This window comes from Rousettus aegyptiacus, unplaced genomic scaffold, assembly GCF_014176215.1.
Source record: "Rousettus aegyptiacus isolate mRouAeg1 unplaced genomic scaffold, mRouAeg1.p scaffold_m13_p_2, whole genome shotgun sequence".
Taxonomy (NCBI): domain Eukaryota; kingdom Metazoa; phylum Chordata; class Mammalia; order Chiroptera; family Pteropodidae; genus Rousettus; species Rousettus aegyptiacus.
In genome coordinates, this window is record NW_023416295.1 from 102,911,380 (window position 1) to 103,055,558 (window position 144,179).

At 35.9% G+C, this 144,179-nt stretch overlaps 1 protein-coding gene across 4 annotated transcripts; it reads left to right on the forward strand.

Annotated features, from left to right (window-relative positions):
• The first annotated feature begins 19,389 nt into the window (after window positions 1-19,389).
• KITLG (KIT ligand) lies at window positions 19,390-102,501 on the forward strand. Of its 4 annotated transcripts, XM_036236329.1 has the most exons (11): window positions 19,394-19,617; window positions 23,969-24,007; window positions 55,051-55,164; window positions 65,887-65,949; window positions 78,087-78,257; window positions 80,451-80,610; window positions 81,339-81,422; window positions 89,417-89,526; window positions 90,228-90,295; window positions 91,352-91,428; window positions 98,171-102,501. In XM_036236329.1, the coding sequence occupies exons 1-10, from the start codon at window positions 19,603-19,605 to the stop codon at window positions 91,389-91,391; spliced, it is 864 nt and encodes a 287-aa protein (XP_036092222.1). In that variant the 5' UTR covers window positions 19,394-19,602; the 3' UTR covers window positions 91,392-91,428; window positions 98,171-102,501. The 4 variants fall into 4 exon arrangements, with proteins under 4 accessions (XP_036092224.1, XP_036092222.1, XP_036092223.1 ...); XM_036236331.1 differs by lacking the exon at window positions 81,339-81,422 and having other exon boundaries at window positions 19,390-19,617; XM_036236330.1 differs by lacking the exon at window positions 23,969-24,007 and having other exon boundaries at window positions 19,395-19,617.
• Window positions 102,502-144,179: the final 41,678 nt, after the last annotated feature.

Here is a 144,179-nt window from a genome sequence, read left to right on the forward strand (position 1 = left end):
ATCCTTTTTACTATTATTTAGGTTGTAAATTTCTTCTGGAAATGAAATGATATAAATTCACAGATTTAAACACTGAAACCTCGCATTTTAGAATGTGAGCCAAAAATATCCTCATAATTCTATATTTCTGAATGTCATCATTTAGGATGATAGATTGCTTCCAGCAAGGCAGAACAGTTATCAAGAAAAGAGGAGAGAGGAGGAGCGAGAGAGAGAGAGACAAAGAGAGAGAGGGAGGGGGAGGGGGAGAGAGAGAGAGAGAGAGAGAGAGAGAGAGAGAGAGAGAGAGAGAGAGAGAGAGTGAGAGAGAGAGAGAGAGAGAGAGAGAGAGAGAGAGAGGAGAGACTGGAAGATTTTTGTTTTTTTTTTGCAACTTATTTATCTCATTCCTGAAGCTAGTTTGAAGCAGGCGACTCACTACCAGATGGAGAAATGCTTTCCTTCAGCAACAACCTTTATATATTCCACATCTGTCAGCTGTAGGCAGAATGAAGCATCTCATCAAAGGGAGGAGCCAAGGTCTTACTAATGACCCAGAAATCCAGCATACCTACCCAGGAAAAAGAAGACAGGGATCCCCATATGATACTTCTTAGGCCCCCTTTTCTCCTTCCTGGCTGATGCTCCAATTTATCTCCACCTGCTTCCGACCTACTTCCGCAGAGATTAAAGAATAAAAACAGAGGGAGGCCATGGCTCAGATGATTTTCAATGCATTGCCAACTTTCTCTTGCTGTTAATACTGATACATATCACTCAGATGCTTTGCCTGGATTCAGACAACTTCTCACCCAGTCTCTGCCTAAGTCCATGATCCCTGGGCCATGACCCTTGCCTGAGTTATATATCTATGAGGCAGTACTCCTAGCAAGCTGGAGCTGGCCCACACGAGCTCTGATGAATGGATTGTGAAAATTTCAAAAATTTTGCAAACCCATTGATCTCACTCTGATAGTTTGAAATTGGTCATAATAAAAGTATATACATTGGAGAAATGGGAACATGTTACCTATGGCCTTCTCCCTCAAACCTATCCTCTCCATGCCCCTCATCACTGCTTTTAACTCCCTGCCTGGTTTAACTTGTAGAACTTGCATGCTGATTCCTGCTTTATCTAATTTCCACAGAGGTACAGTAAGTTCTCACTTAGCATCATCGATAGGTTTTTTGGAAGATATGACTTTAAGAGAAAAGACTTATAATGAAACAAATTTTCCATAGGTCAATTGATATAAATAAGAGTTAAGTTCTTATGATCTATTTCTGGACACAAAATCATCATCAGACTTTTAAGTAATGACCCCAAACACTTCTAATATTAAACATTGAAATAAGTGTGAACTATACCTACATTTAAGAAAAGTTAATAAAAGCAAGATAATTCTTTTCCCACCCACTTATTCCAGTTCAGGGCGGCAGCAGCTGAAGCCTCTCCCAGCAGCTCAGGTAACAAGACAAGAACCCACCCTGGACGGGGTGCACTGATACACACCCATGCTCACTCACACTGGGACAATTGAGACACTCCAGTTAACTTAGCATGCACATCTTATTAATCCAACAGACTAATCAAGGTAATGAACATGTTCATCACATCAGAAGTTTCCCATATATTTTTGTATCCCTCTCACCTACTCCCCATTTGTGTCCCCAGGCAAAAACTGATTTGGTTTTTGCATTTGCTAGAAATGTGAATAAATGGAACCACACAGTGCGTACTCTTTTTTAATCTGACTTTTTCCACTCCATATTATTACTTTGAGATTCATCCGTGTTTTTTTTGTGTGTATCATTAATTGATTTCTATTTATTGTAAGCAGTATTCCATTGTATAGGCGTATAATAGTTTATTTATCCATTTACCTGTTGGAAGTTTGGATTGTTTTCATTATTTGGTTACTACAAATAAAGAAGCTGAGAACATCTATGTACAAGTGAAATGACTGAATCCTATGAAAAGCATATTTTAAAAATTTTTTTTGATGGAAATATATATAATTGATGAGGATCTTTCAATTAATACTAATTTTAATATGTTAATGAGAAAGAATAATTAGTACTATACGACAATAGAAAAAATAATGTAAAACTATTTGGAATCCGAAAGTACAAAAGTTGGGTATTATTTACTCTTTTGAATTATTAATAACCTGCTACTATTATTGATGATGATTAAGAATTAAATGCAATTCCACTTAGTTTGAAATCTTCTTATATTGAAGACTCACACAACTGAAACAACTCTAAAATTTGTTTAATTGTAAGAGTCATATTGGAGTCTTGTTAAAAATAATTTTTAAAAAGGTTCCTGAGCACTTCTTCAGACCTACTGAATCTCCACAGGGAGAGACCTGAAACATTATAACAAACGTCTTAGGTAATTTTGTGGTCATACGGTCTGGAAAATATTAATTTGGTATAACCTCCCTTTTTTAAATAAATGATGAAATGGGTCTAGAAAAGTAAAATATTGATGGTTATGAACTTTTCACTATGTTATATTAGTTTATATCACAGTTTAAGACAGTAGACAGAATAATCCAAGATTTATAAGGTATTATCTCCACAATAAAAACAGATGACTGTTTTTTACAGAATAGCAAAAACAAAAAAACAAAAAAACAACAAAAAAACCATATTACATGAGAACATCAACATTTACTATATGAATCATTTTCAAGAAATTAAGTAAAATTTTGAACTATAAGCATAAAAATATCAAACATATATTTGAAGAACATGCCTAAAAATAGTCAACTAAGCAAATAAAAATAACTGCCATGTTTCCTTTTATGACTTATTCTCAGAAGTTACATAAGTATCCCTTCTGCCGCATTCTATTTTTTGAGGCAGTCATAAAGGCCCATCAAATTTGAAAGATGTGAGGATCGGCAGGGGTCACAGATTCCACCCCTTGACTGGGAAGTTGCAAAGGTCTGTAGGATTGAAAATGTTGTTGTAGTCATTTTTTGGAAAATACAATCTACAACTGTAGGGCTATTATTGAATGTACCTAGGGTGACTTTTAACTCATAGTACAACTGTAGATATTTTAGTCTCTACAGAAGTATCCAAAAACTAGGCTGAATGCAGCATGAAACTGTAGGTTAATCTAAAAGAAAATTTAGTTGAATGTATTTTTTAAAAGAATTGCTTTTAGCATGGTGAAAAATGTGTGATTTGGGTTACTCATTTGGTCAGATTTAATTAGTCAATAAATGAATGTATACTTTTGATTGTAAATGTATGAGTAAATAAAAGATAGATATAACCACAGGTGTCTGTCTATTACCCAAAAAGATATAGATGTGTGTGTATATATACACACACAGATACACACACACACACACAGCCTCACTAAAGCTAATTCAGAAATGTCATTTTTTAAAGAAACTTTATTTCCCTTTTCTGTTTAAGAGTCAGTGGAAGAACAACTTAAGACTACTCAGTGGTTTTTCCTAACCATTGGATGGCCTGAGCAGTGGTGTCTGTACATCAGTCTTTGGTGGTGGGCTGAGAACTCCAGTCTTCAGAAGGGAAATGCTGAATAGGCACCAGGGCACTTGCAGGTGAGTCTAAAGGGTTGAATGGTATTAAATTAGGGATGTGGAGCAGTCCATTCACCCTGAAATTAATCCCTAGTCACAGCCTTTGCAGCAGCCTCTTAGTCTTCACCTCAATCTCTTTAAGAACCCTGTAGGAGGATAGATCAGGCGTGACCTCTTGGGGGTGTTTGCAGGGAGCTAGTGACATGCATGCACAGAACTTTGTGGTTCCCCACATCGAGGGCATCAGACAACTGGGTGAGTTCCTTTTTGTTGCATTGTCTATGGCAATGTCCTCATAGTGCAGAGGAGAGTCTGTGTTACGTAGAGTGATGGCAGGCAGCTCAACATAAGACACCTCTGTTACAGACTGGTGCTCAGTTCTGGGATCAGTAGCCAACGGAAGTCTAAGTTCCAGGAAGGCTATCTGGATCTGGTTAGTGATGTCCTGTAGGTGAAGTGGCCAGCAGTGGGAATGGTTCCAATGGCAGCAGAAAACTTTAGCACAACTCGCTGGCCAGTATTCTTGGATGATAAGACACTGACATCAGCTGGGTTTTTAAATGTAACAATGGCACAAGCTGCCAGCAAAAGCTTCTCCCAGGTTCTCTTCACATTTATGAGGTAATGTCATCACTTTTCCTTTTGTAGATGTGCTTACTGTTGTTCCAATTGGAAGTTAAGTTTGGTGCCACCTAAGTGGGTTCTTGCTGCAAATTTGAGAACGTCCTCCTCCGTTTGCAGGACACTGAGGACTCCTGACATTGTGGAAGTTTCTCTTTTAGTTACTAGCAGAACTCAGAACAAGGCCCTGTGGTCACCTCTTTGGGTAGCAAAGAAAAGCAGAAATGTCATTTGTAAAATTTTTAAAAAGCATATCGTTCAATTAAATTGTGGTCAATTTATATATAGTAAAAATTTTTAAGAAGATGCATGAAATTCTAGATCTGGAAGAACTTTCAGCTCTTTGCAACTACAGGTCACTGTCATGGGGGTGAATTGTGTCCCCTCAAAATTCATATGTGGAAGCCCTAAACCCCAGTACCAAGAATGTGACTGTATTTGGAGGGAGGGTCTTCAAAAAGTGATTTGATTAAAATGAGGCTAGTAGGATGGGCCCTAATCCAATCTCTCTGCCATCCTAATAATAATAAATTCATACACACAAAGAATTGCCAAGAGCATGTGTGCACAGAGGGACCACCATGTGAGGGCACAGCAAGAGGGCAGCCATCTACAAACCAAGGAGAGAGATCTCAGAAGAAACCAACCCGGCAGACACTGATCTTAGGCTTCCAGCTTCCAGAACTGTGAGAGAATAAATTTCTATTGTTTAAGTCACCTAGTCAGTAGTCGTTTTATACCATAACCCAGTTAACTAACGTAGTCACTCAATCTACTATTTAAATGAACAAATGGAATTAAATACCTCTAATGTTTTTCTAAATATTCTATCAAGAGTTTTCTATCCAAAACTTTAATTAAAATGGGATACAGTCTATTCTCTTAAAACCTCATGTTTCTCTGAATTTCCTTCCTTATGCCCCTCTTACACTCATATCTAAGGTCCTTGTGTGTTTGGGATCTTTTTATAATACAAGTTCTGAATACATTCAAAGCATGTTATTGTCACAATTTCCTAGAAAAAGCACACATATGGTTTAAGATTAGAAGTTTTATTATGAAGTCAGCCTTAAGTTTAAATATCATTTTGGTTATAATTTATCTTTTAAAAAATAAACGAAATGCAGTGATAGGGTCAGAGCGCTTGAGGCTTAAGTTAACAGCCACAAAGGACTTTTGCGGTCCTCTATGGTTATGAATACATTGCCCTTTCTGCACAATGACGATGCTACTATTGCTGATCATTAATTAAGCATAAGTTGATGAGAGAAACAATAACAACAAATACCTTTGTTTCAAATACAGAAGAAAAAGTATATTCATACTTTAAAAGAATAAGTTACAAGTATTTGTGTTTACTTACATAACTGTGTTGTTTTCTTTCTGAATTTCTGTATTAGTATATTGATTACATGAATAAATTAAACCATTTATGAGCTGTATATCCCTGGATAAATTCTTTAATCTAGTCATTGTTCCTTCATCTGTATAATGGAGCTAATAAAACGCTACCTCCAAAGGACTCAGGTGGGAGTATTAAAAAATAAAACATATGCAAAACCCTTAGCAGAGTGGCTGATACATAGAAAAAGATCAATAAAAGGTCACAACTATAAGCTTTTTACCATAAAGCTTATATGCTGAATGACTCAAAGGCAGACAGACACACCTTAGTTATCTCAGGGCCAGGATCATGCTCTAGAGAGCAGGCCTGCTGTGAGTATTGTAGGTTAAATTAAATTATTCTAGGTTGGACTGAACTAAAACAGTATATTACATGTATGCAATGCTTTGTATTTCTATTACACCCATCTCTATTATGCAGTATTTTTTTTTACACAAGTTTTTTATACACGGTAAATATTCCCCCCGTTTATGCAGACTTTTTATGTGCGGTTTCCATTTAAATGGTCTAATTTTATGCGGTTCTTTCTTTTTCATTTCCATTACTGGCGATTACTCTTTCTAAAAAACTATAGGTTAATTCAGCAACATACAAATAAACTAATACTAACACACAATTATTAATGATCATCTCATTCATTGGATGGTAAAAAAATATGGGTGACTACTGATGTTTTTCAGGATTGGTTTTACAAATGTTTTGCTGTACAAGCTGAAAATTATATGAAAGAAAAATGTTTTCCTCTTACAATACTTTTCCTTTTAGATAATTCACCTGGTCATCCACACAATTTAGAACATCCAAATATAAAAGTTGTATATTTGCCACCAAATACAATTTCCTCGATTCGACCTTTAGATTAAGGCATTATTTTTACACAGAGTTTTAATGATATTTTTAACAAACTTGAAGATATTAATCACTTATAGAAGCCTGGAATAAATAAACAATTTTAAGGCCTATCAAGAATATTGCTTTAGCTTTAAGTGATAAATAGCCGTCAACTTTAAATGCTTGCTGGGAAGCAATATGGACAGAAGTGGTTGTAACAGGGAATATGGCTCCAACAATTGAAGAAGGATTAACTGGCATTATTAATTTATTACATAAATTTCAAGAAGGCTCTGACAATTTGAATGTAGATGATATTAATGAATTACTGGTTCATCATGAATTGATTGATAATTAATTAATTCACTTAATAGCTGAAGCCCATCCTGCCGATGAATATGGTAGTGACCTTGAATCAGTTTCATTCACTGCAGAAAATATTTACAAAGCTCTTCAATTGGCCACAAAACTGGACTACAATTTTAGATATTGAGTCAAACATCAAGCGAGACTTAAAATTTCAAAAAGATTTTTAAAATGTTGAAGTGAATATTGAAGAATTTATGAAAACTTAGCAAAGATGGGGTTGGGAAAAGATCATCCAAAAACATAAACATAAATAATGAAACCGAAGTAGTACTTCCAAATATTTAGATCAATGAAGAGTGACTTTGTGCCAATTAAAAAGAGTAGGTTAGTTGCTTTAGGTTATGTGTAGATGCTGACAGAGAATAGAATTTATTTATTTTTTCTGAATTTTCATTAGCAGTTTTTGGGAAAATATGTGAAATAAATATTTTTATGACATATTGGCCTATTTCTTTAGTATTTTTTTTCTCTACTGGTAGAGTCTTTTCACGCCAATTTCCTTCCGCATAAGAAATAAGAACGGATAATCTATGTAAATCGAGGGATGGGTGTACTTTTTAAAAGTACTTTAATATTGCAAACAAACAAATGTTATCAAATGTTAAAGTGTTTAGCAGCGTAAAATAAACTATATTAAGGTTTCTAAGTCAGTTTGGGCTTATGAGCCCAATACTTTTACACAATATGCAGTCAGTAATGACTTACTATAAGCAAATGTAGGTATGTTTCAAAGAAAATTTAATAATTTGTTGACATTCTAATTTTCTTTGTTGATCGAATTTTTTCCCCTTAGCTGTTTAGATAAATTTAGTTTGCGATCTTAAAAACGTCAATCTTTCTGAAAAAAAGGCAAAAATTTTTCTAATTTTTGTTTTTCAAGGGTCTGAAATCAGTTCAAGGCTCAAAACTGATAGTGGCACGAGTCTACTCAATTTAGCAAAAGTGTGTTCTCTCTGTTCCTCTCTAAATGTTACAGAGAATTTATTATCTCTCTCTTTTTATTACATTTAAAGAGTGAAACAATAAGCCAAGGATAGCAACACATCATGAACTCATAAGAGCAAAGCCTATTTTGATTACAAGAATGCTTTTATAATTTACCCTAACAGAGAATTTCTAGAAAGGTATGCCAGACCCATAGGACAGTACAAATGTGGTGTATTGGGAACGTCACTAGGACAGAATTTAGGAATACAAGTTACAAGCCTGATTCCCCTACTTAAAGTCATATTATCTCTATTGATATCACTAAATTTCTCTGGATCTCAGCCTTCTTTTCTGGAAAATGAGGAGTATAATGTATGTGTGTCCTTTTCCATAAGAATGTGATTATGCTTTAAAAAATGGAGAACGCAATTTATTTTTCATTATTATTTATTGTGGTGACATTGGTGAATGAAATCCTGTAAGTTTTAGGTGTACAATTAAACAGCAAAGCATATATATATATATATATATATATATATATATATATATATTGCAATGTATGTTCGCTGCCCATTGTTAGATTTCTTTCTGTCACCACACATTTGAACCCTTTTATCCCATCTACCTTCCCACTCTCTCCCTACCTTTTGGTAACCATTAGTCTATTGTCCATGTCCATGGGGGAGAACACAATTTAAATATGAGAACTTATTGTCTCATATGTTGTCTGCTCTGGCATATAGTTTTCTTTATGAAAATAAGTATTTCATAAGCCAATGCCACCAGCAGATCTCATGTGATTTCAATAATGTAGTTTTAGTATTAACTGTATGCCTATTATGTACCATTTATTTCCTGGCTACTATAAACTAACACTTGAAATACATTACTGACTAATCTTTAGAATATCACTACTAGGTAGTCATTTTGATTACAGATCAAAACCACCAAAAGTAACAGTCTCATGTGATTTGTCCACATATGCAGGAAAAAGTTCTAGACTGGAAGCATTCTTATTTCTATTTTACAGATGGAGCTTCTGATGCTCAGAGAGGTTGAGTTGCCCAAAATCAGACAGAAGGTTAGTGACAGACACAGGCTCCAACACTGCTTGGACATAAGTATTTGGAACTCCACTTAACCTATGGGGAAACTGAGGCTCAGAGAAGTTAAAGAATCCGTCTTACATTTCCCAGGCAGAAAGTGGTAGAGCCAGGATTTAAACCCAGGTCTGTTGGCTGCAAGGTTTCTTTTCAGTACAACACAGTACAAAAGGAAAAAGGAAGCATGTTAGATAACGTACCTCCTTCTTTCATTTAATGAACAGTTGTAAAATAAATCACTTTGTGTTTTACAACTTCCTTGTTTACTCTCTCCTTCCTCCTTGGCTATAAAAGCCTCTCTCTGCTCTGCCATCTGATTCAGCTGGTCTCCAAAAAAATCAAACTTGTTCTATTTTCTTTTTAGAGAGGTAGATTTATGTAGCATTATACTTTTTCCCCCCAGCTCTCCTTTATATTGCTGAGAGTTCAAGGATTACCTTCCTTAACAATGCCAAATCTTTGATGCATTAGATTTAGAAGAACAGTTTCAGCATACAGATGAATTGACAAAAACTCTTTATTGAGGTTCAAATAGGAAAACTTTGTACCACTGCAAATAATCAAGATTTGAGACAACCCTCTTTGTTCACAATGTCCTACGGTGTTGATACTCTTTAGTGAACCTTCTCCGCAGGAAGGCTTCCTTCTTCAAATACCTTCTCTAGGTTCACTGTTGGTGCTTTAATACCTTGACTACTTTATTTCTGTTCAATGAAAACTTTTTAGTTTCTCTTTTTCTAGTTAGCACCATTGGAAACCAGATGAAAGGCAGCTTCTCACTTTGCACTGATAGTTGATCAAGATAAACCGACAAACACAAGGGTTACAGAGATGATATTGTACAAGCCATACTAAGGTCGGGTAACCAGAAACCCAATAAAGAGGATTAGGGGAAAAAATCAGCACAGATAATCTTCAGCTTCCAATGTTTGCCCTGAAAAGACTCAGTGCTAGCCTATTTCCTTTGCTCTTCATAAAAGAACCTTGTTCCGCTTTCTGAGCCCTTCATTGTCATGAAATCAGTCATTTGGATCAAAGTCTTTAAGGACATTTTCCACGCTGAGAGTACTGCTTTGAAAGGTGTCTAATTATCCATAGTCCTGATAGCTGCCCAGCATGTCTTAGGACTTGACAAGTTATTTTCTACCTCTCGACCACATAAGAAAACTCTGCAATGTAAATACTGTATTATAAGAGATTTAACTCTTGTCTTAGCCCATAAATCCTTCTATTTTACAAGAAAGAATCATTAAGGGATGCCGTAAAACATGATGGTTAGAAGGATGAGCTTTCAAAGTCACTCGGGCACAGGTTGGCCAATTTCTGGCTCTGTGACCTTGAGTAGTTACTTAACTACTTCGTGGCTTAGTTTCTTCTCCTGTAAAATGGGGTAATTGTTACTGCCTCATAGGTGTATGTGATCATCTTGTTTCTCTTTCTCTAAATAACGACAATGATTATCACTACCCTACGCATAGATGGTTTGCCAAAAACAAAACAAACAACAGTTATGTAATGAGTATTATGAGGTTTATTGTATAGATTACTATAAATATTAGATGATATATGCAAAGTACCTGGCACTTTGTAAGTGCTCCATAAACTACTATGGACTGACTTGACTGCAAGCCAATTTAATATGCACAACTCTTAGATTGCTTATGGTAGATTACATAGTCAACAGATCTATTGAAAGTAAATCATAGACCAAATTCTATAACACATATAGAACAATATATTGACAAATAGACCCAACTGAAGTCACACAAAATAGCCTTTTAAGCTTGATAAACTCCTAGCTCTTGATACAGTGAGGTCCTCCCATTAACATCTTTCATGAAATATTTATTCAAAACAAACTCATCATTAGAAATCCTCCAAGAACAATGGCTGGAAACAGTCTGTTTAGGGCCCAGTCTTGAGCATTATTTTTACTGCTAAAGGCTGTATTGGTGTCTACAGTGTATTCATACCTACACGTCTAACAATTTTAGCCAATCCACATATCCTAAAGAGCTTTAATTAAACTAATTAGAACTCTCTTCTTATATTAATGATGTTGATCAGTAGGCTACCATTTCCTCCTCTGAAAAAATGATTTTGCCAAATAGTATGCTATTAATGAAAATATCTAACATTCTTATTTCTAATGTATTCCAACATTTATAATTAAGCTAGATTTGGATAGTATAGATACGGATAATAGAAGTGCTCGCATTAGTATCCCCAGTAATCTCCAACTTTTTTGGCACCGGTGACCAGTTGCTCCTATGAGAATCTAATGCCTGATGATCCGGGTGGAACTGAGGCGGTGATGCTAGTGCTGGGCAGAGACTGCAAATACAGATGAAGCTTCGCTCACTGGCCCACCACTCACCTCCTGCTTTGCTGCCCAGTTTGTAACAGGCCATGGACTGGTACCTGTCCACAGCCCAAGGGTTGGGGAACGTTGCCCTAGAGCATGGAACTTCTAGTTAGAAAGCTAGCTGGCCAGCCCTGGACTGAAATTCTTGAAAAGAATGCTTACAGCACCTGGGATGCACACTCAGTCAAATCACACACACAACATCATGCTGCATAATTTAAGGTAAATAAAATATATCATAGCAATAATCCAATTTAAGCATGTATTACATATAAATGAAAAGGAAAGTATATATTTAACAATGGTTATGACGGCAGTCATTTTATTTTCACCTACTGTCTCGCCTTGGGTGTAGTCTTCAGAATGAGAAAGCTGATATCTGGGATTTGCCATGGGAGCCTCCACAGCATGAAACGACAGCTTTGAATGGAAATGGAATAAAGAAAAGGAAAATGAGTGGGAGTGGCTGGTGTATGTGGCTAATGATAACAATGTCTAAGGCTTACTAATCAGTCTAAGTTTGGATCTCTAAATTCTGAAAGCCGTCTCTTCCCTCAGGACCTTCCCTCAAGAACAGGTTGAAAACTGGTCAAGATCCCTATAACCTTTAAAGATGGGGTCATTGCAAACAGTCAGTTTCTAGCTGAGGGAAAACACCGACAATGAGGTACATTGTTAACAAATGTCTTTTATCCAAACTTGATAAGTGGTCTGATGACGCTAAAGGGAGAATAGAAAATCTGCTACTTGTCTAAGCAAGTTGCACATCCACTAAAAGGAAAAACAAAAGAGAAGTATCTATCTACAATGCTATTTCAGACGGTGGAACCCACAGTATAAAGTTATCTGTTCTCTAGCTGCCTTAATGTCAAATCTACTCTTTATCACTCATCACCACCCCCCCAAAAGAAAGAAAGTCCCAAATAAGTGATAGGTTCTCTTCTGTTCTCTGTTTATAATTTTTATAGACGAGATAGTCAGGGGAGTAGCATTACATCTTGTAACAGAGCTTTATAAAATAGTATATTCATCTGTCTCTACACTCTTTATTAACTGTGCCATTCAAGAGTTGTACAACAAACTTATCAATTAGGAAATAAGCCATGCTCTAGAAATTTCTTATTTAAATGATTCATTATAGAACATGTATTTCAAAAGGAGAATAAAAAAAGAACATTGCCACAGTTGAAGCCACAAATCTCTTTTAAAATCAGTTAACTTAAGAGAATAACCTCACTGCCAAAATTACCAACCTGAATTAATTTATCTAACATATAAAAAAGTTATGAGACATATAGGAAAGCCATAACTAAGAAAATTATGCAAAAAATGTGTAGATAATATATTTTTTAAATGTCATGAAGAAAAAGAACCCATAGTAAAATATATAAAAGTTGTAATATTTCATGTTATTTGAGCATCTAAATATATATATATTCAACAGTCTCCTATATTCTGGGAATATAGAATATAAAAAGCATATTCTCAGAATACATATATCATCTAGAAAATCAATTTCACCTTTTCTTCTTCTCTAGAAATTCTTCTCTGAATACTCTTGAAATCATTGTCTTATTAATAATAAATCACTCTTTACTTTAAATAAGATGGAATATTTATTCTTTAATCTTGATTCCCTGGACATAGTACTTCCTGTCTAGCCAGAAAGTGTTTTATAAATCAGTTCTGGAGATGTGTGTTCTACGCCTCATTCCATTTAGCACCTCTGTGACCTCAGTTTCTTCATCTGCAGATTAAATGTGTAAACTACATATTATCGAAATTATCTTCTAGTTTTAAAACTTACATGTTCGTTAAATAGCTATTTCCAAAATTTCTAAGGATTAAGAAGATATAAAGAATAACATTCAGATAAATTAAATGAAACAATTATACTTTTTATTTAAAAATAAATTTTGAGTCAAAATATACTCATTAAACTTTTAGTAGCAAAAAACATAACATGGAAACATAGGTCACTTATCAAGCCCTATATGTATATTCTCTCTCTAGAATGTTCCCATCAAATTTCCATTTTGTTCTTTCACCTAGCACATTTCGAGCAACATTCTTCTCATGTGAGGGCTCATGTATTACAAATTAATTTTCCCATTAATCATCGACCTAATTAAGGTTGTAAGAAATGAGCATCCATTTGCTTCAAAGAGGAAGTATTATCTGAACCAGGATTTGAAAGATGAAAAGGAAATTTTAGACAGAAAATAGAGGAAAAGCTACTCCATGCTAAATGAACAATGTGAACACAGGAATAAAAGTGTCACAGAGAAAATATCAAGAAGTCCAATATGGTTCTTTGGAAGGAAATGGCTAGTATAATAATTGAGTCTAGGGAGCTATAAATATTGTGGCCAAAATTTGAGAAGCTTTGGATTTTATTCTCTAGGTACTGAGAATAGAAATACATTTATAGTCAGCGAGGTGGTGTGACTTGAGTTTTATAGGCACTACTGTAACATTGACAGTGATGTTGAAATGGACAAAAGTATGAAAAGACCAGAGACAGGAGAACCATTGGTGAATCTGCTGAAATAGTTTAGGTGGGAATCACAAGACTTTGAAGTAGGGCAGTGATAATAGAAATAAGTATGTTTTAGAGAAAGTCATTTTTGATTAATGAATAAATAATAAGAGTTATTTCTGCAAAGTTGAATTAATACTTTTAAATATAGCAGGAAATTTACTAAGGATCTATTGGATTTTTTCATTCGAGTTCTTACTAGAGTGTTTAAGTTTATTTCTTTTGAGTTTTTTGATAATCTTACATGTTTATTGGGTCATGATGGCTAATAACTTCTTGATTACTTAATAGAGTATAATGACCTATCGGTATTATAATTATATACATGAAACACTAATTCTTTTCTTTGTCAATAAAATTCTATTTGATATTTGATCAATATTTATTGATGACACTAAATAGAACATTCTGAGTTTATATTATAAACATTTCTAGAATTTCGCACAAGAGTTTAAAAAATTTTTAAAAATCTCTGGTTTAGTATTATACAGGCTCAACTTTCTGCAGGAATGTAATTATTTATTATCGATTGAAAGATCTTGAATAAATTAGTTTACTTTGCTTGTCCTCAGTCTTCTTATTTATCAAATGGAAAAATCATCTCCCTTACATGACTGTTCTGAGAAGTTAGAGACATAGTATAAGCTAAGGGCCTAGCCCAATTCCTGCCTTACGTCTGGCATCAGTAACCTAATTAGAACAATATTTAAGAGATTTACTGTGTTCCGTTCACTGTACTGGACACTGAAGATAAAATAATGAGTGAGGACAACAATAGTCAGTGACTTTTATCAGATAATCAAACAATTGCGACATTTTTTGTAAGTGCTAAAAAAGAGAGAGAATTCATACTGTGTTTATAATAAGAAGGGAGATGACTGATCAGAGGTTAGGGGAAACTTGCTTGAGGAAAAGGATATAGAAAATATTGAATTTAATCTAAAGAATGAAAAGATGTTTACTAGGCAAAGAGGAGAGGGTTGACCAAAATGGTCTAAGCAGAAGCAGAAGGAAGGTTCTGCCATGGGAGGGAATTATGGGGAACAGAAATACGGCTCTTGCTTCTGAAGCAGGGAACATAATGTGAGTTGACTGAAGGGGCAGCGAGGGGCCAGACCCTGGAGGCCTTGAAGCCTTTGTGAACGTGTTTACTTCTTTATATCAAGAGCAATGGCAAGCCATGAGCTTTTAGCAGAGAAAATTACATGATCAAAGAGTGATCCTTCTCCTTTTCTACTTCCCTCAAAGATAGAAATGGATGGCCTCCCTCTGGTTTGGCTCAGACAGTATGGGTTTCAATTTTGTGTGCCATTTTTTAAAAGAAGGATACTGAAAACAACGTGTGTTTCTGCAGCTGCAGAGTGGTGAAAAACAAGAGATATTTCATGTCCACAAAACAAGATTTACAAGATTTATTTACTAAATTAAATCTGTTTTTTTTTTAACGACAAATGTTAGAAGTCAAAAAATAAAGTCATCCGAAAAAATAGATTAATCTAAAGCAGTATGATGGACCACTTAACATTGAAAGTATGCAAGGAAAGACTCGATAATCATGGAGAGACTTTCTTCCCAGTGTTACAAATGTCGAACTCCCTGTACCCTATAATGGGAGCTTACTATTTCTACAAAAAAAAAAAAAAAAAAAAAAAAATTCCCCATGCCTCCTATCCACTTGGGGCATAGCTCTGCCTCTTGTTCACTTTTGAGTAGCTTGTTTTCTTCTGCTAAGGGACTGGATACCGGCTCGTGTCTCCTCTCAAAGACATCCCTTAAGAAGAAATTTGTCTTTCTGACCCACTTATGATCTCCTGATGAACTTGCCTACAATCCTTGATCTGCATACTTGTTCTTTCTAATCCCTTTGATATCTGCTTTTATATTCTCTTGAATTGATTTCAAATCACACAATTATATAGCAAAACTGCAGTGCAGCAGTATGAAGGAAACACAAGATACAGAGTAATGGATGAGAAAATCAGTGATGATATTAATGTAGCTAAAGCCAATGAACTGTGGAGGTGAGAGGAGGAAACAGGGAGAACTGAAAGGGAAAAGAAGGAAAGCAGAAGGAGAAGATGAGCATGAGTGTATGCAATTGAAGATGAATATAATAAGTACTGAGATGAATTATAGAGTTGAATGAAGAGAAATTCAGTTTAATTTTTAAATAGATCTACCCTCTGCTTTCTTTAAACCTCTAATTTATTAGGCTATTCCTTCCTACTGGTTTCATAAAATTAGTATGGTTAGATTATGTTTCCCCAGCTTTAGTAATTCTGTCAACTTCATGATTTTTGTCATATATACCTTAATTTAGTACTAGTAACTTATTTAATGTTATACAGTAAATTGATTTTAAATTGACACTTTAAACATTTTTTCTAAGAAATAATCAAGTTGTAATGTTTAATGGGCTATTTCTATATATATTACATATATATATATATATATATAACATGATATACAGAATACATTTTCCTCAGGAAAATGTATTTTATTTATTTTATTATTTTTTTAAAATTTAAATTTATTTATTTATTTATTTATTTATTTATTTATTTATTTATTTATTTTATGGTGATATTAGTTAATGAAATCCAATAAGTTTCAGCTATAGATTTTAACAGTAAGTCATATATATATATTTACACTGTGTATTCACCTCCCATAGTTAGATTTCTTTCTGTCACCATATATTTGACCTCCTTTACCCTGTCTACCACCCCTCTCGCCCCTACCCTCTGATAACCACTAGTCTATTATCTATGTCCATGAGTCCCTGTTTATTTGTCCTGTTCATTTGTTGCTTTTGGGTTAATATCACACATATATGTGATATCATGTGATTTTCAACTTTTCGTGTCTGGCTTTTTTTTGCTTAGCATGATTATCTCGAGGTCCATCCATGTTGTTGCAAATGATAGTATTTCATCTCTTCTTGTGGCTGAGTAATATACCATTGTATATATGTACCACAGCTTCTTTAGCTAATCATCTCTCTCTCACAGGACACTTTGGTTGCTTCTATGTCCTGGCCACCATGAATAATGCTGCTGTGAACATCGGTGTGCAAATATCTTTTTGGATATGAATTTTCAAGTCTTTGGGATAAATTTCTAGTAGAGGGATTGCTGGTAGTATGGTAGATCAATTCTTAGTTTGTTGAGGAAGCTCTGCACTGTTTTCCACACTGGCTGTACCAATTTGCTGTCTCACCAGCAGTGTATGAGGGTTCCTTTTTCTCCACATCCTCTCCAACAAGTATGCATTTTTAAAAGACATTTTAATTTAGACTCATTTGATAAAATAAATAAAAATGTTCTTTGTGCACCACCTAAAATCATCTTGGGAATCTTTAGGTATGCTAAACCCTTGATTTGAGGTAAGGTCAGAGCCTACAATAGAATCTGAACTAGAACTAACTTTCCTCAAACTCATTTCTCTTTCTATTAGACCATAATGACACATTTCAGGAGTATAGCTCTTTTATGCAACTTTTATGCAAAGTTTTACAAAACTTTTTGGAAGACTGACAGAGTGGCATTACTCCTAAGGGCTGGTTGGGTTGTGGCTTTCTTATACTGTCATATTTGCTCCTGTTTTCAGATTTCTTTCCACTTCTGCTTAAAATGACTCAGCACTGATTTGATAAGTAAAAGCAATTATTTAATACTCTAAACTTTTCTCGTGGCCCTTTTTTCTTTTTTTCTTTTTTTCTCGTGGTCCTTTTTTCAAAGATTTATTTTTGTGACTATGGAGGGAGAGGTAGTCTTCTAGCTGGGAGCTTTGGAGCGGATTAGAGGGAAGCACTTGATGAAGAGTGACAGTGACATACTGAGTCCACATTTCTATTCCATGTTCTCCTCGTACTTGTTTGCCAGTGACTGTGGTAGAATAATGGCCCACCTAAGATGTCAGTATCCTATTTCCTGGAACCTGTGATTGTGTTCTGTTATGTGGCAAAGGGGAATTACGATGGCAGATGACATTAATATTCCTATTCAGCTGACTACAATAGGGAGATGATTCTGGATTATCCAGGTGGGCTCAATGTAATCACAAGGTATTTAGAAGTAGAGAAAGGCAGAAGGGAGAGTCAAAGTGGTTTGACTCAACTCACTATTACTGACTTTGGCATGAAGGAGGCTATGAGGCAACAAAGAGGACAGCTTCTAGAAGTTGGAAAAGGAAAGAAAAGAAATTCTCTCCTAGAACTGCTGCAAAGAATGCATCGCTGTCAATATTTAGCCCAGTGCGATGTATCACCGACTTCTGGCCTCCAAACCATAATAAATTTATATTGCTTTAAGTCATTAAGTTTGTGTTAATTGTTATAACAGTGATAGAAAACACAGTGAGCTTCAAATTTTATGTAGTTTCTTGTTCTCTTGGCATGTTCATTTTTAACAAAGCAACAGTGAACTAATTAAGACAAATTTGGAATCCTACTCTCTTATTAAAATACCTATTTCCTAAATTTACACATTATTCTTGTTCCCCAAAATTAATGTTAACGTCTACTTAACATTTTCTTTTAAGAATTGGTAAAGTGCTTTTTAATGATCTCTACTAACAAGAAAAAATACAGAAAGGTTTTGGAGAATCAATAAAATAAGTATTTTTAAAAAGGCTGTATAGCCAGGGCTTTGGATTTTTTTTTTTTTAAAAAAAGCTCTACCATTTACTCATTTACTAGAATGGTTTAGGAAAAATGATCCCTCTAAGCCTCTGTTTCCTCATCTATAAAAAGGGAATAAAAATAGGATCTATTGTATAGGATCTATACAATAGGTTTGGGGAAAAGATTTAAGGAGATATTCTATATAAAGTCCTTAGCATGGCGCCTGGTATGAAATTAAGTGCATCACATAATGGTGTTGGCTATTATTATTGTTGTTGCATTATCTTTCTGGTTTCAAAAACTTTCTTAACAGAAAGTATTCCCTTCAGAACACTTGCTGTGTCAGCAAACTGCACGGTTAATAGTCTATCGCTTTTCTTTCAATCTTAATTTCTGAGAAGCAGCAGCAGTGAACCATTCTGAAAAAAAGCATCTCCCTTAGCAACTTAATCCTGAGTCAACAATTCTTTTAATTATTAAATATTCATTCACTAAAGTAATCTTTCAGAAAACAGAGAGGGTAAGGCAATGAATTGCCTAACTAAATCCTAATTAAGCTTTTTTTTTTTTTTTTTTTTTGAATTTCTTTAAAGAGGGAGGAGTGAATTCTCTGCTAGGATCCAGGTGAAGTCCTTTCCCGGACCGCCTCTGCACGAAAGAGGGAGTCCCGGCCCTCACCAACGCGCGAGGTATTTCGTATGTCCGCGGGCGGTGCCAGGTGAGCTCCCGCGGAACTGAGAGGCCAAGGAGGAACAAGCCGCGCCTCGCGCTCAGCGCCAGCAGCGGCTGCAGGTTGTTAAGCTGCTGCACCCTCCGCGGCTCGCGCGGGTCATGGCCTGCTGCGGGTGTGCGCCCGAAGCCCCCTGGCTGGGAGACGCGTTAGGCTTGATCTGTCCAACTTCTGGGGCATTCACAGTGCTCTGACCGCTCCCTTTCGTCTCTCCCCCTCCTCCCCACCCCAACCCCCCCACGCGCCACAGCCCCAACTCGCTTCCCCGGGGCTCCGGAAGGGAAGGAGGCGTGTCCGGAGCAGGCGGGAGGGAGCTATATAAAAGTGCTGGCGGCGCGCTGGCCTGGGCTTCAATCGCCGCCTTGAGCCGGGACCCGGATCGCAGCTGGCAGCACGGGCCGTGGAGTGGGCGTTGCGCTAGGGCTGCCCAATGCGTGGACTATCTGCAGCCGCTGCTCGTGCAATATGCTGGAGCTCCAAAACAGCTAAACGGAGTCGCTACACCGCTGCCTGGGCTGGATCACAGCGCAGCCTTTCCTTATGAAGAAGACACAAGTGAGTAGGGCGCGCCCCGGAGCTCGCTGGCTCTCCAGGAAAATCGCGCCCGGAGGCCGGCGCGTCCCAGCACGGGCTGCCTGGGCGTGCGGGGCTGTGCCCGCGGGACCAGCCAGGAAGGTGCGGGGGAGGCGGGTGTGGCGTGCGAGTCGGAGCCGCCCGGGCCGGGTGAGCCAGACGGAGGAGGAGTGGGAATGAGAGGGAGCTGGTGTCAAGTTTGCAGCCGCAGCCGTTAAGTTTGGAGCTGTCAAGTTGAGAACTGCAGTTTCTGTAAGGAGGAAGGATCTGCTCTTTCGCCAAAGAGTTTAAGTTATCACGGGGAGGCATGTTTTTGCACGGGAGACATTTTCCCGTGGATTCCGGGATATTACCGAACAGCTCCCGGTACGCCACGCTTGATCTGCAGCCTAGACTTCTGTGCAGCCCCAAGGTGGGCGCGGGGCTCGTGCTGACGCGGGTGCAGCGGCGGTAGCAAAGCCCACCCCGAGTTTCTTGGCGGCAGAGCTCCGTGGGGCGGAGAACCTGCCCAGCTAGCCTGGGGATACTTGGCTCCCCACGGCATTTGCCGGGCTTGAGGCTCTGAGTGAGATCGCTAGAGAGCTCTAGATGGGGTAGTACCGCCACATTGCACCCATCTTCTTTCATCACAGAAGAGAAAGTTTTTTTTTTTTTTAATGGACACCTCTGATGATAGTTATTGAGATAATCCCCAGTGCTGCTAAATTGTGTATTATACAGAAAACACTGGGTAAAGCACCGCGTAGGGGTACAATTAGATTTTTTTTTTTTTTTCCCTTGGAGCAAAGCAAACGTGTGTCTTGTTCGGAAAGGGCCGCCACGGTACTCCCTTCCACAGTTCTTTTCACCACTGTAGTTGTTGCCTCTTTTCTCCCTTTTGGAATTGTTCTGTGTATCGCTGCGGGTTGGGTAAGGCTCCCCTTTCACCCTTGAGAGGTTCTATCGGACATTGCAATTCCTGAAATGTGTCGAAGGGGTAGCAGTGTTGAGGGAAGAGGGAAATTGGAGATTTGTACAAGTCATCAGTCTAGAATAAAGGCATCCATGTGGTGGAAATGCTTTATTAAATGACCTGCTTCGAATCGTGTTTTAAATAGATGTCTAGGTTTGGGAAATGTACACACTCAAGGAAGTAGGGAGAACTGAGCCGGTTGCATCTGTGTAGAAAAGGGCAGGGGGAAGGGGCAGAAAGATTTGTGTAGTTTCTAGGGCAGCAGCCTAAGACAAGAGGAGCAGAGTGCAGATCCCGCATGCACGTTAGTTTATAGGTAGAGTACTGAATGCTACACTTGGGATCACCACAGTGAGTTGCTGAAATGCAAGTGTTAAAGACTCTGGCAACAAAAGAGAAGTTTTAATGTAATTACTTGATTTGTACAAGCTTTCTGCTTTGAGGAGTAATAAGCAAGGGCCAGAAACCAATTTCTTGTTACCGTAGCACCTGCCCACTTGCATGGTAGCTGGGAGGGCTGGATGGAGAAACCGTTACTTGCTAGTTGAGAAAAAAAGCGTAAACTTTCCTATTTAAACAAGAACACTGGAGACAGATCAGGTTAATAACCAACACTCCAAAGGGGACGATGTACTGTCATGTCTCTTTGAGAGTCAGTAGGATGGATGATCCTTGCACCCTTGCTTTGCGAAACAAATGTGAGCTCTGTAATCTCCTTTACCACTTGTAAATCGGATTAAATGGAATAATTCCATTGAAAACTAGAAAGAGGTCAGTCTAGCCTGAAACTCTATGGCATTAGTGACTCAGTGCTGCCGACCAGGGACATTTGAGACAGCTAAGTATTTTAGAAATGTGACCTGTTCAGACCAAGTTAAAGTGCAAGCCCTTTGGGGGAACTTGCTTATGTTAAAGGACTTGCAGGCATAGGAAGACAGTACCCTTGTTGAATGAAGACATTCATTGCCTGGGATCTAATAACCATCAAGGTTTTCTTTAAGGATACTTCTAGCAATTCCACATTCTTGCCATGGAAAAGAGGGATGCTAGAAATAGCATGAAATCAATAAAATAATTGGTGGAGATAGGGGAGGGGGATTAGATTCTCATTCATATTGCTAAATTTTCTAATATAAAAGTTACAAAGAAATTTTCTGTGTAGCTCTTTATGGATGGAGAGTAGTACAGGGAAATCAGACACTAAGGAGAAAGATGAATCGTCCTACTGAATCTAATATCCTTGCCAAGAAGGGAGATCTATCAAATCAATAGTTTAAATGGTAATTTATAAAGATAACATCAATACCAGAGTTCTATTTTAAGACAAACAGATCCATATTCTCCTGTTCCCAAAGATGTAAAACGAGAATTTGATAATAGTAATAATAATAACTTGAATTATGCAGCTCTCCAAGAATCAACGGTACACCAGGCATTCTGGCTTGTCAATCAAGCTAAATAAGTGTGAAAATTCCATCAACAACCACTTGGGGTTTGATAAATGATCTTTTTATTTATTTAGCATGCGTGATGGACTTCAGTATTTGGGAAATAATTACATGGGCAGCAGTCACAAGGGGCAGTTGTAACAATAAATTTAATCACGTCCACAGGAATGAATGCATTTTGCATTTTCAGATTTCTGATTGCATTTTATTCATATTGTGTGGATTTACAGTTTCTGAAGGGAATCGTGGCTCTGGTTTAGAGAGAATATGTCAATATATAATCTTTGTCAATGTAATACTCTGATACACTAGTATATTAAATAACAATTGGGCAGCATATTTTGCAAGACTTTTTAAAAATGCTATCATTTTAATGGGCCTGACACTATGCTTATTGATGTTATACTTACATTTTAGTTTTGAGACCGTTTGTACACGTTTTCATGACTGCTGTCAGAAATACTAAGAAAAATGCATCTTGCAAATAGTGTAGAAAAGGCCAACTTTGGAATACATCAGTTTTCATAGAAGAAGCGAATAGAATGCTTGTTAGCTTTTGTTATTCCACGAAAACAACTCTTTTTGTCTGTGTGAAGTTCATCTGGGTGATGATGTAATTTTATAGAAAAAAATTAACATTTATGAAAAGAGCATTTTTTCACCTTGTCCTTAAAATCACTCAATTTGGAATGTGTGCTTTGAATAATTCTATTTTGTGTAGCTTTTAATTTATACATTCTGCCAAGATTTTAAAACTCAAGTGCTAAGTCAATTACATTTAACATAACACAAGGAAAATAAGCATATGGAAATCTGAAGGCCTGAGCCAAACCAATTAAAATTGCTAAATTTTATTTATGTCTAACTGCTAATTTGAACAGAGAAAATTGTGAGTCACATTTGTTCTTTAATGATAGGTGATTGAAACGTTTTCATTGCCAGAAATAATAATGAAATCTTTTCATCACCATTTAGCTAGTATGAATATTGAAGATTTTACACATGGTCCATCACTGAACCCCACTCCATGAGCCCTTCCCCATCCATGTCTTAGGGAGCACCTCAGATGTAGTGGAAAGATCTTACATTCTAATTCCTGTTTTACCAATGTTGAGACAAATGACCATAGGCAAATGGTTAAACTCCTTGGGAATTCTGTTTTGTAATCTTTCCAATGATTATAAAATATTTATAAAGAGTTTTCTCACACAGTGGTTGTAAGGACTGAAGAAGATTTTATATGTATCTTTATCCCAGAAGTGTGGCTTACTGTAGTTATAGTCTGAATATTTTGTCCCTGAGAAGAGAATTGCCTTCCGGCAACTGACGTAAAGCCTAGAGAAAAACTATTGCACATAAACGATGCTTAACCAGGAAAGCACAGAGGCCAAGTTTCCATAAATCTGAATCTGTGGATTGAGTGCTTCCTATTCAGATAGGATGATACCTGTTTATAGGCTGTAATTAACACACATCAAACTAGGATTGTGTGAAAACAGAGGCTATGTGCGGCATGAAGGATGTTAAATTCTTTAAAGTTTTCTTTAAATGTGAAAAGGATTGAGGATTAAAATCGAAAATAGAACTAGAAAATGGAAGTATTAGCACCATTTCTGATTCACTTCCATATTTCTTCTCTTGCTCTCTAAGTTCCCCTTGTATGATTCTGATTGTTTATTTTAGACTAGGGACTTAGTCAGCTTCCTATCCCTGGTGTTGTTACACTTGCTCTTCTGAGTGAAGCCATGCATTCATTTCTGTAGGGTGTCTTTATTGTCTTTCCCAGGCAACTGCATTCAACATTTTTTCCCCCATTATGCAAATTAGGGAAGAAAAATTTTTTCTTGATTACTTTAATATTCTCATTTGCAAATTAGGGTAAGATATTTGGAAATAAATTTCCGAGGAGTGATCTTTTGTTTTTGTTTTCTAGTACATGAATCACAAGCAGCTGCGGGAGACTCCGGTTTTGGTATGTCACCTGTGTAGTCAGAACGATGTATAAAACAAATTGAGGCAACGCTAGGATGCTTTGATAGTATATGCCGTTTTCAAGTTTATTTTGTACAGATTTTGTCTCATAGAAACCTTTGACTGTATAGCCTTACTCATTTATAGATGCAACAAAATGTTCTTGCCTTTTCACTTAATTATGGGCACACTAAAAACCGTTTACAGGCACTGGGAATTTGAGAGAATTGCCATTATACTACCTCTATTCTGTCCAGGAAAAAAAGTGATTTCCTTATAATTTCTTATAATTTTCTTATATTGACCTCATGGTTTTTTTTTTTTTTTTTTTTTTTTTTAAGATAATAGTACGTGTCATCTAAAGGAAAGCTGTTCTTTATGTAGCTCTCTGTCCTTTGGCTACATTTTATTGTTTTTCTTGGCTGCCACATTGATTTGGACATTAGGGGATGGAGTTCTTTTATTAGATCAGATACTAAGTTGTAGGACTTTGGGAAGGTATCTGAATACCTCCAAAACTCAGTTTTCTCAACTGTGAAATGAGAGTAGGACTAGGTGATTTCTGAGTGCCTTCCAGTTCTAAAATTTTCGATTTCTAAGGTACTAGTCAAATAGATGTCGAACCAGATGCCATTTAAACTTCCTTTGGTTCTGAGATTTATGTAGCCATTGCTTTGATGTGAAGACAAATTATAACTATTGTCTTATAATTATGACTCAGCCAGTGGGGGGAAATGGAGGTATGAATTTTGACTGCTCTCTACTTTTAGCTTTTTCACCTGGTAATTGATTATTTCTCTATAACAAGAACGGTAGTCACACCTTCCTATTTTAGCAATATCCTTTGTTGAAGAGGCTTTTTATTTTTTCTCATTGGATCTTTAAGTTCTCTAAGTGAGGAAGAATCAAAAGACAGAGTCAGCCAGAGGAGATAAGCTTACAAAAGGTAATGAATGTCTCCCTCTCTGCTTTTCTTTTCTGCTCCTGCAGTCTCCAATATGTGTGCATGCAGTGGCAATGGAGAGAATCTGAACATGTAGTAGAAAGAGCATTAGTGGGGAGAATCAGAGGAATGGGTACTGCACTTGGCTCTGTCTCCAGTGCCAGTCGCTGAGTCTTAGTCTTAGGCAAGTTTTGGGCAAGTCTTGGGCAAGTCTTGGGCAAGTCACTGAATCTTAGTAGTATCTCTGGATCACACCCTAGAGTTAATCCTCAGGAGATAGTTGGGGGGGAGTTCTGTAGCTGGAGACAGAGACTGGATAAGGAGGGAGCAGCCCTTCTGCCTCAGGGAAAGACAGTTTCTGTGGAAAGCACTTTGTGGAGGATTTTTGCAGGTCCAGTACCATCTTGCTCTGGATTTTTACAAGTCCGATAACTGTCTCTGGAACGTGTCTCACTTACCTCCTTTCCTTAGCTTCTCTCTAGAACTGATATGAGTTGAGAATTGGGGCAAGCCCAATAGCCAGCTGCAGGTTTTCTTTAGTAAGTTAGAAGTCATGACAGTCCTTTTCTTGTTGTTGACATGGGAATATTCAAAGACCAGCTGGACCTCTCCTCCAGCCAAGAGACCATGGATTCCTCAGAAAATAGAGCAGTATCAGTGACTATAATGATGTTTTCCTCTAAGCATAGGCAGAGTGTAGTGAGCTACTCATGAAAATGAAGTTAAGAATTGAGGTGATGATCTAGACAAAAAAGCAGTATAGCTATCTCTTGGTTATCTGGATGCAGGAATTGAACATTTGACTTTACAGGTGTAGCTGTTGCCTTGGGGCTTTGAGTGCTGCTGATTAGAATGTTTTCTTAATGGACACAGGGTGTTTTTTCTGTGTTCTGGGCGCACAGACAGCAGCTCAAAAATTGGGCAGTGGCCTTGCAAAGAATGCCTTTGCTCTCTAAGGCGACCATGCAAAAGGGCGCAAAAGACGAGAGCAAGAGCAAAAGCCACCATCAGCACTTACTTGAAAAAGCAAACCTCAGCCTCCTTCACCTTTGCAGAAAGGGCACCCCAAGTGAATAATGGACTCCTGCTGCAGACCTGGGAGGAAAGAGCATAGCAGGGGGAATGTTGCATTTGTCTTGTTTACACATACTCTGTTGCCCTTTCAGGAGCAGAAGTTCATAGGAACAAAAGCTCTGTGGGTGCTTGGAACTTTTGCCTCTTTTTCACCTTGACATTAAATCTCTGAAGCCAAAGACCTTTCTATTTAGTGCATCTCATAATTGGCGAGTTTCTCCTAAATGTGCGTGTTTGAGTAAGCCAGGTCACCTCTAAAAATTACAATTTAATAATGGCAGTCTATTGTGAGGGCCCCCCTTGTGCTGAGTTTTCCACTGTGCACTTGGAACCTCTTTCTCAATGTCCTTTTAGACTACTGCCTTGTGAAAACACATAGATTCCTTGATTTCCAGGAAGAGTGTTGCAGAGAAAGTAGGTTGTGTTATAAAGGCCTTGCTCCCCGCCTGGCATGTGTTGTCCATATGGATGACTTAAAATTTATATTCACTGCAGAACTTTAGATGAGAGGGAAGGAGGAGGGGTAGAGGTGTTTCATATAAAATGATTTCTAATGCGATCTAGAAAACCTAAGGATTGCAAAACAAACCTCAGCAGTCACATATCACTATGTTTCTATGTAAACCTATAATTTAACGCTTCTGAAACAGTCTGAAATAGTTGCCTTTTTCATGACCAACTAAATAAAACCTCTGTGATTGCTTTAGTTCAGCTCTCTGGCTCTTTTAGAAAGCTTCTCTATTCAGCCGGCCCTACCCAGAGATCTCTGTCTGATGTGTCTTCTTTTAGACTGAGGACTGACTCTAATGTTTGGCATTCTACTGCTTGTTAGAAATGGTCACAGCGCAGGGGCATGGCTGGTGCTTTCTGCCTCCAGGTGGTCCAAAATGGGCACCGAAATGCATGGATAATAAAGGAGTTAGAAAACATTCATGTAGGGAGGTATTAGAATAATGTTTTTAATATCGGATGAGATTCTATGTAGAAAAGCACAGAACTACAAAATAACGTCTTGTACACTGTTTTTACAACAAATTATAAACATAAAAAAAAAATTTCTTAATTCTTGCCCAGAAAAGTATTTTTAAAACTTTAGTACATTTGTTTATAATGTACCATAGCCATAGTTCTCTGTATCTTTACTGTACTTATAAAGTAGTGGACTTATTTTTTGTCCCCATTTGAAACTCGAATCTTTTTATTGTTGAAACAATTCAATAGACTTTTAAATACCAAATTGATTTGGCCATTTATTCTACTTCTGTACAAATGTCACACATAAATAATTCACCTTGAAGAAATGAAATTTACTGAAGTATGTGTCAAAACCTGACATTTAACTGTATAGCCGTTTGAAAAAACTTCCATCATTGTTTTATAAAATCATATCACCCTGATAATAAGATCGTGCCAGAGTGGCACTCAGTAGAAAACAGTTCCAAGATTAATTAATTCGTAAAACTTTTCTTCTGGGAGGTAGGTATGATGTTTTTTTAAGTCCCATTTCAGCAATGAGGAAACTCAGATAAGGTCTTTCCCCTGCCAAATCCAAGTGTTTATTGCCAAGATTAGCACCCAAAAAGATTTAGCTGGCACAGCCACAGTGCATTAGTGTGGCTTATTCCATACCTCAAAGATACATAAGAACATTGAATCAAAAACAAATGCAATTCAGATATTAAAAACAGTTGCCAGTGATAGAATTTAGACAACAAAAATTTTATGATTCTAGTTGCCTAGCAGAATGGTTCATATTAGATACTCAATATGTTATGGAAGAAATAAATTCCTGATTTAGGTTGTTAGGTGCTGATAGATTTTTTAGAAGCTTTTAAAATTATTTATTTATTTATTTTTGAACAGAAGGCAAATTTTAACTTCTGTACTGGGTCTGTTATACACACAAATGTGTTTGGTTGATGCTTTGTTCACCACCCATAGCATTATTTTCAGTGAACATGCAATATCATTTACTAAGCAAAACTGGAGGCCATGTGAGAAAACAAAACGTTGGATTGAGTTATAGATCAAATGTAGTATTGGTTCTGCCATGTACTAGCAGTGTGACCTTCAATAAGTGTTTCTCTCTGAACTTTACTTTCCCAGTCTTTAAAATGGATGGAGAAATAACTACCTATTTATAGTGTTGATGTGGTGATGAAGTAACATCGACTAAGGGCACAGTGACTTGCATTTAGTAAATAATGATTTCTTCCTCTGCTAAAACAGTGAATCATGAAAGATTACAGCAGATACACAGGCCGTAAGAAATAAATTCATTGTTAGCAATTCCTGCCTTTGGCTCTAGGGCTTGCATGAAAAAATGAATTAAAAGAATCCTTTGAGATTAATACCTTAACTGACATTTATATGTTATCTACCTTTTTTAACACTCATAAATACTCTTAGTAGCAAATTAAACAAATTTTCCCGCAATTTTATCTCCTTTACCTTTCTTCTTTCTGTGAAAGGAAATAGCTATTCAAAATAGGCCAAAAGACAAGCAGCCTAAGAAAAAGAGCAGCATATTGAATAAGGAAATAATAAGACTAGTTAATGTTCATACTATCTGTTGATTACTCACCACAGATGAGGCACCATGCCACAAACTGCACAGGTATATCTCATTTGATTCTAGGAAAAAAAAAAAAATTATAAAGTAGATACTATTGTCGACATAATTTTTTTTTTAACAAATAAGAAACCTAAAGTTCAGAGAGATTAGGAAAATTTGCCCAAGATTAAAAGGGGGAAAAAAAAGTGCAAGTAAATGGAGAAGCTTGGATTTTAAGCCAAGGCTGTTGAGTTGTAAAATCTAGATTCCCCTTAACCACTTCACTAGAATACACCATGTTTAGGAATACATACATATACCTATAATCTGTATGGCTGGAGTTTTTGTTTGTTTGTTTGTTTGCTTTTTTAACTTGTGTGTGTAGAGATGGTGGTTTTAGTTAGTCCTACAGGAAAGACTGAGGCAGACAGAGCTAAGTTTCTTGGGAGTGACAGGTTACTTCTGACCCAGGTTTCTCAGGCCCATCCTGGAGTATAAATGGTTGTGAAGAGTAGCATACACAAGTCACATTCACAAGCAGGGAGCCTGGGCCTGGTCACCAGCCTCTCCCTACTCAGGGTACTTAGTTGTCAAATGACCGTTGTGAAGGAGGCCCCTTATAAACTCTAAAAAATGCCATTTTACTCTATGGAATTAAGAATTACTGCCAAAACCTTGGTGTTTTTCGAATAAAAATGGTACTTTCGTCGGTAGAGGGCAGGTTTTAAAATATTTTAACATTGTTTCAAAATAATTTCTTGGAGAAAAAAGATGCTTTAGGGATCACTTTAATCAATTTGCCCTGACCCTATTTTCATGCTGTTTTCAATGATGATGTTGAGTATAAGCATATTATAAAACGATTTAATAATGATGTCTTTATGTTTACATGTCTGGCATTTAAAACTACTAGGTATTTAAGTTATGACTTTTGCTTTGCTATTCCTTGTCTCCAACTGCATGAATAGTGAAAATGCATTTTCTGTATTTACGCTGTGATTTTTTAAACAAACAAAAAAACTATTGGAGTGCCCTTGTCAGCAGCATCACTCTGTAACTTATCAGTTTAGTGGAATTGAAAGTGTTAGCTAAAAGGTCCTGGTATCATCTCAATGCAGGTGTAGGAGATAACACAACAGACGTGATGAACCTGAACATCAATTCTGGGTCACTTGGTTTTCATATTATCTAATTTAATCTTTGTAGTCTTCTGACTATGTCTATTACCCTCATTACCCCTTTATGCATATGAAAGCTAGCATCTTCTGTTGGCTCAGCCCGAAATTCTCTGAGCCTCAGTTTCCCCATTTGCCAAACATGGAGAGCAATAGTACCTTTCTCAGAGGTGGTTATGAAGACTAAAGGAAATAATCCTCAGAAAAGCTCTTAGTCCAGTGCTTGGCACACGAGAAATACTAAATAAGCGGTTACTATTATCATTAGCATTAAGCAAAGGGTAAACTTGTCAATAGCGATGACTCCTTTCTTAATGAAAGTGACTTCAATCACAAAGTCTTCACTGTCAGAATGAAAGGGAAAGCTGAAGCAATTTATCCAAATAACTGAGGCTTCAAAATCACTTTAGTCTTAAATAATTTGTTTTCATTTCTTACTATAACAGAAACTGAAAAAGAGCTAAATGTGTATAATTGTAATCACAAGATAGTTTACCTAGAGCAAAGTTACTTCTTTCTATCGTGTGCCCAAGGTCACAGAGCTAGTACGTGGTAGAGCTGGCTTCTGAACCAGGCAATCCGGGACCAGAGCCTGCACTCCTAAACTCTAAGCTTTACCTGGAACTGGGGGGGCCGAACATGAGGCCTTCCCATGAGTTGGTGAGTGATTCCTACTTTTTCCTATCTGGGAGAAATCTTTTTTAGCATCCACAGACATATAGCCACTTGTCAAGGGAGAATGGAAAGAGCATGGCTTTTATATCAAAAGCACCTAGGTTTTACCTCAGGCTCTTGACCGTAGTTTGCCAAGAGATCTTAGGCAAATTATTTAACTTTGCTTAACCTTTTCTTAGTGAATTTCCTCTCCTGTAAAATGGGATAATAAAACTTGCCAGCTTTTCTCCCTCCTTTCTCCTCCCTTTTCCTTCTCCCCCCCACCCTCTCTCCTTTTCCTGTTCCTTCCCTTACATTTTTAACCTCGAAATAATATGCTGTATACCTACTTTGTGATTGGCACTCACAGATTTGTACTGTCATTAAAAAGTATTTCTGTCTTTTTTTATTGTGAAGAGATGTTTATTGACTTGCTCAGTATAATACACACTATAGAAAACTCCAAATAAAACCTGTGATATAAATGTCACTATGATTACATAATAATTCTTGTTTTTATTAAAGTTTGTTGATAAAATTATTGACAAATTTGTATTCTTGATCAGTGTTCAGGAAGAGTAGATGGTAATATTTTCAGTTTTAACACACGTTTTCCAGCTATACTGTTAAGCCCTAAATTGTATTTGTGTAAAGTGTTTGACCTGTTGGCCTCTATAGACACTCAAAGGAGCTTGGACTTTGGAGTTAGAATGTAGCCGAAGCCCCAGCTGTTATTCACCAAGACCATGTGCATGTTATTTACTTTTTTTCTAGGTCCCAGTGTTTTCATATGTATAATAAGGTAATGAGGGTTATAGACATAGTCAGAAGAATACAAAGATTAAATTAGATAATATATGAAAACCAACGGACCCAGAACTGATGTTCAGTAAATTGAATCTCTGATCTTTAGGTACTGGCCTGGACTATGCCAGCAGACGGATCAGTATGAAGCTGTCTACTTGTCAGTCTGTTGCATTTGTGTGATGGTTGTAATAATTTAAAACTTGTGGCCATTGAAAAGTCCAGAGAGGTTATGGGTGATTATGGGAAATGGGGTTGTGTAACCATGAACTGAGATTAGTGAAGGGTCTGAATCGAGGTCAGCATTGCCCTTTGAAACAAAGGATGCAGAAGCACATCTTGGCTGCCTTACAAGTAATTGATAGAGCAGTGCTCTAGAGATTGGGTGGTTCCAGTTAAAGGCCTAAGGTCATAGTATTATTCTAAGCCTTGAGTGATGATAAATTTAAACTTTCTAAATATATGAAAGCTTCGTGTTTATTAATATCTTCCAAAATGAGCTACAAACTGCTTTATATATGGTATGTATTAATAGCTTTGCAGACTCATAGATCTGGACTCACCTCTTCAAATTGGATGACTTCAAGTCACTTAATTCTTTTAACATTCTGATTTTCTCATTTGTAAAATGAGGTTTATAATAGTATCCAACTCCTTAGGTGTTTTTGAGGATTAAATGAGCCAATAAATACATGAGAAGGGTTAGTACCATACTAGATACCCAGAAAACCTAGGTAAATGCCTCGCTGCTGTCAAGCAAAATTCATTTTCTCATTCACAGTTTTTTGTTTGTTTGAGGGTGGGGAGCATGTGTTGAATTTAATTAAATGTGTAGGATCTACAGTTTCAGATTGCTTTCATTATGAATTCAGGTTTTATTTTCTTGTGGTTGATTGCATTTAAAGTTTAAAGACTTGACTATCTAGATTAATCTTCAAGTAAGTTTTATATCAATCAAGACGGACACCAAATTACCAAGCATTCCGTTCTGTGACAGAACAGTAAACTGTTATGTTCCTTTTGATGGAGTGCTGACTTATTCAAAGCACTTGTGAAAGACAGAAAACAGCTCCTGTTTTCTGACATTGTATAATTCGAAGTCTGTTTCTAGAAGCTTCTTGACTGAATCTTTGACTCTTGAAACCTCTACAATTAAGTTACCAACCTGGAAATATGTGAAGTAATTTTGAGTTCAGTTCAGTTCAGAGTGGGATCTAACTTGAACCAAGGTGGTAAAACCAAGAAGTATAATATCCTTTACATATTGAAAAAGAAAAAAAAATAAGTCCATTCTTTTAAGGCGCCAAAGGAGAATGGGACACAATCACTGGCATGTGTTATTTTTATAAATTGCTGAGGAGAAGAGCTGGATTACAAAGATGGGTTTGCATCTTTCCCTGAAAATGTGTGCCCTGGAAGTTGAGGGGTGATGCAGGAAAGTCTGAAGAAGAACTTGCTGACAACACATGTTCTAGATTAATCTGTGTGGCGTTGATATATGGTTTTAGACCCCTTGAGGACGTTTATTTCCTTATCCAACACAACAAATAGTAAATTCTGTAATTTTAAAGATTCTCTCTAATGCATACAATCTAGAGTTAAAAAGGAATCTGACCATGCAACTACCATGATTAAAATCCTCCAGTGACTGCATTGCCTGCTGTATAAAGTGCAAACCCTCAACAGTTATACAAAGTTGTCTGTGATTTGGTTGGTGCTCATGTCCACCACTCCCTGAATGGTAAATTTCATTCCAATGTCACCTATCTATGAACAGTGGTACAGTGACACACCCACCACACTGCCCTGAGTCTCAAGAGCCCTAACAGCCTCTCCAGTTGTCTAGCCAAGATGGTTCTTCCTCTCGGAAGCCCTCCTTAATGTCTGTTTTCCCTGCTTCCTCCCCACTATTCCCACTGTTTACTGATCTTACCTGTGCTCCTATAGCATTAAAAAAATTCTATACATAAAACATACTGAAATTTTCTTTTTGCTTACCTGGCTAAATTGCCCCATTTGCCATCCCCAGCTGGTGGCACACACCAAAATCTTTGTAAAGATTTTCTGAACCAGATTATGCATTAATGAATCATGCCAGATGTATTTTTGACTGAACCTTTTACTATCAACATTCTGAACGTTTATCAGCATTCTAAGCATGGATCTGTGTACTCAGCAATTTTATGCCTACTGACCTCAGCTGATACATGGGGTGACAGCAAGGAGAATGATTAGGAAGGTAGGAGGAGCTTTAGAACCTTACTATTATGCATTGATGTCAGTAAGAAATAAATATAACTGTGTGTGCAACAGTGCCGCCACATACACACTGTTCAAATACAATTCTGTTGGAGAGAGAAATGATAAATGAGCTGCTTGGGTTGCAGAAAAGAGTGGAGACCGGGGCTTCAAAAAAAATGAGGGTGGAGTGAGTTGCTGGCCATCTCTAAGGAAATAACACAGTGGTTGGATAGCAAGTGCTGGTTGGTGCTTGCTAATACACGATGTGTAAAGGATTTATGAGCCAGAAAGATTTTAGGACATAGTACTATCGATGATGATAAAGAAAGTGCTGGTTCAAGTGCTCATTTGATGTGCCAGGTCTTGAGCTAAGAGTATTACACGCTTTACTTACCCTAATTTTCTTCACCTGTGAGGGTGGCCGTGCCATTATTCCATTTTATAAAAGAGGAAGGTGGGCTTAGAGAGGTTGAGCAAGTTGCTCAGCATTTTACAACTAGTCAGCCTTAAACCTGACCCATGTGCCTACCCTACTCCCTTGCTTGGTACTAGTGATGAGGTCATTTTCCTTTCTTAAAATTTTTGCCTATATAAGATGATTTTCTTGATATATGTAGTACATGGGTTCTACCTCTCCAGCTCACCCACCTTAAGATGCTTCCTTTCATATTTTCTTTCCACAGTTTTTATGGGTTAATAGTTAGGCAGTGCAATGAACGAGGCCAGCATGTTGCGTAGTTTTGGATACTGATGTGTATAGAGAAAGTGATAAAAGGCAGTTACAGCAATATGAGAAGTTTTACAGCCCAATCTGGATGGCATTTATAGATTTAAGACAGATGTGGTTAAGAAATGTATCCAAAATGAAGTTTTGGTACTTAAGATGAAAGCTATATTTAAATGTGGTGGAAGAAAGTTCGAGGATTAAAAAGAAATAATGTTTTCATATTTTCACTTGTGATTTGAAGCCACCACGTTAGTGACCCAAGGCAATAATACTACTGCTTTATAACACATGGTCTAAAGTAACATTATATGAAGATTGTGTTTTTTACAGAAGTCATTTAAAAATTTATAAAATTCTTTCGATGCTAAGTTTTCAAAGTTATGACATTATTTTATAGTTATGCAACCTTGTAGTTTGGCCTGTTTTATTAGTTTTTTAAAAAAAGGGGTGAGCTTCTTGGTTTTGAGTGTAGAACTGAAAGGTTCATATTTCTGGAAAACACCAAACATCAAAAAAAGAATGACCATGGAGGTGGGCAAGTTTAAGTTACATAATGTGTTGTAGGCCGTGCTCAGGAGTTCACACTTCATTGTAGATATAAAGGCTTTCAGAATTTTACACAGGCAGTGATTTTTATATTCCCAGAAGACCACACTGTTAGTATCAGTAGAAGCATAAAGGCAGAGGCTCTTTAGAGGGTCCTTGCAGTCTTCCAGGCAGGAGTGAGGGAGCTTAGTATCGACAAGATGGACAGAAGTGAATGTTTCAAGATTTATTTTGCTTTTAGAACTGATAGGACTTGACAGATATAGAATGGATGGGGAAATAGGGGAATAGAAAAAATCGAGAATGGTGTCCTGATTTTTGGCTTGAACCTTCATACGTCCAGACTGGAAATGGCATTACTGGGGATGCTTGTTCTAGGTATGGTTGAAAAGACGCCAGTGCTAAGTGTAGTGGACATCTGTGTGTGCTAATTGTCAGGTACTACACCAAGAGCCTTAACATACATAACTCTGTTAAGTCCTCAATGAGGCTGTGAGGTGGGTTCTCTTATTATGGACATGTTATAGGTGAGGAAACTAAAGCACAGGAAGATGAAATAACTTGCCAGAGGCCACAAGGTTAGTCAGCGGCAGAGCAAAGATAAAACCTTGGGCAGCCTGATTCAAGAATCACTGCCTCCCGACCCCCCACTCAATACTGCTCCTCTGGGCACGAGTTAAACACACTGTGTTTTCTCAAGCTGTTTTGGATTTATTACTAAAGCTAAAGTTGACTTTTGAAACTCTGCAGTTGAGGTCAACATTCACCCATTACCCAAACAGTTTGGCCTCCCTTTTGCACCAGGTGGAGGTGAGCCTGCCTGCTTTGGGGGATCCGACCCAATCCAAGCTCAGGGGCCAGTTTCACAACCTCTTTTTATCACCTTCCCGTGCCGATCTTTAATCTACGGGATTGTGACATTTGTTGTTCGTATAGCTTTTAATTCTGAAGTTAATATTGAAAGGATTAGTAATGACGATAAAATAATAACTGTAGCATTAGCAAGTCATGTCATGACCTGTAATGTGCCATTCCTGTTGTGGGTGCCTTATATAACATTGTCTTATTTCATCTTTTCAAAAATCCAAAGAAATATTATTCCACAAGAGGCTCAGAGAAGTTCCATAATTTGTTCACGGTTTCAGCATGTGACAGAACCAGAACTTGAATCTGTGTCTTACTTTGCTGACCTTCTTCTATTCTAAACATCTTCTCTTTCATACGCGATGACCTTGGCATTTTACTGTGTTTCAGGTGTTAGATAATGCAGAGAAACACGTCCTGGGTATGTGAAAGGGAAATGCTTTTCTGTGCTTCAGGAGTAGAATGGCATTGAGATTTCTATGGATTGCCGATTAAAAATTGCTCTTAAAAATATTTAACATGGTCCTTATTTTACAATTTGCATTTTGAAAGTTTAGACTAACTTTTATGAGGAATAAATGCTTAGTGACTTGGATTCTTTTTTCCTAGTATTGCTGAAGGTTTAGTTGCAGAAAATGCAATCCACTTTAGCTAGTTTAAGCAGAATGAGGTATATCGAAATGTATTTGATGGCTTATAAAACCACTGGGAGGGCTGGAGGAATAGGCAGAGCCTCCAGAACACTGTCATGTAGAACCCAGTTAAGTCCACTGCTGTCTGTAAAGCTGCTGCAGCTATTACAGGAAGCTGTGACAGCTACTGGTTGCATGGTCTCGTTGCCCCCACTACCACCCAAGAAAATGCTGGTTCTGATGCCCATTCAGTGTACCAAGTCCTGAGCTACATGTATTACACACTTTATTTCTCCTAATTTTCTCCACCTATGAGGGTGGCAGTGCCATTATTCCATTTTATGAAAGAAGAAAGTGGGCTTAGAGAGATTGAGGAAGTTGCTCAGCATTTTACAACCAGTCAGCCTTAAACCTGACCTGTGTGCCCCACCTAATCCTTTGCTTGGTACTAGTGCTAGGATCATCCTCCTTTTAAGATGATTTTTTTTGCTATATAATAATGAATGAGACAGTTATAAATATAGTACATGGATTCTTCTTCTCCAGCTCTCCCACCTTTAAGATGCCTCCCTTCATATTTTCTTTCCACAGTTTGTATGGGTTAATAGTTAGGCAGTACAATTGAAAAGGACAGCATGTTGTGAAGTTTTGGGTACTGATGTGTATAAAATATGTATTTAGAAAGTGATGACAGACAGATACGACAGAAAAGTTTTAGTTGGTCCCATCTGGATGGCATTTATAGATTTAAGACAGATGTGGTTAAGAAATGTGGCAAAAATGATGTTTTGGTACTTAAGATCAAAGATATATTAAGTGTGGTAGAGAAAGTTGGAAGAAGATTAATAAGAAATGATGTTTTCATATTTCACTTGTGTTTAGAATTCACAAATTTCATCTGAAATTAGAAGCTACCAAAGCAATAATAGTGCTATTTTACAATACAGTGCTCTAAAGTCACATTACAGAGATTTTATATCCTAAAAACAATTCATTTGGGGGATACTCTTGTTGCCAAGCTTTCCAAGTTCTGACATTTTTAAAGTTTAACAACCTTATGGCTTAGTTTACTTTATTATTATTATTATTATTTTTAAATTAGGTAATATTCTTGGTTTGGTTGTAGAACAGAAAGATTAATTTTTTTGGAACCCATACCACATTACAAGTTTTAAAAGAATTTCACAGATATCAAAGTCTTATCTCCTGCCTCAATTTGCAAACAAAAACTCTAAAATGTACCATAAATGAGAACAGGAGATAACATACAAAGATTAAGCAATGCAGTAGATGTGTAAAATGGTTTGTGCAGATTGGGCACTTAATTCATACAGCAGCTGAGACATATCTTTTAAATTTCATTTAGCTGGATACACTGCTCACAGGGTCCTCTCTTCATTTCCTGAGGAAGTCTATCCCTGTTCTCTCCTATATGGTGAGAGAATCTCTTTGCTATCCAAGTGGTCTCCCTGTTTACATTTATTTCTCCATCATCATTTGATTCCTCAGTAAAGCAGCTGGTTTGAAAAGACGCAGAAAGAATTGTCACAAGATGGTTACCTATTCAGCCCTCTTTTCTGCTCCAAGAAGAAAGTTCCTTTTTGTTTTTTCCTTCAGCATTATTTAGAGTAAGGACTTGAGGGTTTAGCAGTAGTCCTCAACCTTTTTGGCTCCAGGAACCAGTGCTTTTATGACAATCTAATGCCTGACGATCTGAGGTGGAGCTGAGGCGGTGATGCTAGTGCTGGGGAGCGGCTGCAAATACAGATGAAGCTCACCTCCTGCTGTGTGGCCTGGTTCCTAACAGGCCTCCATGGACTAGTACCAGTCTGTGGCTTGGTGGTTGGGACCCCTGGTTTAAGATACATATTTTCATATTCTTTTTTTTATTTTTAAACTAGGAAACATAATTGATAATCTTTCTGAGTCATTTTTGAGGAAGAATTTCAAAACACAAAATAGTTTACATTTACTTTGAAGATTAACTCATCACCTCTAAAAATAATAATAATAATAAAAAGTGTGATTCCAGTACTCATATCCTCATTGTAAAATGTCTTCTCCATTTTGTTGTTGTGCTTCTTCCTTTCTCTACTGATTTTGGAGTTTCCTCCTATGTAGTGGTATTATAGAGAATGCTAAGCAAAACTCCATGATATCCATGGAAAACTGGAATAAAAGAAAACAAGTCATGTGAGAGGGGAGCAGCAATACTATGCCTGTATTATCCAGAAGAGAGGGTAGCTGTTTTTATTTTTTATTCAAACAATGAACAGTGCAGATGACATAAAGGATTTAGTTCTATGAGTATTTTTTTTTTTTCACCTTCTGTGGTAGGGATGACAGATAGATAAGAGTCAACCAGTGCTTTGGGAAGAGATAAGATTAGCATTTAAAAGCTTAATCTATGTCATCACTTCTGAACATGTTTGCTTTCAAGTGAAATATTATTCCTTGTATACGGTTCAGTGCTGAAACAGCGTGAGTAATTTTTTTATGAATGGCTGCTTTAGAAAGTTTGCTGGATTAGAGCTCATTGGAGACAGAAATGTATGGTTGCATATTATACTGAATTCTAAACTACAGACTTGTAGACTTCTCAGAGACTTCCATTGTGCGTACTTGTAGGAAAGTATTACATTATTATTATTTTTTAAATATGCTCTTGTAGAGTCAACAAAGTAAAGTAACTCCACATTACCTAGTTCCTTAAGAAAGGTATATTTGGGGCAGTGTTTTGGCTTATTATCGCACTTTGGCTGCTTCTGCTAGGAGAGGTATTTTCCACTGGTTGTTTATTCATTAATTGTTTATAGAGCATTTAGTACAAGCAAGCTACTGCCTAGATGCTTGAGATACAATAGTGAGCAAAAACAGTTATATTGTTCCTATTCTTCCTGGAGTTTATAGTCTTTCTTTTTATTTAATTTAATTTTATTATTAGTTTCAAGTATACAGTCCATTGGTTAGACATTTATATAGTTAGTTTATGAAACGATCTCCCTGATTATCTCTGGTTTTATATCCTAATTTTCCATTTTCATGGAGCTAGAGAGGTATTTAAAGGTACAAAGAAAATGATTAAAAATTGAAACAGAAGCATTTATCTAATCTCACATTTGGATAATTAAGAGAATATTGCATTATTACACCGTTAGGATTTAGCAGTCATTAGAACCAAGAGTGAGACGTATGACAGTAGTTTATCCCCAACTGATGACCAAACTCTTAAGTTTATCCTTCATTCATTCATTTATAAAAGATTTCTGAGAGGCTTCTCTGTGCTTGGCGCTGCTCTACCCATTATGGGCAAAATAGTGAGGAACTGAAAGTACCTGCCTTATGATGCTCAAACTCAAGTGCAGGAGACAGATAAAAAGCAAAGCTGGTGGGTGATGTTGCAATTCCATTGTGGGAATATGGACACCATCTGCTGAGGATTGAATCACGTGTTATCCAGACTTCATCTGTGCCCCATTTCATGTAACTGAGTTTATTCTCTTTTCAAACAATTTAGAACTTGCTATTACCATGGTCTATACTGTGTAAAAAGGAATTTGATTGTAAGAGCATTTTTGTGGGTATTTTAGTAGCAGTTTGTAACGCAATTCACAGATGCGAAAGAGCATGTACTAGGAGTTAAGAGCAGTTTAGCTGCTAGAGATAAGAATGATGAACAAGAGTAATATAATCCTCATCCTTACATCGCTTACATTTTTGTCAGAAGGGACAGATGATCGAAGAGTAAACTAATTGGGCTGTCAAGGTAATTCTGAAAATTTCTGCTGAAAATTGCTTCAGTTGAAATAAAACTGAGATATGAGTGTTGAAGCTACTTAGATTACCTGTGAAAATTTCTTTGAGAAAGTGATATTTGATCCGAATACTGAATCAAGAGAAGGGTTTGCCTTTTGCAGAGCCCAAGAAAGAAGAAGCTTGTTAGTATCAAGTGCAAAGGGCTTAAGGCAGGAATGCATTTCAGATGCTTCAGGGATGGACAGGAGGCCAGAGTGGTTGGAGTACGGTGCGGGGAGAGGGCATGCCAAGCTATCAGCACGGAGATGGGCAGGCCTGTGTTACATACTTTTCTGTCTTGTAGGCCGTGGTCAGGAGTTCACACTTCATTGTAGATGTATTGGAAAGGCTTTCAGAATTTTACACAGGCAGTGATTTTTATATTCCCAGAAGACCACACTGTTAGTATCAGTAGAAGCATAAAGGCAGAGGCTCTTTAGAGGGTCCTTGCAGTCTTCCAGGCAGGAGTGAGGGAGCTTAGTATCGACAAGATGGACAGAAGTGAATGTTTCAAGATTTATTTTGCTTTCAGAACTGATAGGACTTGACAGATATAGAATGGATGGGGAAATAGGAGAATAGAAAAAATCGAGAATGGTGTCCTGATTTTTGGCTTGAACCTTCATACTTCCAAACTGGAAATGGCGTTACTGGGGATGCTTGTTCTAGGTATGGTTGAAGAGATGCCAGTGCTAAGTGTAGTGGACATCTGTGTGTGCTAATTGTCAGGTACTACACCAAGAGCCTTAACATACATAACTCTGTTAAGACCTCAATGAGGCTGTGAGGTGGGTTCTCTTATTATGGACATGTTATAGGTGAAGAAACTAAAGCATAGGAAGATGAAATAACTTGCCAGAGGCCACAAGGTTAGTCAGCGGCAGAACAAAGATAAAACCTTGGGCAGCCTGATTCAAGAATCACTGCCTCCCGACCCCCCACTTAATACTGCTCCTCTGGGCACGAGTTAAACACACTGTGTTTTCTCAAGCTGTTTTGGATTTATTACTAAAGCTAAAGTTGACTTTTGAAACTCTGCAGTTGAGGTCAACATTCACCCATTACCCAAACAGTTTGGCCTCCCTTTTGTACCAGGTGGAGGTGAGCCTGCCTGCTTTGGGGGGTCTGACCCAATCCAAGCTCAGGGGCCAGTTTCACAACCTCTTGTTATCACCTTCCCGTGCTGATCTTCAATCTATGGGATTGTGACATTTGTTGTTCGTATAGCTTTTAATTCTGAAGTTAATATTGAAAGGATTAGTAATGACGATAAAATAATAACTGTAGCATTAGCAAGTCATGTCATGACTTGTAATGTGCCATTCCTGTTGTGGGTGCCTTATATAACATTGTCTTATTTCATCTTTTCAAAAATCCAAAGAAATCTTATTCCATGAGAGGCTCAGAGAGGTTCCATAATTTGTTCATGGTTTCAGCATGTGACAGAACCAGAACTTGAATCTGTGTCTTACTTTGCTGACCTTCTTCTATTCTAAACATCTTCTCTTTCATACGCGATGACCTTGGCATTTTACTGTGTTTCAGGTGTTAGATAATGCAGAGAAACACGTCCTGGGTATGTGAAAGGGAAATGCTTTTCTGTGCTTCAGGAGTAGACTGGCATTGAGATTTCTATGGATTGCCGATTAAAAATTGCTCTTAAAAATATTTAACATGGTCCTTATTTTACAATTTGCATTTTGAAAGTTTAGACTAACCTTTATGAGAAATAAACGCTTAGTGACTTGGATTCTTTTTTCCTAGTATTGCTGAAGGTTTAGTTGCAGAAAATGCAATCCACTTTAGCTAGTTTAAGCAGAATGAGGTATATCGAAATGTATTTGATGGCTTATAAAACCACTGGGAGGGCTGGAGGAATAGGCAGAGCCTCCAGAACACTGTCATGTAGAACCCAGTTAAGTCCACTGCTGTCTGTAAAGCTGCTGCAGCTAGGACGCTGTGACTGCTGTTTGCATGGTCTCCTTGCCCCTGCTACTAACCACCTAAGCTGGCAAAATGCATATTCAGCCTCCACCTTCTCATGTCAAGGATTTCCTTCCCTTATCAAACCTGCAGAGTCATGCCTGACTGACAAAACCTGTTACATCTACAACTGTAACTAACTGCAAAGGAATTAGAAAAATGGAGATTTTAGTTTTGCAGGCACTGCAGTACAGAAGGGTATGCTAGGAGAGAACTGGAATGGGAATTGAAAGAGCTAATTCACAGGATACTTCAACACTCACTACATTTAACTTTCCTTTTTCCATGTTTCTCTATTTGGGGAGCATCTACTATATAGCCCTTGAAGCAAATGAAACTTCGTATATACCTTTTTAGATATTTTAATTTTTCCCCTAATGATATGGTACCCACAAACAAGTCAAGCCTAAAATAACCTGTCTCAGACTTTAAAGAGTTAAGAATCACATGACAGTCTTGTTAAAAGTGTACTTTCCTGAGATGTATCTTCAGAAAATTAGATACCACTCACTCTGATGCCTAGGAATCTGCATTCTAAGCAAACGCCTCTGATGGTCACACTTTGATTTAAAAGTAAGGCAGTCAGCTCCCCTTGTTGCAGTCAGTGAGCCTTCCACGAAAGGGGGAGCATTTCAATAGTTTATTCTGTTCAACCAAAGGCAATTGCTATGTCCAGCATATATTGCATAATTTGCATATATTTGAAATGGAGTTTGTCATCAGATGTGATAAAGAAAATGATTAAGATCATGAGTGCTCTTTGAGCTCATGTCTAATTTAGTCCCACTTGTTTTGATGCTATTTGGAAAGAGTTAAAGCCTAGGACATAGATTTATTTTCATGTGATCAGGTACCCAGGTAGGAAAAAATTTGGAGATTTCCTGAGCTGCTTCCTGGGATTAAGTTTTCCTAAAATTTAAAGGCCCTATGAGACCAGACATGTCAGACTGACAGTAGCTGATCTGATAAGACATCTGAGCATATTTAATTACAGCCATAGGGGAAAATACATAAGAAGTCCTAGGAAGTTCCGTCCAAAGGCAGCACATAGGATCAGATAGCAGCTGCAGCCCTACACTCATTTTTCATATCTCAATTGTTTGGAGTTCAAAAGATTTTACAGGATTTGAAGAATTACAGAGCTTTTGATTTTGATGAAATTACACTTTAAGAAGTGAGTCATGTAGTTTGAAGAGTATAAATCATGATTTACGTTTTTGTAGCTGATTTTGGAAAGCTTATCATGGTGGTTCAATTTTAAGAGCAACTATGACATAATAATGAACAGTGCCATCCAAAAAAGAGCCAGTGTCCGTAGAGTGTTGAAGATGGGTATGTGAATTTCAGAACTGTCATGAATTGTGTGTGTGTGTGTGTGTGTGTGTGTGTGTGTTTTCCTACACTTGGCCAGTGCTGGTGGCCTATCTCTCTTATTTCTTTGAAAATGTATACTTATAGCAAAAGGAACTGGCAACATATATGTAAATCTAGGTTCAACACCGAACTAGCATCCGCCAGTTTCTAGACTTATGCGGTTTGTTACATAGCATCATCTTCATAAAATTTTAGAATTAGTCATTGGCTGGCATTTCTAAAATACAGAGGATTATACTGTTAAGGGGGGTGTTTTCTCTCTGCTCTTATATAAATGCAAAAGACCTGTATTTATAAACAGTTGAGGACCTATACGTTACCATTATTTCGAAAGAAATAATCTTTACCGCTGGCACAAATGCTTATTCTATCATGTATGTCTCTTATCAAAAATAATAGCAAAACCTGAACACCTAGGCCCTCCATTTTAGCCTGAGGTAGAAGTTATTTGTAACTATCTTTACACAGTGGCAAATCCTCTGAGCTCATATGGTTCTGACTACAAATGAGTTGTCTTCACGAACAGACCATTTTAAGAAAGAGGAAGGCTTAATCATTTTAGCCTGACCCTTTCAGAGCTACTTTCCCTTCTACCAAGACTGAAGTTAACGTTCTAGCCCTTCCAGCTATTATTCACTGTCTTCTTCCTTTTCTAGGCAAGCCGTTAATAGTGTACTCTTGAGATTTCTTACTCTCATTTATCCCTGTTATCCATCCACTATGGTCTGACTCACTCCATGGAAACTGTCTCCATCAAGGACAGCCATCAGGTTGACATCATGTAGTGCTTATTTTATTGGTCATATTATCCCTTTTGTATGTTCTTTTCCACTGGCCACAGTACCTCACAATCAACTGATTTGCCTGTTTTGTATTTGGCTTCTCATTCTCTAATCTCCTTTGCAGATAGTTCTTTCTCCTCCTAGTGTGGTGGTATTCTTCAGGGTTTTTGATGATAACTTCCAGTTGCCAGCTCCCACCTCTCCTGCTGAACCTGGCTCAGTGAATAGCACCACTTCCGCCCTCCGCCCTCACCCAAACTGGAACCTGGAAGTCATTTGTGACTCCTCCCTTTTTTATCCTACTCAATTTCTGTCAGTCACCCAAGTCCTTCCATTCTGCTTTCATATTCTCTTGAATTTGTCTGTTTCTCTCTATTCCCACTGCCACTGCTTAGTTGGGGTGCTCCTCATGTCAACTCTGGGCGACTGCAGTGACCTCCTAACTGGCCTCAGGCTTGTTGCCTCCCCCTAGTCTGTCCTTTATTCTGATGCCCCATAAACCTTTCAAAAAATGAATCAGCTCGTGATACTCCCTTACTTAAAGTCTTCCAGGAGCTCCCCAGTGCCTGTAAGATAAAATCCAAATCAATTAGCAAAATTGGGAGAGCCTCTGTATATTTCTCTACCCTTATATAGTCTTGTTTATTCTTTGCAACTCATTTTTCAGTGATATTATAAACATGAATTTTTGTAGAAATACTTGTTCCTTCACTTCTCTGGGCAGCTGCTACTTTTTCTGTCAGGGGTCTTCTCCCCAGTTTCCTTTGATCTGGCTACTTCCTACTTAACCTTTGAAGAAGATATCCTCTCCTCCCAGGAGCTATCTCTGAGCCCCTCCTGCAATCCCCCCTCACCACCCAAAGTCAGGTTTAGCTTTCCCTTCAGCGCCCTCCCCCTCTCATTGCTGTGGTCTCTAGTAATTTGAACTTCCAGAGGCCAAAGACTATTATCTTCTATGTCTTTATCTTCTGTACTTACCAGCTACTTCATACATGTTTGTTGAATTAATAAGTAGCTCTTCTTAAAAGTCTGAAAACACTCAATTTTGTTTTTATCAGAAAGAAAACTTGCCACTTTATTTTCTGGGTTTCTCCCCTCCCTCTAGCTATACGATTTTCTTAAAGCTACATCAAAGTGTAACTCGATTTACCTGGACTACTTGTTTACCCAGCCTAGTAATAACTTGGCGTTGTGGGTTCAATAAGAAACTGATTTCGATAAAGAGACCTATATGCCTTCCATAGCATAGGCATTTTAAATAAAATTAAGTAGTTCATTAAATATAAATGAAATCGATTTTATTTCTGACTGGTCCAGTAGTTTTCCTTCCAGAATAGCATAGTTCTTGGTTTAAACCCAGCCTGGGGATTTACTAGCAGAGTGGCCATGAGGAAGTTATTAATCTCCTTGAATTCTGTTTTACTCACCAGCAAAATGGGATAATAATAACCACCTGGTTGAGGGAAAGGTTATATGAAATAATACCTGTGAACTGCTCATCTTATGTGTGACCCTTAGTGGGAATCAATCTGCATGGGTGATTCTCCTTTAAATAGCATTTACATTTTAGGGTAAGGACTGACTGTATTATAGAGTGATTTTCCTAGAGACTGAATATCTTGAAATTCTTAAATTCACCTTTTACATTAAAACCATTGTCTGCTTTTTGATATTAAGCAATTTCTTCCTAGGATGTTCAGTTTTTGTTATAAGAGCATATTCACCACATATTTTAGTGATTATCCATATTTTCAAATATTTTTGTTTCATTTCTTCACAAAAGGATCTACATGGAAAGAGATGAAAGAGGATCTTCACAAGATTTTAGTGTACCAATTTGGACTTAAGGTTGTTTGAGTTTCACTTAGCTGTGCTGTTAACATCTGTTTTCCTGATAGCAATACAGTTTAAAAAACAACAACAACAACAACAACAACTTTAAGATTACTGAATAATCACTAGAGAAGAGTCTGTGTAGGAGGATTAGGTATCTTCTCTATAATGTTTAATGGTAAATTAAAAATAAAAAGCCTGAAGGAAGAGGTCATGTAGATTATGGTTATTCACTGAACAAGAATCTGTTGTCGGTTTCCTTCAAGATTATTTTTGAAGGGTATGGTTCATATGACCTCAGAAGACCTGAACTCAGGACTAATTATTATACCTGTATCTTGGTAACTTGCTTTCCTGGCTCTGGGTAGCCAGCCGAGCCAGTTGGCTCTCTTCCAAAGCACATTTGGGCTACGAGGGAACTGCCTGCTTCACTAGCTGGCATTTGAGATTAAAGAGAAGATGGATGTTGTTTTTGGCAGCAGCTGCTGTTTTGTTCGGGGCAGTCCTAGTACCATTTTGTAGATGTGCATACAGAAAATGAGCTGCGCAGACACTTCACTACCTTTTTGACTTTGAGGAGTCTGTAATATCGACCCTGGCAATGCTTATTTTACAATCTCTTGTCACACTTAGAGAAAAGTTTTTTTTTTTTTTTTTTTTTTCCCAAGTTTAGAAGATTGAAATCTTCTGGTTTCTTGAACAGCATATGTTTTCCTGATGGTCTTGGGCTGCACACGTTAATTTCCAGCAAAGGAAAGCAGTCTGGAAAGTCACTTCTGTGTTATAACACATGTTCAGATCAAGTAAATAGTTTGCTTTAGGAGGCTTTGCCAGCTCCTTTTCCTGGCATGTGGCTTTTAGTATAAGGAAGGCTCTTATGTTCAGGAAGAACTGATGATTCCACTGGAGTCTGTCTGCTGAGACTTATTCTAACAAAAATGAGATTTAGGTAAGACCATTGCCTTCAGGGTCTCCAGCCTCATCTTCTGGTAACTTCTCCCTCCTCCCTTAAATACCTTTCTGTACTATCTATCCCTCTTAAAATCTCCTCCCAGAAAAAGACCCTGCTATATCAGTCATTCACAATTAAGTATGAATTTTAGTCACTATTGTTTCCCTCTACTAGGACTGTTTCTGTTGCACAGTTCTAACAGTGCGTATAGATTTTAAATTTTTTCATTAGGTTAATAATTTGAAGTCAACATTTAGCAATACAAGTGTTATTGGGATTTTGTATGTTAGAGGGAGTGTGGGGGACACTTGACAAAATGTCTCTAAGTTAAAAAGAAAACATAACAAAACTAGAACTGCCAACAATAAGATTAGCTTAGCGTCTGTGCAATGAAAGGTTATCATGAAATAAAAGGTTATCATACAATGAGTGTGACCTAGAGAGAAAAGTTGTATGATGCTAAAACAAAGTAGCCAAAGAAAAATGTCATGCAGAAGCAGAGACTGATACAGAAAAAAACAGTGAGGTGATTACCCAAATGGAAAAGATACATTTTAGAGCAGAAGTCCCAAACACAGGGACATTTCGCCTCAACTTTCTATCTCTAATAGGGTATGTGTTTGCACCCCCCCCCCCCACACACACACACACATTTAGACACCTGTATACCCTTGTTTGAGTTTTCAGAAGTTAGAGAAAGAGGAAGAGAGAAAACAAAGATATATTTTGTTGATATATTGGAACATCTCAATTGGAAGTTAATTGTCTATTTAGAGAAGCTACTCTAGACAAAGTTGAGAACTAAGAAATAAATTGAAAAGGCATCTGAAGTGAAAGTTAACATCAAAATACCCATGTACTAAAGGTAAATACTCTTTTTTTTCATGGAGGCTTGACTCTATAAAGTCCTTTCTCTGTTTTATTCAAATGGCTTTGGAGCACTTGTTTCTCTGGTTTCTTAGCAATTCAAAACCCATAAACCACACAGCAAATAATTGCATAGCACCTGCAGTTTGAAAAGTTTTTATTTGATTCTCATCACCATTCCACAAAGTGGGTGAGGGAAAAATTATTCTTATTCTCATTCGAGAGACTTGTAAGCAGCTGCGCAGAGGGATTAATTGGCTTGTTCGAGGTCATACTGTAAGGGGCTCAGAGGTTTTCTGGATACATGTTCTGTACTCTGCCATCACACCACTGGTTTTCAAAACCTTTTTTTTTTTTTTTTTTACTTTCTTGTCCTTGGAAACCTTTGTTCAAACAAAATCTTACCCAGAAGCATGAACAAATAAGACAGAAAAAAAGCTGAGCTGTTTTGCTTAAAGCAGGGGTCGGGGGCCCAGAATACTGACAGGGGCAGTTTATTTTCCTGACCAGGAACAGCTTGAATATTGTGAAACTGCACCATTCATTCATTAAATCATTCAGAAAGTTTATTGAGCTCTGCTTTATTTTTTCTATTGCTGCCATGACAAATTATCACAAATTTAGTGACTTAAAGCAATACAAGTTTATTATATTACAGCTTTGGAGATTCAGAAGTCCAGAATGGGGTTTACTGAGCTTAAATCAAGGTATCTAGAGGACTATGTTCTTTTCTGAAGCCTTTATCTAAGGGAGACTGTTTCCTTCCCCTTTTATAGCTCCTAGAAGCAACTTGCATTCCTCAATGCCTGGCCCCTTTCCTTTCTCTTATGGGCCAGTGATGGCAAATCAAGTTCTTACCATGTCACATCTTTCCAACCTTTTCCATCATTGCATTTCTCTGGCCAGAGCTGGGAAAGGTTCTCTTTCTTAAGAACCCAGCTGATTATATTGGACTTAGAGAACCCAGGAGAATCACTCCACGTCCAGGTCCTTAACTTAATCACATCTGCAAAGTCCATTTTGTCATATGAGGCAATATATTCACAAGTTCCAAGAATTAAGACATGGCCATCTTTTTTGCCATTATTCTGCCTACCATTAGCACCCATGATGGACCACATATTGCAAGTACAGTAATTTGGAGCTACTTGGAAGAGGGCAGTCGCAACTATGTCACTAAGATGCTTTTCGCCTCAGCTTTATTGTGGCATGATTGACAAATAGAAATTATATTTAAGGTGTACAATGTGATGTTTTACGCATCTATTGTGAAATGATTACCACAATCTAATTAACATACCCAGCACCTCACAGAGTTACCGTGTGTGTGTGTGTGTGTGTTGAGAACTTTTGAGATCTACTCTCTTAGCAAATTTCAAGTATATAATATAGTATTAATTACAGTCACCATGCTGCACATTAGGTCTGCAGAACTTATTCATCTTATAACTGAAAGTTTGTATCCTTTGATTAATATCTTCTCTTTTCTCCCATTCCTCAGCCTGTGGTAACCACCATTCTATTCTGTTCTGTTACTTTGAGTTCTACTTATTTTTTTAAGATTCTACATACAGGTGAGATCATGCAATATTTGTCTTTCTGTGTCTGGCTTATTTCACTTAGTCTTCACTTTACATGATGAACTTGAATCATCAAAGAAAAGCAGACTTTAAAATGTCTACCCACTGTTTTAAGAAATCAGGGAAGCCTGTGTACTATATATTATAAAGATTTCTGTATCGAATAATCACTACTGAAAAATTACTCTGCCATATAAAGAAGTTCTGCATTTCAACCCTTCCCTCAAGGCTACTGACTTCTCAGACAGAACATTTGGCTCTGCTCCTCAGTCCTCATGTTTACTTATGCCAGAGTGAGCTGTCGAGTTTTACCAAAGGCGAATATTCCTCACCAGTAGCAAAGTATATACAGAATTAAATTAAAATACGAGTTTATTTAATAGCTTTAAAATAAAGTGTTTCAAGAAATACAGGTTTGTCTGTGATATTTGAATGTTTTAAGAGATTTAATTTTAGCCCTGATCAAATAGGCTCCTATACAAAGAGCAAAATCATATCTTTACAGATGTTTATATACAACTGATGCAAAAAAATAATATTGATGCTGCCTTCTAGTTGAGAGCTAGATCTCACCCCTTCTTGCCTTCTCAAGGACATTCCTCAAAGAGTCCCCTCTCCACATCGCCAATTGCACCCCCTCTCCATGGGTCATCCACACAAGGCGTATGGACATCTTGGTATTTCTACTGTCTTACCCACCCCCGCCCCCCAACACACACACACACACACACACACACACACACACACCCAGTTCCTTGCTAGCATCCTACTTTGTTTTTAATCGTTTTTCTCTTTTGAAGGACAATGCTTTAAAATATTTGTCTGTATTCCATGTTTGTAATTACTCTTCTCTCATGTTCTCTTAAACCCACTCCAGACTGGCTTTGTCCCATAACTGCTTCAATAAAAATGTTCTTCTTAATGTCACCAATGATCTCTATTCTGCTAAATTCTGGTCAGTTCTCGGTCTCATCTTACTTGACTTATTATGAGTATTTGACATAGTTTAACCTCCTCTTTAAGGTACATTTAAAAAAAACCAACAACTTCTTCCTACTTTTTTGACTTCTCTGTCAAGCTCCTTTGTGAGGTTTCAATCTTTATCCAGACCTGTTAAGGTTAGAGCACTGGAGGACTCGGTCCTTTGTTCTTTTTACTATTTGTACTCACTCCTTTGATGGTCTCCACATACTCTTTTGCTTAAAATTCCATTTATATATCAAAGGCTATCAGATGTATATATCCATCCCTAACGTCCCTCCTTAATCTAGATTCAAATATCCTAACCTAATCATCACTGGAAATCTCAAAAGATGTTTCAAACTTTTGCATACTCAAAACTTAACTCCTGATCTGCCCTTTGCCCTGGAAACCTTCTCTACCCTCAGCCTTCTCCATATTGGTTGATGACAACACTCCCCTTCCAGTTACACAGGCCAAAATCCCTGGAGTCATCTTTGACTCTTTCAGCTCACATTCCAACTGTCAGGAAATTCTACTGGCTTAGCCTTCAGGAGACAACCAAAATCTAACCACTTCTGGTCAGCGCACTGCTACTAATAACCTTTCTTGCTTGGATCAGAGTAGTAGCCCCTAATCGGTCTCTTTATTTCTGCCTATTATTAACCTAAAGTCTGTTCTGGCCACAGTCATCAAAGTAATTTTTTTTAAGACTTTATTTTTTTAGAGCAGTTTTAGGTTCACAGCAAAATCGGGAATGTACAGAAATTTCCCACATGCCTCCTGTCCCAACACATGCTTAGGCTCCCCCATTATCAACATCCCCCAGCAACTGATGAACCTACACTGATGTGACAATCACACTTGATGTGATTGATGATCCTACACTGACACATCTTAACCACCCAAAGTCTATAGTTTACATTAGAGTTTATTCTTGGTGTTGTACATTCTGTGAGTTTGGACAAATGTATGATGACATGCATCCATCATTTTAGTATCATACAGAGTATTTTTACTGTCATAAAATTCTCCATGCTCTGCCTATTTATCCCTCCCCCTCCAACTCCTGGAAACATCTGATATTTCTACTGTTCTCATAATTTTACCTTTTCCAGAATGTCAGTGTAGTTGAAATCACAAGTATGTAGGCTTTTCAGAATGGCTTCTTTCATTTAGTAATATGCATTTAAGTTTCCTCCATATCTTTTTATATCTTGATAGCTCATTTCTTTCTAGTGCTGAATAATATTCAGTTGTCTGGATGTACTACATTTTAGCCATTTACCTACCGAAGGACATCTTGGTTGCTTCCAAGTTTTGTCCATTATGAGTAAGTTGCTAAAAAATCAGTGTACAAGTTTTGTGTGGACACAAGTTTTCAGCTTCTTCGGGATTATGTGGTACGTGTATGGTACACGTTTTATAAGAAACTACCAGTCTTTTAAAAAAATTTTAAAATATGTTTATATCTCCCCTCTGCTCAAAATCTTGCAATGAATCCTGTTTCATTAATAACAAAAGTCAAAAGTCCAGATGATAGAGTATAAGACCCTACACCATCTGGCCTCTCCATTCTCTCTCTGACATCATCATCTTCTGCCAAACAGGAGTGGAGGGAGGGAAGTGGTTGCTCTTGCTGTTCTTTAAATAAAGCAGATTCCTTTAATAGACCTTCGAACCTCTGCACCAGCTTTTTCTCTTTCTGCAGTACTCTTCCCACAGATAGCTGTGTGGATCACTCCCTTAGCTCTATCCAATTTTTGATAAAATATTGCCTTCTCAATGAGACACCATCAAATATCACCCTGTTTAAAATTTCAAGCTGTTTCTCCACACACTGTAGTCTCTTTCTGGAAAGAAAGAGGTCACAGTTAGTTCTGTGGCCTTTTCTGTGCATTCAGGATGCCCTGGGGATTTGACCCTTTCTGCGGTCCTCTTTGCAACGAGAACCCAAGCAGTTTGTAAGAGAATTAGCTTTACTTCAAGAGAATCCTGCTGAAGTTTTTAGGTAGCAGAACTAGCACCTGTATGTACTTTATTTTTAAGACTGGTACTGGTAGGAGGTAGCTGTGATGGAGAATGAATGGAAGCTCCTCATGCGCCCCTGAGGAGCTACTCAACTAGTAAGATATAAGCCTCTAAAGTGGTCCTGCCCACCCAACATCATCTGTCATTACCACACCCATCCCAAGTATGCAGCAACATGTGGACATTAGAAACCGCCTGGAGTCATGAGTCTTCTGCTCTGCTGGTGCTTTGCATGCTCTTCTGTCACCTGTTGCATCCTTTCTTAAAGCTCAGTGGTACACTTGGCGCTGGATGACGCCTCCAGTGCCTCCTTGAGTGTGATTGTCAACTTGAACCTAAGACGACTACTGCTAGTAGAGCAGGATAGGCATTTATAATCCCAATTTCTTTTACTTTGATCTAATTTTTTTCCATGGCACTTAGCAGCTTTTGACATTCTGTACAATCTAGTTACTTATTATGTTTATTGGTTATGGTCTGCCTTCCCTCGCTAGAAGGTAAGCCTCATGATCAGGAGGTTTGGCCCCCCTCCCCACTTTATTTTTACTAATATATCCCAGGCATCTAGAACAGTACCTGGCACACACTAGATAGTAAATATTTTCTGAATAAATGAGTGAGTGAACAAGTGTTTGTTTAGTGTTTCTTCAATGCCAAGCATAAGGCATGGAGAAGAGAAGTGACCATTTCTGCCTTTATATTTCTTGGAGCCTAGAATATGAGTATGGTTGTTAATGAGATTGGCCACTTAAAAGATCCTTAAGGAGGATTCCCGAGTCATATCACGAAAGAAAGTTTTTCAGAAACATATTGCAAGGTTAGAGGAGGGTGGGACGTGGTGGGCTTAGGTAGCAATGACAATATAAAAGAAAGCTTGAGTTTATTTTTTTTTAATTTAAAAAAATTATTGAGGTGACATTGGTTAATGAAATCAAATAGGTTTCAAGAAAGCTTGAATTTAATCAATTATATCTACATACATGAAAGAAGACTGTTATTAGAGGAGATTTTATATGTTGGCATTGCCCCAAAAGAAAAACTGCCAATACAGAACTCCTTCACACAATTTAATCTTCATTTCGGTCCAAAGGAGACAGTGCTGTGCAGAATGTGACTCCACAGAGCTCAAAGTAGCCTTAAACAAAGTTAAGCAGGGTTACTGGTAAAAGATCACAGTAGAAAAACAACAAAAGTGTTTTAATTTTCTTTATAAGCCACAATTACCTATGTAGGTATCATTGTAGTCTTAGAAATTTTAGTAAATAATAATCATCATTTGGTGTAGTATCTAGTTAGCTTGCAGATAGTAATTTAAAATAATAATCTAGTTCCTTTTAATACATGGCTAGCTACATAAGTAGGAAAGATTTCTAGCATGGGCAGATGGGCTTTTGTGTAATTTAAAGATGCCATAGACAAATGTTAACTTATAAAAAAATCTCTTACGGTTTCAGATATATGTACATGCCCATTCCTATGCTCATGCTGTTTATTTTTTCCTGGAACTCTCTCCCTTCTGTGTCAACTCTTACAAACTCCTTCTTGTCCTCCAAAATCTACCCAGAGTCACATTTTCTTCTCTGGCTTTTCTTGGCACTGTCTTCCAACCACAGATTTCCCTACTTAGGATTAATTGATTAATTGTTTCCTTCTTTATGTTCCTAAGTCATTTGTCACGGGTGTGGGTGTGATTTATTCACCTGCCTCCAAGTTTCAAGGGCATATTCATTACCTTTGTTTTCTCTAGTGACTGGCACAGTCCCTGTCTCATGATACATGTTCAGTAAGTAGGTATTAAGTTTGAAGCATGGGACCATTTTTATCCTGGTCACTGATTCATCCAGCAAGTATTTATTAAAGGCATTTTATGTGCAAGGTGCTGTGTCATATGTTGTAAAGATACCGAAAAAATCAGTTGCCCAATTTCTTAAAAACCTAAACATAATGTAATGAAATATAATTCATGCATAAAAGTAACTATAATACATGGTTGAAAGCATTATTTTCAAAGAGGTGTGTGTGTGTGTGTGTGTGTGTGTGTGAGGTTCCTTTACACTAGGGTTCAAGAATGTTGTCTTATTGACTAAGGAAATATTTTTCTTTCTTAAAAAGCTAAAAAGCCGTGATTCAAAATTTTTTTCCCGATGTCTCACAAATTACATTAAATTCTATACTAGATCTAAAAATATATGTCTCTCCTTCACTTTATCTTAATGTACTGTTGTAGATTATTAGATTAAAGCACTGCTCAAGGTTATGCTGCTTCTTGCCAAAGAGTCCATATTTAAAGTAGAGAAAGTTTCATTTGGTGTCTTAAGGTGTGAATTTAATGCATTCCCTAGTTTGAAGAAAACACCTTACGTGATAAATCCTTTACGTGTTGCTACAACTTCATTCCTATTTGCCATTAGGAAATTGGCTATAGAAAGCTTTTGAGAGAAGTTAACATTGATGTCATTGAAATGAAAAATCCAAACCATATTTAATGGAGAATTTTTTAAAACTTTGGTAAGCATAGTTTGAATGCTTAGCATTTAATTGTATTTAAGCCAGTAGCATTAAAAAAAATTGGTAGATTGCATTTTCTACATTCAGACACAAGATGTTGATATTTTAAGTGATTATGAACTTTAATTGATGGTCGTCACCAGCAATTTTTCTCTTTTTATTTAGACTTGGATTATCACTTGCATTTATCTTCAACTGCTCTTATTTAATCCCCTCGTCAAAACTACAGGGATCTGCACGAACCGCATCACTGATGATGTGAAAGACGTTACAAAATTGGTGAGTAAGGAATGCTTTCAATAGTTGACTCTTTTTCTTGTGCCTTTTGAAAAAGATTTTTTTTTTTTTGCCCCAAATTGGTAATTTTCTAAGACAAGAAAATAAATTACTGAAGTATCTAAGGGAATTCTAGAGAAAGCAGGTAGGGAGATGTTTAAAATCATAGAGGATCTGTTGGTAAAACTGGCCCATGGCACACCACTGCAGTGATTTTGTTTCTTTGCTGGTATTTTCATCTCATTCACAGGCAGTGAAGGACACTAGAGAGTTCTCTACGTGCTGATGTGCCAGCTCTAGCTTGTTCCCCATTACCTCTTTAGTGGGTTTCACAGCATGTCTTATTTCCCTTCCTCATGCCTTCCTACTCTTCTTTAACAAGCCTAACAAAAGGAGAGCTGAGATGGCCATCCTCCCCTTTTCAGCAGCTCGAAGACATGTGGGTGTGTATTTGCTTCCTCAGTGAATGTAGTTGGACAAGTCATTTGCTCAAATGTTGACCAGACTCATCTCCCACATTTGTCACATCGGAACTCTTTCCTTAGCAAGAGGCATTTCACACTGGTGGCGTAAGTCACTGCCGGCTTCATGCCACGCTCCTCTTAAAATGTAGACATGGGCTGGGGTCGGGGGGGTGAGGGGAGAGGGGGAGGGTGCATAATGCAACATCCGGAATGCATTGTTCCCAACTCTTGTCATCTAGGGAAGATTTTCCATGCTCATTTGAGTTACAGAGTGTGATTCCAGGATGAACAAAGTTTGAGAGGCATTTTTATAAGCTCTTGGTTCAAAATAGCCAAGTTACATTCACTTATTTGAATATCATGTAGGGAGCAGAGGTGATAAGAGACTAGGAATGATGGAAAATGGGGGTAGTAACATGTAGAAAGAAAGAAAAGTGTATATGTTGAGATCTTTATCTTTCCTACTCTTGATATACATTTCCCGATTTATATTTTTATTGTAGGTTCATAGCTGAACTTCAGAACAAATTTAATGCTATGGTCCGAGGTTTATTGCTTAGCTTCAGTGCAGAATTAATAACACACAAGCCCCCACCCACCAGCCCCCTCTCCCAATTTATGAAGGTTCCTCAGAAGGACACCCAGAGGCTGCAGGTTTAAAAATATTCTCTGATGCAATACCTGAAGATGTATTAACATGTTTTATCTGAAGGCCTGGTGACCAAAGCAGTACAACATATATGCCTACTGTGTCCCGACTAGGTATTGGGTATTAGGATGGGAGTGAGGGGGAAGTATTTTTTTTAAAAACATAAATTATGGCTCCTCTTTTTAAGTTTGCTTATTAGTTTGTGACCCAAGACACTATATTAAAAAGAAAATATTTATGTATATTCTAAATATTTTATCAGTAGAAGGCACTCATTAAATGTTAGTTTGATGAATGAAAGAAATAAGGATGTACCATGTCTGGGAATTGTAGTCACCAGTGGTGGTTATTAAAATTATAGGTGTTTGGGCCATACTGATTCGATAGGTCTAAGGAAGGACTCCAGGCATCTACATTTTTAAGATATTTCTGAAAGTTTAAGATCTACTGCTCTAGATGGTATATTCTGTCAGACTTTAGAAACCAAAGTGTTTTGACTCTGATTTAATCTCAATTGTTTTTATGACTATTTTTATATATGTCGTACAAATTTATATGGATGTCAGATTAATATGAGTTCCCAAAATATGTTAAAGTGGATCACAGTTGGGTAATGAGAGCTGTCATGGAGCTGTGGATAACTGTGGAGCTGAGAATGAGCTGGGGCAATCTGCAGTGGTCCTCAGAGCAAATTTCAAATATGTGGTCAATGAATCACAGCTGGAAGATGATGGTGCACCTGACCACAGGCTAGCATATTCAAGATTAATGTAATATTTAAGAAAAATTACCTGTAGGCATTATTTTTTGCTAAGTGTTTTAGTACTACTACTTCATGAGTACCACTACCTGTGAAATGTCAAATGCATATTTTCAAGTGGTGTAAGTAGGTATTATAAGCACTTTCCAAGATTTTTCATTATGTCTTTAATCATCCGCCTATTTTTTGTCTGTTACTTAATCAGTTGATACAGCGAAAAATGGCAAGAAGCACTAAAGAGAAAGAAGCACCTGCAAAGGTTGCTTATTGATATTGGTACTAAATTATAGTTCCTTGTCCTAGGGGCTAATATGAAATTAGTAAACTGAAAAAGGGTTTGTTTTTCCTCCCTTCCATCAACTGACTCAGGGGGAAAACTTTTAATTTCAAGAGTTGATCTAGTGAAATCAGCGATTTGTGGGGGAAAAAATGAAGTTAGTAAAAAATTGGATGCAGAAGATCACTTCTAATTGAATAAAGACCTACATAATGCATAGCCTGTATTTCATAGAGTAGTAGGCAATAGAAAAACATAACTAATTTCTAATCTCAGAGTGAAAGTCATCTCTGTGAACATATGAATGCATATCACTAAAACCACTAAAAACAACACATAAATGGACACAATTTTACAAATGTCATGGTATAACATAGGACTCAACCTGTGCTAATATGTTAAGAGAATGGATTTTGGAATTGGGCAGACCTGAATTTTAAGTCCTAGCTCTTTGACCTTGGGTAAGTAACTACCTTTCTAAATCTCACTTCCTATTTACTAATTTTTTGGTATAGATTAAAAAAGAGAATTCATATATAATTTTTTAACCACAGTTATTATCATATAACCTCTTTATGCCTCAGTTTCTTCATCAGTATAATTGATTAATGGTACTTAACCTTGTAGACGGATTACAAGAATTAAATAAATTAATGGAACAGCGCTAGATACATAGTGCATACCTGCGATTAGCCGTAAATATTGGTAGTAATGGTGGGCTCATAGGATACTGAAACTGAGAGAGTTTTCAAGACAAACTATTTTATAAATAATTAAAACTGAGACCCAAGAGTGGTGAAGCTGAGCTCCTGGTCCCATTACCAGTGCTGTGTCTGCTAAAACAGTGGTTTTCAAACAGGTCCTAGAGCCCACCCAGCTGCTCTGCTTTTACATGTATCTAGGTTTCCAAATAAGAGTTGAGTTTTTTTGAAAGTCACTGCCTGAGAACCATTCAATATCATCTCTTAGGGTACTTATTAAAAGTACAGCTGTCAGGGCTCCCACAATCCTACCTCAAAAATGCTAAGTCTTCAACTTGTGGAAATGAGATGGAGGGACCCTAGTGTTTCTGACCTGCATCCCAGGTGATAATTATTTGCACAAAAGTGCCAGTACTGCTGAGGCCATAATACTTATAATGTTGGGGTTTTTTTTTCCATGTTTGGAAAGAAGCTGTCCCTAGGAATACCAGGTGCTATAGGCTTTAAAAAAAAAGAAGAAGAAGAAAGAAAAAGAAAGGAAAAGAAGCTGTGTTCCCATCCTTAGACTAAAATTCATTAATTTTACTAATTCAAAAAGCCACATGAGTGACTCTTGAGTTTTATGGGCATAGATCATTACGGCCTCTCTCTACAGGACAGTGGGGGAGAGCACCTGGAACCCTCTAGGAGTACACGATGTTTGAATCCCAGCTCTGCTATTACCTTGCTGTGTGACCTTGGATAAATAAATCTCAATCTTTCTGGGATTCCATTTCTGGTTTTTAAAATGAGGAACAAGGACATGATCAATAGTTCTTAGTCCAGGATTCATAAACATCAATGCCTTGTAAAATGGAATTCCAAATTATGCCTATGTATGCCTGCCTATAGTGCATTTCTGAGAAGAAGGTGCTTATCTTTCGTCTGTTTCCTGGAGAAGTCTGTGACCCCCACCCCCTGAAAAGATAAGAACTACTAAATTAAATAACTTTTGAGGCCCTTTTAGCTCTGAAATTCTTTTATTCCATAACAGTACTTCTTAAGGTTGTATATTTTGGAATAATTCAGTAATGTCTTGACTAATGGAGATTGCATAGAATGAGAGGAATTTGCTTTGCAGCCATAACCTTGGTACATTTCATTTGAGAGAAAGAAAGTGGATTGATAGTACATTTTTTGCCTTGTGCTCACAGATTTCTTCAGCTGAAATCATTCCTTTGTAGGCTCTGCCAGTTCCTCCTTTACGTTAGATGGCAACTCTTAACTGTGCCACAAACTTTAAGTTGGTTTGCTTGGGATGATTCTCATGTCACAGAAGCACATGACTTATGACTTTAGACTTTAATGTCATTTATTTATTTATTTTTTTAATTTCTTCTTGGACACTTTGTCCTACCCCTATAATCCCCATGGTTTTCATTCGAAATCCTTCTGGCATGTTTACTCAGCATAATCGTTCATCTATTGACGGAACATATTGCTTTGTTTCTAAAAAATGTTGCAAGACTTGTTTTAAATGGCAAACTCAGACCTACCTAAAAAAGGGTCAAGTATCTGGGAACAGAATGAATCAAACTTCAAGAACTTGCTTCTAGATGACTGTTAGGCTGCAGCTTTTAATGGTTGTAACTGTTAATGTAAGGAGTCTTCCAAATATTGAAATAGTTCAAATTAGTTTCCATTTTTCTTTTTCCTGTTGTTCACTTCATTTGTGGTAATGTTTTCCTTCCTCTGGGGGAATTCAATTAAATGCATTTCTTGCTTTTTAAAAACCTTTTAGACTTTAAATTTATATTAATTATTCGTTTTTCTCAAAAAAATGCTTTTACAAGGCCGACGGCTATCCCAGCTCCATCTTGTTGATGTGAAATTACTCTGTCTTTTCAAGGTCACGGTCCATAATATCAGTAGAATAGAGTAAAACTCAGATATTCTTGGTTTTCCTGGTTTTGTGATAGGCACTTTAAGTAGGTTATGTTAATATTATATCACTCTTGGAGTTTAGCATAATGGGAGATTATAAAAACATCCTCATATAACAAATTTTCACACTTTGAATGGACAGTTTTGAATAATTCTAATTTTTATTCTTTTTCAAATATAGTTTTTTTTTCAAGTAGAATTATCACTGCATTAAGATGGAAGGTTGGATTCTCCAAGTCTGTTTTCTAGGTGAACTCTAAGCTTTTCTGAGCAAATTATCTCTTAAAAAGCAGAAGTCTCCCAGAATGTTTGACCTTGAGGAACAATGTTTTCATAGTTGGAGGGTTTTAAAAGTTTATTTTTATTCATTTGCAATACTTAGCATTTTAATTTCTGCTCCAATGGTCAGTAGAGATTTCTCTATTTAAAGCTAAAATTAGGACTATTAGTATTCAAAGAAAGGACAGAAGTGTATTGGAAATAGTATGTATGAAAACTGACAACTAGATGGCTTGCTATATTACCAAGCATGTTAATTTTATCATAAAGAAAACATTGCTTATTCTTTCTTTATGGAATAAACCACTATGTGCTATGTCTTATACTTTTCAACTTATAAAAAGCCGTAGTTATTGTGTGAATATCCAGGTACCATGCCAACCCTAGAAGATAATTTTTTGAATCCCCAGTTTTTTAGGAAGCTGAGGCTTAGTGGTGGTGAGCAAACTGACCATCCTCGCTTGTAAATACAAAGCTGAAGAGAGGTTTGAACCCATGTCTCTGGAGCATAAGAACCCAGGTCTTAATTGAAGCTGTAAATGTCAACTGCAATTTAAGAATTGTCATTGTAACCTCTTGAATGTTATTTCCTAGGTAGTAAACTTATGATTAGAAAGCAATCATGTAGTAGAAGTTCAATCAGTACTACTTAATTGTAATCATCATCATAAAGTGTTTCTGTGAAATAGACAAAAAATATTTATCTTTTGTATTTGAAAGAAGAGAAAGGTCATCTAACTTTTTAAAGGTATTCTTCACTGAGAAAAGACAACCCAGAAAAGTCTTATGAAGCTGTCATCTAATATTTAATTTTTAATCATTAGCGGAGCTATTATTAAAAATAAAAAGAAAACCCAGATACCTTTAAAAACTAAAGATAATTGACCAGGTTACTTAGATTTTTAATCAATATTAAAAGGAGATCACTTATAAGGAGAAGTAAAAAAGCAAAAACTTTCTCCTATGTTATTTTTGAAGACCGACCAACCAGCATTTCACAAAGCTGTTGTACATGAGTGAACTGAAATTTAAATACAAGAGTACAGAGTTTTTCCCCCTCTACAACAATGATTCTTAAACTTCTCTAGATCTGATGTGACTCTGGAAACTGAACTCTTTCCCCGCAAAGTTTCACATGTGTACCACATTTTATGTAAGTGTCAAGGAAATCATGAGTTACTACTAGAGCATTTTGATTCTTACCTATAACTTGGGAGTGTCCCACCAAGGACATTCAAGCAACCACTTATTTCAGGATGTTAGAGGATCTCAATGATATTTGAATCATGAGATCCAAAAGTTTTTTTTAGATCCACGATCTAGAAAGTTAAATATTCTGACCTTGAGTTCTTTTTCTCCTGAGTCCAGATACCTGCAGGGTACGGTATGCAGCCCATGCCTGTGTGGCTGGCAAAGACTTTTTCTTGGCTGATATCAGCCTTTTCACATGCTGGTCCCTTATGCTCCCCTCCCTTCCTATGCCACTAATACGATCAATCCTTAAGACATCCAAAGAAGGTAGTAAATGGGCCCAACTAATAAAGTGATCCCATCCTCAAGTGACCTGTTTTTGGAGTTGTATGTGTTTTACAATCTGGTATGGTATGGTATTCACATCTTTGTACTCCAAACTACAAAGCTCAGTACAATAATTTGGCCTTTAGTAAAATTTTCCATCAAGTTCCATTTTATTATTTATTTTTGCCCTGAACCTTTTTTACTAGAGTAGATTTGTTTTCAAAATCTGTAGCCTTGGTTATTTATCCATTTAACCTACCAACAGGATACTTGCCTAAAATCTAAACCACATTTCTGCTTTTTTCAGCTTCCAGTCTCTATAAATACTGAACGCTGTTCATAACTTTTCTAGTGGTCTTCTAAACCGGTCCCTATCACTCGCTGTTCTCTCCTGGCTCCAGTCCATCTTTCCAGACTAATCTTCCTAACTTACTAGTCAGTTCCCTCTTAAACTAAACCTTCAGTGTGGTGCTCCTGCTTAACACAAGAAAAATAATAGACTGAATTTTTAATAATTATCTTGTTTACTCTCTTCATTTTACAGACAAGGAGTAGAAGTTCCACAGAGAGGAAGTGATGTACCTAAGACAGAAGTGACTTGCTGTAGGGCTCTGGTGGTAGAACTGATCCCACTGACTTCACTGTGTCCCCTTGGGCCTCCTTAGCCCAACACTCAGGTTCTTCTCTACTGTGGCTTTCCTGGCATATTTCTTAACCTCTTTCCTTAAAGAGCCTGATTTTTCTGTCCTTGGTCTCCCAAAGGTACCACATGCTTTCCCATTTCTGTATTTTTGCACATGACCCTTCCTCCTTAGGCTAACGTCTCACTCCTTTGCAATTAATAATAAACCCGTAGCCATTCACATACCATGCTAAAGCACTAAGTATTTAATGAGTTATTTAATTCTCCTTTAGTCTTTAAAAATCCACTAGCTAGATTCTCTTATGTTTTCATTTTATACACGTGGAAACTGAAGCTAAAGTAGGTTAACTCTAGCCGCCCAGGATCTCTGAGTCAGTGCGTGGCAGGGCCTGCATTTAACCTGAGCTGTGTGTTTCCAGAACTTGTGCTCTGACTCTTAACAGCAAACTAACTATCGCAAAGGAACATTTTCCAAGTTCCAGGCCAAAGGCTTGCTCTGCTCTATCAGACTTTCCCCAGTGATCAGTATCCATCACAGAAGCTGAATTTATCACAAGGTTATCTGTGTTTTTGAAATGCTGTTTAACATACCATAAGTGCTTAGAAAGTAATATAATTCATGAACTGACCATAAAAATCTACAACCTCACTTCCTAAATTCTCTTCCAAATGTAATGGGAAAGGAACCAATACAAGGCAAGAAAGTAATGAAGGGGAAAGAGAGACTGCTCTGTAGATAACTGTGCTGAGACCAGCACAAATCCTACCTCCACCAGGAACTCCTGATACCTGTGTCCTTGAGATGACAGTCAGCCTCTCTGAGCCTCTATGCCTTCATCTGTAAAATAGGCTTAATGGTATATATCTTGTGGGATTGTGGTAGGTTAAAACTTCTTATAAGTTGTAAAGCATTTTTCAAGAATAGTATTGGTTTTCAGTCCCATTAGAAATTAAATATCAATAAATCAGTTTAATGCAGTAATTAATTTATTATATATATCCTTGGTGGTAAGGTGTAGAGATTTCAGTGTATTGGTCAGAAAACTTTTTGTAGGGTTTCTTTGACTTCCTTGAACCAATTTTTTATATAAATTAATAAAATGGAATTGGCCAGCATATCCCTTATAGTTTCTCTGCTCTTTATGTGTATGTACTCAGATCCTAAGTTTTCTGAATACCAATTTGATCAATTGTATATTTCTTTTTTGGTTATGGAAGTGAAGCTTTAAAAGAAGGGCTGGATTCTCAAGCAGTTTGTGTTCAGAAGAGATGCCGCTTCTTGCCATGTTTCTCCATGTGGAATGGCTTTAATTTACATGATTGGTTCATAATAAAATAGAATGTTGCTGCTCAGTCTGATTCCAGCCTTGACACTTGAAAAGGTGTTAGTTGTGTCTTTGCCACCAAGGCTTACATAAAATGAATGGGTCATTTTGTTTGTCAAATACGAAGATCCAAAAGCCGAAAGAAATTATGGAAGCATGGTGGGAAGTTTGAGAGGAAGAAAGTTAAGTGTAAAGAGCAAGAATGTAATCTCTAAATTAAAAATAAAAAATGCCACTTTCTGTGGCAGCCTAGATATGTTTTCAATAAGCAGCAAGGATTCGACTATTTTGTTAATTTATCGAGGAAGGCATGAAGAGGGATGTTGGTCAGCCTCACGAGTGGAAAATGCCCAGGACGAGTCTGCAGAGAGTAGATGGAAACAAAATGGAGTTAAGAGGCAAGAGAGGCTCTGCTGTCAGAGATCTGAGTTCTAGTGTAGATTAACACAAAGTAACTGTGTGACCTTGGTCAAGTTCCTTCGCCTCTTTGTGCCTCACGTTATTCATCTGTTAAATAGAGATGATATGTCACAGGGATCTGAAGACTGTGCAGTCATGCAATGTAAGCTCTTAATGAGCACAGTGCCTGGCACGTAGTAGATACTTGGTAAGTGTTAGGCTCGAGGCTGAGATGAGTGAGTGTGAGGTGGCACTGCCTGGGGTAGAATGGGAGTGAACACAGTGGGTTCAGTTACTGCCTTCGCTTCCCTTTGACTACTCATTTTCAATCCGCGGTTGGGAATCCATGTATGCAAAGGGCTGACCGGTAGTTATACATGGATTTTCAACCCTGCAGGGGCTAGCATTCCTAACCCCCGCGTTGTTCAAGGGTCAGCTGTATTTACTTATTATGCCTTTGTCTGAATTGTTTTCTCACCAAATTGTTCTCAGATTCTAGAAGCTGTTGGCAAGGTCAAGAGGAAACATGGATTGTGTCATGGGAGAATTGTCAGAGATGACCTAGTTCAGCAAACATGCCCAAGATCCTAGCTTACTATGGGGAAGAGTAAAGTTTTGAGAGATAGGATGAGAGGAAGATAAGTCTGCAAAAGCAAGATGTAGCCATTGAAAATGTAATAGTGCCAGACCACTTTTTTACATTGTATATTCTTTGAAGACCCAGTGTGGGCTAAATCAGTTATTGGCTATATTATTCATATGGGAATTTTAACAGTGCTGGAAGGCTAGGGCGAAAGGGCTGGTGCTGTATGTAGGAAAAAATTTGAGAGAACCTAGAACTCTGTATGCCTTGAAGTCACTTGCCAGTATAGGTCTCAGTGTGGATTGAGTGTTTATGATGTGTTTGCCACATTCAGTTATCTCAATTTATGATTATTTGACATGAGTCCTTGGCCTCCATTTTATAGATGAGAGAAACCAAAGTACAGAGTTTAGATTTGTTCTAAATTTCCTGGTTCCAAATCAAGTTAATTGTTCAATTTATGCCACAATGACTGATAGAAGTGTGTTAGATATATATTTAAAGACTTTAAAAGAAACCAGGTGAACATTTGAGACATCCCAAATGTTTCTTCCTAGATAAACGGATTAAATTATATCACAGAACTGAGTTTTTCTAAATTATTTAAATTATAAAGCATCTTTATTTCATAAGTAGCATTTTTCTTTCGAATTTTCACAGACCCTTTTTTTCCCCAAGAACAATACGGAACAGTAGTTCTCAAACCTGAGCACTCATCATTCGTTGAGTAAGATTCCGTAGGTCTGGTGTGGCCTGAGAATTTGCAGTTCTAACAGGTTCCCTGGTGATGTCGACATTATTTATCACTTTGAGAATCACTGACAAGAAAAATATATTGTATTCCTGATTCTGTGGAGGAACAAGTAGGAAAATAGTCCTGGAAGGGAATTCTAAGACCACAAAATACTAAGCAATCGAAGTTCAAATTGTGTTTCTAAAACTCTGTAGATTATGTACTTAGCCACCTATAACTGAATTTGGAGTCCAAAAGGTTTGCATCATCACTTTATTTTTGGAGATTGCTTTGATTACAAAGGAAATCGAGAATGAAAAATTACTATATATGTAAACACTAAAATTCCATAATAACTTAAAAAATAACAGGTTTGTATGTGTTTTTCTTCAAGTCACTGAAAACAGTAGGATTAGGAGATATATATGGATTTTCTTACAGTCTTATTTTTCCTTTTTCTGTTCTCTTTAGGTGGCAAATCTTCCGAAAGACTATAAGATAACCCTCAAATATGTCCCCGGAATGGACATTTTGGTATGTAAACTGTACATTTCTGAGTTTCATTTTAGTATCTGATAAGAGATGAGGTGATTGTATTGAGATAGGAAATTACCTGTCATTTAGGCATTTGCTAATTGTCAGAATTTGAAGATGGTATCTTTAGAATTTGCCTTGCATAGTTTTATTCTTCAAACAACCGCTAGACTTTAATTATGGGTGAACGTTTCAGAACTTGTGTCCTAGATCTGTACTCCTAAAGTAACTAAGATCATCTTCCTTAGAGCTTGCCAAATTTCTCTTTTGCTTTAGTCTCTCCCCAATTGTATAAGTCTCTTTCCAATTTAACTTGAGAACACAAAATATTTTATCTCAGAATTTATTAGCTGTGTGATAGATTCTTAGAATCTTACAATAAAAACATGAGGTTATGATTTTAAATACTTTATTACTGCAACCAAGAAATTCATTTTTCTAATTACCTATTAGAATTCATATATGAAGAAATATTTCAAGCATAAGGAATAACATAATGCCTGTGTACCCATCATATAGCTTGTCAGACCTTACCACTGTGCGATATTTGCTTAAAATATATTTTTTTAAATAATGAAACATTATAAATATAGCAAAATCCCCTGGATGCCCCTTTCCTATCTCCATTAGTCCCCACATTGTCTCTTAGGGACATATTTATTTCTTAGAAACAAATATTCTGAGCTGGAATTTTTCATTTCAAAGCATTTTTTAGGACTTGGCATGAAGATAGCCTCCTCTGAAGTTGCGTCGAGCAAAACAGCACACAGTAACCCTCATGCTCTTATACTAACATTGCAAACTGTGGATCCATTCATAAGAGTGTATTTTTGCATATTTTTATATTTTATGTTAATGCCATTATACTTCATATACTACTTTGCAACTTGCTTATATTTTGCAACATGCCTTTGACATATAACATGTTGTTCCGTGTTGATTCATTTTAACTCCTGTATTGTGTTAATTTCAAACCTTTTGGGTTACCCTACTCTGGAAGTTGACATCTTTCTTAACTCACTACTTACTATACATCCACGTTGTGCAAGTTGTCTTAGGCTTGAGTGATATTGTAGATGAGTCCATCAAAATTATTGCCAGTTTAAGTGTGCTTAAGCACATCACTGAGTGTGCTTAAAAAGTCTTTCAAAGACTACAAGGTTATCATTTCAAGAGAATGTCAGAGGTATAATTCTTTTCATTAGTTCATTCTCTAAGGCTTACTTTACTGTCTAAAGTTCCTTAGAACTCTTTTGAACATATTATCTTCCTGTTGAATCAGTTATCCTGAAGTCTAGCTCTGTTTTACTGAATTAGGGAGAGTTCGCTGGAAATAGGAATGTAAAATTATAGCAGCCTGAAAGTTAATTATTTGATCACTCAGGCAGCAAGTATTTGTTTAGGAAAAGCTATGAAAATAGCACTTCGTCAGACACTTTAAGAAACAAACAAATGCCAATTTAACCTTATGTTTAAAAACTTCAGTGATACCTGGGGAGAAATTATTTGGTGTTTGTCAAAATGATTTCACTTATTTATCTCCTTGGATGGTTAGCAAAACCCTGTGAGGAAGGCAGAATAGATAGCTAAGGTAACTCCTATCTTCCAAACAACACTGACACACAGAGGTTTACAACACCACCCCCCTACCCCCGCAAGTATTTTGCCCAAGGTTATACAACTAGAGAATGACAGTCTTAAAAAGAAACCCAGGCCATGTGACTTAAACCCTGGGTTACAGAATGTGGTTATCTAAATAATTACACTTGTGTGGGGGAAAATGTTCTACATGAAACATCTAAGTAATAAAGGCACACCCTGCTCTGGATCGTGGAAGCACTTTAGGCCTCTGCTTGCCAAATTCACTCAAAGAAATCATGCAGCTCTTTTTGAAAAACAAGTGTTAAACTGAAAATAATGAAATAGATTATTGTGTGCTGGTATAATCATAGATTGTGCTAAATCACAGATTTCAGTATTGACTGGTGATAGCAAGAGCCAAACTTGTAAAAATAAAGCTGATTCATTGCCACACGTTTTTTTCTTGTTTCTGTAATTGAGAAAAGTCCACTATTATTTGATCTTGGCAAATCGTCCTGGCACAACTGGAGTAACTCTGTTCTTGGCTACCACAGTTGGCAAGAAAAACAAGCCCATGCATACGGCTTTGGGTAGAAACAGGGGCTAAAGCTTTGTTTTACCTTCATTTTAAAATGGTAGTTTCTGCCAAGATCAGAGGAGTTTCCCAGTGGACCGGCCCCTGGTTATTTGTCAGTGGTCAGAGTCCCAGCTGCTTTATCTTTTGTCTTTAAACAATAAAGGGTGGGGTGGGAATCAAAATGGGTACCAGAAAAATTCTCTGAGGCCAAAGCAATAAAATTCTGCTTGAGGCACTGGGCAGAAGAAAGTTCTAAAGAGAATACACTATGTTTTACTTTTGTTTTAAAAATCCGATAAGTACTCCTGAAAAGGAAAGGCTACTTTTCTAAGGACTTTCTTAGAAAATTACCCAGCAGGTTCTTTCTCTCAAATAGTAGGGTGTAATCAAACAGTTGATGTTTAAATCTAAGGATAATTACCAATTCTGTTTAAATTCCTCGAAGCTATAATATTGCCATACTCTTAAGATTTTTTTAAGTTCCTAACCTAAAAAAAAAAAAATCCTAAACATTTCTCAGCCTTTCCATTTACTAGTAATGTTATCGCAGAAAGAAAAGAAATTGAACTGTTGAATTTGTGCTACACGTCTGTAGTCATTTTCATGTCAATAAAATGATATAAGCCATGAGTTGCTTATGGTATTTGAGTAAAAAATTCATCAGTTTTTAATTATAGTTGAATTATATCTGTTTTAACTATTTGGAAATAATTTCAAATTTACAGAAGAGCTGTAAAATACCCACTTACTCTTTAATTTAGAATCATCTGTTTAACATTGTCTTGTTTGCTTTACTAGATGCTTGCTTTCCTTGTGCACGTGTTTATTATTTTCTAAACCCCTCGAGTAAATTATATACATGTCTGTTTACTCCTAAATACTTCAGTGTGTATTTCCCCAGTAAATAATTTTCTCTTACACAACCACAGTGTGGTTGTCAGCTTCATTAAGTTTAGGAATAACTGAAATACTTATATCTACTAGCTGTATTTCAGTTTTATCAACTTTTTTTGTTTGTTTTGGCATTTCTTCAAGTACAAGAACCAATCTAGGATCAAGATTTGCATTTTTATATCAACCGTGATAGGCAGACTAAAGTTTCCCCAAAGATATCTTATGCTCTTAATATAATACCTGACATGGCAAAAGGGACTTTGAAGATGTAATTAAGGATTTTGAGAGGGGGAAGTATTCCGGATGATCCAGGTGGACCCAGTCTCCTCGCATGAATCTTTATATCTTAGGAGTGTCGGAGCCAGAGAGAGGGGTTTGTAGATATTATATTGCTGGCTTTGTAAAGGAGGAAGGGCGCAGAAGCCAAGGAATGCAGGCATCCTCTGGAAAAGGCAAGGAAAGAGATTCTCCTGTAGAGACTCCAAAAGAAACATGGCACCATTGAATGCCTTGACCTAGTAAGACCTGTTTTGGACTCCTGACCTCAAGAACCATAAAATAATAAAATTGTGCTTTAAGTCCACTAAGTTCGTGGAAACTAATTCATCATGTCTCTTTAGTTTCCTTTAAGAGTTCCTCAGACTTTCTTTGTATTTATGATAGTGAAATTTTTAGTAATATAGCTCTCCCCTTTAAATAAAGTATTTCTCTTGAAACATTTGATGTTTCTTAATGGTTATATTCATTATGCATTACAAGCTTCTAAACTAAATAAATGATATGTCCTCAGGTTATCACATCTAGAGGCACACAATGTCTAACTTCTCATCCTGGTGCTGTTTTGACCACCTGGTTAAGGCGTTCCACTGTTTCTGTGTATTTACTTATTAGCAACTAAGAAGCAGCCTTTGGGGAGACACTTTCAGACCACGTACAATTCCTCATCTAAGTTCCACCCACAGATTTCGCATCTATTGGTGACTCTTACCTTGACCAGCCTTTACTCCCTGAGGTATAAATTTGGCCTGAACAGAATCCACAAGATTATTATGAGGAGGTGAATGACTGTCACTCATCATACAATGTCTGCACGTCAGCATTATCATCTTCTTTTAGATAGGTGTGCATTTCGTAAAGTGTCTTAGGTGTAAGAGCTATGGTATGCAATTTTGAGGAATCATGGTTTCCTTCATGGTTTCCTTAAACCTTCAGAAGGTTACACTGCTTTGATTGAGTCATTTCCAGATTCAAGAACTCATTGTTCCTAATGACAGAAGGCTGATAGCCATATTCCTGAAGCTGATATTCCTGACTCTCCTCAGTCTTGCCCCAACCTAACCACCTCATCTTAATACTTGTTATCCCCCAACACAAACTTCCTACCCTAGCTAGGTGAGTTCCTCCTTCTAAAATCACCATAATTATTCTTAGCTCCAAGACTGTTTAGTGCTATGTCATTTTGCCAGGGATGTCCTTTCCTCTCCTGTTTACTCATCCAAATTCTACTAGCGGAATCACACAACATCTTGGGGCTAAAAGCGTCTTAATGGACATCTCTTCCAAGGTCAGTTTAAAATCCCTCTTTCTTACAAGGCTGGGGAGTGCCAAGTGCTCAGCAATACCAAGTGGTGTCTCCTCTGTGGACCTTACCTTTTAGTTCATTATCTCAGAAGTTATATAGAATTAGTACAGAAACTATTCATTTTGGGTACTTGATCATATACTACTTACATAGATGTTTAAAATTGTACATGTTATGTATTTGTCTCAGGGTATTGTTGTAAAGAGAGAGGAAAACTCTGAGATACACTATACATACAATAAGTGTCAGATGTCATCATTATTGTTTTGTTATATTTTCTTGTTATTGTATTTATCTAAAAGATTAGGGATTAAATCTGTCCCTTGTATTTCCTCACCATTCAAGTAGGTAGTAGCTATTAAAGAACTATTTACCAGTCAGCATTTAACTGTTGGCAAAAGTCTGATTTTCAAATGTCGGAAGAGCTCATCTTGTTTGTTGAGACTCCCTTGTTTCTTACTAACAGTAGTGAACTTAAATTTAACAACAGAAAGCCCCCTTATTCTAAGGACACTGAAAAATAGCATTCTAGTCAAGGGCAAGGATGCAGCTAGGCCTCATAAAAGGACTCCAGCCAGGATTGGAAAGCTACTCTCTTTCTCTTTCCCCATCTCTGAATCTGTTCCTCATTCTGTTCTGTCTGTGTAGAATTTGTCTCCTCTGTTTCAGTCACCTGGTGGAATGTAACTGCCCCAGAGCTTTCAAATTTTCAGGTTAAAGTTTTGGACCTGCTCAGAGACTAATTTAATTATTAGTTCCTATCACTACTACCAGTTTTGGGAAATGACTTTCTGATTGGCCCATCTGGCTTAGGGAGTCTACCACTGTCCAATCATCTGTGGCCACAAGGCAAGTTCACTAGTTCTAAGTATGGATGCTGAGGGTTGACTCTGGAGTACTTCCTAAAGAAATAGAAACCAGAAAGGTAGATACTGTAATCATCTACTTCTACTTCCCATAAATAACTTATTTCTTAAAAGGGTATGTCTAAAATGTTAGCTAAATTAATAGAATATAGCATTGAATGGTATTTTTAAGTGGCTCTTTTATGTATTTAACTAGAGGGCCCATCTTACTAAGTGACTATATTAAGACACTTCAGAATATCTAGACCATTACTTTCTTGATAGAAATACAACAGAAGCCATCTATATATGTAATCTTGAATTGTCCAGTAGCTACATTTAAAAACAAAACAAAACAAGAAACTAAAAAGAAACAGGTGGAATTCAGTATAATAAATTTTATATAGTCCAGTGTATCTAAAATGTTATTTCACCTTACAATTGATATAAAATTATTAATGGAATAGTTTACATTTTTCATATTTGAAATCTGGATATTCCATACCTACAGCATATTCCAGTTCAGACACTAAAATTTCATCAGAAATAACTCCACATTTAGTCCCATTTTCATGAAATTTATAATTGAAAATGCAGATTCACGTACCTAGCTCATTTAAACATACTTAAAAGTTTTCTAATCGCTAATTCAAATATGGATTTTAAAATTTAAACAAATCGAAGTTAAGTAAAATTAAAATTTTAGTTCTTCAGTCACACTAGCCACATTTTAAGTAATAAGTAGCCACAGTTGGCTAATGGCCCCGGTGTTGACTAGCACAGATTAGACAGATCCCTTTATTTCACAGACAGAGAAACAGAAGCTCTAAATAGATTAACTTGTCTAAAATCACAAAATGTGTTAACAGTTGAGACTGGAAAGTAAGCCTCTGGTTCATCATTGCTGCCCTCACCTCCCCATGCTTTTTCTTCTTCACTGTGCTATTTTGTGTCTGGCTTGGGGACCATTTATAGACCTGCCCTGGGAAACAACACATATTTATAGTGTTTTGGGCTGATTACCATCTTAATCAGATTGAGGTTTCTACATCACTTTAATTCAAACAAGAAAATGCAATGTTAGAATGCCTAAAGTGAACACTGAAAACCCAGTTGTTTAAAGAAAGGACTAAAATAAATCACAACACCACCCAGCTTATCCAGAAGGGAGTTAAGATTTTGGAGAATAAACACTAGTGATGTGAGCACACGATATTTTGCAAAGTGCTTTTATAGGAATGTTTTAAATTTGCCTGTCCATGGAATGTTTGAGAGAAGCAGAGGAACGTCGTCTTTCTAGTCCTAAGAGTAAAAAACAGGAGAAGAGAGTTCATTAATGGCAATTGACATTTGCTGTTTGGTTGTGATGATTGCTCAGAGAAATTTGCTTTCATCTGTATAATTCTAGATTCATTAAAATGAGATAAAAGGAGTCATTTCCATTCCCAGAGAACTCTTAATTGAGCCTAAGGAAGGACCAGTGCATTTGGCCCAGATATGAGACCACAAGAGTCATGGTGAACTCGGCAGAAAAAAATACTTTATGGGCTTTGTACTCATTGATAAAAGAACTAGACAAGTACTGGAGAGTGTTGGTTCCTCAAGTTTCTGTGTTTAAATGTGTGGGTAACCTTTTTGCTGCTCTAAGCCTTTGTTTTCCCATTTATGAAATTGGTGGTACTAAACCATATGGTGTTCAGTATCCCTTCAAAATCTAAACTATTGTGATTCTAATGGCATGGCTCTAGATTCTTTTGATTTGCTCAGCTGGAGGTAAATGCTAGAAGCACAAGAGGAAAGAAAGGAATGCTTTGTGCCCTGGGCATTCTTACCTCTAATTCTGGCAAGACTGAGGTTTGACACACATTAAAGAAAACAAAACAGAAACATTCAAACAGGGCGGTAATGCTGGTAATTAGATTAGTTGAATTAGAAGACTGGGCCAATACTTTCTGTGACTATTCCTCAGAGGCCTCAGAGTATGAGCCAGTGCTTTTCTCAGAATCGCTAATGGATATTTTACCTCAACTCCTTTGTAGGGAACTACCGTAGGACCACTAAGGAAGCACACAGGTTTCTGTAGGAATAATACCAAATGGAAAGTGGTGCCAAGTGCATCCACGAGGAAATGTTAATACAGCAGGTCCTTGAATTGCATTTGATGTTGTTTCATTATTATAATGTTGATGAGATGCCATAGAACTTAACCTTGGTTAAATATAAATGTAAGTGTAAATAAAAAAATATATATATAAAATAAATATAAGTTAATTAGCCTATAGTATAGTAGATTTCATTATACTTCATTTCTCTTAAAGTTACAGGACCTATTAACAATGTTAAGTGAAGACTTATTGTAGTATGCCTTGCCCACTTTTAGTTTTTAATTCCATAAAGCTTATAGTGACTGTTCTTAGAGACTCTCTCTCTCTACATCTAAGACCAATACAGGATAATGTGTCAGATTCTTTCAACTAATAAACCAGAACAGTTTCTTGAATGAAGCAGAATGAGGAACAGGAGAACGCATGCTAGATATAGGAATTCCCCAAAATGTTTTCAAAGCAACACAATTTATTTCAGCGTCGGTCTCAAATTTACCAATTCTGAGACAGCAGAGGTGTTATATCACACATCTTATGAAATTTATGTATCATCTATTTTATATGTTGTTTTAGAACATGCATGGTAATTTTTATTGTTGGCCTTCAAAAGTGTTCATGTACCTAGTTATGTTTAGAATGCTTTTAATTATAGTAGTTATTATATTTTTAATCAGTTAGTTAAATCATTAATTTGGTGCTCATGGTACTTTAAAATCCCTTAGAAAGTTTAGCTTTTAACCAGATCTTCAGTGGTAGGGGTGTGCTAGCCAGTCAAGGATATTGATTCAATAGCATTGATTCAGTTAGCAAGCTAGAATGACACTTTCTAAATATAGAGGAATATAAAGGATATGTTGTTTCAGTCAGTAGTCCTAGCTATAGCTGCTGTAATCTGGAAAATGTAAGACAGAAGCTACCAAGAAAGAAGTGAGAAATTTGAGAGTATGGAGTTAAGGAAAATCCAGGCAAGTTTTCTCTTTCAAAGCAAGGACTAATATATCTTTTTGTATGTATATATTTGGGTGAATAAAACTAAATTATATATACTTCGGGAATTTGAAAGGTATTCATTATATTAACACTTTGACATCTCGTGTGGCTTTGTCAGATTTCCTAATTCTTCATATTCTTCTAACTTTACATCTTACATTCTTCTAATGAACATTGTGAGTTAATATTTATATAGAACTATTTAAATTTAAAACGGTCTCCGAAAGATAAGAAATAGTGTCCACAATTACTGTTATTAAGGCAAAGGAAAAATAAAATACATTTGTGAACTTCACAACCTTTAGTCATCCATTTCCTAATCATAATCTTGGAAGAGCTGAAAAACAGGAAAACCTCCTATCATCTCACACATGAAATATTTAGTTTACCATGTCGTGTTCTCTTTGCAAATCATTGACTATATTTAATTAAAAAGAAAATACGAAACTGCTCGACGTCCTAGTCAAAACTGGTTTTCTCTCTTGCAGGCAGACAGGTCAGAACTGGCTAATATTTAATATTATTTGTTTACCTCAATTTTATCTTTAATAAATCCAAGAACCTTAAAGAGCTAAAATATAATTATTTAAACAAATTAATGAAAATATAGAACTTTAAATTTATTATAGTGTCTTTCCCAAGGAAATTATGGCAAGAATGAATAAGGAATGAAATACAATTACAGAACTTTGAGAAATGCATTTTTCAGCAGTATAGTCCAGAAGTTCATACAACTATGAATGAATTGTTCATTACTTTAAAAGGACAGATATCGGGCTAAGATTCGATTATGGAAGTCACGTGATTTAACTATAAGAAATTACAGGTTTAACTTTGAAAATTTTACTAGAAAAAGTTGATTGCCTGTATTGTTGTTGATAGGTAAGTGTGGGTGTAGTTGTAGCTAAATTAGAACTTGAATGCAGAATATAAACATGGAGTTCAGTTGAAAATAGAAATAAATAGAAGTGTCAACAAGCAGTGTAGTTCCCCAGTTTAAAAATAAGATACATATAAACAAAATATTTTTCACTTTAACCACAAAAAAGTGGAGGAAAAAGAAGCTATTTATTTAAAGCAAGACTACAGTAACAAAAGGAGTACCCTAGTTCAATTCAAAACAAGAGAATTTAATTTTGGTTTCTCTAGGTCGGAAGATCCAGGAGAAGGATAGACAGACAACTGTGCTCAGATTGTGGAGCAAGGAATAAGTTTGAGATTAATAAATGGATTCTGCTCACCACAGAAAAATTTGCAGTTAAATAGAATTAACTATTTGGTGAAGGCTCTTCTACCATGTAAATACTATTTAAATTATTTATAGTATGAGCTGTATTCCATATTCTAGGAAATCTGCCCTTAGTTGATGAATTTAATGCAATGGCCTAATTAAATTAATTTCCACTGGAGGGTTGTTTATTCTACTATCTAAAGCCAGAGCCAACAATTCTAAGTTTTGAATGACATTTAATGCCTCTGGGAATTAGAGCTTACCTATTGTAGATAAACAAGTTTTTCTTTTTTTGGCTGTATTATATTAAAACTGTTCTGTTAAATGAATATAAGATGGCCCCCTTGTATTTAGAATAAATGTAGAATAAATTACTTGACTTTTCCCCCTACTTTGTTGGTAAGTAGATGGTGGTTAGATTCATTTTATATTGCATCAGTTACTCTCTATGACTACAATATAACAGATGTTATATTAAATTATTTAGGATCTTAATAAGCCAAGTCAATTAGCTGTCTGTAATGATTGTCTTATTTTTCTCACTGTAATGTATTGGAGTTTAAAAAAATAAATCAGAGCCTCTACTAAAAAGATAATGTTAATATATTATCTTTTTAGTATAATTTATCATACCGAACATATGGTTGTGTGTAGTGCCAGATGGATGCTAGAATAAGTGGGGAGATCACTTCATGGATTGTATAAATGTCTAACTTTTTAAAATTTAAAATAAAACTAAAAAAAAAAGAATTACCTTTTTCCATTAGGGTGTTCTGAGAATTGATGAGAAAAAGCTGTGAAGTTTTTTTGGTGACTTATTAAAATATTTTTTATATATACAAACTTATGACCAATTATATTTTAAGTAATATCACATTAATTTAAAAAAATAGTAAACTCCATCCTAATATTCTAAGAAACTCTTCCTAATAATCTAAACTTTTATTGATCCACAGCCATTTATAGCAGGGGTCAGCAACTATATCCCATAGGCCAGCTCCAGTTCACTGCCTGATTTTGTATGGCCAGCCAGCTGAGATTGATTTTTACATATGAGCATTTAGAGTCTATTCGATGATAGAAAATGCTGACTTTGAACTCCATCTAAGCAAAATATTGACTCAAAATAAAGAATTCCATTTTCTTATTAGCAGACCTATATTACAAAATAAATTCAGTTATTATGCAAAAGAAATTCTATTCAAATATTATCACATTTTTAGTTTTGCAATAATAATTTTGTGGAAATTCGTTTTCTCTTGTATAAGCATATGCACATAATATCCTTGATTTTTACCTCTTGGCATGCAAAGCCTAAAATATTTACTATCTGGCTTTTTACAGAAAATGTGGTCCCCTGATGTATTTTTTTTATCATTCATTCATTTTTTATTCATTCATGCATCAGTTCGGCAAATAGTTTCTGAGCAAATCTCACGTGTCAGACACTGTTCCTAGGCACACCATGAGGAAAAAGATTTTATAAAAATACTGGCCTCATGAAACTTACATTCAAATTATGTACATCATCTCCACACAATTACCTTATTCTGTTATTCCCGTTCTAGAGACAGGCAAAGTGAGGTTCAGAGAATTTATGCAGCTTACTATAGTCTCTCAGCCAAATTAAATTCAGTTATGCCTGATTCTAAGACTTGAGCTTTTAGCTAGCAAACAGGGCTGGCATCATGGACTGACTTCATGGGCAGGATTCCATGCTTGGTTTAATGCTCTCCTGTCACCATCTGGAAATTCTTAATCCTTTTTGAACAAGTTCTGAATGATAAATATATTTTTATTCTGACCTTGGCTCCACAAATTACATAGCTGGTCCTTCCTACTAAGGTAAAAGTGCTTCTCTCGCAGACCACATTTCAGCCAGGTTTTTTTGGGGGGGTAACATTCACATGAATTCACCTATGAAGGATGCTTGAAATGATCAAACACTTTAGAAAAATAGCTGTTGTTAATTTATCGTTTCATATTCCAGTTCAATATTTATTGAAGAATAAGTATTCTTCAATAGAATTAAATTCCATTAATACCTGGACCTTCTCAAGGGTAAGAGTTGACCCTCTCTTATCTTAATTTACTTCCACGGAAGAGCAAAATCTTTACCATCAACTCTTTCCTCTGATCTACATACACATGTAAATTTTGAAACAGATGTTAGAGCTGAGTTAAACAAAACACAAGAACTGAACTGTGCTGATATAAGGCGCTCCTTTGTCTGACAGGTCAGTGATGGCAATGTTGATGTCTTTGAAGGGTGATCCAGGTTAAATGTACTTAAAATAGATGCTTTATCTTCCTTTCTTTCCATTTCTTGCAGCCTAGTCATTGTTGGATAAATGAAATGGTGGAACAATTGTCAGTCAGCTTGACTGATCTTCTGGACAAGTTTTCAAAAATTTCTGAAGGCTTAAGTAATTATTCTATCATAGACAAACTTGGGAAAATAGTGGATGACCTCGTGGAGTGCATGGAAGGACACACATTCGAGGTAACCTTGTATTCACTGGAAAGGCTTTTTACTATTCTTTTTCAAACCTATGCTGATTGGGAGTGGGGATGCCTTTATGTGTGCTATTTTTAATGTATAAATTTTTAATTTCAAAATATTTTGAAAGATGAGCACAGAAATAGGTGTTTGTAGTTATAGCACAATGTTGAAGTGTACATTGACTTAAATGTCACTTAATACAAAAATTGATTCGCACAATAATGTAAAAATAGCCCTAACTTTATTTCATAAGTGAATGAAATTATCATACCTTTCCTATTAGGTTTCAAATGTTCTTTTACCTTTAAATGGAAAATTATCTACAATGAGTGCTTATACTTGACCTCTTAGCCACAGGAATCATGTCATATCGAAGAAGTACATTTTAACATCTCCAGGTCATTTTATGGTTAGGTGTTACCAACTTCAGAATGTGGGCATGGCAATGATTTGGATTCCAAGCATATTAAAAAAGTAGTGTATCACTAGAGATTTAGTATGAGGTGTTAGAGTTTAAATCCTGACTCTTGTCAGTAATTTGCTATTTGAATTTAACACCTCCGTACTTACCTTCTCTATGCCTAAAATGGAACAATGACAGGATCCATCTGATAGAGTTGACATTAGATGATTTCTGATGAGTGCTTTAACACTGTGTCTGACAAAGAATATTAATAAATATTTTTATTATTATTATATTTTATTATTACTATATAGAATAGGTATTGAGAGACTTGCTTTGGCATAGAGTTCACAAGCCCAAGTTTAGCCTATAGGCCTTCTAGAAGTTTAAACCTAAGATTTTAAATATGATTCTGTAGTGTAATATTCAAATACTTCCTCCCCATCAAAATCCCGGTTACTCTTTAAGACCCAACATCAGTCCCATTTATAGCCTCCAGTCTCAGAATTCTTATCATGCTAATAACCTGATCACTATATTTATTTACTATTTATTTTACATTCTAATTTCTGAGTCATGTATCTTACAATCAATGACATCTTAGAGTTAACATCTCTTTTTGTATTGTGTTGCTACAAATAGAGTGCTGATGGCATTAATAAGAAACAGAGGTCACAAAACAGAAGGTATATTAGATAAGGCGTCATGATGGAAATATTATATGCATTGGGACTTGAAAGATGACTTAAGTGTTCAGTAAATGACAATGTCAGGAAGAGAATTCCAAATGCCAAAGAATGTGCTTTTAGTGATCATGACCTTGGGCTGGAACCCAGGAGATTGATCTCAGTGTTTTTCAGTTGTTTCAGAGATTAAGTATATATATATAGCACCTAGAGGAGTATATAGTAAGTGCTACATAGGTGTTAACTCTTACTACCACCTGATTTTCTTTGTAGATAATCATGGATTTATGAATTCCTAAAATACAGCTTTGATTTGCTTTTTGGAGGGACTTTATAGAAATTAATGCTATTTTTTATTTTTTGTAACTTGCTTCATTCACTCAGCATTATGTTTATAAGATTTATCCACTTCGATGCATACAGCTGTGGTTAATTTTTTACTGGTCATAGAATATTCCAATGATTCAGTACAGCATCAGTTATTAAACTACTCTTCTGTTGATTGATGACAGCATTTATAAACAACTACTGCTAAGAACTTTTTTTGTATGTCTCATGGTGCATAAGTGCAAAAGCTTCACTCTAGTGAAGTATTTACTTAGGAATGGAATTTCTGGGTCACAGGATGGGCATATGTCCAGCTTTACTAGATAATATCAAATGTGCCAATTTGTGTCATTTCACCAGGGTATGAGTCCTCTTAGCTCCATCCAGGTCCTTGCCAAAATTTCACATCATCAGACTTTAATTTTTGCTATTTAGAGGCCGTGTTATAGAAGATTTAAAAATTAAAAAAAAAATAATGATTTTAATGAGCATGTTTAAAAGGCAATGCCTCTAATTTGTTGTTAGGATTATTTTATTGTTATAACACTGTAATTCACATTACTTACATCCACTGCCTCCCCTATTCCTTTTATCGTGAGTTGAGCCTCAGACTGAACTGGATGGGATCACTACCCTGCTCTATCAGTTTGAATTATGTATGTTAAAACAGTTGTCTAAGAGTGTTAGCTTTACTAGAATCATGAAGGACGTAGAATATTTGATGTCAGTTAAATCTGTAGACTAATTGAAAAATATTATTCTATTTTTTTCTTCTAGAATATAAAAAAATCACCTAAGAGCCTAGAATCCAAGCTGTTTACTCCTGAAGAATTCTTTAGAATTTTTAATAGATCCATCGATGCCTTCAAGGACTTGGAGATGGTGTCATCTAAAACTAGTGAATGTGTGGTTTCTTCAACATTAAGTCCTGAAAAAGGTAAGACATATACACATTTCTACTTTAAATGTTAAAAGCAGGCTTGAGTCTTATATATGTAGGTAAGAATCTACCTACATATATACGTTTAGAGAAGGATATATGTGTGTTATGTCTAATATAAAAGCAAATATCAATAACATGAAAGAAATGAATGGCTGTATATTTGTTGTTTTTGAAGCCAAAACAACCCTCATGATTTTCAAATTAAAGAAGTATGTGTGAGTGTGTGTGAGTAAACAATAAATGAGATAGTCACTCATATTTTTTATCTGATATTTGCTAGTAATGTACAATTGTTATTCCTTACCTACCATCTTCTTAACGTCCCCTTCTCAAATCTTTTCCTAAAGGATCTAACTCCGAGTCATGAATTCTGACCTTCACTAGTTACTCTGTATTGACTTTTTCCCTCACTGGTCCCCTATAATACAAAATCTTAATTTCGTTGCTTTTTTTTTTAAAAAAAATGACCAATTACTAACAATTTGTGTAATTTACATTTATCATGTGTAGGCAATGAATGTTTGTTCTGTAAGGTGACTGTTGCAAATTTCTTAATAAAAATAGAACAGTAGAAGACCCAGTATGAAATAAATAGGATCTGAATAATCTAGATTCGGGAAGTAGACATTGAAAGTACTCTGGTATTGCACTTGGCCTTTTAGGGACACTGTAACTTATGTAAATTGCCATGCAACACTGACACATTATTGCTTTCTATTTAGATTCCAGAGTCAGTGTCACAAAACCATTTATGTTACCCCCTGTTGCAGCCAGCTCCCTTAGGAATGACAGCAGTAGCAGTAATAGTAAGTACACATATCTGATTTAATGCATGCATAGCTCCAGTTAGCATCTATAGGAGTATTGCATGGGCTTTAAAGGAAATTTTTACAATTATCACTGTTAATAACGTTCTATTACTGTTCTGCCTGTTATAGTCTCCCTGAGAATTAAATATTAGATTTGTAGAATTGGGTTTCCTAAAGTTTGAGGTAGTGGTTAGAGAATTGGGCCAATAAACTTTTTGCTAGGGTTATTTTAAATAAGGCATGTAATTACATTTAGAAATATTATTTAAGCTTTCTTTTATTGTTGACTTAAACTATATCCCATTTAGAATTTGCCTGACAAAAATGGAATAGTAAAATGAAAAGTACAAATGCTGGTTGTATGGAATTCCAGGGATATTTTATTTTTGTATATATCACCATTTAGTAGTGTGTGTTTGGAAATTTGATGGTTTTGTTATTATACTATAAAATTATATGTTGGAAGAGAATATGCTTCTTTCCTTGAAATTTGTGTCCACTTTGGCCAAGAACCCAGTTTCCTGGAAGCCTAATGTCCTCTTTTTAAATCTAGGCAAAGGTTATTACAAAGGTCATTGGATTTACTAAACATTCTGACTTTCTAGTTTCATGGAAACTGTTAAAAGGAAAAAAATTCATCCTGTAATCAGACTGTCATCCCATAAGGCTTAGTAATGGGGCACTGTCATATGTTCAGGGACGTAGAAGACCTGTAAAAAGGAGGAATCAATTTATTACAAATTCACTGCATCAATTCTGCAATTCGGAAATTTAAAAAAAGAACCTCTAATATCCAATTTGTTGTGGAATTTTTGCCATCAAAACCTGACCTGAACTGAGATGAGGCTACTTATAGTCTTTGTCCCGCTAAAATTATTTATACATTTCACTACAGAAATATTAATGTGTTTGATTTCAGGGTGCTACCCAGATATGAGGTTATTAAATAATATATAATATCCACAGGACAGAACCTTCTAAAATCTAAAATTCTGAATTACATAACTCTTCAGAGCTGAAAAGTTTTGTAAAGGAACTGTATGTGTTAGTCAGAAGACATCTTTTCAAAGAAGCAACTTTTAGCTTCTTAAATTCTGTTCCTATGTATCTCACACATTTTGATATGTTGTGTTTCTATGATCATTTCTGTAAAAATATTTTTAAATTCTTCTTGTGATTTCTTTTTTGATTCATGGGTGGTTTGATATCTAAAAATTATTTTTTTTTCTAGATATCTTACTGTTACTGGTTTCTAAAATATTCTATTTTTAGAGAACTGCAATCTTTTGAAATTCAAGACTTATTTTGTGTGTATTATCAGGTATCAGATGTAGCATTCTCAAATTTGGTCAAAGTGGTTGATAGTGTTATTCATATCTTCTATATCCCCATTAAATTTTTTTTGTCTAATTTTTTTTATCACTTAGATTAGAAAGCTTTCCTTTCGATTGTGGACTTGGCCATTTTTCCTTTTTAAAGTCTATCTGGTAGATTGGATATAGTTGATTCTTGCTATTTTATTTAGTCTTTTGAACTTGACTGTTTCATCTATTTATATTTAGTACAATTATTAGTATGGTTGGATATGGGTTTTCCATTTTGTTATTGTTTGCTGTTTGCCATGTTTATTTATTGATCCTCTGTACCTCCTTCTAGCTCTCTTTCTCGTTAAATTGTGTGTGTGTGTGTGTGTGTGTGTGTGTGTGATCTATTTTAATTACTTGGTTGGATTTTTAACAGCACCTCTTGACATCATTTTGTGATTGCTTTAGGAATTACAACATTCATCTTAATTTGTAACATTTTACTTAGAATCAATATTGTAGCACTTCGAAATATATACGTAAGAACCTTGAAACAAGATAGCGTCACTTACCCACAACCATCTTTTGTGGTATGGTTGACATATTTGTGAAGTCATAAACCCCACAATAGTCTTTAAATTATTGCTTGAAGTCATTATTGTCTTTTATATTTCCCCACACATTTATTTCTTATTCTCTTCATTTCCTTTTGTAAATCAAGTTTCTATCTAGTGCTCATTCCTTTCAGGCTGAAGAACTTCCTTTAGCATTTCTTGTTAGTACACCTTGCCATTATTTTTTTCTTTTAATTGAAATGTGTCTTATTTTGTCTTTAGTATTGCAAGTACTTTTTACTAGATATGGAATTCTAGGTTAACAGAATTTTTTTCTTTCATTTCGAAATGTTATTCTGTCCTGCTTCTATTGTTTCAGATAAAAAAAAAAAAAAACAGCCAACATTTGTATTATGTTTTTTCTCTATGTGCCAGGTAATTTTTCCTACTGCCGTCTTTCAGAATTTTCTTCTATTTAGCAGTTTAGCTAAGATTTGCCTAGAAATGGTTTGTTTTGTATTTATCATTTTTGTTGTTTGTCAGGCTTCTGGGATAACTTTATTTCCTCCAAATTTAGGGGAAATTTGGCCATAACTTTTTCAATTTTTTTTTCATTCTCTCATCTCTCCTTCTGAGACACTAATCGCATATATTGGGCAGTTTGATATTGTATCACGAATCATGAAGCCTTTGTTTAAGTTTTTTCTTTTTTTTTCCAACATCCCTTCTCTGTATTCTTCAAAATGAATAATTTCTACATATCCGTTTTCAAGTTCTCGGACTCTCTTCTGTTATCACTAATCTGGTAAATTTTTATCTGATACTTTTTTTTTTTTTTTTTTTCTGTTCAAAATGTTTTTAATTAGGAATTTATTTTTTTTTCAGAGCAGTTTAAGTTTCACAGCAAAATTGAGGGGAAGGTACAGAGATTTCTCATGTACCCTTGCCCTCACACATGCATAGCATCCCCCACCAGAGTGGTACGTTTGTTACAATTGAAGCTACATGGACATATCCTATTCACCAAAGTCCAGAGTGTACACAGGGTTCATTCTTGGTGTACATTCTGTGGGTTTGGATGCAGTGCAATTTTTCATTTCTAAGTTTGTACTTTGTGTTATAGAATTTCCATTTGTTATTTTTATGTTTTTCTGAGATTCTACTCTGTATATTCATTACTATATTTTCTTTTTTTGGCCCTTTTTTGGCCCTTGAATGTAGTTAAAATAGCTGGTCTACAGTTCTTGTCTCCTACTTCCAATGTGTAGGTTATCTCAGAGTTGTTTCCTTTTGACTGATTTTTTTTCTCCCTAACTATGGATCACATTTCCCTTTAGACGACTAGTAATTTTTTAAATATATGCTGGATATTATGGATACTGTGTTATTGAGTATCCAGATTTTATAGCATTCCTTTAGAGACTGTTCAGTTTTGTTCCAATGGCAGTTCAATTACAGTTGGACCCACTTATCTGTGGTTTTTGCTTTCTGTGGTTTCAGTTACCCATAGTCGACTGTGGTCTGAAAATATTAAATGAAAAAATTCAAGAAATAAACAATTCATAAGTTTTAAATTGTATGCTCTTCTGAGTAGTGTCATTTAATCTTTCACCATCCCACTCGATCCCACAGGACATGAATCATGTCATGTAGTAACTGTCTTGATTATTACACCAGTTATCAGAGAGAAAGTGAGAGAGATGACACATAACTTTGATCATTGCATATTGTTATAATTATTCTATTTCATTATGTTGTTAATCTCGTACTGTGTCTAGCTAATAAACTTTATTATAGGTGTGTTTGTATAGGAAAAAGCAGTACATTAGGGTTTGGTACTATCCACGGTTTCAGACATGCGCTGGGGGTCTTGGAATGTATTCCTTGTGGATAAGGGGAGACTACTGTACTGGAAGATCATCTTTATTTTCCTTTCTAGTCTTGTTTTTAAGCTTCTTTAGGAGTTGGAAGAATAACCTTATTTTTAAAGCATGGAATACTTTCTGAGATATCTCTTGAGTGCCTAGGAAATCTCTACATTCTTACTCATCAGAACTCTTTTGTCTCTGAAAGACACCGACGGTATCTGACAAAGTCATAGCTTCCCAAGCATTGTTCATGTTGGGTTTTATGAAATCTCTTTCTGTGAGTGCACAGCTTATTATTTGACCAGTGACTTAAGGAGGCTCCTCTGGAGATTTCTGGTGCTCCTTCTCTGCATGGCTCCTTTCCTGCAAATAATCCTGCCTCACAAACTCCTGCCATGTCGGCAACCCTGAACTTCATTCTGATGCCCTGTCCCAGTGAGAACACTGAGCCTTACTTGGGTTCTATATTCCATGACTGTCTGATGGAGCCTCCTAAGTCAGAAAGTCAGGATAATCGTGGGGCTCACCATGTGTATTATCAGGACACTCTTGTGCTGCCTGTTGGCTAGTATCAGAAAATAATTACCTCATATAATTTGTTTAGAATAATTATTTAAGTTGGTAATGCAAAACTGCTGCCATCATGGTTGGAAGCAAAAGTCTTTTCTATTTACTTCAGAAGACAAACTGAACGCAGAATACATATTCAGGTCTGTGCCTCTGAGTCTGAAGGTATTTTTTAAGTTGTAGAATGAGTGGCCAGTCTTCTTTTTTGTTTTGCTTCCTTTTTTCTTTATTGTAAAAAATATAGGCCTTATATAATAATCAGCTTTTGACCAGGTGCTGTCACTTGTGAATATGTCACCTAGGTATCCATACACAAGACTAGCTCTTATGAAGCCTCCATTCTCATAAGAGAAACAGACATAAATGAAATTCTCAGTATTTTGTTATATTTACATATGTAATATATATATATATATTACATAAATAACCCCCACATTCAAGAGTCAACTATATATTATAGTATGTATAATAATAGAAGTATGTTAGTGTTTTTAGTTATAGCATGGAGGAGAAAAGACTGTTTTGGAAATAGTGTCAGAGAAGTTTGAAGAAAGCATGGTAGTTTTCAGGGATAACACCCAAAAAGTGGCCATGCTAGCCAGAGGAACAGGGCATATGAAAGAATAGTCCAGCGATATGAATGTCCTCTCTGTAGTCTTTAAGGGAGAATTCAAATTAAATAGAGTTGTATTTCCAAAGTGATAGTAACATCTTTTGTACTATGCTAAAGGGATATTTAAAAATGTTTGTTTGAGATCCCTGCAGACATTACCGTACACATCTTCAAGAAGTACAGTCTGAGTCAGATTGCCTTGGGCTTATATCCCATCTGTTAGCTAGCTGTGTGACCTTGGGCAAGCTACTTAATCTCTCTGGACTCCTCAGTTAAATGAAGGATAATATCTCCTTCATAGGGTTTCTGTGAGTTTTAAATGTTAGTGTATATACTTGGAGCAGTGCTTAGTGTGTAATATGTGTTCATCATTAATTATTAAAACAATTGGATGTGCCGACGCTCTTGGTCAGTAATTGTGGCAAGCCTGTGGTGAGCTTTGGATCTGAATCAAGGAGCAGCACCAAGTCCCATGTTTTCTAAGCACCAAGCAATCCGTGTTCACAGCCATGGTGCCTATAAACAGACTTGACTCTAAAAAGTAGTTCAGCAAACTTGTAGCACAATGTTGTGTTCTGTATTTATACAGATGTTGAGTATTATTAGTCAAGCCAAACAAGGCAGTTCCCATGAACTTTGGAGAGTGGATAGTTTTCATAATAATGATATATAATTAATTTAACAACAAGCCAGGAATTTGGGATTACTCAGATCCTGTCCAGATAAGCTCCCTTGCTCTACAAAGTTTCTTTGGACAGTCTTCACATAAAAGCAAAGTTCTGTTACTGGCATGGGCTTTGGACCCAAATATCCTTCATATTAGCCTTGAAGCATGTAATTCAAATTTCATTGGTCCTTGGTGTGCATAGCAGCAGTAGCAAGTATTGGGAGTTGTGCCCTGGAGGTACAAGCAAGCCCTTTCTGATAACGTCATTTCTTCTTTCCCTGCAAGAAAGATGGCAGTATCTCATTAGAGAGAACCAATGGCCTGGCCATTAAGCCATTTGAAATCACAAGACAAATAACAAACATGAAGAAACACTGACTTCTGTAGGAGGTGAAGCTCTGTTCTTGTGGTCCCCTTCCCCTCATAGCCTTTACCAGGCCTCTCCCTTCCAATGTCCTGCAGGAAGGCTGCTGCTGTATGTTAAGTTTCCAGGACTCTGTTTTGGGCCATAGTCCTAGGGGGTGAAACTTTCAAAGTTGAAAAAAGCCACAGTATTCTGGGTGAGGTGAACTTTCCTTAGGGTCTTCCTCCAGCAGGGCTTTTTTTGAAATACTTCCCTTAGGAGCTTGTCTTATCTGAGAAAGATTTTGATTGGGGAATCTCAGAATACCTCACTCTCTAGGAAGCTCCTTCTGCTTTGGGCTAGTAGGTGTGGTCTTCCCTCCCGTCCAGATAGTGCAATTCAAGATTTGGTCTTTGGATAAAACAGGAAGAGCAGAGTGTTTGGCTGTCTAGCTTCCAGGGCATCTGACTTACCCAAACATAGGTTATAGAGTTCTTCGTAGCACCATCCTAGCTCCTCGGTTTTCCACTGGGGTCTGGGGCCAGAACATCATAGCTTCCTTTGTTTTGTCTGTAAACATTGGTCAGGGCCCCTCAAAGAGGTTACCTGATCAAATCTATCAAAACTACACCAGCAATCCCAGTAGGTAGTGTGGGCCACAGCAGGTTGGCTATTAAGGAACATTTAAATGTGTTACTGGAATGCAGGTACAAACATATCCACCACTCACTGCATCCCTAACATACACACATGCTGTGAGCACACACACACAAATATTATTATTAGAGTTTCTTGGGAAATGTACAAGTCATAAAATTAGTGAATTTTCTGTTCTCAGTTTACAAATGGTGGGGAAATAGGCAATTCTTGTTCTTACTATAGTAAAAAAATTTGTTTCTTCCCTCTTCAGTTAAATCTGTGAGTTTTTTTCCTTGTAAATGTTGATACACATACAGCGACTCCGTTCTTTTTATTATATACTTTTGGTACTTTATATGTTAAATAGGTGACTGTGAGCTGACAGTAACTCTAATGTCATTGTAAAATAGCATAGCCCAAAGTGGTTACTTTCTCTTGGCTTAGTTTATATTTTGATCATATAATTTTTGAAAATGTATAATTTCTAAATTTATTACATCTTCGAAAGAAAACTGAGTTTAACGCCTCCAAATTGGCACAGGTGTCCGTGTTCCCAAACAACTAAGTTGTTTCTCATCAGGAAGCACAAATCTGTCAAAATGTTAAGCTTTGCGTTCAGAGGAAGAGGCCCTGCGAAGAGATGTGCTTTGTTTAAATTATGAATCATTACGCTTCTCATGGAAGAGCAAAGCAAGAACAATGAAGGTGTTCCACGCTAATGTCACATGTCTTCTCTTGCACTAAGTTACTTATTTAGAGTAAGCAATGTGGAGACACTGGTGCTTTCAACTGTTTTTTAATGTCCAATAGTCTCCAAAATAAAAAAGTCTGAAAAATCAAAACTTCAGTTCATTGCACAGTGTCATTTACTACCTGACGTCCAGTAAATGTACATTGAAGATGCGATGAGGAAGCATCATGATTCTAGGCATAAGGTACCCAAAAGTAAGCTAACCACAATGTGTATATAATGACTTAATATTTGAGGCAGACCAGATGAAGCTTAATGCATGCAGACTTTGATGTGAATTATAAAATGTCATCTTTAAAATTGCTTGGCAAGATGTCAAGAATGAGAAAGTGAAAAGCTATTAGATGATAAAGGCATAGAAGATAGATTTGCTTGGTAGTATGAATCGTTCCTCCCCCAAACCCCACCCCAGTAATATGTCAAGTCTGTATTCCTTATGTGTCGACATTAACCAAATCAAATCTCCTCTGTCTATGGGGTTTCTTTTTTTAATGTATTTATGTTTTGGAAACTACATGGGTTTGTATTGCCATTCCAGAACAATACTCAGTAGAAAAATCAGTGGTTTAAATATTTTAAACAGAGATAGGTCAAAAGCACATTACAGAAATGGGAACAACCACAGCATGAGAGCAACCTCTAGTATGGATATGCTGTGTTCACCACAGTACACTTTAAATTACAGGGAAAACCTCAAATTCCATTGGAGACTCCAGCGTACAGTGGGCAGCAATGGTCTTGCCAGCATTCTTTTCTCTTCTAATTGGGTTTGGTTTTGGAGCCTTATACTGGAAGGTGAGTGTTCCTGATATTTTTCCTTGACAAAAATTTTCTGAACTTTATTTATTTGTTCTTACTATATTTATGTAAATGATTAACAAATAAAGTGCTCTTTTCTGAGAAAAGCTCTTACCAAGAAAAAAATAAAGTAAGTTAAGTCTTACCTTAACTCATTCTCAACAAAATTTAAATCTTAAGAAGGTTTCTCCCCATTCCTTATTATGCTTTGGAGACAACTCCTGTAGTTGAGAATGCTCACTGAAGAAATGGCACCTGGTTTTAATAGCTTGACCTAAATATAAAAAGGAAGAAAATATGCTGCAAACATATGATGTGCTTAAAACCAAACAGAAGTGCCATTTGTATTATATGCTATTTTGGATTTCTACCTTTTGTTCTCTTCTTAAAATTTTTATCTGAAATTTTAAGGTGTGCTAAATCATTATGACTCTGTTTTTTGAAATGTATTTTGCACTTGATCACTATTTAAATCTTTCAATTTCTTTATTGCATTTTCACCTCCAACATCCTAAAAGTGTTGAGTCAATAATACTATGCATTTTTCATAATTTCTTATTGGAAAACTATTTTGCATGCTGAAGAAAACAGTTATTGGATTTACTGACATAAAAAATAAAAGTGGAGACCACTTACCTCTTAAATATTATAATAATCATTGATATGTTTACAATATATATTATCATTTTTTTTTCCAGAAGAAACAATCAAATCCTACAAGGACAGTTGAAAATATACAGATTAATGAAGAGGATAATGAGATAAGGTATTTTGTTTCACTAAATGTGTGTACGAGTAAGCCTGACATTGCCATTTTGCATAGCACGCACATGCTCATATCTTTAAGAAGTTGTTCACTCTCATAATGGCAGCTTCTAACCACTGTCTTCTAAGTCTTTATCCACATTTCTAACCTCTCACCTCTCTCTTCAGTCCTATGCTTCCATTAACCTATAGAATGCCTTCATAATCTTTCCTAAGGTAGCAGAAGGGTACTTTATTTCTCTATTTCTGTAAGCAGAATCTTGGTCAGATTCTTGGTCCAGGAACTCAGTAGATACTTTTGCTTATTTTCCATCTTTTCCACGCTATTACCAGGATATACCTATTGCTCTTTTGGAGTCTCTTATTTAGCTTAGCTCTTTCTTTGGCAACAGTGGTTATCTTCATCAATATCTTTATTATGTTTATGTTGAATTCCTGCCACAGAATCCCTCTTTTCCTTAGTCCTTCTAGATTCTACCTTTGTCTCATTTTCCCTTTAACTCTAGGTCATAATATCACTTCCTAGTCAAGATATTTTCTGTGATTGGTGTCTTATATACTGAATACATTTGACTTCATTCTAGCTTTCAGAACCTTAAGTTTCTTCAACCCTATTCAATATTTTCTCCAAAGCAAAATATAAAAATTGTTTTAAGATACCTTTCCATTTACTATAGCTGACCTTGATCACATTTTTACCTTGCCATATTACCCCAGTATTAATACTTTGATTTGACATTGTTACAATGTTCATTTAGCATGTTACTTTCTCTCATATTATGCCTTTGTATACATATTCACATTTTAAGTTCATATAAACATTTTTATTATATGTATATGCATGTGCATAGAGAATTTTAAAAACTACTTGGGTGACTGTTGAAGCAGATAGCTTTCTCTCTTCCTTATAATAATACATATGAAGGCAAGCTTCCCACTCAATTTTGTAATCTTTTGCTACTGTATTTATAGAAATAACCGCCTTTACAGTGTCCAGATCATGATGTACTTCAGAGTCTCTGTCCAGAAGCAAATAAGCATTTTTCTTGTTTTTCAGTATGTTGCAAGAAAAAGAGAGTGAGTTTCAAGAAGTGTAATTGTGGCTTGTATCAACACTGTTACTTTCGTACATTGGTAAGTTCTTAGAATTTAAGCTGAGAGATTTAACAAGAACTGTGTAGCATCTTAGATGCCAAAATATAGAAACAAAATTTATTAAGACTTCTATTAAGCTGATGTCAGTATGTTAACGGGACAGGTGTTACATAATTGAATTGTGCATGGCTAATTCATTGTGTTTTCTCAAATTTTTGAAGGTACAGCAGTGTTAGTCCTGATAAGTGGACTTGTTTTTTATGAGAGATAGATAGATAGATAGATAGATAGATAGATAGATAGATACATACATACATACATACATACATACATACATAGATACATAGATAGATACATAGATACATAGATCTATATACATATATATAGATAGATAGATCTATATATCTATATATGTATCTTTATATAGTATTTACTATGTATGAGGCCAGAAGATAAATGATAGAAAGGGAATAGAGTAAATTCAGACTAAAATAAAATATTATTAATCGAGAAAGAATAAATAAAACCAATTTCAATTAGGTGTCACTACTGTAACATGATAGAAAAAGTATTTCACAGGTGCTGACATGAGTGAAAACTGAAGACTTGCCCCTGCCATTTTAAGAAGGGAAAAAGGTAAAAATATCTTGCAGTCAGGAGAGATAAATTATCAAGGTAAAGTGCCACCCACCACATGACTATTCATTATTGTGCCTCATGAGTCCAGAGCCCAGGACACAATGCATATAACCAGTGACACATACACATTGTGATTGTGTGGCTCTGTGGAGGGCTTGTGGGAGAAAGGTGAGTGAGAAAACATGATCAGTAGGCACCGATGTTCATAGCTCCTCTCTCAGCTCCCAGTCTCCAGTTACTGTTGGGGTAGCGCCCTGATCGGCAGGAATCTGATCCAGCATCCATTCATGCTCTTCCCACTTTCATTTCTGCTAACTGGCTGTTAATTGTGTTATGCCTGTGGAACCCCACACACATGTATTACAGCAGGGTATGAGTGTTCTCTCATCTGCCTAACATTTCAATTCTTCCACACACTCCCTCCTGGTCAGAGGATCACTCACTCTCCTAGATTGCTATGGATATGGTCAGTGGTGATCTCTCCCTTTTCCTGACAGGTCACTGTCCTTCCAGGTTCCACTTCTGTCCCAGATTCAGACATTTATCTCTTGACTGAAACTTCCCAGGAAAACTGGGTCAAACAGCCTCTTGCCTCCTCCAGGAGTGCTTACTTTATAGTTAGAGGACATTTTTCAACAACCCAAAATAACATGATGCAATAATTATATCGCATATTTCTCTAACACTTTAATCCTGCTACTGCATAGACTTCATTTTTCATGCCCTTAATCATGCCCTTAATCACTGTGTCCACAGCATGAATCCTAGCTTCTCTCTGGGCTCATTTTTTCTATCAAATAATGTAAATAATACACCCTTCACTCAACCCTTAATATTTTCTGGAGCCACATTCCCCAAGCCAACATCATTGTTTTTTCCTAGAAACCTATTTCTCTGCCCTTCAACCCCAACACAAGCTTCACAGTATCTTCCCTATCTGCCATTTCAGTTCCCTTAAGCCAGGCATCCACAATCACACATTAAATAGTTAATCAAGTCTTAGAGGCTCAACTAATGTCCTCTGTTGTTTGGTTTTGGATTGCATGACTGGGATCCTGCTTTGGCACACAGGTCTTTTTAATCATGTGTTTTTTTGATTGTGACATTTGTCCTGTAAGAGTTGGAGAGTGGATTATGATGGGATAACCCAGGGTACTCATTTAAGAGACAATGAGATGGGGTTTTAAAGCAACTGTAGTCAAGCAGCTTATTCATATGTCTTTTAGTCGGAATATTCAAGAACGGGAACTGAGTTTGTCTGGTTCTTGCTGTATCTCCTCATAAGCAGCTCACCTATTGCATGTGCATTGTAGGCTCTTGATTAATGTTTGTTGCAGGAACAACTCAGTGAATTTACAAACTCCAAATGAAAGATTAACTAATGGTAAGAAGATAGATTTGTTGTATAACATGCCTGTAGGTAATGCTATATCGTGTACTTAAAAATATATTGAGAGTAGATCTCACATTAGGTGTTCTTGCTTCAATAAAAAAATTTTTTAAAAATCTTTTAAGAAGTGAAATAGGGTTTATTTTAATCTTGTGTGTGTGCGTATGTGTGCTTAATTTGCTGATTTTTGTCAGTAGGACAGTAAAATGCACAGCAAGGGAGAATACAGTCATATAGGTGATGACTAATTTATTTTTTAAATACAAAATGTTATTCATGTAAAAAACGAAAGTAAACAGAGAGGTTGAAAAAGAAGCCCTGAATTGTTTAGAGATAAACTCATCACACATCAGGTAGTCAGTGTACAATGGATGAAGAAATGACTTTCTCCTTCATGAAGTACCTTACCCATCATCTCTGCAAGGCTCTCCCAAGACTCAGGTCAGATACCATAACCTCTAAAACACTGACTTCCCAAATGAATTTTCTCTTTATGGACTTCTAACTACGTTTCATATTACATTTCATGTGACATATAATACTTATAAATTACTAATATGTTAATAGGACATCACAGTTACTTGAGACATTTTGTGTCCTCTTCTAAAGTATAAACTCTTATAAAGCAAGATTTGTTTCTGAATTTCATTTTGGAATCCCACCAAACTATATAGCTTATACTTTGTGTATGTCAATGATGAATACGTATTTATTGAATGAGTATCTTATTGTAATAATGTGAGAATAAAATTTATGGAAATAAAAAACAAAGTAGACTTGTGCATGTAAAATTCAAATGCTGAAGATAGGAAAAAGGAAGAAAATTCATTGTCATGAATCTGCAGACCCTCAAGTCAAAATGTGAATCATTTGTAATTTATTGAGTGCCCAGTGCATAGAGTAAAGCCTTTTTTATGGCTCTGTACCAACACATGTTTAAAACTTCCAAGGAACTTTTAAGTATAATTTGGGGAAAGGGATGTGGTAGAGGGAAAGATTGGAGAGAGCAAACTATGGCATGGTAGGAGAGGAAATCTTCTGAAAAATAAGAATAACAGTAGTAAAAAGTACCAAGATAGAAATGAAATATGGAGTTGTAATTATATATTTAAAAACTAGTCATAATTTGGATTACATTCATTTTCTTGGTTAACAAGGGAAAATACAGGGAATGACTCAGATTTATGGCAAGGATTTCTCACTGACATGGAAGTTTCACTAACTAAATTAAATCAGGACAAATATTGGAACACTAGAATAGAAAACAAATGGAATGGTTAATTCTTCAATGGAAATAACCTATAATTGGAAAATGAAGAGGAGGATTTTTTATTTTAAATACAGTGAAAGAACATAGAAAGAATGTAAGGTAATGAACTAGAAACAAAAGAAACTGCCTGTAAGCAAAAATATACTAAAGCTGTGTTTATTTGACAAACATGAACATATAAGAGAAGTTAAAAATCCACTTCGTCAACTAGCTGAAACCAAGTACCCATATGTAGCATCCCACAAGAATTTTTTATTTATTGGGTTATGTGTAGCACAGTTTAAGAGAAAGAAACAAAATCGAGTTTATTATAGGAAAACTATGCTCTTCATTCTTCCCACAAACTCTAGTAGGTGCATTGTTACATGCAAAGCTTAATATAACCTAGTTGTATCCAATTGCTTATGGCCTATAAAAGGAAATAGGACACATGCATAATAACCTATTTTTAAAAGGAAACCAGAAGTTTTCAACATTTAAAAAGCAACAAAAGGAGCTCACAGGGAAAATGCAGTAAGATGAGAGACAAGACCACTGCATAGGGTTATACAGATGGTCCCGTACCATAGCTCTGGATAATGGTATGGTGGCGTCTCTTAGAATTGTGCCGTGAACACCCACATACAGTTGCCATATTTGACAAAAGGAGCTAGTATTTGACTAGCTACAGGACAAGAGAGTTTCTTTGTGTAGGGGATAGAAGTGGCGCTTGTACTGAGGTAGATGTTGGATGATTGGTAGTTATATTAGCAGTAGGGAAGGGATAATCCAGATACTGCAAATGGCATAAACTAAGTCCAGGAGGCAAATAGTACATACTGTGTTCCAGTCAGTTTGTACAGTTGGACTCTAGTGAAGATCACACAAAGAGTTAACACACTAAGAAGAAAGGGTGGCAGTCAGTGTGAAAAATCCCAAGTATAGGACTCACACTCTATTAAGCAACACGAGATGTTGGAAGGTTGAGAAAAGACGCGAGTGATACAATCAGAGCAATTTTAGGGAAGTTATCAGATGGTGTTGAAGTCAGATAAATGGGAGAGGTGAAGTGGAGTTAGAAAGTCTACTTCGGAGCCCAATCTCCCAAACAGATGCAAGAGAATAAGGACCTGAACTCAGGTCAGAGTCATGGAAGCAGGAAAGCATGGGCCATTTTGGAGACATTGCAGTGAAAGAATCAACAAATCCTAGTTACTGATGGGATGTGATGGGATGTGAGGCTCGACATTACAGGAAATACTCAAGGGTGATTTGGAGCCTTCGAGACTAACCAGATGGCGGTTCCATTAACATAGAAGGAGCTGTTAGTAAATATTGACCAGTGGCCAGATATGTGAGACAGGAAATCAAAAACAGTGAGGACTGCAAATAATAGATTTGGGATTTGGGAGTCATCTACCAAGAATTTTAATTGTAACCTTGGTAGAAGGACTGCATAGTCACTCAGAAGCCCCAGTTTGGTTGACAGTAACTAGCATGAGTTTGTACACACTTATCAGTGTTTACTAACCAACCCATCATGGTAAGAGTAGAGAGAGGTTTCCTGTAGATCTGAGCTAAGACAAAACAATCGATTCTAGGGTTGGAATACAGATGAGTGTGAGTCAAGCTTGGTCATTTAGCACACAGGATATGGGAATGATTGGTTGCCAGATGGCAAGATCTGTGACTCTTTACCAGCTAGTTCCTCAGAATTTTTGGAGCTTTGGAGTTTTTGTTTTTGTAGACACATTGTGGTGTGGAGGTTTAGAAGGTATCAGACTTGGTTTCACGTTTTGGCTCTGCAACTTAACAAGTTGTAAGTTCCCGAATGAGTCAGTTGTCTTTTAAGCCCTGGTTTTTCAAATACAATGAGGGGATAATAATATTCACCTTGCCTATTTCATGAGGTTGTTGCAAAAATCCAAGGTGTCATTATAAAAATTACAGTTTTTTTCTATAAGAAAACAGTTGTCACCTTTTAAGTTTATTTTCTTTGCTAAATGATTCATCAGGACAAAATCAGAAATAGATTTCTGATCTTGCTTTTCTATGTTTGATTAAGTTTAGAGTTTTAAATTATCCGTAGCTTTGAAAATATCTCTTTACTTCTCTATGATTAGCTTTTGCTTTTCTAACTAAGCTTTATTTTTAAAATATCTGCTCTGTATTTTGGATTTCTGAAGTTTCTTCTTTACGCATCTTAGTTTTCCTTCAGGATTTAATTTTTCTTTCCTAAATGCAGGTTCTCTAGTTCCTAGAGTTCTCTGTTTGATAAATCATCATGTAATACGTTTTTTAGTATATTACATTTAGAAAGACTGGAAAAAAATATTGTACTTCTTATCACTCAAACTATGGTATTTTATACATAACTTTTGTAATGATCTCAAATATTTTAAAACTAGTGCTCTATGATTCTAGGATTGATAAATAAGGACAAAGTTAGGAGAAAAATAGTGAGTAGGGAAGAAAAGGCAAAAATGCTTATTTGTTTAGGGATCATGATTGAAGATAGCATGAAGATACTGTCTGTAATAAAAAAATAGATAAAGAAGTACAAAAACTGTAAAGTTACAAAATCTGAAAGCATAGTCCAAAGCTCAGTAATTTAACACCAGCACAGAAAAACTAAAACGAAGTCTGGCTTACGTGTTTCAACAAGTACAATAAACTATGCCAAGGCCAAATGAAGCTCCCAGAGGCTTTGTCAGGATGTGGTGCCAGGATTTCTGTCTTTCTTTTCTTGGCTGACAGTATTGAATGAGATCTTGCCGCTGCTGTTTACTCAGCTGGAAGGAGCACTTGCTTGCTAGAAGCCGGGTAGGCAGTCGAGATACAAGTGCCGCTCGGTGGCCAGGAGGCCACCTGTTAGTGGTCTCTGACCAGCTTCTTCACCTGTCCCAGAGATCGCTTTCATGCTCCTCCATCTCTCTCCATTCTCTAGACACTGCCTTTATCCTTCAAACCCTGTCCCCTCACCACCTGTCTGCTACCTTTTCATAGCCTCGTTAGAGAAATTCAAGGCTACATAGGTTGATAACCCTCTTATCGCAAATGGAGATCATCTGTGGTATACTTGGGGGCTATGAAAACCAAAGCGTCTTCATTCATCTAGTCTTATGTTCGAAAAATATTTATTGAATATCTGCTTTGTGCCAGGCACTGTTCTAGGTGTTGGAGTATGACAGTAAGTAAAAAAAGGAAAAAAAAAATAAAGAAAAAACCTTGTGTCCTCATGGAGCTTACATTCTGATGGGAGCAGACAGTCAATAAAGAGTAAGATCATTTCAGATAATGTTCACTCTTACCAGGGAGATCATAGCGAGTGCATGATCACTGCATCTAGGAAAACAATTGTCAGGTTCTTTTAGGCTGTGTAAGTGAAGCACATATTATAAACCTGTTACTAATTCTGTAGTCATATTAATTCAGCTGTTGAGAATGAAAAGAAAGCAGAAAGCAGATATGCTATAATCTCTCTTTTTGTCTTTCCTCTCTAGGCGGGTAACAGTTCATGTTTGCTTCATAAATGAAGCAGCTTTACACAAATTCATATTCTGTCTGGAGCGACAGACCACGTCTTTATCTGTTCTTGCTACCCATGACTCTATATGGATGATTCAGAAATTAGAACAAAGTGTTGTACTGCGAAACTGGCACTGAATTAATCATCTATAAAGAAGAACTTGCATGGAGCAGGACTCTGTTTTAAGGACCTGGGGGACTTGTAGTCTCATTTAGAACCTGCAACTGATGTTGAGAGAGAAAGCCCGTGTCCCAGACTGCATGCACCATTTTGCATGCCTCCAGAAGTGTCTAATTGGTGAAAAGCCACATAGTTTTATTTTCAGTTACAACTTGCAGTTTGTAGTTATCTCGGTCTCTTCAAGTACAGTTCAACCTGGATAGTCGGGATAATAGTTTTTCTCAAAGGGATCTAGAAAAATTTAAAAAACAAAAACTCAGTAGCATCAGCCACTGTACATATAGAAGGCAGTGGGGAAAAAAATGATTGGAGTAGGCATCATGTCAGCCTGTAGCTGCTGATTAATGATATGGGTCTGATCTTGGCCTCTTCTGGACATAAACCATGCTCACCCATATCCCACCAGAGAAGTGGACATGGCTGGCTGGATGTATACAAGCGGGGGAGCCAGTACTGCATTGGAACAGTGATGCCTTTGCAGAGAGGAGACTCTCCGAGAGAGTCATCACATGAAGAAGCTATGAACACTGAACAACAGGACGGCTGCCGTGGAGGACATATGCCACCCCTGGTGAGGTCAGCCTTTTCTCCTGACCACTGTAGAGTATACAAATCATGCTCGCAAGTATATTACAAAGTGTTTATATTCTAAAAACTATTACAGAGTTATGCAAAGGGACTTAGGAGAAATTGCTAAATGTATGAAGGTCCCATTTTCAATTCTCATGTGGAAGAGAATAAAAATAAATTATGATATTTAGTATCTAAGGTTAGAAAATCACACCCACATGCTGACATGGGTGTTGAAACCTAGCTTACTTGGCTTTTACAAGAATGCAAGGAATCAGGAAACTCCACTTATTTATATAGTATAATCACCATTATCTGTTTAAAGGGTCCATTTATTTAAAATCAGGCACTCTATATCCATTAAGGTTTATGAATTAAAAATAAAAAGAGAGCTTTGTGTAGTTATGCATGTCACTTTGCTATTTAAAAGATATGACAGCGTTTGTCATATAAGAGTGCATTTGGTGGGAATTCCCAAGGTAGACATTGGCACTTTTTAAAGCTAGAACTTGTAAGACATTATGTGAATTTCCTTTGCCAGTTTTGTTTATGGTCAAGGGAATATCTGACAAAAGTCAAATTATTTCTTATGGCTTAGTTTGATGAAGATTCTTTTAGTATATCACAAACATACATATAATGGCATCCAAAGCTTTCCATTGTAACTTAATGCATATAATAACATTATTGCCATGTACTACTACCATCAGATGACCATTTTCAATGTAGTGATACAAAAGGGCCAAAAAAACTAAGTGCTAGCTTTTCTTTGATTTCAAAAGTCTCAAGAATTTCTAGTGTATTTGGAATTTAGTTTATGTTCAAAGCTAATTCAAATACAGCTTCAATATGTGGCCTTTGCTCTTCTTTGTACCAAAGAGCCCAGGTGATTTCTAGGATCCCTTCCTTCTCTAAAGTGCTGTGGTTCTTCAAACACTAGTTATTTCTCTAAGATACAACCCCAGTGCTTTAGGAAGCTATGTTAACTTATTGAGGCCCTCAGATATCCAATCCATTTAGTGGTACAATTGATTAGTAATAAAACCAGAAATCAGTTTAACTGATGAAAGGACCTCTCTCAGTCATGTGACATTGATCATTTTGAGGAAAATAGACATAGATTAATGAGTTATGTGTATAGGTCATGAGTAGATTGAGAAGTCTGATACTTAATAGTTTGATTTGTTTCACCAGTGGTTTCGATTTTCTTAGGCATGTGAAAATGCTGTTTAATGAACTTGAGAGTACAATAAATGTACTTGTTCTCAAGGCTAGTAGCTGGGTTTTAACATTCATGGACCTAGTCCTAATCAATAGAGTTAAATAAATAAATTCAGCAAGTTATGAAATCTGGCATAGTAGGTGAGAGGAGATATATTCTGCCTAATTAAATGTATTGGTTTATTACATGGGTTACCAAGTTTTAAAATATGAAGTTCCATAAAAATGCATGAACAATAGACAAATGCTGAACATTATTTTGGATGCTAGCTGCTTGGGCATTAACTGTGTCGTATCTGCTTTAAGATAAAATATACATATATATCTTTATTTTATCCTATTGTGTTCTGAATATCCTTCTGCATAAATCAGTATTTCAAAATTGCCTTTTAAAATAATCTCAGAAGTCTGAAGATTTTAAATTATTCCGAAAGCTTGTACCTCTTTGATAGAATCCAGCTCTGCAAAGAAGCTGACTCTGCGATAATTGGTTTCTCCCCAGTGATATCGAAGTGTTCCTGAATTTCGTATTATAATCTAATGGGCTTACCACACTGCCACTTTTTAATGAGTCAGAAACTGGATTTTTTTTTAAAAAAAATATGATAATAGAATAAGTAACCTATCCTCTTAAGAAAGGATTAAGTATGTGAAAAGTGAAAATGTATGAAAAACTATGTGCCCATAATAAAGCGTTGGTTTTTAATAAGAAACATATTTCATTGAGTATTAAAGTACTTTGGAGAAACTGTGGCATATTTTGCAACTCTTAATTCAATTGGAATTAAATTACCAAAAAAATCTATTCAGAATTCATGGATATTTCTTAATGTTTTTCTGCAGCTAGGTTTTGGTTTAAAATGTAATTTCAGTATAGGGCTTTCAGCCATTCCATATCTATGCTTCTTTAACTAAAATATATTTTTCAAAAAGGCGGTTTGGCATAGTGGGATAGATGGTAGGAAAAACTGTCAGCAATCTCCACTCTGCCATTAACTGATATTGGCAAAGCACCTCCCCTTTGGGTCTTGGTTTTTTATTTATCTGTATGATGAACTCAGAGGTCACACCTTAGGTATGAGAACTATTGAAACATGACTGACAAAGAAGATAAAATAGAACTGAAACTATCCCATGCAAGATATCCAACTTTGATCTCTGCGCTGAAGCAATTTGAACGTAAAAAGTCAGTCATTGCTGTTCTTGTTTGTAATGTAAATAGAGTCCATTAGTAAAAGTGAAATTAAGTCTCATGTTGGGTGAATTGGATAACCATTTACACAAAAAGATGGCTTTTATCTTTGCTTAAATATAAACATTTTTGGATCACTTCCAAAGAATTAAAACCACCACTACATTTTAGTCATTTTAGTCAGAAAGAGATACTATGTGTGTAGCATTTGGAAATGCACCAAATTAAGCACTTAAATGCTCTCATTTTATTAAAAGCCAAGAGGGGAAAATATAAGATGCTCATAAAGTTTTTTTGAATGCCAAAGATAATTTAGAATCCATTTGGAAAGGAGTAATTTATAAATTTTAAATTGAAAAGTGGGATAAGAATTTTTTAAATTCTTGTCTTTGAAACAATATTATTTTGAAATTGGTGTTAAAATATAAATATTTAGACTGAAATTCTAATTAGTTCATTTGTAGAATCTGATCACATAATGTATGATGTTGCTGCTTTTCATTGACAAGTTTGGAAATGTCTTTGTAAAGATAAAATACTAGTATTTTCATTTCCTAACAAGGTATTGTTTTAGAAATAACCCATATTAAAATGTCTATTCATGATCCGAAAATGTTTCTAAGCACTGTAAATTTATTTATAATGGCCATCTCCAACTACATCCTTATGATGTTTTTTAAAATAAAATTGTTTAAGCTAAAAACCATAGTATTTTCAGTTACTTGATTTCTGAGTTATAAGACTCACTAAATAAAAATTTCCAATCAAAATATCCTGTTCTCGTATAATTCTAAGGATTAATGTGTGATTATAGTGTCCCACTTGCCACTATGTTTTAAATCAATGGACTTGAAAAGTATTCAGATGTTTAGATGGATGCAGAGATATACTGTTCAGTCAGGTTGGAGTTTGCATATTGTAATGTAAATGTATGTCAACACTATTCTAAATAGTTTTATTATGACTGAAGTTTAATTAAGTAAAAAAGGTTGTAAAATGTGATGTGTATGTGTATATACTGTATGTGTACTTTTTAAAATAGGTATATGTCCTGACCTTTTTTATACAGGTTTGAATTTGAAATTACATTATATATACATATACTTTATTGTTCTAAATAAAGAATTTTATGCACTCATAAATTTGCCCTGTCGTTTGAGATTTAAGGTAATCACACATGTTCACAACACGGTTGTGCATTTAAGCTAAAATCAAAATTTTCCATGGAAACTTTTATTAGTCTAGATTTTGTTATAATAGGGACACAATAAATAATGGTCACTAAAATAAGTAAGATAATCAAGGAAGATAAAGTTGAATTAGCACATTGTTTTATCTCAAGTGGTTTCTAATTTTGTTGAAAAGATATGAAAACCACTGTAGTCTGCATAAAGCCACACTGAAGTAACTGCTTAAGTGCAAAACTAAGGTCCAGTTATGTGCTTTTAGGGCATGCAGGAAGGAGAAATGGGTACAGACTAGGGAAGGTCATGGAGAAGTTGGTGTCTAGGCTAACAAATTTTGAAAGAGGAGAATTATGCCTCGCCTGGACAGCAGAAGTTCTCGAAAGCAGGAACTTAGAAAATTTCTCAGCTTATTTCATCAAATCAAAGTAGTGTTTCCTGAGCATATAATGCATAATGAAATTTACAGAGAGATGAGACCAGAGCCTTGAGTGCCACACAAGGAGGGCAGAAATTATTCTTAGGGATCGTGAGAAGTCATTGTGTGTTTCTAAGAGAAGTGGCAAGATCAAACACCATTATGGCTTATGTGGCCTAGCCCTAGACAACAAGATAATCCTGCTTAAACCCTGGTTGGTATTTGACTCTTGAGACCAAGTCCCCCAGTTTTATTACACCTACTATTTCTTTAAAATTTCTTTGCTGATTTTTCTCTCCTCTGCTCACCTCCTCTGCTAACTTCCGCTGATATAAGCCTAAACAACTCTAAAGGCCTCCTAACTGATCATGCTCCTCTACTATTTAGCCCTGTTTCAATCAGTTCCTCACATTAGATGACTATATAGTGAATTGAGACACCTGATATTTTTCTCTAGTGCAAACACTTAATTGGTTTCTCATTATTTTTGGAATAAAACCCGAACTTCTCAACATGGCTTCCAAGGCCCTCTTCATCTCATAATTTTTTTGAGGGGAGAGGGGTTGGTAATTGTTTTTCCCTTTAAGCCATAAACAACGCAAAGATTAAAACCAAGAAGACTTATACTAACACATTCCCAAATTTAACACAAATAAGGTGTGGATGGAATTGAAGTAAAATTTGATCTTGAAACTTTCCTATGGAACTTTTGAAATACAGTTTAGAATAGCATGGGTTTGAACTGCACAGGTCCACTTACACATGGATTTTTTTAAATGTGCAGTCAGCCCTTTCTATCTCTAGGTATTATATCCATGGATTCAACCAACTATGGGTTGAAGTATTTTCGATCCACGGTTAGGAATTGGTGGATATAGAGGGTTGACAGTATGCATTATTCTACGTTCTATATGAGACTTCAGCATCCACAGATTTTGGTGTCTGTGAGAGATCCTGGAACCAATCCACTGTGGATAATGAGGGACAAATGTCATTAAGTTTTTTGGGAGTCAAAGTTATATTCAGGTTTTTGACTTCCTGCAAATCAGTGCCCTGAATCCCCAAGTTGTTCAAGGGTCAACTGTATATAACAAAGTAAACAGAGTAGTATAATCCCCATGTAATCTTACTTAACTCCTCAATGATCTTGTTTAATCTAAGCTGCTTTTCTATATCCTTTATCCACTCCCCTTTTCATATTATTTTTAGGCAAATATCTAAAAATATTTGATCTGTAAATATATGTGTCTCTCTAAATTATAACATTTAAAACATAACCACAATCTCCTTGTCATGCTTAAGTAAAACAAACAATAATTCCTTAATACCAAAGAGTAAGTATTCACATTTTAATTGTCTTATGTTAGTGTGCGTTGTAGTATTGTACTATAGTAGTGTATAAAATAAAGGTAAAAGACTTCCTTCAGTATTGAAGTTAGTTCCTGCCACGAGATAAACAAGGCCATTTTTTGTTAACCTCCAGATTTTTTTGTATGTGCCAACTGTATTTGTGTGTGTGTGTGGGTGTGTTGTGTATTCAGAATCCTGCCTTTCCAAGTCCTTGAACTTTTCTCCTACTGAACCAGTCCCTGATACCACTCTTGCTCCTCTGTCTGATGGCCATCCTGTAGACTTTGTCATTGCCCATAACTGCATTCAATCCACATCCTAATGCCATTAATTCACTCTCTGACTACCACTTGTACCTTTCCAGTTTACTCCCTCATGGACCTCAAAACCAGCAATTTTTTTTAACACACTGGGCCTGTTAATCTGTTTATTCTACCATTTTCTGTCAACCATTGATGTCCCCTTTCCTCTCCTGACACAGGTTAAAATCCATGGTGCAACATTATAATCATTCTCTTGTAAACACCTTCTTCTCCCTTGATCCTTCCCACTTCCTAATATTTGCTTGGTAAACTATACTCCTACTCAAATCTCATTTTCCACCCACTCTCTACACTTCATATAACTAAACATGGCTGGGCCATAATGCACCGCCATGGTTTTCATATCTTTTCCTATGAACTTCAAGTTGATCCTAATGCTGGCAACAGTTGTATTTCCTGAGTCTATTCACTTTCCCATTCTCATAGCTGACTATTCATATATCATTTTTTTCTCACAAACCACCCACTTTATTCTTCATTCTCACTCCTAGCTGATAATCTTAATTGCTATTTCACTTTGAGAACTGAAAAAATAAAAGAGAGCTTTCAAAGACTCCTAGTCTCTAGAGGCTGATTTTCTGAGAAGCTAAAGAAGCCAAACTTTTGGACCCCTCACTTACAGAGGTTCTTCATAAGTCTCAGGAGGGGATCCAGCAATATGTTCCTGTGATTATATAGTTTTATAAACTTTGCAGCTACTTCCATTTATCTTTAAGGTATTAGCAGATGTTTTGACATGGAAATAGCTTTCAGCAACACTCCCACAGACAACTGTGCCAATCCACTAGGGCACCATCACCCAAAGGTGTGTGGCCAAAGGCTGGATCATAATGCAAATATATCCAATGGACCTGGCACCAGAAGTATGTGGGTAATGGAGGAGAAACATGGTTTGAAATAAATGGACAGAGCCAGTTTGTAGAAAATTCTCAAAACCATCACAGTTACCTGGTGTATAAAATTGTAGGTGAGGAATTCAGGTTACATTAATGCCTTGCCAAAACATAAAATACTCAGTAATGTAGAGTACATAATTTTAAACAAACCATTTTTTTCCCTTTTAACTTTGAGGAAACACAGTAGAATTTAACGAAATGGTTTTATTTATAGAACCAGAAAATTTGTATATGAGAACACATGTTTTAGGCTTCTCAAAGTACTGATTTTGACAAATGTATAATGCTGCATATCCACCATTATAGTATCATACAGAATTGTTTCATTGTCCTTAAAAAAAAAATCCATTGTGTTTTAGGTATTTAACATTCCTCCCCTCCCTCTGAACATCTGAAAAGCACTAATTTTTTTATTGCCTTTAAATTTTTTGTATTTTCCAGAATGTTATATAATGGAAACCTGATAGTACATAACCTTTTCAGACTGGCATCTTTCACTTAGCAGTATGTATTCAAGATTCATCTATGTCTTTCATGGCTCGATAGCTCATTTCACTTTCTCACTGAATAATATTCCATTGTATGGATGGGTCACAGTTTATTTATCCATTCACCTATTATGACATCTTGGTTGTTTCCAGTTTGAGTGATTATGAATTAAACTGCTATAAACATTTATTTGTGTGTATGGACATAAGTTTTCATATCAGTTGGGTAAATACCTAGGAGCACTATTGCTAGACTGTATTGTAAGAATATGCTAAGATTTCTAAGAAACTGCTAAACTGTCTCCTAAAGTAGATGTGCCGTTTTGCATTCTCAGCAGCATTGAATAAGAGGATCTGTGGCTCCACATCCTTGCCAGCAATTTATTGTCATTTAAGGGGGCGGATTTTGGCTATTCTGGTAGGCTGGTAATGGTACATAATTACTGTTTTAATTTGTAGTTTCCTAATGACAAATGATGTCGAACATCTTTTGATATGCTTATTTACCATCTGTGTATCTTCTTTGGTGAGGTATCTGTTCAAATCTCTTGTCCATTTCTAAATTGGGCTGGTTTTTTATTGTTGAATTTTAAGAGTTCTTTGTATATTTTAGATACAAGTCATCTGTCAGGTCTGTGTTTTGCACATATTTTCTACCAATCTGTGGTTTGTCTTTTCATCTTCATAACAAAGTTTTTTCACAGAGCAGCTGTATTTTTTAAAAATGTGTAAGAACACAGAGTATGCATCTTCCTCAATGCATTCCCTTAATCTAATCAGAGTAAAAGCAGCCTCCACAATACCTGAAATTGGTGATTACTTTGGTATTTTGCAACTGTTACATACTTTTTTCAAGTTCTTCTTGTTGATAGTTTATTTTAATCACACGCAAACTTGGATTTTCTAAAGAGATACTGTGTAACAAGATAGTCTCCCAGTATATGACTTTTTGAAGACTTCTAACATATACATATTTTAAAGGCTCAAAAAGTCAAAACACATGAGAAGAAAAAAATTAATAAACTCCAGATATGTCATTAAACTCCAATTTGGAAAGATCTTTTTCTGTCATTTTTGTGTTTATCAAAGGACTGAGAAACTACTTAAAAATAGATAGAAACAGCATCAATAAAGATGAGTAAAGAAATTAATTTAAATTACTCTGTTATGTAAACAAAAAAATGTATCACATTAAAAGCGGTAAAAGAAAATGTAAATATGCTATTATTTATCTTAGAAATTTGAAAGCATTATGAAGATAATGATGTATATCTTTGCTTATTTCTAAAATATGCTAGTTCATAAAACAATTGTCGATGGGAGAAGGAGATAGTTGACTCCTGTGAGATGAAAGAAGCTAAACTTCTCTGAATAAATTAATTTTTTAGATTAGCTCTGGGAACCATGTTTGGCCCCTAATTTTTACAATCCAACTAGAAAAAGTAATTCAGGAAATTAAAACTTTGGCTAGATAATATTAAAAGTTTGGATTTTTTAAAGGCGTGATAATGGTATTACTGTATATCAATTTCTTCGGCTGGAGTAGTCATAACAAAATACCATAGACTGAGTGGCTTGAAAAACAGAAATTCATTTTCCCATATTTCTGGAAGCTGGAAGTCTGAGATCAGGGTGCCAGCACGGACCAAGTATGGAGAAGGAAGGCTCTCTTCCTGGTTTGCAGACCATTGCTCTCTGGCTGTATGCTTACATAACCCCTTTTTTCTGTGTGCATGGACAGAGAGAATAATCTCTCTGATGTCTCTTCTTATAAGGTGCTAATTTCATCATATGACCCCACCCTCATGACCTAATCTAATTCTAGATACCTCCCAAAGGTCCCATTTTCAACTATGATCACATTAGAAGTTAGGACTTCTACATATGAATTTTGGAGGGATACATTCAGTCCATAGTATATATTTTTTGAAAGATTCTTAAATGTTTTAGAGATGGTTAAATACTTACGAGTGAAATCTTATGAAAAGTTCAAATAATTCAGTGGTGGTGGAGCAGGATGGATGGATGAAACAAGAATGTTTATAAGTTGATGTTTATTGTTATTACTCTTGAATGACATATGGATTTTTATTTTTCTTTTTATTGTGTAATTTTTTCCTATTTTGTATATGTTTTAAAATTTCCATAATGAAAAAGTTGAAAATATAAAATTCATGAGATAATTTCATTATGTATCTGCATGTATTTCTTTTAATTTTGATCTCATTGTTTTACCTCCTCACGTCACTGATGATTTTTGGCCTCTCATTAGACACTTTATACAATCAATTTTAGATATAGCTTGAAATCCAGAAAAGTATTATTTTCATCCTAAGAAGATTTTTATTAATTTCCGGAGGCACCTAGAGACACTAGCAGTTCCAAATTTCCTTACTCTAGGGTTTCTGAACCTCAGCACTACTGATATTGTTAACTGAAAAAATTTTTTATGAGGGTTAACCTGTGCATTTTATGATTATTGATAGCGTCCCTGGTCTCTACCCACTAGGTAGCTACCCACAGTAGCAGCTCCCCCCAACTCCAATATAACAAGCAAAAAAAATCTCAGATATGGCCAAATACCCTCTGAACAGCAGTCAGCCCTCTTACCATTGATTGCCTTAATCTAATCAGGAATTAAGACCTTTCTAAACCAAATCTGGGTCCCTGGGATGATCTGCCTATTTCTATTCACTGTAACACTTTCAGGGATCCAACTCAATGCTTGCTTTTTGTTTGTTTGTTTTTTATTTGTGTGTTTGTTTGTTTGTTTTTAACCAGGGCTCAACTCCTTGAAAAGCCCTGAGGCCAATGTCTGCTCACCAGCTCTAAGAATCTGTTGAAAGTTATACCTTCTACCTGGCAGTTCTATTTTCAGTAGATATCCCTAAAGAAAGGGTATCCTGGAATGCTTTGCATATCTCTGAGTTTTCTTTGTTAGTACTCTAGTACCTTGGGGGGAAAAAAGGGGAAAAAAGTACACACACACACACATACACATATATACACACATATACATATATACATATATATGTATATATACACATATATGTACATGTATACATATATATAATGTGTATATATATAATATATATATATATAAAAACAGTGATTTTAGTATCTCATTCTGAGATAAACTCACTCAAGCATGGTATTTATGATGGGTCATAAAGTCTCTAGAATTTTAATCTCTGGTAAAAGGAAATAATGTATGTAATTAAACATAATCATGTAATCATATAATGTAAAATATTCATCATTTAAAATATTTTAAAATGTGTTAACATAACACTTATTCTAAAAGCTTTCAGAAAGTAATCTTAAAGACTACTGTTTAAAAATAACTCACTATTTATAACTCTAGATGTGTGGTGGTAAAAACTATAAAATAAATTATCTTCCTCTATTCCTTAAGCACAGTCGTTTTTTAGTTTAATGTTGGGCACTGCTCTGCTTAACCTCTGGAAGAGTTTCTTTTGGGGGAAAAATGGAGTAGAGAATGAAGCATTTGTATGTAGCTTATAATATTCTGAAGGATAACTTTACACTCTAAGCAATGGTGTCATTACATGTGTCACTTCAAAGATAGAAAAGTTTTCTAAGACAAATAGATTTATTTAAAAAGCACATGAATTTTGAAATATACATAATAATAGTTCAAACTTTATATATCTCAACTTTACCTGGTATATGTAGTTTATTGAAAATCAGAAGAGCTGGATTTTTTTTTTTTGTTTAACTAAACCATTTACTTTGGACTGTGAATATATTTCTAAAGCTTACTTTAAAATACAATGACTGTATTTCTCTCAGAGCAAAAGCCAGATTTTTTGAATGGCTTCTGTGGCTTGACTTCTTGACCCCTACTTGAACTTACCTCCCTACCACTTTCCTTTTTGCTCACTCTACACTAGTCACACTGCACTCCTTGGATGTTCTAAACACACTCCCATCTTGCAACTTTTGCACTAGCTGTGCCCTCTGCTTGGAATAGTCTCGCTTTGTGTATCCAGCCATGGGCTTTACTCCCTCACCTCTTCAAAGCTTTGCTCAAATATCACCTTCTCAGTGAAGCCCAACCTATATACCCTATTTAAATTAGCAGCTCATCCCCTCCCACTCCCAGGACTCAGATCAATTTAGTGTGTTCTGAATTTTTTTTTTCATAGCACTTATCACCTATAATATAGAGGTTCTCAAACTTAGTTCATGGTGCTCTTAGTCTCTCAATAATATTTTCATAGTACCTCTTGCCAAAAGAAATATCTAACAATTCCCTTTATTAAATAGTTAGGGCCAAACAACTTAATAAGTCTTTATGTCCTAACAACTTAATAACCACTTGAAATAAATAATACATATAAGTTGAAGGAAAATAACATTTATGTTTCATTCTTAATCTTAATTACTTACTAATGAGATGTGTGTGCCTGTGGCGCCTTGAATGGCTTAGAATCATAATGGACAACATGACCTTCCTTTCCTGATGCACACTGACTTTTATACAACATTTTCTTGTTATCACAGTAACTGCTGAAAAGCTGACTTTGAAAAGATATGTTACGAAAATTTGGAATGATCTAATGTTAAAATTTTGAGCTACCTCAGTTAGTAATTTGTATATTGTCTGACAGATATTGACTTGAAAATTTAGATACACTCGCATCATCTCAATAATTTTGCTATAGTATCTTAGGGTGCCTTGGCACACAGTTTGGAAACCATGGCTCTAACATAGTATATAATTATTAATTAGATCTTCTCTACCACCATCCCTCATGATTGAATGTACTCAGGTATATAAATTTGTACCTGTTTTGTTCTCTGATTTATTCCACGTAACTTCAATAATTCTGGCATATGTAGGTTTTTAGCACACATTTGTGGCATAAATGTCTATTGGTCATTTATATTTCTTTTTCTGTGAGCTCTCTGTTGATATATTTGCCAATTTTTCTTTCAGGTGTTATCTTTTTATTGTTTTATGAATTTATTTTTACATATCTAGGAAATTAGCTTTTTGCTTGTTTTATGTTTCAGCAGTTTGTTTTTTACTTTTGACATTTTAATACTTTTTCCTACCTATATACTTTAAATTTTTTTATAATCGATTCTGCCATTTTCTTTTCTTTATAGCCTGTAGGCAATACTTTATGTTTAAACTGACTTTACACATTTCATCACACTAAATAAAAAAATTATATTCAAACTTTTTTCTAATTCATTAGGGTTTCTTTTATATTATTATTATCATTCATTATTTAATCGTTATTTACCAAGAATTTATTGGGGCTCCAAGATAGAAATATGGCTTGATTTTCATCTAAATGGCTAGCTGCTGTCTCAATACTGCCTATTAAATCATTGATCTTTCTCTACTCCTTTGAAATAACAGCTTTGTCACACATTAAATCCCCATGTGTATTTTGGCCCCTTTTCTAAAACTGTCAGTTCTATTTTATCTGTCATTTTGTTACTTCTCAAGCACCAACCCTGTGACTTCCTGTGATCTTGAAAATTGTTTTTAGTTTTGTTTCATAAATTAATGAATCTTTAATTTGGGGAAGCATAAAATATTACCCTTTGAAATTATTCTTTAAAAGTTAATTTCAACAAAACAACTTGGCAAGAATTAGAAATCACAATTCAAAAAAGATATAAACAAAAGTTCTCCAGGAGACTTCTTTTTTATCCATTCAACTATTTATCACAGTTCCGGACATATTGTAGGCACATAGAATTTCAATGAATCAAATACTTTCTGACACTAGAAAAAGGGCAGCATAAATGAACTTCTTATACATGAAGTACAGTAAAGACTAATAATGACTGGATTTTCTGCACAAGACCAGCAACCTGGTCAGTCATCCTGTCACGATCTTTTAAATTTAAGGATAGTGCTGTCATGAATTGCTATCTTGCTCTCAGTGAATGCTCCAAAAAACTTACAATATGTAATTAGAAACATAAAGCAAAATATTAATACTCTCTTATTTTAATGATATTTTGAATGGATTTTCCTCGTAGCAACATATTTGATATAAAATATTCCAACTAAAGTAGGAAGCATCACAGCTAAAGAGCATCATTATCCTCTAAAGACTCACAAAGCCCGTATGCATCTACTTGAATTCAAAGATATACACATATATACACAAAGAATTTAAGGTAAGTTTTGGTAACTTAGCTTATATAAATTACCTTATGTAAATAAACATTCAAAATGTTAAGACTGGCTTAAAAGGGTTTCAGTAATTTCAACAGCCAGCTCAAGTACTCTCATGAGTAATTATATCTCTTTTTTGCCTGTCACTCTTCAGAAGTCCATTAGAAGCAAGCAAGAACTAAAAATACAAATTAGAAAGTTTTTTTTTTTCCTTTCATACATATGGGAGACATGGGCTCTTTGCCAACAACAAATACAAGGACAATTTTCTTCACTCTTGTCAATGTCACATACTTTCTTGAGCTGATAGAAAAATATTCCTTGGAAACCAACCATAACAGTCCCTCTTATTTATAACGAGTAGCAAACAGATTAAATGTATAATAGGGCAAATGGACCAATTAAGGTTAAAAGCATAGGAACAGAAAGGCACTATGTACAGATCAAATTTAAATAACTATATCCCAAGCACCCATTTTTTAGCCCCCAATTTTTTATTCTTGCTTGTAACCATTTATTCTGTGGCATGAGACTGTTTAAAACTAACTGCATTCTGTATATTATTTTATTCTTAAAGTTATTATTGAAAGGCCTAGGGCATTTATACTATTGAAAATATAATTCTGTCAGCACAATCAGGTGGAAGCATTTCCAACTTCTATAGAAAATGGACAAAGCTGGTATGTTTCCTGTGCCAATTAGCAGTTTTGCTGAGCAAGAAGGAAGTGTGTCTAAAGATGCCTGAATGAGAACCCAGCAAGCTCAGTATTTGAATGAGAACAACTCAGCAAGCTTTCTTGGGCTTTTGGCACCCACAGAGGCCACAGTAAAGAGTTCCCAGGAAGGTCATCCAATTTCAATGAGCCAGAGGAATTATGTGGGAGGAGAGCAGTTGTGTGGCTTTTTCCTTTTAGCACATGTCCGGGGAGGACATTTGCCAATGCCTGGCACCATAGAGCTTATAAATATTTTCCAGCTGAACTTGTGAATACAGCTTTTCAAACACCAGACAAATGATGGTGCAAAAGAATAAATTCAGAGAAACCTAAGAGTTGTCTGAAAATTCATTGAAGTTGCAAATTTGTATCTGGAAGTAACACACATGCCTCAAATGATTTTATTTAGATTCAAGGGACAAGTTTATTTAACTACGGGATACTTATCTGATGGTTAGTTTATGCATGTGGGAAATGACTCACTTTCCAATGTTTCAGCAATACCTTAATTTTAATGGAGAAAGATAGCATTATAGTATAGTTGGTATTGTTTTAGATATTTTATTAATACACTTGATTAAACTAGAATTCTGTACTCCCTTAGATCTTAATTTATCTAAAAATCTAGGGACAAATTATTTTTTATTTTAAAACTGTACCCTATTTTTATTTACCTATGTGCAAGTTTGTCTAACTTTTCTCTCTCTTTCCTTTTCTATACTGTACTGCTTTTATCAATTTAGTGTTGCTCTTCTATGAAATTAAGCTTAATGTAATCTTCTCAGACTGCATTTGATATATACACTTCTCTTATGCTTGATGAAAAAAAAATGGAAGTAATTCAATAAATATATGATTGCCCTTTAAGTCTTTCAAACACTGACAAGACGCAAGCACATTAAAATAAACAAGCTATAGTTTTTGCAATCAAAAGAGGAAGAAACGCCAGAGATAAACAAAAGAACTAATAATTATATAGCGTGCTAAATGCTTCCCCAAAGTCTATTCTAAATTCAGTGACCAGAATGAGCCTTTAAGAAGAGAAGTCAGATACTATCAGTTCTCTGTTCTATATTCAGATGACTTGGCTTACATGGTCTTATATGATCTGGCCTTCATTTTTAACTTGGTCTCATCCTCTCTCACTCCTGTTCCATTACACTGATGTACTTGCTCTTCAATGATGCACTGACACTGAACATAACATATACATTACTGCTTTCTCTCCCAACTCAGATATTCCTCTACTTTCTTCCTCTTTTAAATCTTTGCTCAAATTCCTCCTTTTTAATGAGACTTTCCTAAAAACCCTATTTTCCATTGCGGTCTCTCCCTAACACTATCTTTCTTTTCTGAGTCTTATTTATCTCCATAATACTTTACATCCTTCCACACCTTAAAATTTTATTGATGATTAGTTTCTGTATTACTCTCTAGTATATAAACTCTATGAGAATGAGACTTCTGTCAACTTGCTTATTTCTGTGTTACCAGTGTCTATAAAAGAATTTGGTACATATAAAATGCTCAAAAAATAGAATGACTGCTAGAAGGAAAAAATACAGTGGGAGCATAAAAGCCAAAATGATTGTTGCTCATGGGATAAAGTAAGCTTCAGAGATTATGACATTTAGCTTGCCTTCAAAAGAAAAATATATTTTTTCCAATTAAAGAACTGGGGGTAGAGAGTATCCTAATCATGGACAACAGTGTATCAGAATGTTGAATAGCTAGTAATAGAAAACCTGACTCATAATGGTTTAGTCAATGGCAAAACACATTGACTCATATAACTAGAGGTCCTGACCCAAATAGGCTTCATAATTGCTTTGTTCAGTTGTTCTGGCTTTCTTTCTCTATGGTACCCCATCTCTGTCCTCAGGCTGGCTTCCCTTATCAGAGCAAAACTGCTGTAATGCTATCAAGATTCAAATCCTTGAACTGACCATATACTGGGACCCAGAAGTAGCCCCAACAAATATAAGAGGGTTGAAATCATAACAACCATATTCTCTGATCATATGCTTTGAAATTAGATGTCAACTGCAAAAAGAAAGCAAGAGGAACCACAAACACATGGAGAATAACTGGGTCAGAGAAGAAATAAAAAGACAGATCAAGTGATACATAGAAATGAATGATAATGATAGTACAACATATCAAAACTTTTGGGAGACGGCAAAAGCGGTCATAAGAGGAAAGGTCATATCATTACAGGCCTACCTCCAAAAATAAGAATAAGCCCAAGTAAACAACCTAACACTTCATCTTAAAAAACTAGAAAAAGGAAGAACAAATAAAGCCTAAAGTCAGCAGAAGGAAAGAGATCATCAAAACTAGAGCATAAATAAATGAAATTGAAAAGAAAAAAAAAATGATAGGAAAAAAAAAACGCAACAAAGAGCTGGTTATTTAAGAAGGTTAATAGCATTGACAAACCCCCGGCTAGACTCACTAAAGAAAAAAGAGAAAGGACACAAATAAACAAAATAAAGGATAAAAGAGAGGAAATTATGACAGACACTGCAGAAATACAAAAGACCATACAAAAATACTTTGAAATAGTATATAACACCAAATTTAATAACCTAGAAGAAATGGACCGGAACTTAGAAAAATACAACTTTTCTAGACTGAATCAAGAAGAACTGGAAAATCTAAATAGACCAATCAGCAGTATGGAAATTAAAACAATCATCAAAACCTACCAGAAAGTAAAAGTCCAAGACCAGATGGCTTCACTAATGAATTCTACCAAACTTTCAAAGAAGATTTAATACCTATTCTCTTCAAACTCTTCCAAAAAATCAAAGAGGAGGCAATACTTCCCAACTCATTTTATGAGGCCAATATTACCTTGACACCAAAACCTGGTAAAGATGACACACAAAAAAAGAAAACTACAGACTAATATCTCTCATGAACACAGATGCAAAAATCCGAAATAAGACACTAGTAAACTGAATACAGCTACATATTAAAAAGATTATACACCATGATCAAGTGGGTTTCATCACAGAGTCATGGGGATAGTTCAACATATGCAAATCGATTAATATGATACATCACATAAACAAATTAAAAAATAAGAATCACATGATCATATCAATAGATGCAGAAAAAGCCTTTGACAAGATATGGCATCCATTTATGATCAAAACAACAAAATCAGTATAGAAGGAAAATATCTTGATATAAAAAATGCCATATGTAACAAGCCTTCAGCCAACATTTTACTTAATGGTGAAAAACTAAAAACTTTCCAAGATCAGGAACAAGGCAAGGCTGTCCACTATCACCACTGTTATTCAGTATAACATTGGAAGTCCTAGCGAGTGCAATCAGGCAAGAGAAAAATATAAAAGGCATCCAAATAGGAAACTAAGAAGTCAAATTGTCACTATTTGCAGATGACATGATTCTCTATATAGAAAACCCTAAAGAAAATGACTAGAAACAATAAGCAAATACAGTAAAGTTTCTGGAGACAAAATTAACTTTCAAAAATCCATAGCATTCCTATACTCTAATAACGAAGTGTCAGAAAAAGAAGTGGAAAAAATAATTCCTTTTGCAATTGCAACAAAAAGAATAAAATACCTAGGAATAAATTTAATAAAACATGTGAAGGACCTATATAATGAAAACTACAAGACCCTATTAAAAGAAATTGAAGGAAATACAAGGAAATGGAAAGATATTCTATGTTCTTGAGTTGGAAAAATCAACATAGTTAAAATGACCTTATTATCTAAAGCATTATACAGACTTAATGCAATCCCCATCAAAATCCCATCAGCACTTTTTAAAGAAATGGAACAAAAAAAATCATCAAATTTATATGGACACACAAAAGACCTCAAATTGCCAAAGCCATCCTGATAAAAAAGAATGAGGCTGGAGGCATCACTCTGCCCAACTTCAAATTATACTACAAAGCGACAGTAATCAAAACGGCATGGTATTGGCAGAAAAATAGACACGCGGACCAGTGGAACAGAATAGAGAGTCCAGAAGTAAACCCATATTTATATGGGAAAATGATTTTTGACAAAAAAGCCAAAAACATACAGTGGAAAAAGGAAAGCCTCTTCAATAAATGGTGCTGGGAAAACTGGAAGGCCACCTGTAAAAGAATGAAACTAGAGTGTTGTCTATCACCACGCACCAAAATTAACTCAAAATGGATTAAAGACCTGAATATAAGACCTGAAACAATAAAATGTATAGAAGAAAATATAGGAGCTCAACTCAAGAACCTTGGACTAAAGAGGATTTTATGAATTAGACCTCAAAGGCAAGGGAAGTAAAAGCTAAAATAAATGAAGGGGACTACATCAAACTAAAAAGCTTCTGCTCAGCAAAACTGTCAATAAGGTAAAGAGACAAGCATCTGAATAGGAAAATATATTTGTAAGCAATGCCTCCGATAAGGGACTAATATCCAAAATATATAAAGAACTCATACAATTCAATAACAATTAAAAAAACACAAATGACCCAATCAAAAAATGGTCAGAGGACCTGAACAGACATTTCTCCCTAGAGAACGTACAAATGGCCAACAAATATATGAAAAGATGCTCAACATCACTAGCTATTAGGAAAATGCAAATCAAAACAACAATGAGATACCATCTTACATCTGGTAGAATAGCTATAATCAACAGGACAAGTAATAAATTCTGGAGAGGATGTGGAGGAAAAGGAACCTCATACACTGCTGGTGGGACTGCAAATTGGTACAGCCACTATGGAAAACAGTATGGAGGTTCCTCAACAAACTAAGAATTGATCTGCCATATTATTCAGCAGCATTATTCACAGTGGCCAGGACATGGGAGCAACCGAAGTGTCCTACAATAGATGATTGGTTAAAGAAGCTGTGGTACATATATATAATGGAATATTACTCAGCCATAAGAAGAGATGAAATATTGCCATTTACAACAACCTGGATAGATCTTGAGATAATCATACTAAGCGAAATAAGCCAGACAGAAAAAGTTGAAAATCACATGCTATCACTTATATGTGGGATATAAACCTAAAAGCAACAAATGAACAGGACAAACAAACAGAGACTCATGGAAATGGACGATGGACTAGTGGTTTCCCAGAGGGTAGTGGGGGAGAGTGGTAGGGGTGGTAGACAGGGAAAAAATAAATTAAAAAAAATAAAAATAGGCAAAGGGAAAAGAATAATTCAAATCCTCATATTACAATATTCAGAGATAAGGAGAAAGGTCTCAGAAGAATGGGTGTCCTTTCTCAGACCTAAACCTCTTCTTGAATCAGTTACTTTGGCCATCAATATGCCGTAGACTAATTGAATTAAACCTGATTTATATGAATCACTCAAAATGGCAAGTAGAGATGGATTACCATGTTTGAATGAAAGTAATCAGGGCCACTCCTGAATCTGGATGTAGAACCATTTTCCCTCCAAGTCCATGATTACTACTGAGAGGTTTGTTGGGAAACCATCATAATATTCATAATGAACAGTAAGTGCAAACATAAACATGAGGTCTTAGGAGGATGCTTAAAGAAAAATGGAGGGAGTTGACTCTAGAAAGGGTAAGTTGAGCCAAATGAATTAGGGCACAGAATAACTAAATAAAGATTAGACATTATGAAGGAGCTGCTAAAAAGCCACGGAAGTTTTTTAAAACAAAAAAAAAGCATTATGATAAGATTATTGATTTTTCCTTTGGTATTTTGAGTACTTTAGAAAAATAATTCTGAAGGCAATATCAAAACTAGATTGGTAACATTTGTAGGAATAAAAGTCATCTAAGATGTTACTGTAATAGTCCATGGCAGCACAACAGTTTAAAGTGAGGCTAAAAGAAACTAAATTGGAGAGGTATTGTTTACATAATATCAGTAAAGCTTAAAAATTAACTAGGCAATGGTAATAAATAAAAGACATAAATACAACTTCAGGGTCTATAATTTGGAGGACCGGAATGTATAATGGTTTCAACAAGAAAAAAAAAAGACAAGCTTAAGAGTATATTGAAGAAGGTTAAGAAGAAATCCTGCAAGGGTTTGAATAAAGAACACAGTGGGAGAATTAGAAAATAGTAGAACCAATTCTTTCTCAGAGACAGAAAGTACAGTGGATTTTTATTGCGTTTAGACTGCAGAACATTCAGTTTCCCTACTTCACACCACCCTGAGTCTCTTGAGAGAATTACTACTTCTGCATTGGTTATAGTCTGAGGGGTGTGTAATTGGAAACTTTGCTTCCACTTATCCAATTTCTGTAACTCACACTAAGTCACTTGGACACTATTCCTGAAGGTTTATTATTGGGCAGAGTGACAAGAGGCTAGAAATAACTGGATTCACCCCAGAAGTCAGGCCTGGAACACAAAGATGTTTTTGTCATCAAAGAGATGTTTATAATTCTCTCTGAGGCTTCCTTGGTTCCTGCAAATTTCCAACTCCATATCCCCAGGATTCTTTTTGATACTATAATCTCACACTATCCTTCTAGTACATTCCATCTTTCTTCTGGAGAGCCATTTGTGTCATTCTAGCCAAAAAACTTTGGCTGATACAAAAGGGATAGAGAAACAAGATGAATGAATAAATACTGTGTTAGAGAGAGTAAATAGTAAATTTAAGGGTGTTCTTATAATATATGCAAACTCTAGGTTACATAAAACTAGGTTATCATTTTTTTGTGAATTGGGAGCTTGAGAAGAACCATAATTTTTTTTAAAAAAAATCTGTTTTACTTTTTAAATTGTTACTGAAAATAATATGTAAGAAACTAAGAAGGAGCAAAAGAATTTATCTCATTGAGAATAATTAATAGAGCCCAACCAAAATAATTATGCAAGAAATCCTGGAACAAAGTTATGGAATAAGAATCAGTAGAGTGAGCTAGATTTAGGGATTAGTGGAGTATACACTCCCCTAAATAGTCAAGAGAGTAAGAGAATTAAGTGGGTTGATAAGTATATACTTGACATGATGAACCCTGATATTCTGACTGGGTAGGGAGCTATCTAGATCATATATATGGGAGTGGGTGGAATCAGTTAACAGCTTCACCTGTAAGGGATGTGGTAAGGATAGGATTCACAGCTGAACAATTCCAGGAAGAATATTTATCCAGATGCCTATAGGTAGCACGGACCAAGGGAAACCCCAGTTTATAATCTAAGATGTAAAATAAAGTTAGAACCCTAAGTGCAATGCTGAGCTATAAGCTCAGAGGGTAATAAAAATACCATAAATGTGAAAATTATTGTTAATTTCGGAAATCTGGGAGAATTAGAACAGACTGAAGTATGGTGTAACAAACTTGGAGGATGTTTATAACATTGACAGTGGGTCCGATAAGCAAAAAATGAAGCTTAGACTAATATACTGGAAGCTAATAATAAATAAATTGGGAAATGGGAAGATAGCAAAAAAATAAAAAAGCAAACTTACTACAATTGAGGATAGAAGAAGTGAAGAGCTTGTTTGAGAGAGAAATCTAAGGATTCAAGCTATTAGATGTATAGATAACCATGTGAGTGGTTAGAAGTGAGGGTTATTAATATAAAGTAGATCAAGGAAATTGACCTACAATATTAAATGAGTCATACACTTAGAAATTAATTATGGTGTTGGAAAGCTATTAGAAGGAAGGGTAAAAAATAGTGTCAACATCCTTGATAAAAAAAAAAAAAAAGTTGCCGACAGATAGGTCAATGATGAAGGAACAGATTTGGAAATGATAGCCAAGAGAGAAGTGATTGGAAGTGGATAGCATCTAGACTATTAGCTCAAAAGGCTAAGAACACTGCCTTTCTTGTAACTGTGTCTGTTCTCACTATGTCTTTCCTGTTCTTTCTTGGATCTTCAGGTCAACCTTATCTTCCTGAAATGAAAGAAATACCTTCTCATATGAGACCCACATTATCATCATTGCCAAACAAGCATTTTTTAGACAAACAAGTTCCTGTGGCAGGGTGAGATTAATCATCAAAAGTTTTCCCCCAAGACCTTAGGAGACAGTGAAGAAGACATTGAGTTTGCTGGCCTGAGAGATGGCTACAAAAGAAGGTGGTAAAGTCCCTATGATAGGTACAGCAAAGGTGCTGGGCACACGAGCTGCATGAAGGGCACAGGAACCTTGGGTGTGATGTCTGTGATGAGGATAACTAGTATTTTGAATGCATAACTCAGAAGCTTCATGGGGAAAATATACTTTGTATAAAAAATTTTTGATGAATCATAGTAATAAAGAACAAGGACTTGAGATCAGACAAATCTTGATTAAAATATTGGTTCTGCCCACTTAATAATTGTGTAATCTTGATCAAGTTCTTTAGCTCTCTGAGCCTGTTTATTCATGTTTCCAATTGCTAACAATACTCCTTTATTATATAAATAATCTACATACATAAAATAAAACCAATTCTTCTCTGACTAGGTATGTTCGGGATGTGAGCAGGCTGTTGATCATAGAGTGAGTACTCATGGAATGGCAGCTTAAAACAAAAATTTAATCAAGTAGATCTAAGTAGCTTTGTGTTTCTAATTCCTATTTCCTTTCTATAGTAACCTCATATTTTTCAAAATATCTTCTAATCTACTTTGTCCTCATTCTGTTTTTTTTTTTTTGGACCTGACCCATTCAACCTGTGACCACATTTTCAGTTAAAAATGTGTCCTTCATCTGGCCCTCACTATCTCTAATGTAATTTCCTCCAGTCCACTCTATCTCACCCCTATACCTGCCATAGCTCACTCTTTCCAGACCTTTGCCTTTTCTAGAACATTACAAGTACCCTCTCCTCTCAGACTATTTGATTTTGCTCTTCCCTTCTTCTGAAATGCACTTTTGAAGATGCTTGGAAGTTCAGCTTCATAACTTCAAATATGATTCTCCTGAAATGTCATATTCTCCCCACAAAGCTTTCTCTTACCAACCTATCTAAAGGAGCATATCTGCCTCATTCATTCCCTTCCCTGCTGTTCTCCCCTTGTAACACTTACCATTACCAAACATTATAGGTTTATTTATATATTATCTATCTTCTCCATTAGAAGGTATACACCATGAGGGCAGAGAATTTGTCTATTTTATTGATTTATTCCCTAGGGCCCAGAACACCATCATGCATACAGTAGACACCCACTAAATGCTAGTTCTAATTTATGATTCTTTTCTTAATTGAACTAGGTAGATAAGATCAATTTCCAAAAGAAAACCAACCTCCTATATTAGGGCTGCTATAACAAAATATCATAGATTGGGTGGCTTATGTATAATAGAAATTTATTTCCCACAGTTCTAGAGGCTAGGAAGTCTAAGATCAAAACCCTAGAAGATTGTTTGTCCAGTGAGGATCCACTTTCTAGTTTGTAGATGTCTGTTTACCCCTCGTGTCCTCGAAAGGAACAAGGGAGCGCTCAGGGGTCTCTATTATAAAGGCTCTAATTCCATTCAGGAGGGCTCTGCTCTCAAGACCTAATCACTTCCCCAAGGCCTTGCCTCTTGATTTCATCACATTGGGAGTTATATTTCAGCATATGACTTTTGAGGGACATAAACAGTCTATAGTACAAGGTTTATATACAAAAGTCAATTTTAGATACCAGCAATGAACAAATAGAACTTAACAATAAAAACAAAATAACGTTTACATTTGCAGTCCCCTCAAAATCAAATACTTAGGTATAACTCTGGCAAAATATGTACATACCAAATCTATATGAGGAAAACAACAAAACTCTGATTTAAAAAATTAAAAGAATAACTAAGTAAATTGAGAGATATTCCATGTTTATGTATAGGAAGACTCAATAATATCAAGACATTAGTTCTACCCAACTTGATCTATAGATTCAATACAATCCCTATCAAAATCCCAGAAAATTATTTTATGGATATCAACAAACTGATTCTAAAGTTCATATGGAGAGGCAAAAAACTCAGAAGAGCCAACCTAATATTGAAAGAGATGAACCAAGTGGGAAAACAGACAGTACTCAACTTTAAGACTTGCTATAGCTAGAGTAATAAAGTCAATGTGATATTGATTAAAGAATAGACAAATAGATCAACGGAATAGAATGGACAGCCAAGAAACAGACCCTCATAAATATAAGTAACTGATATTTGACAGAGGAGCAAAGACAATATAATGCATCAAAGATAGTTTTACAAAAAATGGTGCTAGACCAACTCAACATTGACATGCAAAAAATAAATCTAGACACAGATCTTATACCTTTCACAAAAATTAATTCAAAATGGATCACAGACCTAAATGTAAAATGCAAACCTATAAAACTCCTAGAAGATAACATAGATAAAAACCTAAATGATCTTGGATATGGCAACAATTTTTTAAATCCAACACCAAAAACATGAACCATAAAAACTCAACTTTATTAAAAGTAAAAACTACTGCTCTGTGAAAGACAATATCAAGAGAATGAAAAGACAAACCACAGACTGGAAGAAAATATTACAAAAGACATATAAGATTAAGGACTGTTATCCGAAATAAGAAGAGCTCTTAAAACTCAACAATGTGGAAATGAACAACTTGATTAAAAAATGGGCCCAAGATGTGAACTGATACCTCACCAGAGAAGATATACAGATGGCAAATAAGCATATGGAAAGATACTCAAATCAGTCATCCAGAAAATGCAAATTAAAACAACAATGAGATACTGCTACACAGGTATTAGAATGACCAAAATTCAAAACACTGACACCAAATGCTGGTGAGGATGTAGAGCAGTAAGAACTCTCATCCACTGCTGGTGGGAATGCAAAATGTTAAAGCCACTTTGGAAGATAGTATGGCAGCTTCTTACAAAACTCAACACATTTTACCATAAGATACAGCAATTATGCCCCTTGGTATCTACCCAAAATTGTAGAAAGAATATCCACACAAAAACCTGCATAAAGATGTTTATAGCAACTTATTCATAATTGCCAAATTTTAGAAGCAACCAAGGTGTCCTTTAGTAGGTGAATGAATAAACTATAGTACAACCCCAGACAATGAAATATTACTCATCACTAAAAAGAATTGAGCTATCAAGCCAGGAAAAGTCATGAAGAAGCCTTAAATGCATATTGCTAAGTGAAAGAAGTGAACCTGAAAAGACTACATACTGAATGATTCCAACTATATGACATTATGGAAAAAGAAAAATTAGGGAGACAGTAAAAAGGTCAGTGGTTGCCATGGCTTTGTGGGGAGGGAGCAATGAATTGGCAGCGTGCAGATTTTTAGGAGAATGAAACTACCCTTTATGATGCTATAACTGTAGATATATGTTATTACAAATTTGTCCAAACCCCCAAAATAAAACACCAGGTGTGAACTCTAATATAAACTATGGCCTCTGGAAGATAAATGAAGCGTTAAAGTATTTTCATAAGTCGCAACAGACATCCCACTCTGGTGGGGATGTTTATAATGAGGGATATGTGTGGGATATGTATGTGTGGGGGCAGGAAACATATAGGAAGTCTCTGTACCTTCTGCTCAACACTTCTATAAACCTAAAACTTCTCTAAAAGGTAAGGTCTATTAAAAATAAACAATCAAGCAGACTAAAATGTTTAGGAAATAATTTTCTTGATTTAATAAGAAATTAGATCTTGGAGATCAGAATGGCTCTCTTATTTATAACCTTATCGCACTGACTAAAAGAGTCATTGCTTAAGTAAAGTTCAGTAGAGAAGTTGAAAATAGTTGTACCTATTGTAAAGATAAAATTTAAGTCACCTATTTCCAAATGCACACATTCTGACACATGACTTTGAGATTTCTGATCCTTATCATTATACAATGCTTGGCACACCAATATTCATCAGAAAGTTTTGATTAACAATTTTCTACTAAAGTTTTTGGAATAATCTAAATGATTCAGCTGGGTGGATATAATAGACTGAAAAATACTCTTGGTACACTTCCCAAATACTAGTTAACAAAGCATTATCATTACAAGGAAGAATTGGACTAAATAGTTCTCAAAACTACTACTGGCTGGCATTTATTCAGCAATTATTTTGTCGAATAGCATGCTGTGTATTTTATATGTTTTATTTAAATATCCTAACAATTTAGGTGATAGCCACTATTATCTCCATTTTACAGAGGAATTTATGAGGAATAGGGAAATTGTCGTTTAAACTCATGTAACTAGTAAGTGAATAGACTGAGTTGAATGGTGTTCTTCTATATTTCATGTCTGTTCAGAATCTCGGAATATGACCTTATTTGTAAATAGGGTCTTTGGAGATATAATTTTAGGTGGGTACTAAATCTAGTGACTGATGTCCTTACTAGAAGGCTGTGTGAGCACTGAGACACCTAGGGCAGAAAGTCATGTGACAACAGAGGCCAAGACTGGGGCGATGCATCCACTAACCAAGAAACATCAAGGATTTCTAGAGCCACCAGGAACCACAGAGAGGCATGGGATAGATTTTCCCTCGGAACCTTCACAAGGAACTAACTCTGTTGACAGTTTGATTTTAGATTTCTGGCCTCCAGAACTATGAGAGAATAAATTTCTGAGTTTTAAGGTACTGAGTTTGTGGTAATTTGTTACAGCAGCCCTAGGGAAATGCTGGTGAGAGAGAGAGAAGGAGGGGGGAGAATGAATAAATTTAGGGTTTCAATAGGCTTCTGGACTACATAAAACCAAGTATCCATACCTATATTATTTTTGTCTCTGTTCATGATATAAAAATCCTTCAGCTCTGGTCCTTTCTTCCTAGCTAGGAGGTTAGACTCTCCAAAAAATTTCTCTAGTTTCCTGTTTCTTTTCAAGAGAAATCAAGATAACTTACTACAAATTCCTTTCTCCAAATTGTTTGACTATCTCAACCTTAACAGGCTACAGATAAAAGAACGCTAGGTGGGGGTCAGAAGGTCTGAGATCTAGTCCCACCTCCCCTAACAATTTTTCAGCCCATGGCAACATGCCTAATCTTCTCAGTCCTTTCATATCTGTAAGGTCATGCTGATGAATACTTTTTGGATGTATATTCTACATATTTTAGGTCTTTCCCAATCATGAAGATAGAAACATGTTCTCCTTCACTCCTTAAAGACTTTAAATTGGATTCATCTCTCTTGTGCAATGGAAAACTTTTTCTTCTTTCCAACATTGAGAATTTTTAATTCCAAACTGGACTAATTTAATAGTTTTTAGTCCGTCTCAATAAAGATTCTATGTGTTTCTATTTTATGTTCATGAATTAAATATTCATTATATTTATATAAATATAAAAATATACAATAAACAAAAATATATTAAAAGTATACGAAAAACAGTATTAAAAAACCCATGTTTCTCTCAATTGCTTAAATGGTAAGCAAATTAACAATATACTTCACCAGTATACCTTAGATTGATTTCATTTTTTCAGAAAGATCTGGTGATAAATTGGTATATTACATTTTAAAAGGGTAGGATTTTATCTCTGAAGATTGGCCAGTGGTCATAGCTAATTATGACTGAAGCCGTCCACACACTTACATTCCCCTCCTCTTCTTCTCTGTTAATACAATATTTAGCTAACATGCTCAGGATGGTTCTTGCTGACATCAGCAAATGGCCTCATCAAGCTTGGGCTGCCTACTTCCTGACTTCTTGTTATGTGAGACAAATGAAACTCTCTCTGCTTTAGCTTTATGTTTCTTGTTGCCAAATATACTCTTAAACACTACAACAACCAACATAAATACTGATCTAACCGTGATAATAAGGCTATCTTCGGAGAATCTCCAGATATTTGAACAGCTAGATTAAGAAATTTAAAGGTCAAAACCTTGCAAATTCAATGCTTAAAAGCATGATACCACTAATTGCACTTACGAGAAGAAAGCAAGAATGTATAGTTCTGGTAAACTAGGGTGGGAAGGACAAATCTTACTGGTCTGCTAAGTTCAGGAATTTTTAATCAGAGGACAAGTATATCTCTGACCTTCAGTTATTGTGTAAAAGTAAACGTGAGATCATTTTAATGATGTTGAGGATGTTAGTAATGATAATAATATTAACTAACTTTTATTAACGATTTACTAAGTGGTAAACACTTTGCTACGCTCTTTACAACCATCATTTCAAATAATCCTCACAAATCTATGAAGTACTACTATACCGATTTCGTAGATAAAGTAACCAAGGTTGAAATGTGTTCAGAGAACTGCCCATATTCACACAGAGGGTAAGCGGTGGATCTCAAATTGGGACAATCTCACACTAGTCTGTCCTATTTACCATTAAACTAATTCAACAGAGCTTATTTTTCTATTTTATTTCTAACTTTTTCTAATATTGAAGTAGCTTCAATTTAGTAACAAAAATTGTAAGTACAATTTTTTTCCCTAAAGCACTTGAGATGTTGCCAGCATGATGTCTTGATCACCCTCAAATACTTTTGTGTGTGAATGGTGAACCCCCAAAAGATTTGTCCAAGTCTTAACCATTGATACCTACGAATGTGACTCTATTTGGAAAAAGGAGTTTTATGGACATAAGTAAGTGAAGGATGTGGAGATGTTATCATTCTGGATTTAGGGTAAAGCAAAATCCCCTCTCTATATGGACAGCCCACTCACCTGCCTGGGTTCTGACACCCCTCGTCAGGCAAGCTTCCTCACCCTGTCCTCCTCACCTTGTTGGTATGGGATGTTTTCCTGCAAGAACACTTCCTTATCTGCTTGGGTCCTGACTTCCCAGATCGGCCTAGCCCTGACACTCTGCATAGTTCCTCTTCTCAAATGAGTCCAACACCCCATACAAGGCACCTCCACATGTGGACACCCTTTTTCTCCACCCTGTGGCAGAATAAAGATTATGTCTCCAGAAAATAAAAATAAATAAATAAATAAAAGCAATAAGCGGTCACTCTCTCTCACACACACACACACACACACACACACACACACACAAATCACTTCAGAAAGTATGAACCTAGGCTGATAGCACAGATTCAGCAGAGACCTATATATTCCCAACCAAATTAACAAAACTTAAATAAAGCTAGGTCTTCTCTAAATTGAGGTTTTTCAATCTTTTTTTAAAAATCTATTTTTTAATAAATTTAATGATCTCAGTCTTTCATATTTCAAAATTTCTAAGCATTTTTCCTTTTCTAAAATATAAAATTAAACTGTATATTGAATATAATTTTTCTAATCTCAAAAGCTTCCTGGAGATCCCAAGACTTCTATCCTACTTTACGTTCTGTACAACCCCTACTACTGTATCTCTTTCTGCTGAAAATCAACTCTCTGACTATCCAATGGAAAATAGAATTACTTCCATTCTTCAGCAGTCATAGCTATGTATTAATGAAAAATAATGAGTATGGCCATTTAAGAAAAAAGGTTAAGAATTTGTGATTCAAATTCGAACATAAGTGAATACCTAAAGAACCAGTATGTATAATTTTAGATTAACAATACTTTCACAGATCAGCAAGTGTGATAATTGCATGACTCCTAGTTAAACATGGCTTGCTGCCAAGTGGTGCCCAGCCTTCATTTAATTCCTTGTCCCCACCACAGGGTTTGGTTTTGTTTTCTCTTTAATAATCTCCAATTTACCCCCATTCTTACTCCTCTCGATAACCATTCTGAATCTTATTTCTTCCTTCAGTCCTTCAATTATACCACTGCTTATTTCACGTTCACCTAATGACCTAGTCTCCTACTTCATCATGAAAATAGAGACTGTCAGGCATGAACACGATGGTAGGCAGGTTAATGTTTCTCCAAAGATGTTCAGCTCTTATTCCTGCAACCTGTATATTACCTAATTTGACAAAAGGGACTCTGTAGATAGAATTAAGAGTATGCACCTTAAGATGCAGACATTATCCTGAACTATCAAAGTGGGCCCATTTAAATCATTCGACTCCTTTAAAAGCAGAGAACCTCTCCTGGCTGCAGTCAGAGAAACAGGACAATAGAAGATGCAGTAGAGATTTGAAGCATGAGAAAGTCTTGCCTTGTCATTTCTAAATTTAACGATGGAGGAAGAAGGCCACCAGCCAAGGTATGAGATATTCTTTAGAAGCTGGAAACGGCCCTCAGCCAATGAGAAAGCAGATACTTCCATCCTGTAACTATGAGACACTGAATTCCCTCTGAGAGCCCCCAGTGGGAAACACAGCTCTGCCAACACCTTGATTTTGGATTTGTGAAAGTGGAGCAGAGGAATCAGGTGAGCCCATCAGACTTCTGACCTACTGTGAGATAAATTCATATTGCTTAAGCTACTAAATTTGTTATAGTAGCAATAGGACACCAATCCAAACACTAATCCAAACACTTTATTACCTATGCTTTCACTTCCATTCTTCATTATTTCCAGATAATATTCAAAATGTGAAATATGTTATTTGATACATATTTTTATAGTTAATACCCATTATAAAATTATCTCTCCAATCTCTAATGGAAATTTGAATTTCTCATTCTTATTTGTTTTAAGTCTTTCCCTTTCCCCTGCATAGGCTTACCCCAGGATGCAGGGAGAGCACTTACAGCTTCTTCATTATTTCTCTACTTTGCTCTTCTACTCCCTTCTCCTAACCCTGCAACCTTCAGGGTTGGAACAGGGGGAAAGGAAAAGATATAAGGGGGCCAACAAGTTCTTATTAGATTTGTTTAATTATATCAGGTGTTAGTGTCTTTTGGGTGTCAGGTGACCAGTTGCTTTCTTCATAAGATGCTTCTGTGCGTCCCTTGTAGATTGTCTTGCTGGGATGTTTAATTGTTGCTCCCTGAGTTAATGATATTTCCTATAGCCAGCCAGATATGATTACTCACAAGCCTCCGACCTCTGGAAATCCATCCACTTGTGATGTTGGTTAGCACTCTAGGTCAATATTTGGAGCAAAAAGCTGTCAAAAGGGCTCATGGCAGTTTACCTTTATGGTCCACCTCCATTTTGTAGAAAAGACATGCATGCCTTTGTTTCAATGTATAGGGGAGTTCCCCTTGATCCTCCTCAATTTTCTTTCTTCTCGGCTTTTCGCAGAACTTCCCAGTCATTTAACCTTGTCAGACACACGAGCCAGGCTCTAGTCTTTATCTTTTTCTGAATTAATTTAGAGCTATAGGCTAAGCACTTTAGTGGCTCTCTTGAAGTCTGCCTCTCCTGGGGAGACTTCCTCAAACTGAGGAATGGGTAACTCTCTCTTTAAATAACCTCACTCTCCCATCACTTACCGCTTATTGAATTTTTCTTTGATAGAACTGTTTTTTTGCCACTTCTTTTGTAAATGGTCTAACTTGCTTTAACCATAGGAGTACTTTGCATTTGTTATTCCAAGTTTGGGGGCCTTGGCCTAAACTCCCAGACAGAAAGAGACATATTTGATATCCTGTTGCACTTTCCCAAATGCTCTTTTTCCATGACAGTACCTTGCAAAATCAGTTAAAATTTATCTGAAATCAATGTAACTGCTAGCCCCCTATGAGTGCATATTTAGAATGTATCTACACAGTGCCTACCTACTCTTATCATCTAGTTTCATTAAAGTGAAAGGAAGCACACAACTATTTCCAAAGTGAGGCTTCCAGAGACACTTCTGCTCCCTGAGATCAACTAAGTAAACTCTTGTAGAACTTGGAATTGTTTTAGAATCCAGTGGATTAGAGAAATGCTTGATACTATCACTCTTCTAAACACATGGAATTAGCTACTGTTCACATTAGAATTTTCCTTTAGTGTGTATATTGTTGAGATTAGTGAGACTTAAATTTTCTGTAGTTCTTCATCCAGATTCCCGATTTACAGAACCAATGAAATACTAACAAAAATAGGTAATTTGTGCCTAATGCACATATAGAACCTCATCGGACTGAGAAAACAAGAGATTTACTAATTGAAGGGCTTATAAAATTAAAATTGATAACAAGTGATGCATATCTCTATAAAACATGTAACAAGAGGTTCCATATATAAGGGATTACTAAAGAAGTATTGCTTAAACTATTCTTTATTTAAAAATGAAAAGGCACGGGGTCAGCGGGCATGAAATAAAAAGTTGGCTCTCAAGAAAACCTAACCAAAGTCTTCATCTTCAAGTGACATTTTGATTCCCACAGGGGCACCTCAATATATGGGGAAGCTTTGATGTTAATAAAAATAATTGCTGAGGCAAAATCCTATATATTAGACTCATAGTATAAATTAGAGATTATTCCTCCAGGTAAGAGAAATATATCTAAATTTTGTTTATTAATACCTCTTGTAATATGCAGCCAGAATTAGAGAAAGAAATTATTAGTCCCAATGATATAACTCGAAGTGAGATATATAATATCAAATAAAATATATTAAAAATCAGGCACTTTTAGGTGAGAGGAAAGTAGTTAAGCAGCATAGGATATTTTGGTGGTAGCAAATACAAATCCTTTTCTTTCTTTGTCCAAATCTCCAATCTACCTTTTCCTCCTTTTCTTCAAATATTCTGCAGTGTAACTATCTTGCTTGATCTTTCTTTCCTATTCTTTTGATATTTCAAGATCCTCTATCTTCTCCTACATCTTAAAACTTAACTTGTTTCATATTCTATTTCCTCAAGAATCTGTCAAGACTCAATCATGTTTATCTGGCGAACTATTTTATGAAAAAATGTTAATGAAATGTTAATGGTTTGAACGTTATGCTATTTACTCCCATGACATATTTGTGCTTTTGTTTAATTTCTTCAAAAGTGCCTCTGTAAAGATTATAACTAATAAAAATTTCAGCCACTTAACATGCATGCTGGTAAGGAAGATGTTTTAGGATTTGTGCTTCAGGTAGAATGTATAGTATATTCTTCATGGGGCATCAACTCAGCTTGTGAGATCTTTGCTGATAAGTAGCAATGGTATGAGTGGCTATGAGTATAGACTCTGGAGTCAGAACATGTAAGTTCAGTTCTCACTTTGCTACTCACTTGCTGTGTGAATGCAGAAGCTATTTCTTTCTATGTCTCTGTTGGGGTAATAAAGTACTTATCTCATAGAGCTCTCATGAGGATAAACAAATGAATGAAAGTGATCTGAATGATACCCAGCTACACTCTGAGCACCATTTGTTATTGTTGTTGTTGTTTGTTGTTATTCTTCTTATTAAATTTGGAGATACCACGTACGGTGTTTAGAACCAAGACTGGTACATAGTGAGCATATAAAAAGGTACTGAACTCTTTTTTTGTATGTACATTAACATGTATATTTATACAGATAGCCCTAGTTCCAACTTAAGGATATTTAATGAGCAGTCAGGTTTCCTAGTGGTTATCATAATTTTTTTAACCATTCATTGACTATTCACTTTTTTATTAAAAAAATGTACAGATTATTCCAATTATGCTAGGAACTATGCTAGCCACTGGGGATTCAAAGATAGCTGTACAACAGCAACATTGGGTAAAGTAGGAAGGGGAGAGTCAGAGAATGACAGCAAGCATCCACGAGGGCAAAGTAATGACATGATAAAAGATCTGGAATAAGCATTTCCCTACAAAGCTTCCCAGAAAAAAGAAGAATTTGAAAGCTCAGATGGCCCAATGAATTTTGTTTAAAATATTAAAAGGTATAGATTACATAAAGGTAGGAAAGGCCTAGTATATTTATAAGCATGAGGGGAATAACTGGCTGAGAGAGAATATAGACACCCAAAGAGAAGGATAATGATTAAAGAAACTAGTTGCTTTAGGAATTCAGGAGAACGTATCAAGGGACAGCTGTGTTGTTATTGGTGGTGGTGTTGTATTTTTTTAATGCTGGAGAGGTATTAAAATGAGATGAGAATAAATGCCAAACTTGGACTCAGCTTAAAAGATCTCAGCTAAATGCTCAGTGAGTATATACAATGGAGTTAAAATTAAAATTCAAGTAGAGGAAAGGTATATGATATGATCTTTTGGGGAAGTTTAGTTTAGAGAAAAGGTGGTGAATTGAGAGACAGGAGCTCTCGGTTCTAACCTGAGGTTTGCTGGGAGGTCTTGATTAGTCATTTCCGCTCTCTAAGGCTTATTTTCCTCACTTGTAAAATCTAGTTATTGAACTCTATAAGTTCTAAATTCCTTTCCAACTGAAGAATTCTTCAACAGCTGATAATTAGAGGTGTGCCACACAACAGCAATGTTTTATTTGAAGTAGATCGGTATAAATTTGCATTAAATAAATGAGTACCAAAATAAATGTACTCTTCAGCTAGCTTAAAGTTCCTATAGGAAATGCTTATAGGTCTTTAGTGAGTTCATAGAAATCATCCCTCCAGCTGTTCTTGAGTGAGTCTGACAATCCTTCATAAACCCCATGTATCTTGACAGGTTGCTGACCAGCACTGTGTCAATTGTAGGTGACCGGGAAAAGTGGTCCAGAAAATGCAGAGTATCATTTAGGAAGACTGACCTATGTGCATGAGAATCATGCTCCACTTCTGGAAGGCAATGCGACCTACCATGCCCATGTTATCTCACCTAACTTGGAGCTGTAGTACTCACAATCACTTTTGTCTGCAGTTGAGGGAAAGTGCCCAGATTTAAGAAGTATATTGCTCACATTTTGATAGTTAGTGATAGAGTCCTGGCTTGCAAGTAATTACAAAGAGGTTTAGTGCTTTGTACCAGAAAGTATAAGTATCTGTGATAAGAAATAAAGATCTGAAAAATAGTGACTTATACAGGTTTATTTCTCATGAATAGAAAATAATCTGAGAGTAGGCTTCTCAGGGAAATATGAAAGCTTCACATTGGGATGGAGCCAGGCTCCTCATATCTTCTTGCTCTACTGAATGTGGCTTGCATGTTGAAACTCACTCCATAGCCTAAGAAAGCTGGCAGAGCTCTGATCATTACATTTGTATCCAAGGAAGCTTGGAGAAAGAGAGAAGGTGAAAGAACCCTTACTTTTTGAGGATACTTAGTAGCAATGAAATATAATCCCCACTTCTATCTCAGAGATAAAACTTAACATAATCACAATATCGACAGGTAGACTGGAAAATTTAATCTTTTAGCTAAATAGTGATGTGACTGGAAAAATATTAATGTTCTTATAAAAAGAATAAGTGGAGAATAAATACAGGAAGATAACTAGCATCCTGCTAGTCTTCCATTTTGTCAGATACTTTGCGGATCAGCTTGGGACTCTACTCCATCTCACTGTCATGCAAGAATATAGGCTTACAAAGCATCCACTGTCTAAAGTGTATATGGTTCCTGGAGATGGAGAAGAGAGAATATATCACTTCCACTCACTTCCATTGGCCAGTGGAAGTCACATGGCCATATCCGACTGCAATGAAGCAGGGAAATGCAATCTTATCATGTGTTTTAATGAAGAAGAACCAGGATATTTGTGAACAGGCCTAATGACCACTAGAAATTTTTTCCTCAGGGAACCAGATACACTAAGACTCTGCATCAAGATATTGACAGAACATGCCAATGATTACCCAAGAAATTTCAACCACAGCAAAGATAAGGGGAACTCTTCTAAAGTTAAATTTTAGTGCTCTAGAGAATCACAATCTAATTATTAGTTTAAAAGTGCATATTTCTTGATACTAGCCCAAGTGAGTCTGATGCTGTAAGTTGGGGTTGGGGCCCAAGAGCTCTTTATTTAACAAACATCTCAGAAGACCCTCAGGCACATGATCACTCTTTGAGTAAAACCACATAACAGATATTAGAATTGTCAAAGTACAATTACTAAAAAAAAAAAAAAAAAAAAAGGAGCCCAATCAAATATGAACTTAAAGCATTTTTAGTATGATGAAAATGGAGTTGCTTTTAACATTGGATGATAAAATAATTTTTTCAATTATCTAAACACAGGAATAGAATTCCAGTTCATTTAGATTTGAGAGGATTGTTAAAACCAATTATACCTTATTTCTGGTTGTCTCTTCTTACCAAAGTACTAACTCTATAAAGTAAAAAGTAGTTATTAGCTCTGGTATCAGCGCTTACACATTTGAGTATCGGACTCACCAATTATTTCTCATGTAAACTTAGGCAGATTTATAACTTATCCGAGGCTCATTTTTTAAAAATAGGAATAATACTGCCTTCCTTAAAGTTATGTTAAAGAATTAAATAATAAATGTGCAAAATACTGAGCACAAGTGTTTGTTTAGTACAAGAAAACACAAGAATAGAAACTGAAAAGCTTCTTCAGTCATTATTAACATATTCTATGATCTAAAAATTCTGAATACTAGCATAAAAGAAATTCATGTCATTTAATCAAATATTGGCAGTTTAAATGAATTTTGGGGCTGCATGCAAAGGCTTTATGCTGATTAGATTTAACTACTTCTTTAGTCTGAAGAAAAAGAAGATACTCAGCATAGAATATCATTAGATTTCAGGAATTAATTTATTAGGTAAATATTTTCCCTATGCAATTATTCTTCTGATAAGTGCTTGCAAAATCTGTGGTAAACACAATTGTATATAACATTGGTAAGCAAATCTATATGAAAAGGCGAAACAGAATAAAAGCTCTGAGTACTTTCTCTACAGTGTAAAATAGAGTCAGGAGTCAGCACATATAAATAAAAGCAGTTACTGTTTGGGCAAGCGATGAATTCAATCAGTGTAATTAGGGTGAAGACTAAAATTACTACTGTTGCATGTGCATCCATAGAAGCTTCACCCTATTCACTGGTATCAAATCTATATCAAACAGTAAGATAAATCCATTAAGGACTTGAAGCACAGTCAGTTCTATTGCATTGAAGCTTAGTGGCTTCCTCCCAACTGTGCTCAGCTGGTCACCTTTTAACAATGTATGATAACAAAAGCTGGATACCTCAACAGCTGCTGTCCAATAAACTAAAATGGGACATCCAAGGGTCAGGCTGATAAAATTCTATAAAAAGTCATTGAAGGGGAAACTTAAATAGTGCCACACAGTTTGTTGTTAACTGTGAAAAGACAATCCAGCTGACAGAGGAGCCAATCATAGGTGTGTGCAGTGTTTTGACAGTAATTAGAGATGAAGAGCTCACTTTCAGGACAAGTGAAATGCAACTAGCGAGGCAAAGTAGGAAGCTGCAGTGGATTTACAGAGAAGCAAATGAAGCTTGTACCAGCATCTTCCAAGGCACTAGAAATGGAGCTAAGCACTTGGGTTCATATGGTTACTTGTTTTGGTAAAATTTTCAGAAGTATGGTATTTTAAAGGCAGTTGGTTAAGATCATTGTTTCTTTCCACTTCACCATACGTCCATCACATTTTTTTCTTGTGTGGAGGGTATTGAAGTGGTTGTGGGTGTTTCTGAGGTTCAACTATAGGAAAGTCGAATTGTCCGTTCATTTAATTTGGGCTTAGTGGGACATATTGATCACTTTTGTCTCTATTTAAGTTTTGTTGGCTGTTCTGGTGCAGGCAACCAGAAGTATTCCAACTGCCTGTGGGGTAGACTCTGCCAGAGTCTTAACACAAGGTGTTTGCATTATAAACATGCCCTGTGCTCAGGCCCTGGAAAAATGTGGACGGTGGAGACAAAAGAGGCTAGTCTGTAGGAAATCTTCCTGGTTGTTAGGTAAAATGTTGAGTGGAGGAGTCACTTCTTAAAAATTCTTACTTAAATGGAAGTTCTCTGCTATTGGGTAAATATTTTACAATACAAAGTATAAAATTATAAAAGCACCACACATTTTTATGGTAATTGAAATGAATAGAATTTATCAGAATTCCTGTGTTTGTAGAGGCTAAGCTTATAGCAATATAACAATCAGTGAATGTCTTGTAAGAAATCTCATGTTTTTTAAATAAAAAAAACTATTAAATCAACCATATTAGAGAAAAACTTTTGTAACCTCTCTATAGAAAATATAATGCATATCATTGAAGAATGAATCAAAGAATTTATTATTTTAACATGTAAGAAATAAGTTTTATAGATGTGTTTCAGATAGTTAATTAATAAAACTGTTTTGTATTTTGTGATCTTTTTTGTTCTAAATAAATACTCATTTTGTACCTAACTTTGTATTTTTAATTTTCAATTTTTTATTTAAAGAGGGTCTCCACTCAAAAAATAGTGACTATTAGTGTCAGTGTTTTCAATTTGTTCAAATTTCCATTCCCTTTATTAGTCTAAGAGCCTTGTCTCCATATGATAAAACAAGTAATGCCAGTTTTCTTAAGAGAAATATTTATACAGTAAGTCCTTACTTACTGTCACCAATAGGTCCTTGGAAATTGCGACTTTAAGAGAAATGATTTATAATGAAGCCAATTTTACCACAGGCTAATTAATACAAACAAGAATTAAGTTCTTATGGCACATTTCTGGTCACAAAATCATCACCAAACTTCTAAATAAAGACCCAAATTACTTCTAATATAAAAATTGAAATAAATATGAGCCACACATACATTTAATTAAAAATAATAAAAACCGGTATGATATGATTTCCAACCCATTTTTCCAGTTCAGGGTGGCAGTGGCCAGAGCTTTCCAGGGATCTTGAAGTTCAGATCAGGAACCCACACTGGACAAGCTGTCCTCCCATCACAGGACACACTGATGCCCACCCTTGCCCAGACTGGAACAGTTTAGGCAGCCAGTTAACCTCATCAACTTTATGATGAAATTATATTTAACAAAATGACTCTATTCAAGGACCTGCTGTATATGTATAAAAATTATGTATTATATATGACTTTGAAATAGTAGCAGAGTATAAGATATATACTGAAAAGTGCAAAGATCATAAAGACGTGGCACAATGAACTTCTACAAGTTTCACAAACTAAACAATCATTTCACTAGCCCCCAGAAGAAAATAGAATCCCAGATTCTCTCTTGGAATGTCCTGAAGTCTCTCCACTCCTCACCAAATAATAGCCACTCTGATAACTTCTAATGCCATAGATTAGTATTTTTCTTTTCTGGTGCTATGTATCAAAGGAATCATATAACATGTACTTATTTGAGTCTAGCTTTCATGTCATTGTTTATAGCTATGATTTGTTTATCCTCATTGTTGTATAGGGTTCTATTGTGTGAATAGATCATAATTTATGTAATCTACTATTGATAAGAATTTGGGTAAGTCTCCAGTTTAGGGCTAATACAGTTGATACTGTTGTAAATATTTTTGAATATGTATGTAAACATATATACACATTTCAGTTGAGTATATATGCAGAAGTGAACTACTGAATTAGAAATATCATTGATTTTAAAACACAAAAATAATTTCCATGAGTTAGTTTTATTACTGTGTCTTTAAATCTCAAACCAAATTAAAACTTACATGAGTTGTTGATTATAATGGTACTACTGAGTTTAAATTCTATTGTACCCATAGTTGTAAAATAATATATTTAAAAACTTAAGGACATATATAGCCAAGAGAAATGAAAGAGGCAGAAACAGAGCAGTTAATTGTCTAGAGTATTATCTCCTTTATTGATGGTCAGGTAGTTTCGGGGATTGGATGGGGTGACCCCATTCCCATTTATACCTATAGTTTTAGCATACTTCTAAGTAGCACTCCACTTTATTATAAGGTCACCCAGGGTAAGGAAAAACACTTGAGCATCTAAAATTACAACTAAAATGCCAAGAGTCAAACAGATAGTTGTTGGCTGAGAGGGTAAGCAGGAGACACTTTGGACTTTGGGTTGAAGGCTGACAATTATAGATAATTGTTATGTATATTTTGCAGACCACTTAGTCTCCTGCTGCATCTCAGGAATGGTATACACATTCTGCTTTGAGAGCCACGGTTACAAATGAGGGAGAGACCTATGAAATGGTGCCCAGACACAGGATGAACAGATATGGGACACCCACATGGATGTGGGGACTCAAGAGAGGAGGAAGGGGAGAGGAAGAAGAGATTCAAAACCCAGATTATTAATTAGCAATGGAAAAGATGAGTCACAAGGACACAGAAAGTAGAGATATGAAAACCAACAAAATAGTAAATAAGATAAACTCTTGTTGTAATTTGGGATTTTGATGATCTATGGGACAGAAAATATGAGAAAAGTCAACTCAGAATTATTTTCCTTACCTAAGAGTTAGATTATACACAACGGTACCTTTTTCAAAATAAAAAGCAGCTGTGGTCCTCAAAGAGTTAAAATAATAATCTTAAGTGTTCAGTATCTTCACCTTGCAGATCTGTGGTTTATGGCTGCATAATGTTTTTCTTGGGGCTAATGAACTATAAAATAATCTTTAAAAAATATTTAGGACTTCTTGTATAATGGGTTCCAGCTCCTGCTTTGTATTCTGCAAATTAGTACTTGCAAAATTAAGTGCTAACATAAAAAGAAAAACTTCCATGTTGTGTTAAAAGCTGATAGATATAATTATGCACCTACTATGTGTTGGGGTTGTTCATGTATTTTAAATGAAGTAACACTAGGAAGTAGATACTATTATACTCTTATTTTACCAAAAAAAAAAAAAAGGAGGGAAAAAAAAGTGAGGAAAACAGTTTAAATAATTTGTTCATATTCACACAATTTACAAGTGGAAGAAGCTTTTCTTTAACCCGGAGAGTGGGCCCCAGAGTCCAGACACTCAGCCACTGTGATATAAATCTGTGAGCTAAACTGTGAGCAGGTGAGGATTCAGATAGTTCCCACAGTAGTCAAATGGTTGTAGAAAACTTAAAGTAAGAGATTTAATGGGGAAAAATGTGGGCACAGAGCCAGAAGAACTGAATACTAGTTACATTACCTTGGAAATTTAACTTCTGAGGAACTGTTTCCTCTCCTGTAAAATGGGGCTTAATGTAGAGTTACCGTGAGGATTAAATTATATAATCCAAGTAGATCAGCTGCTGTAGTACACTTACTTTGGGTTCCATAAAGTTTTCCTCCTCACACTTAGTAAGCAAGGACACAGCTTCGGCGCATCACCTGTTTTAAGCACTTGCCTCAAGACAGAAGAAAACTATCCAACCCAGTCCAGGGATTTGTCCATGCTCTAAACCTGGTCCCCAACCCCTGGTCCATGGCCTGTTAGGAACCAGGCTGCGCAGCAGGAAGTAAGCAGCGGGCCAGTAAGTGAAGCTTCATTTGTATTTGGAACTGCTCTCCAGTGCCAGCATCGCCACCTCAGCTCCACCTCAGATCATCAGGCATAAGAGTCTCATAGTAGCACCAGTCCCTGGTGCCAAAAAGGTTGGGGACCACTGCTCTAAAACATTCTCCAGGAGCAGTGCTAGTATCATCACCTGACAGTCCAGATGGTCTTCCTCAAGGCTAGTTAAATTTCCTGATTAAATTGTTTCCCCTTAACTTTCAACTATCATATAGAAAAAAAGGCAATGACTTTCTCATAAAGATTTTCCTTCTATATTAATTTTGAATTCATGAAAATTACCGTATCCAACAAGTACTTAAAATTTATTTTCTCCTAGCTAAGCCTTTCATAAGCTGCATTTATTTGTATTTTGTAGTTAGAATCCATCTCAAGTACCATCTTCAATTTTTAGGTTTCCAGGATCTTCTCCCAAGCAGGTCTTTAGTGTTTCCCTATGGGCAGGTGGCACATCGTAGAATTTGTTTATCCATAGCTTCCCCAAGGTTGCTCTCTTTATTGCCATTTTAGTCAGAAGGAGATAAAAGGGGCATGGAGGAATATACTTGAAATTTTATATAAGATTGCCTGGACATGTGGAAGTAAAATTCATCACTTTGCGAAAATTGCACCGGTGAGATCTTGGCCATATGTCTACCCTTGGGGGTCTGGGAAATGTAGTACATGGCTTGGTAGCTACATCCCTGCCACAACTTTATTACTTGGTGTTATGGACTGAACTGAATGCCTCCACAGTTCATATTTCAAGTCCTAACCCCAAGTATCTCAGAATATGGTATTTAAAAAGATAATTAAGTTAAAATAAAGTCACTAGGCTGGGCCCTAACCCAATATGATGAAGATTCTTAAAAGAAAATTAGGACATAGACACACTCAGAGAGAAGACTGTGTGAAGACATAGAGACTAAATGAGAGTCTACAAACCAAAGGAGAGAGGCCTCAGAAGAAACTAACTCTGCTGATGTCCTGGTTTCATACCTCTAGACTCCAGAATTATGAGACAAAAAATTTCTATTGTGTTTAATCCACCAAGTCTGTGGTACTTTGTATGGCAGCCTTAGCACGGTAATTCACTAAGGAAGATGGACAGATTTGGGGGAACAACTGAGCAGTGACTGTCGTATTATGTGAACTTTAAATTGATTAATGTCTTGGTTCAGGCTGCTATTACAAACTTCCATAGACTGGGTAACTTAATCAATACTTATTTCTCAAACTTTTGGAGGCTGGAAGTCTGAGATAAGGGTGCCAGTATGGTCAGGTTCTGGTGAGAGCTCTCTTCCAGGTTGTAGATGGCTGACTTCTCCTGTCTTGTCACATGGCAGAAAGAGAGCTAACTAGCTTTCTGGCCTCTTATAAGGCAACTAATCTCATTCAGGGGGCTCTACCTTTATGACTTAATTACCTCTCAAAGGCCCCACTGGAACTGGGATTGGAGATTCTACATATGAATTTGTGGAGGGTGGGGGTGGCATTCAGTTCATAACAACTGCTATACCATCTATGAATTTAGTTAGAACTTATAAACAACTTGTTGAAAGCTCTTTACAGAGACCTTTCGATGGTCTCCCAGCCCTTCAAGAGCCAGTGATCTTTTTAAAAGAGTATTTCACTCTTCTCTGTGAAAGGTTAGAATGATTTTCCATTTCATCTAGCACAAAACTGAACGTCCTCCTTGTGTCTTACAAGGAAGGACATGATGTCTCTATAAGAACTCCAACTTTGGCCTCTGTGACACTTCCCTCAATAATTTTGCTCCAGATACATTGGTCTTCTAAGCATACTCTCACCTCAGGGCTTTGCTGCTTTCTTTACAGGAATGCTCTTCTCCAAGAGAGACACATAACTCACTTTCTTACTTTAAGTGTCTGCTTAAAAGCTATTTTATTAGAGAGGACTTTCTTGACTGCCCTATGTAAAAGAGCAACCATCCCCATGTCTTCGCAGCACTCCTGTCACCCTTACCTTGCTATGTTCTTTCCCACACACCTGTTGCTCCTTAATGTATCACTTATGAATTTATTTGTGTAGTTTGTCTTGCCTGTGGTGTAGAAGGCGCCATGAGTTCATTGCTATAGCCCCATCTAGAACACCAGAGATAAATCTTATTGATTGAACACTTCAAGCAGACATTTAGACAGCTATACAAGGATATATATATATATAATATATATATATATATATATATATATATAGGCACAGAAAAGCCTGAATTATGAGCCAAGAGATAAAAAAATATTAAGGACACACAGGAGCCAAAGAAATGTAGGGATAATTATGGGAGAAATCTACTTTTAGTATTTCAAATAATCAAACTATCTTTTCAGATCCTATTATGGATTTTGAAAAATGTGTCTAATGGATAAGTTGGCCCTGATAATATACCTAGCTTAATCTTTATAAAAATTTCTTTGTTTCCATGTCAGAGTATGTGCGTCCATGTATGTGTATGTGTGTGTATGTATAAAAATTGTTGACACTCCACTATATATAAAATTAAAAGTCATTTAATACTCTTCCCAGTTAATATTCAAAACACTTCATACCTTGTTTTAAATTATTTTTCTAGCTATATCTACCACAGCTTATTAACCCAAGTCCTCTACTTAGTTAACTTCCTTTTGAACAAGATTGGGACTTTGTCATCTCTATGAATCTGCCCCTGTTACTCCTTGGATCAATCAGATTGTGCTTTTATTTACCAGTCTTATCGATTCCACACAATACAAAGTGTGGTTAAGAGCATGGACTCTGGAGTCAGTATCAAGTTCACACTTATGAGCTATATGTCTTGTATAAGTTATGTGACCTCGATGGTCCCAGTCTTAAATTTAATATGAGGAAATAATTGTTCCTGTTGAAAGGGTTTGGAAAAAGTAACACAATAATAAGAACTATAAGTAAAACTCTTTGAACATTTATCAAGTGTCACAACTTGTCTGAGTACTTTATATAAATATGTGTAAAAAGCTTAACATAGTGCCTGGCACAAAGAACGTATTCAAGTATTCTATTATTTTCCTACAACATTACTAAATAGGGCAAATACTATTTAAAACACACACACACACACAAACTGAGTGAAGGAATTGTTTTCTCTTCTGGTTCCTATAGCTACATTATGTACGTTCTTCACTTGATAGTCACCATATACTACTTACAAAGAGAGATACTGTTTTATAAATCATCTTTGCATCGCTTGGACAATTTGCCACAGAGCCTTGAAGATTATAGAAGTTCATTATATATTTGAATGATTACTTGATTGATTATATGATTCCTTCATGTCCAGCAGCCAGAAGTCTACCCAACTGACACGCACTGGGAGAAAACAGCAGCAAGATCGGCAGCAGTGCACTCGAAACAAAGAAGCACCTTTAAAGTTTCCACGCTTCTTGTTCTGCTCTTAGCGTTATTAGCCTTTTCATACTAGTGCTCTGATGTGAGATCCGGCATTTCCTCACATATGGCTACTGGAAAACTGTTTTCCTACTATTTTTGGAGTGCTCACTAAGGCCACCCGAGAAGGGAGGTCTGGTGGCTGATTTAATGGTGCATTTTGCCTCTCGAATGGTATAATTTACTACGATAAGAATTTCCTTAAGCAGGAGCCACAGTGGTTGAAATACCACTGTTAGTCATCACTATGGCTAGAGATTTACTCTTTTGAATTATATTCCTTGGGGGTAATACGGATCCTTAGACTAATTTTTCTTAAAGCATTAGTGATTTATTTTCTTCTGGACATTTAGTGCAGAACACTGAGAATTAGGGTGGGAAGGAGGTGAGAGGGAGAAGGGCCTATATAAAGGGGAAGGGGCTTCATAAATGGAAAGTGAACATAGCAGAGGACAAGCTTTGCCTTCTTCACTATGTGGTTCTACTCAGACATCATATGGCTCTTTGCAGTAGAATGCAATCTAGCAGTTCCAAAACGCAGACCACAGGCCAGAAGTGCCAGACCAAAATTAGTGACTATGACCCCCACTTCTCACTTTCTAAGAAAAAAATGTAACTCTGTTCAGTGTAGATTGAAGAGGTTAAGAGCATTCAGATGCCTTCCTCTGAATTCCTTTTACTCCTCGCTATAGTTTTGCACAAATTTATTGTATTTTTACAAGATATATATTTAAAATAATTATCAACTATCTTTTATAAAATTTTCACAGGCGTTTTTAAAGCAATGGAC

Excerpts from the sequence above, each read along its gene's own strand:
- KITLG (XM_036236329.1), top strand. Across the intron at positions 80,611-81,338 it reads AACATTAAGTCCTGAAAAAG|ATTCCAGAGTCAGTGTCACA; the intron begins GTAAGACATATA and ends CTTTCTATTTAG. Across the intron at positions 90,296-91,351 it reads GAAGAGGATAATGAGATAAG|TATGTTGCAAGAAAAAGAGA; the intron begins GTATTTTGTTTC and ends CTTGTTTTTCAG.